We start from the raw sequence: 136060 nt of genomic DNA, 5'->3' as shown, positions 1-136060 counted from the left end.
TAATAAATGACGAGGAGGTGGTAAATTTAGAGAATCCGTATCGAGGGGCATGCTGCAGAGGAACATTTACTGAAAATACCACCATCTGAAATACGCCCGTTACAGCCGACGTCAATATACAAATATTTATAACTGGCATCAACAACTGCCATAAGCACTATGCTGTGAGTTCCTTTGTAGTTGTAAAACGTACTTCCTGATTTTGCAGGTGCGATCATGACCACATGCTTGCCGTCAACTGCTCCTATGCAGTTAGGAAAGTTCCATAATAAATCGAATTTCGAAGCAACTTCAGCCCATTCTTCTTTTGTTGAAGGTATCTAAATAAGGGGAAATATGAAAAAAAATATACATATGGATTTGGTAAAGTATGTGTTCCTACCTTCAGGTAAGTATTTCGAAGTTGACTGTAAATCGCATCACAAACTTCAGGAACAAATTTTGAGATAGTGTTTGGGACAATACGGAAAAAAGCTGAAAGACTTTTGTAGCTATCGCCCGTGGCCAAAAAGCGGAGAGTGCAGACCAAACGATGACTTGCTGGAATAGCTTCACGAAAACATGTATCTCTTTTTTTAATAAGTGGGGAAATTAGCTGCAGTAACTCATTAAAATTGTTTTCGTTCATTCGCACGTAATTTTAAAAAGAAACTTTTTGATTATCAACTTCTCGAAATTCACGTAAAGTCGTTTCATATGCACCATTAGTATTTCTTCTTTCCAGCCAATTTCTCACCCAGATACTACGTTGTTTAGGATTTGTTTTACGTTTTTGATGTTTCTTTTTCAGCTTTAATGTTGCAATAGTAAGAAGAGCAACTGCAACTTTTTTCTTCTTCAAATAATCCATGTTTTAAAATAAATAAAAACTGTGGCTGCAAACAGCTGATTGAGCACAACAGTGTGACCGCGTTGCGCCAATTATCGTAGCAGAATATTTAACGCCGATATGCGCCGATAAAAAATGACACAATATGCGCCGATAATGTGACTGCTAGAAATTGACTCAATTTTGTTTTGGCATTTTGCGCCGATGTAGACCAATAAAAATCGGTACAAATTGTGCTACTTGCGCCGATAGTGGGACCCGGGCCCAAGCGGTGTCTACGCCAATTAGAAGAAGAAGAAGGAAGGGCTAAGTTCGGGTGTCACCGAACATTTTATACTCTCGCATGATAAAGTGATAATCGAGATTTCATTATGCGTCATTTACATATTTTTTATTTTGCTGTAAAATCAATTAGATTAGTAGTTCCTGAGATATGGTTTTTGGTCCATAAGTGGTCGACGCCACGCCCATATTCAATTTTTAAAAAAAGCCTGGGTGCAGCTTCCTTCTGCCATTTCTTCCGTAAAATTTAGTGTTTCTGACGTTTTGTTTGTTAGTCGGTTAACGCACTTTTAGTGATTTTCAACATAACCTTTGTATGGGAGGTGGGCGTGGTTATTATCCGATTTCTTCCATTTTTGAACTGTATATGGAAATGCCTGAAGGAAACGACTCTATAGAGTTTGGTTGACATAGCTACAGTAGTTTCCGAGATATGTACAAAAAACTTAGTAGGAGGCGGGGCTACGCCCACTTTTCCAAAAAAATTACGTCCAAATATGCCCCTCCCTAATGTGATCCTTTGTGCCAAATTTCACTTTAATATCTTTATTTATGGCTTAGTTATGACACTTTATAGGTTTTCGGTTTCCGCCATTTTGTGGGTGTGGCAGTGGGCCAATTTTGCCCATCTTCGAACTTAACCTTTTTATGGAGCCAAGGAATACGTGTACCAAGTTTCATCATGATATCTCAATTTTTACTCAAGTTACAGCTTGCACGGACGGACAAACGGACGGTCAGACAGACATCCGGATTTCAACTCTACTCGTCACCCTGATCATTTTGGTATATATAACGCTATATCTGACTCTTTTAGTTTTAGGACTTACAAACAACCGTTATGTGAACAAAACTATTATACTCTCCTTAGCAACTTTGTTGCGAGAGTATAAAACTTAAGGTGCCGAAATACTGTAACAAATCTTTATTGTCTTAACAAGGAGGAAGGGTGCAATCGTACATTTTATACCGTCGCAAGAATCGAAGCCGGGGAAATACCTTCAGGAGTTGACAAAACTTTATTTTATGGAATTCAACCTCTATTATTCGACGAAACCGTGAAAGAATAGCATTCATATTTGGTATTTTATTAACTTATGAAGGGTGTTTTTTTAGACAAGTGGTTTTCAAGAAGTTATTAAACGTATATAGTATAAGTGATGACCAAGAATTTAGTTTTTTTTTATAAAGATAAGGGTTTGCCAAAAAGCTTTAAAATGATGTGGAGTAAGTGATCGCCGCGGCAGGCTCGAATAAATTTCAACCAAGAGGTTCAAATTTTGAACTACCTTTGCGGCCAATGGGGCCAATCGTCTCGACCTTGTCTGCGTAGACAAGCGACTTCACATAACCCCACAAAAAGTAGTTCAGCGGTGTTATATCATACGATCTTGGAAGACATACCACAGGCCCACGACACGAGATAATGCGCTCACAAAAAGTTTCCTTCAATAAATTGATTGTTTTGTTGGCTGTAGCGTATTTTTAGTGATGTCGTCCACTTCAAAATTCTCCAATTCCTGTACAACCAATGCTTCCCTTTGCCCATAGAGCACACCAAACAGTGACTTTTTGAGGATATAATGGCGTCTTAACAATGGTTTGTGCATTATCATCACTCCAAACGCGACAATTTTGCGAAATGAGCTTCACTCATTTCGGTCTTCTTAGATACTATGCTCCACAACAGCAATAGGGACTTCAGTGCGCGCTGTACGACGCATTATCCACTAGAGAAAATGTGGTGTGAACCGATCCATGGTTTCTCGAGTTACCGAATCCTGTGGGCGATTATGTGGACCGAATATTGGACGAGGCGAACAATGTATCACGTGAACCGAATCATTATTTTTGGAATAAATTTGAACGATCTGCAGAAGTTATTTCTTATTAGTCTGTTTATTATGAAATGGCAAGCCAAACAGATTATACTTGTAAATCAAGTGACAGCTGTCAAAAAGATCAACTACGAAAAAAAGTGTTGTTGAATGGAACCATACGTCTAAAATAACACCCCTTACTATAGATCATAAACTCATTTAGTTTCACTAAACTTACTATATTTTGCTTCAGGACCGCAATGTATGTATATATTAAAATCAATCAACTTAACTAGTATAAGATATAAGAATATGATATAAAGTCAATACTATATAATATATTGAAAGTATTGGGTATATACATATGTATATAAGGAAATAGTCAACACAAAAAACGGAAATCATTATATGTGAAATTAAATCCGTGAATACGGAGAGTCCTGGACTAATTGCATTAATTTGTGACATTATGCAAATACATATACTGAATATTTAGTTTCCCGGCAATTCTATAAAGATAGCTCATGCGGACATATTCAAATTAAGGTATTACAAACAACTGTTAGGTGAGCAAAACTATTATACATGTGACGGGAGTATACCTAAATATTAATATGTACTTATGTATGTATATAGACTCTGTGTCCAAAAATGGTGGATAATAATGCCGGTCGCCCAGTCGGAAACGTGCCATGCATGAACGAACACTTTCACATGTCATAGCCACTAACGAAAATATTTGATAAATATGTACACATACATACATACATTCATGTGTATGTGTGTAAGTATTCGTTTGTATGTAAAGCGAAAACGTGAAAAATGCCAGACATGTCATTTGAGGTAGCGTTAAACGAGTGTTTGCATATGCCAAGGTGTGTATGTTTATACGTGTATGCGTTAGTTAAATTACAGTTATCCAGTGAACAGTAAAATTGTGTACCCAGAAATATTTCAATTTCGCTTGTGAAGAAAGTGGATGCTATTTTTGGAATGATTTGGTTTTACACAAATTCTTCAATTCATAATTTTATCCCAGACTTGTGAGGTTGACGATGAATATGCAGCGCACACTCATATATGTACATACATACATACATAAATACAACGACACATTAAATCCACATATTTCAAGTGAACCATTAGCTAAGTAGTATGTAGAAGATTGTCGGCGCATTTGCCGCTCCTCCAATGGATGGGTGGATGGATTGATTGTTATCAACATTGCCTTTGCTTATCGGATATTTTGTTTTATTTCGGTTTTGTACTTTTGTTTCAAAGTTCAGTGCGACAATGACTGAGCTGACGCAATAAGCGTACTAACCGTTGAAGTGGATAATTTGGAAAACATGTTTTTCAAAAAGAGGGTGATACGAAGAAAGGTTAGAATCGAACATTTCACAAACTCGCCCGGTACTAGCAAATGTGTGGCTTATAATTTGTTAACACTTCGATTGCGGAATGGAAATGCGCATATATTTACATCGTAATCGTAATGTTCTTTAGATTAGGTTAGATTAGACTGATAGACCAGTAGGCTAGGCCCAGTTTTGGGTTAGATTAGGTTAGTCTGATAGACCAATAGGCTAGGCCCAGTTTTGGGCCTTGGATACCAGATGGAGTACAGTTACTAGGGACATGAGGAGTAGTCATCATTTAGGATGCCTATGCTTGACGTGAATTTCAACAGACTCTGTGGTTTCAACATCGATACCTCCTTCAGTGTATCATACCGTGGGGACCCCGGATGCTTACAGCGTAGTCATTCTGCGTACGTGTGTCACCACCAGACGGTGGCCAGTTAATATTCCGACTACGTGCCTATAGTTTCTTCTATGGAGTACCAATAGGAATTTTGTGTACTTCCAATATAACGTTTGCATGACTTTTGCAATTTTGCAACCAGGTAGCTCATTCCATCGGGTTTTGGTTTTCTTTACCATGCTTCTGTACAGATTGTCGTATATTGTACTCGTTACATCGTACTCTTAATCATCTTTAATCTTGAGTAGACGTCCACCAGATGTAACAAGCATTTATTTTTTATTCGAAATAGTGTTAATATTTAAATAATGAATGTTGAATTGTAGCAGGATTATATTCCTTCCGAATTGTCCGTAGATCTATAAGAATCGCCTTATGTTGGCGGTATAGCAGCTTCTTCTCCTAATATTATATTAAATTATTTTTATTCTCTGCTCATCAACTCTCGCACAACAAGCAATTATTTACCGTTTTTAAATAATATATTATAATAAGCAATTTCTCTCTTTTTTTCATTAGCATTTGTAGGTACAATACATATTTGTTACAAAATTACATGTGAGCCAGTTTTTAAAGCATAATGCCATTGATTATTGGTTTCCAGTTGTTGGTTGTGGGTCGTTAGCCATCAGTTGCTCAGCGTTTCATTTGTTTTGCTTTCATACTAAGTAGTTCACAACGATAATAGCAATTTTTACTTTCGTATTTTATTCGTCGGACAAGTACTTCGAGTATGTCGTGAAGCAAGTCCACAATGTGAATTGTGTCAGTAATGTTAACTTCTTCAACAGGTAAGTATTGATGTTATTGATACTTTTCTTTTGTTGTTTTTTTATTGTCACCTTGCGGTTGTTGCGGTTTTCCATAATTTATCTTGTACCTCGTTATTTACTTTCAGCAATTATTGGCAGCGTGTGGTTGACCATTTGCTTTGTGCACCAATAATGAAGTTAAATATTATTACTTTGTTCAGTTTCAAAGCATATATTTTATTGTTATAAAATATCATGTTGGTTACTAACATCTACCGATTTCGAGGAATGGGCACACTTTTTCAGCAAGCAGCAATAATAAATAGCTGAATAGTTCTCACAATAATTTGTTTTATTTAGTTCAAAGAAGTACTTATTATGTTTTATTAATTCAGTTGCTACTACTGAATTCGTAAAATGACAATCATTTTTTTAATGAAAAATTTCTAATACTAGATTTAAACACTCAACAGATGTTCCTCATACAAATACATACATACATATACATATGTATGAGCATATGGCAATTTTTCAGTGAAGATGTGAATGTTAACTTTTTTTGGTCATATGAATAATAAAATATAAGAAACAGATCTTTGGTAAGTACATTTGTTTTCTTTTAATTTATTTTTGCTTTTGGTAATTTTATCGTAAAAAGTTGTAATTTTGATATTTAATATGCTTTACTTTTTGAATTACTGTCTTATGTAGACGAAATGGCATTGAGTTAACCAAAGATTTTAGTGTTACTGGGCTAATAATCTCGCACTATTGCTTTTTTTAACTGTTTGGCGCTTCTGAATTGTCTGCCATTTTTGAAATCTGATGCAGAAAGTATACGCCAGATATCCTCGATAGGGTTTAAATTTGGGCTTTTTCCCAGTCCGTAGCGGGATATTTCTCGAGTTAAAAAACTCTTTGGTATATTTTGCACTGTGAATTGGCATGCTATTTTGCTGAAAAGTCAAGTTATCGCCATAAATCTGTCTCGTAAATTTGATTAGTGCAAATCCAATAAGACGACATAATTTTCCACGTTCATTTTAGTTGAAATGAAGCACATTGGAGTTTTTCCTTCAAAGCAAAATCCAGCCAAAACCATAACCAATACTTCACCATGATCCCAGCGGTGGCAAGTGCGTCTTTGTTGGTCCATTTGCCGCCAATATTTCTTCGAGCAATCACGACTGTCGAAATTAAATTTCTTTTCGTCGCTAAACACAACGTTTCTCCACTTTGCATCCCATAATTGGTACTTATGAGCGAACGCCAGTGTTGCATTTAAGGGGGTATTCTGGTCAAGAAGCATGAATTTCAGATAATTTTTAATGCGTCGTAAAAAAAAGGCAATTAATATTTTTGCTATCCATTTTTTATTAGTTATTTGTTAATTTTAGAAGAGTACAGAAAAAAATTGAAAACTAAAGAAAGTAAAAAAAATTTCAACAAGTAAGGAAGGGCTAAGTTCGGGTGTCACCGAACATTTTATACTCTCGCATGGTAAAGTGATAATCGAGATTTCATTATTCGTCATTTAAATATTTTTCAAATACCGTATTTTTGTAAAGTTTTATTCCGCTATCATCATTGGTTCCTAATGTTTATACTCGTATTATACAGAGAAGGCATCAGATGGAATTCAAAATAGCTTTATATTAGAAGAAGGCGTGGTTGTGAACCGATTTCACCCATATTTCGTACATGTCATCAGGGTGTTAAGAAAACATTATATACCGAATTTCATTGAAATCGGTCTAGTAGTTCCTGAGATATGGTTCTTGGTCCATAAGTGGGCGGCGCCACGCCCATTTTCAATTTTTAAAAAAAGCCTGGATGCAGCTTCCTTCTGCCACTTCTTCCGTAAAATTTAGTGTTTCTGACGTTTTTATGAGTCGGTTAACGCACTTTTAGTGATTTTCAACATAACCTTTGTATGGGAGGTGGGCGTGGTTATTATCCGATTTCTTCCATTTTTGAACTGTATATGGAAATGCCTTAAAAAAACGGCTCTGTAGAGTTTGGTTGACATAGCCATAGTAGTATACGAGATATGTACAAAAAACTTAGTAGGGTGCGGGGCCACTCCCACTTTTCCAAAAAAATTATGTCCAAATATGCCCCTCCCTAATGCGATCCTTTGTGCCAAATTTCACTTTAATATCTTTATTTATGGTTTAGTTATGACACTTTATAGGTTTTCGGTTTTCGCTATTTTGTGGGCGTGGCAGTGGGCCGATTTTGCCCATCTTCGAACTTAACCTTCTTATGGAGCCAAGAAATACGTGTACCAAGTTTCATCATGATATCTCAATTTCTACTCAAGTTACAGCTTGCACGGACGGAGGGACAGACGGACGGGCAGACGGACGGACGGACAGACAGACATCCGAATTTCAACTCTACTCGTCACCCTGATCACTTTGGTATATATAACCCTATATCTGACACTTTTAGTTTTAGGACTTACAAACAACCGTTATGTGAACAAAACTATAATACTCCCCTTAGCAACTTTGTTGCGAGAGTATAAAAATTTGCGGCTAGTTCCAACCACAGATAAGCTTATAAAGAAGACTCTATAAAAATTTCAAGTAAATCGGTCAAGTAGAACCTGAGAAATCGTGGGTATCGTTCCGAAAAAGTCAGTTTTGTGAAAAAAGCGTTTAAAGTTTCGCTTAATGTCTTTTGTTCGATTAGTTCCGGCCGAACCGAACATATACTTTAATAGTTAAACTTTAAAAATATAAAAAAAAATTATTTTTTTTTAAATTTCTAGACCAGAAGGTTCGGGGGGTATAAATGTCGTGGCAAAAGCTCTGGTGAAGGCACCATAGAAGTGTATCCTGCATCCACTGCTAAGCTTTGATGTGCCTTCCTTATTTTTAAAGCCACCTCTACGCAGTCCAATTATTTGTCCCTGTTCATATTTAATATAATCTAACCATATTTGACAATTTTTTACTCACGGCTGATATCACAACTTGCTTATTTTTAATAACAATGTTTAAACTGTTTCCAAAATGGAATAATAATAATTTACTATGAAATATTCCAGGCAGGCTAACATTCCACAAATAGCGGAACAAAAACTGAAGTGACATATAAAGCCAATATGAAAGAGATAACACCAATAAAGTATACTAACAAAGTGAGTATATAAAATAAATCAGATGTAAAAGATAAAGCAAGGAGAGAAAAAAACATTTTTTCACATATATATATTTGTATACATCGGATGTGTTTGCAAAATATATATATATTTATTTATTAAAAAAAATATATATAGGATTTTCACCCATGCGGTCTTTTGAGATGCCCGCTATCCCAGCTATCTCGCACCTTCAATTATCTGCCAATCGAGATCCTACACTTTTGTCGCTTTTGTGGAAGTATTTTTCAAAGCACCTGGTGTGGACTCGTTAGATCAACTTTTGATAGTCCCTATTGAAGAAAAAGAGTCGTGTACAGCCTCCAATTTTTTGACTTTAGTCAATGCGCGATCTTCTTTCACAAAACATAATCGAACCGCCGAGCATAAATTTTTCTTACCTATGTACCAATATATCGCCATCGGGTGGTCAGGCCAAATTATTCAAAGTCTGAATAGGCTTTAAATAATATTAACGCAAATGCGAAGCCTCTTAAGGATTTGATTATACACGATTACACAAAAGGTTACTCCAAGAAGTATATGGTATTTTCATTAGTTTAAGAAACACTATTTCCATATGTGTAAAGTATTTCGAAAGAGCGTCGCTTCGGTAAACACCCAGTTAAGCGTCAATGTCACGTTACAGCCATTAACGCGTGTAATTGTGACTTCATCACATGAAGGCATCTATGGCATGGCGGGCATAAATTTAAGTTTCTTTTATTTATTTGGGAGACATTAATCGCTTGGCTTTCCAATTATATCTACCGCATGCCGTTACTAATTATTTGCTAAAAAGATTTTATTCATTTAGGAGTGTGTTTGTTGGTTTATGCCGATTAACAATGGGAAGGCTAAATGCTAGAATGTGCAATTGCCAATTAAAATTTAGTTTTAGATACATATGTATATATGGTCTTTTAACAATTTCATAATTCTTACATTACATTAAAAGATTTTATACACATGTTTTACTGTTATTTTGAAAATAATTGACTAACGCCACTCGCGTAGAACCCTTGTCCCGGTAAGCAAAATACTGGGGCAGTCGACTTCACAAGCAAACTTTTTATCAGCAAAATCATTCTCATCGATGGCGTTGTCCTGATCGAACACAATTCCTCTCCTAATTGTCCTAGCTCGTCGCTTTTGGGCGATTGCTTCCTTAGACGGTCCAATTGTTGACAGGTTCGAATTACGAGTTGCGACGCATGAGAGCATATCATTGATTGATTACCAATCTTACCAAACCCATGGTAAATTTTCCAGACCGTAAGTACTAGCTTAGACACCGTTTGCGCCGTATTACCGCGATTCGACCACCACCGGTTTTGCTTGTCTTAGTAGTAAGTGACCCACCAGTAGTAACCAAAAATTTATGAAAGAATCGATGTTGTTGCGATTTAACAGTAATTCGAAGATGGAAACTCGGTTCAAGAGGTTTTTCTACGCAAACCCGAGTGGTACCCATATAAATTATATTTAGTTCCTGTGCAATCGGAACCTTGCCTACATGATGATGGGACTTGACGATTTCTATTAATTTATAGATATTTTCGACAATTGGCTTTCCCGAGCTTTGGGATTCTTTGACATCAAAATCTGCTTAATTGAATCGGCGTTTTTGTCCTTCTTTAAAGAGTGTGTTATGCCAACACAATACATTTTATTAAAATTATGTTTCTCTTATACCTTATACCCAATATAAGAACGTAATACCAAGCAGTACAGGTTTAGGAAATTAATTACAAAAAAGTAAAGCCAGTTAAAATATGAAAATAAAAAATGCCCTAGGAATTTTTCCACTTTTTGTAGAGATATATTCAACCATGAGTATATATGTTTTAGTATACTATACACCAAAGAAATATACATTTTTACTTTATACATTTGGCCCAAGAAAATAATGGAAGTAAATGAAATCTGTACTTAGGCCGTCATGTTAAGGAATTAGTCTTACTTCTTATTCAAAGCACTCAAGGACAACCTTAAGACCATTTTGTAAGTAGTTAAATCATTTCATTTCTTCATTTTAATTTTTAAAACTAGTGCCAAACAAATTCAAGTACAGTTACCATTGTCATCTTGCTTGAGTGACTTCAGAGTATATGTTGTTGTCTCAAATGGAATAATTGCAAAGACATTTGACACTATTCATACCGTTAAATTTTGGCTTTAAAAGCTGTCAGTTCACTGAGCTTAGAGCGTATTTGCGAATGTTAAGACTAAAGTCCAGTTACATTCGAATGCAAAAAAGTAAAAAGCTTTAAAAATCTAATATTTGTGTATGTTTATGAAAAGACAAACAGATGGGATCATCCATATTGCACTGTGTTCACCACTTGCATGGAGCATTTTAAAGCTGCAAACTCCGCATTTTATTCTAGTATTTATTCTGTAGTAAAAAGTTGCAAGAGTATAATTGTTTTTTTCGCCTAACAGTTATACGTATCATCACGAGATAGATAAAAGGTTATATTATATATATATAAATAATCAGTTGAAATCCGGAATCGAAGAACCCAATTTTCGAGTGCTTTTTCCACTAAATCAAGCCGTATCTCATGGTTGCTCAATATTGAGATCTAAAACTTGAAGAGAGTCTGTTTTATTGCTAAATACCAATGACTGCGGTACCGCACGTAGCCCCGTCTTGTTGAAACCAGATGTCACCAAAGTCTGGAGCTCATCAAATAGTCGGATATCATGACGCGATAACGGACGCCAGTGATGGTCATGTTTTCACCGGCTTCATTTTTGAAGAAATACGTACCGATGATTCCAGCGGCTCACAACCGCACCAAACCGTTATATTTTCTGGATGAAATGGCACCACTTGAATCTCTTCAGGTTGCTCTTCGCCCCAAATGTGGCAATTTTGCTTGTTTACATACACATTGAGTCAAAAATGGACCTCATCGCCGAACAAATTTGGCTAGAAAACGTTGGATCTTCATGGAACTTTTCAAGAGGACATAGAGCGAAACGATGTCGCTTGGCTTCAGTTCTTACACAAGCTTTATATTGTACGCCTTCAATTTAAGATCCAGATATAAAATGCGACAAGTCTTTCCATGATGAAATGCCAAACAGTACTGAACAAAAATAACATGACAACTTGACACGACTTAAGTGTGGTCTGTCCAAAAAAGGTATATTGAAAAAAATACCTCTACTTGGATCGCTCCTTAGTATAGGTATATATAAAATTGCTTGGATTCTGGTCCTATGGTTGACGTTTTATACCTTTAGGTATTTAATTGATTCCTGTAAATTGCAAGAATATAAAATATTAAGTTGACCTTTCTTACTTGTTTCTTTTCGTTCTTATCTATTATTTCTATTTGCACGCAGAGCAACGAAACTAATACCAAACGAACACTGGCAAAACCGTTAACCAAGAGAAATCAAAATGTACACGACTTTTCTCACCATTTTCAGTACATGTCATAAATGAAACAAACTCGCATAATGTAATCGTCAGACGCCTTCGGAATAAAGTAATGGGACAAAGCTGACGTAAGTCTATTTCTAAAATTCGTCCTCTATATAAGTATATTAGTCATCTCATTCGTCAAAAAAACTTCGAGACTCATCAGTAGGTGATCTTAAAATTTGAACAAATTTTATTGGATTTTAGGTGTACTCAAATAAGATGATTATAGGATGGGATGAATTGAGCTACATATGTCAGCTTCCATAGTTATCCAATCCAGACTGTATCTTTTTATTTAATATCTTTTTAATTTCTTTAAATATTCATTCTATTGCAGACTATCTGGAGAGATATAATCCCCATCATCATAAATAGAGCTCGAGCACACCGTACAACAGAGACTATAATAGATTAGTGGACGTCAACATTCTTTTTACAGACATGCTCCTTTTGTGAACCAGTCCTCTTTAGGAACTATGTTAGACAGGCCTTATAAGGGTTGTACACGTTGCACAGGGAACTTAACGAGGTTGTGTTTAGTTTTTGATGTGGGTGTTTTGAATATATTTTCCATAATGAAGGTGATTAAATATAATTAAGTTTTTTCATTAAACGTAATAACGACTTTCATATACTATTAGAAAGAAATATTTATAAAATTGTCATTTCCTTTTTTGTCTGGTTTGGTAATATATTTTGTGCATATGTACATATAATCGTAAGATTGTTACAAAAATTCAGTTCACTTTTAAGATTTTTTTTTACATCAAACGTCAAGAGCCTTGCTTCAGAAACAGCATATGTGTTTATTCATCTGGGCACAATGCGTGTCTGGCAAAACTTTCTAGTGACAAATTTTCCAAACGGCTGCATATGAAACCCCCACTAAGAAGCAGCGGTGGCGAATCTAACAAAAACCCGACACACTTTGTCACTTCATTTTGGCCAGCAGCAGACAATGGCTAAGTGCTGGTGGCAAGTTGACAAATGCGGAATAATAAATAGAAACGACGATTTTGCACCAAAAACGCAACGCGAGAAAAAATAAGCAAAACGCTCACCAAGCTAATATCAAGAGCAGTGGAAGAGAGTATTGGCAGCAGAGGATAAGAGAGCTTACTGGTGTGAAAAGAGTGAAGCTCATCGCTTAAAACAGCTCAACGTGCGTTCATGTGGCGTGTCTTCAGCAGCAAACGGCAAAAGTAAGGCTCTTCTCAGCCAAGTCCGCGGCACGAAAGACGACTTAAAGTGATCAGTTAACGAACTCGCTTGAAAGATAACAGTCGCGTGTGCGGAAAACAAAGTGCTAGCCAAAATTCGTGTAACGAAGTAGAAACTTTACCGTTCGATTTGCCTTGAACTTCGGCTTATCTTGTTTTTGTTTTTGGCGCTTGGTACAAGTTCAGTGTGAGTTAAGTTGCAGCAACGGTGGCAACAAGCGAAAATCTACTTGAAAACATGCCAAAAACCTGTTGTTAAATGAGCTTAACAGTTGAGGTTGTGTGTATGTACGTGTGTATGGGGAGCAAGCGGCGCCTCAACTATTCGATCGCTCAAAAGTAATCGCTCTAATTTCCATTTCAAGCGCCCTTCGTGCCGCTGCTGTGGCTTCCGGATTGTTTAGGTACAAACTTGTAGAAATTGGCGAATTTATCTATTTGCTTAATACTATTCGTATTTGCTAACTGTTAATTGGACTTTCTAAATAAGTGGATTACTTGCCAACTAATTTAATTACTATGATACTGCGCAAACAAAAACAATAATATCCAAAAACAATCTGGTGGCAAGGGTTAATGAAACTTCCCAAACAATTGCATTAAAGACTTTCAGAAATAAAATGAAGCTATATTGAGGAAGTTAGCAACAAAAAATTTATGATATTATCAGTAACAAATCAGTGTGCCAGCAAAATAAAGAATGTTATTATTTAAAAACAAAATTTTAGGTGCTCACATACACAAATACATACACCCAACTGTTTTGCTCTGCGAAAATACAAGGCATTATTTCTTGCGTGCCGCGTTCGGCTCGAGTGAAAGGAGTTAAATACACTGGAAAACGCCACAACAGCAGCAACAACATTGCATTTGCTTACTGACGTGAAGCTGCATCCTTTTCCACTTGATAACTTGTTTTGTTGGTTTAGTGGCAGACAAATGCAGTTGAAGCGTCAAGTGGACGCCTGAGCTGAATTATATTCAATTTTTTCTCCTTACTTTTTACAGTTATTTTTACATACTAATGTGTGTGCGTGTGCTGTTAAAAGTGAAAAAGTAAAAAAATTTAAGTGCTGTGAAGGAAAATTAAATACCTACATACAAAAGTATATATATACAGAAAACATAAAAAGTGTTCACAAAATGCCTTTGCTTGAATGGTGAAATCTTTGGAAAAGAGAATTCGAAAGATAACAGCTTCTGATATTTCACTCCCTATCAATGTGTTTCACGTAGAAGCATAACGAATTTCAATTGAGAGTGCAAGGTTGTAAGGAATTGCCAAGGAGAAAGTGATGTGCCTCCGAAAAGCAGAAGTGGTAAGTGCAAATATATATACATACATGCATATAGATGTAATTATTAAGTAATTGGAGCCGATTTCAGAATATCTGATTAGGTTAATCATTTAGCGAAAAATAGCACAGCAAGAGTTAGAACAAATTCAATTTCGTTTTCACCAAAGCATGATTTGCAATCGTAATTTGCATGTACTGTTAATAAGGGTCGAAAATATCGGTCAATCTGTGAGACGTATTACAGAAAATGGGAGATAATCTTTTTATGATAATAGTATGCCTGTATGTCAGAAATGGGTTCCCTTAGCCCACATATAACTTATAGAAAGATTTTCCAACTTCTCTGCAAAATTTACAGGGCGTATATCTTAACCATAGTTCACAGTTTAATACAGATAATATGCGAAAATTCCCAAACTCCCACAAATTTACAGATTTTCTAACAAACCTTATGCACATAAAAGTATTTCGCTGGCTTTGATCCTTGCCAGTTGCAATAATATAAAATGTTCGGTTACATCCGAATACATTTTCGCATACCGCAGTTTTTGCTGTGGGGAATTGGCATATGTATGTATGTCTGTATAAAAACACTTAAAACTTGAGCTAATTGAGAAATGTGTTCTCGCAATTGGCTAATGCCCGTTTGTGTGTGTAAGTGGCTTTTTTTTAAACTGTTTTGTAAATAAATTAGCATGTTTTCAGTGTAATCGCTTATAACGTTGAAAATTAAATTCGCGAAAAATGTGTGTTTAAACTAGTTTAATTGCCCTCAACTATTTATCCAAGAAATTGTTAAATTCCAAACGATGTGCGCAAATATTTTTGATATGTCGGTATTTATCTGTGCTTATCAGCTTATCACAATTTATGCTGAGCTCTGCATGAACTATAAATCATTAACTTGTTCAGCTTATGTTTAAACTTGGTCTTCTTATGTTACTTCAGCAAACGAAACAAATTATGGTTTCTTGTTCATGTATTCATGCGCTTGAGTCTTCGAATTTCCTGTACACATATACACCAACTATCCTGTACAGATTACAGTCCAGATAATAACACAGTTAATCTGTAATACTAGACACGAATGAGATTATTACCCACGGCAGTCTTGAGACAGGAACCTCGTCGAGAAGCTGCAATCACAACAGACAGCCGAACGATTTTCGACTCAACTTGCACTCCTGCTCTTTGAGAACACTCGTCAACAACTCGGTATGATAGAACTGTGGGACGGCATTTCAAGCTTCTTACGTGCAGCTGCAACCGAAACCATTGGTTTTCGGAAAAGGCAAAACAACATCTAGTACGATGAGGAATGTCATGTCGCAGTGGAGTGAAAACAGACTGCCTACCTCGCAACGTTACGATCGACCACTACACGTGCGGGATGGGATAGATACCGAGACTTGAAGAAGGAAGCGAGTTGAAGACAAAAGAGAGACCGAGATGTGTGAGTACGAAGAGCTTGACAAGCTGGCCCACTGGGGTAATGCTGAAAATTCCCGAAAAGATGCGGCGACTATTATAAGGTTTCAAGATAGGAACATGCTCTTGTAGAACCCCCAGAGGTTATCTAATAACTGATGCCCAGAGCATACTAAAATTATGGAGGGAACACTTCTCCAGCCTGCTCAATGGCAGTGAAAGTATAACGCCAGGAGAAGACGAACCCGACTTCCCAATCGATGACGAAGGAGCAGACGTTCCATTGCTCGAACCTGAAGAAGTTCGAACAGCAATTACCCGTCTGAAGAACAACAAATTGATGAATTGCCGGCCGAGCAATTCAAACACAGCGGCGAAGAAGTGATAAGGAGCATGGATCAGCTACTTGTAGAATATAGTTGGACTAAAGCATGCTGCGCCAACTACCCTGGGATAAGTCTCCTCAACATCGCGTATAAGGTTCTATCGAGCGTATTGTATGAAAGGTTAAAGCTCACAGACAACATTCATTGGATCTTAGCAGTGTGGTTTTAGACCAGGAAAAAACAACAACTGACCAGATATGGTCGAAAGAGAATGGAAACACACCACCTCTTCCCGCAAAACTAATACGGCTGTATAAACTGACGTTGAGCAATACCAAAAGCTCCGCCAAGAACGGGAAGGACCTCTCCGAGCCGTTCGATACCAAACGAGGTTTTAGACAAGGCGACTCCCTTTAGTGTGACTTCTTTAACCTACTTCTGGAGAAAATAATTCGAGCTGCAGAACTAAACAGAGACGGTACCATCTTCTATAAGAGTGCACAGCTATTGGCCACTGGATGATATTGATATCATTGGCCTTAACAACCGTGCCGTTAGTTCTGCTTTCTCCAGACTGGACAAGGAAGCGACGCAAGTGAGTCTGGAATCACTAGGCTCCAACGTTACTGTTGACAGTAGTAACTTCGAAGTTGTAGGAATTTCGTCTATCTTGGAATCAGCATTAACAGCAACAACAATATCAGTATCGAATTCCAACGCAGAATAACTCTTGCCAACAGGTGATACTTTGGACTGAGCAGGCCATTGAGAAGTAAAGTCCTCTCTCGACGAAAAAAAACCAAAACCAAACTCAATATTCCCGTCCTGCTATATGGTGCAGAGGCATGGACGATGACAACATCTGACGAGTCCACGTTACAAGTTTTCGAGAGAAAAGTTCTGCGAAAGATTTATGGTCCTTTGCGCGTTGGCAACGCCGAATATCGCATTCGATGGAACGATGAGCTGTATGAGATATACGACGACATTGATATAGTTCAGCGAATTAGAAGTCAGCGGCTACGCTGGCTAGCTCATGTTGTCCGAATGGACGAAAACACTCCAGCTCTGAAGGTATTCGACGCAGTAAACCGGGAGAAGCAGAGGAAAAGGAAGACATCCACTCATTTGAAGGAACCAGGTGGAGAAGGACCCGGCTTCGCTTGGAATCTCCAATTGGCGCTTGAGAAAAGAAGGAACGACTGGCGCGCTGTTGTTAACTCGTCTGTAACCGTGTAAGCGGTTTCTACACCAGTAAAGAGGAAAAAATCTTGAGATCATGTGGTTTGACATAAACTCAATATTGAAAAAGAAAAATTGTATGGACGCGTAAAGATTAGGAGAAGTTATGTGGTCCGAATGGGGATCATACTCCAGCAGCTAAAGACATTAATTTGTGATGACTGAAAAAACTTAAGGGTTCTGCTATTCTCGCTAGTCCTCATGAATGCCTGAAGGTGAGATCCATGATATAATATTAGTCTTCATGCCGCAAAAGCGGAAAAATCAAGAGGGAAGTACTGAGATGAATCTACCTCACGACCGCGTGGACACCGATTGAACAATGATCGGTTGAAACCTATAACTTGAAAAAGTCTGCAGTTTTGTTGTTTGTTCACTACAGTGGCTGCTAATATTTTCTTATTCACCATATAAGACGAACTGCTTTTGTCTATTATAATTTCTACAATATTTTGGATTTTACAAATAATATTTTAATTGAAGACGCGTTTTCATGTTCTCGCAGAGAAGTCTCACTAAGATAAAATACGTAAGCAGACAATGACTAACCAACAGTTGATAACGGGGTTTGTTTGAACGATTCCTGATTCGTTTTAAATAAATGTAATATCTAACTATATATTATCACAGAACATTTTTTATGGTACCGGATTTGATGGTCTACTAAATAATGTGGGTATAATTTCTAAAAATACCTTTTACATATAATATATGCATTCACACAATCAAATCTAATCTACATGGTATATTAAGTTTCCACGAAGTTTGTAACACCCCGAAGGAAACGCCGGAGACCCTACAAAGATATGTTTATAGAAATGATCAGCCTGTCTGTCTATCTGAATATAAGCGAAGTAGTCTCTCTGTTTTCGAGATATAGATAAGACATGATGCACATGTACTTTTCTCACCAAGACTCTGTTCTGCTCGGAATCACCAATATCGGAGCAGTATCTCAAATCAAAATCGAACATCTAAACTGATCGATCAAAATCGAGTTCGCGTATGGAATTTTTTGTATTTTTGAAAAGTTTAATAGTCTGAGTACCAAAGTAACCTTCATGTTTTAAAAACACAAAAGGATGAAAAAAATAGAATACATAAAACTCTAAATTGAAAGGTAAATTGGCTTTTCAGGAAAGTTTACTTTTTAAAGAAAAAATAAAACAACTTCGGTCTTACATAATTTCTTAAACCAAATGTCTTTTTAATGAGACATTTGAATAACTTTTGTCGCCTTCACAACCCGTTTCGTTAATATCTTTGCATCGTTTACTACCCAGTCTCTCCAACTCTCCAAGTCGTTGTCATTAGCCACATAGCCACCACTCAAAACTTTTCAATTAAAATAAAAATACGCAAAGGCAACATAAAAGGGTCCATGTCTCGCGGAATAATTTCTTAATCGCATCTGCTTTGATATTAACCACTTTGTCGAGTTAAGAAATTGAAAGCATTTCCATTGTTTTATATTGTATAATCTTTTATGTTGACCACGCACTCGACCACCTTGTGCTGATGACACTTTCTTTTATTCAAAAGTACTAAATCGCGTGGTAGTGAAACCGAAAAGTTGAAACACAAAACAAAAAGTCATCCACATTCACCAAAATAGCAGCGTTAAAAAATTCCAAAATAAATAGAAGCAAGACGCTCTTCTCCCAAGCTCAAGTTCATACGCAGCAAAATCTCCAACTGTAGCATAAACAATCATACAATCCCAACTAAATTAAACAACAACAAAAGCAAGATAACCAACCTTTCCAACTTGTTGTGCATACATACACACACCCATATGTATGTATGTGTAAATTGCCCCGCTCCAGCTGTGTGCAGCAGAGTGCAAAGTTTTCATTTAATATGCACAGAGCTGTTAATTATAAAGTCGTCACCGGTCGTCAGGGCTTACGGCGATGGGATGTGAGTTGGAAAGCAATGAAATTAATTTTATGAATATTTTATGACTGTGTGATTAAATAAAGGCGGAGGTTAGGAATCGACTAACAAAAAAATGCGCTGGCTTTTTCTGCAATGTGGTTTACTCGACTTTAATCAACTCTAAGGAAATTATATTAATTGATTACCGTTTAAATAATATCGTAATCCGCGCATTATCAGAATTGTTGTTGTTGTAAACAGTTGTTGGCATAGGTCAACAAAAAATTGTTTTTTAGCGCATGGACTTTACTTAATACCTTCTGCTTTTATAGCAATTATAGCGATTTGGCCAAATGATATCGGCCTTCTACTTCAGATTCTTACTTTTGTATTGTTGATCTGCTCCTAAAAATTTTAATGATTTAATAAGAGACACATATCTATCAAAAAATAAATCAGAGTTATTGGCATCGCGGATTGGAATTTCCCAATTCTTTAGTTCGTATATCTCACTAAAACAAACGACATGAAAAATTTTCTTGTTTCTTTAGTAAGGAAGGTAGACTCTGTTTTTGTCGTGACGAGAAAGGTATTGATAGCTCAAAAAAATGTCACAATACGAAGAATTCCTCATCTTTTCGATTTGAACATTGACACATATATACTCGTATGTACATATGAAAGAAAATTGCGACAGTACTAAAATGCTATCGATGGCAATGAAATTTATGAAATTCCAGTGGGAAGTTAATGGAGACTTGTGTTTTTTGACTGGAAGGTAAAGTGAATATACGAAATATTCCTGTTATCCTTGCTTGTGTAATAGTAGGAATTACGCTACTCACTACCATGGGCGGCATGTACCGATTACGAAATGAGAAAGTGCAATGTTAAATGGGAAGCAATTATCTATCCTAAAACTACTTTAATGAACCAATTGCATATTAAATTGGGTCTTATTAAACAATTTGTAAAGTCTCTCATTCATGAGTCCAAAGCTTTCAAATATTTGAAAATGTTTTCCCAAAGCTTTCGGTGGCAAATATATAAGCTGGAAGCTAAGTTCCTTAGCAATGAGTAGAAAACAGCCTGGAACGGCAGTGCATGGTTTCCTCGGTAACCATAGGGGTAACAATTGTGACATGTTACATCCTCCTTCAGATAAATGTAAAGATTCTTAATATAATCGGTGTTAAATATTTACTCAATACCAGGAATACCAGGAATTAATGAAGATATTCTGTGCGATGTGCCACGGTCAACGCTTAAATTCCGTGCGGAATAAATAGTCAGAATAAGATTCAAACTTGGACGTACGCTCTGATGATTTATTGTTATAGGTTCCATTTACGTTGTGTCCTAAAATTTACGAAATTTTATAACCAACCTACATGTCTATTATGCCATCAAGCAAACCAATATGTCTACTTAATTAATTATTTGCATTTCACAGGTCAAGTAAAAATCCTTTTCACCCGATAAGAATACATATCTAACATTCCAAAGCACAATTGCACTTGATTTCATCAAGATAAACTACTTTGTTCAGCAACAATGAAGTTCACTTATTTTCCCCATCTCACACCGACGGACATTCACAGCAAATGTTTTTAGTTGAAATTACTTATCTATAAACTTTTATGCATTCTAAACGAATATAAATGCTTTCAGCCGTATACCGGAAAGTGTGCTGAGTAATGCAACAAATGAATGAAAGTCATGAAGTGAATTCACAACAACAAAAGCAAATCAGTCATCGTTCTCACAACCACTTTAAAAATACTCTTGGCGTTGCCACTTTAAGTTGATGCATAGAAATGCTATATATGTACTAAATTCGTATGAAAATCTATAATTATACATATGTATGTGTTGAGCGTCGAGTGTAAAATGATAAATAATAATATTTTCTGTTTTCATCTTGGAGGAGTGAATATTTAATCACATCCAAAAAATAGGAATCTTGAATGCAAAATGCCAGCTCTTGCATTTTTATTGATCCTGTACTAAAGAATTATAATGGCTCCGTGTTCAAATCATTATTGAATCTCGCTAAATACCCAATTTATTATTGGTTTCGAAACGCCCACTACTCCAACTCATCTTTATATAATTATAAGTCGATTGTCATGACTTTAATTTTTTCTATGATGAAAAGCATCTTCAACTGTCTCTCTTACAGACTATCGGAAGATTCAAATGCAAATGTTTGTTTAGAAAAGCTTTTGAATTTATCTTTAGCTAAACAAAAATATTCCCTGAGAAACTATCCTTTTTAAACCGAATAGATTAAACAGAAGTCTCATAAAAGAAAATTCAAAGACATAAAAAACCGTACTCGTACCGTGCTAAAATTAGCAAAGCCGGTAGCGCTGCTCAAGTGGTTTTTGGAGTTGAAAAATCAAGCGACATTTATGGTGCAGACAAAATACTTGTTATTGACAGAGTGAAAATATTTTGCATTGCGACGGACGCCACCATAGTCATGAATATGTGCAATGGCAAGAGCATACCCCGCAAAATTACTTTTTCATTGACTGATATTTATTGCTTTAACCCACTAACGAGTCTGAGTTTAAAGACTCGTAAAAGATACTTTGATGTATTGGTACGATGATTGTTCCGATTTTCTTTTTACTTTTAAGGGGATTAATAATGCAGTTACATAGTTTTAAGGCCAATGGAAGAAAATGCGGAAATACTTGAGTATATGTACATGTATAGAGTGGCGAATTAGGTGTTTAATATGTGCATGAGTATGCGTTCGTTACATCCAGGTACATATAGATGCTTTTTGTGCACATAGCAGCCAGCTTTTATGGCTCTGGTGAAACTTCAATTCAATGTAACCGAAAAGCCGGCACTTTTGCACAGCTGCATTCGTTAAAGTTCCTTCCCGCATTAAGCCATCAAAGGAATAATGAATAAATGCAATTTTCCGAATGACTTGTTTGTGTTTTGTGCAGCAGAATAAATGCTTAAATTAAATGAGGATTGCAACTAGGAAGCAGGGAACAAGCACAATTGCACAATGACTGTAGTTCAAGATTGCTAGTTAACACTAATATGTATAAAGAAATAAATATGATATCGAGTACAAATATCCAATTTTATGTTTCGTTTCCAAGTCTGTAAAACATTCCATGTAAGGGTTTCGATTTTTAGAACGTATTCGTTGAAGATTTTTATTTACGTATAGGAATGGACGACTGTGATCAAATGGAAAGGTGAATTTTTAACTTATACTTCGAGTGTTTTTCGAATCGTCAAATTTTTATACTCTCGCAACAAAGTTGCCAAAGAGAGTATTATAGTTTTGTTCACATAACGGTTGTTTGTAAGTCCTAAAACTAAAAGAGTCAGATATAGGGTTATGTATACCAAAGTGATCAGGGTGACGAGTAGAGTTGAAATCCGGATGTATGTCTGTCCGTCCGTCCGTCTGTCCGTCCGTCCGTGCAAGCTGTAACTTGAGTAAAAATTGAGATATCATGATGAAACTTGGTACACGTATTTCTTGGCTCCATAAGAAGGTTAAGTTCGAAGATGGACAAAATCGGTATTCTGCCACGCCCACAAAATGGCGAAAACCGAAAACTTATAAAGTGTCATAACTAAGCCATAAATCTTTATTAAAGTGAAATTTGGCACAAAGGATCGCATATTTGGACGTATTTTTTTTTGGAAAAGTGGGCGTGACCCCGCCCCCTACTAAGTTTTTTGTACATATCTCGGAAACTACTATAGCTATGTCAACCAAACTCTATAGAGTCGTTTCCTTCAGGCATTTCCATATACAGTTCAAAAATGGAAGAAATCGGATAATAACCACGCCCACCTCCCATACAAAGGTTATGTTGAAAATCACTAAAAGTGCGTTAACCGACTAACAAAACACGTCAGAAACACTAAATTTTACGGAAGAAATGGCAGAAGGAATCTGCACCCAAGCTTTTTTTAAAAATTGAAAATGGGTGTGGCGTCGCCCATTTATGAACCAAAAACCATATCTCGGGAACTACTACACCGATTTCAATGAAATTCGGTATATAATATTTTCTTAACATCGTGATGACATATACGAAGTATGGGTGAAATCGGTTCACAACTACGCCTTCTTCCAATATAACACTATTTTGAATTCCATCTGATTCCTTCTCTGTGTAATATATTAGGAACCAATGATAATAGCGGAATAAAACTTTACACAAATATGGTATTTGAGCTGAGGTAACCCTTGTGGAAAAATGTCGTGATCGGACTATAACTTTTCAAGGTCCCTGATATCGAACACGAAAAACTCAGTGCCTAACCTAACATAACCTAATTTTTCACCGAAAATATCGGTAAATCTCTCAGACATTTTCATGTAATTCAGAGGGCATCATTTTTATACTCTCGCAAAAAAGTTGCTAATAACAGTATCTCGATTATCACTTTATCATGCGAGAGTATAAAATGTTCGGTGACACCCGAACTTAGCCCTTCCTTACTTGTTTTTCTGTAAGTTGGTAGTACTGATAGTAACATCTATGCTAACATAACATCCCCATTAACTTTGAAATTTCTGTATTTTTGCTTTATAAAGGTAGTGTATCTCGAAACGGATCTCCCTTTATATGAAGTTTTTTGTCAAAATAAACACTAAAGATTTTTACAAAGGTCGATCGATCAACATAAAAACACTATTGCCCTTATAAGTTCGAACTTTCGATTTCGACACTTCATTGGATCAGACGATTGGACTGACGTTTCGCAACTGGAAAAATAATAGCAGTTTCTTGGGGAGAAAAGAGCGAGAACAAAATTTCAGATCGATATCGGCAGACAGACGGTCATGGCTAAATCGACTTAATTAGAAATACTGAGTGACAATTCACATTAAATTGTAATGAAAACAAGAAAAAACGTTAACGGCTGCACCCAAGCTAATATACCCTTCACAGGTGCATTTCTTTTAGTAACTATGTGTTCAGTTTGTATGGAAGCTATACGCTATAGTTAACCGACCTGAACAGTTTCTTAGGAGATTACATAGTTGCCTTAGAAAATAATCTGTACCAAATTTCGTGTAGATACATTGTCAAATGTGGAAGTTTTCCATACAAGAACTTGATTCTGATCGTTCAGTTTATATGGCAGCTATATGTTATAGTGGTCCGATATCGGCAGTACCGACAAATGAGCAGCTTCTTGAAGAGAAAATGACGTTTGCAAAATTTCAAAACTATATCTTTTAAAATGAAGGACTAGTTCGTATATATACAGACGGACAGACAGACAGACGGACATGGCTAAATCGACTCAGCTCAACATACGGATCATTTATATATATACTTTATAGGGTCTCCGACGCTTCCTTCTGGGTGTTACAAACTTCGTGACAAACTTAATATACCCTATTCAGGGTATAATTAAAATACCGACAAATGAAGAAAAGATGGCCTCGGGCTACGAACACGCACAGGATTATAGCCCTTAGTCAGTAGAATTCTCTTTCTGTGCTTCGATAAAAATAAGGGCGGACAAGGTAAAATATGGGATACACTTAAAATATCGAAATTCAAAATGCCGACATATCAAAATACCGACAAAATTTAAATATGCAGCTAAATCAAAAACAGGTGAAAGATTTATCAGTGTTGTGATTTGTTGGTATTTTGACGGTCGGGATTCTAAATTTCGAGATTTTGATTGTCGGCATTACGTTATACCCCTGTAAAATATTTTTCAAATGTCGGCATTTTGGTTTGTCGGTGTTTTGATTTATCGGTGTTTTGATTTGGCGGTATTTTCACTGACGGGATTCTAAATTTCGAGATTTTGATTGTCGGCATTGCGTTATACACCCAACTATTACACTAATTGGCTTCATTTTTGCCTTTTTGTTGACTACCGTATGAATATTAAAACCACATATGTCAAATTATAGTAAATAATTTATTTCGAAATTATTGCTTTAGTGCAGTAAATGATTGGGGTTTCTATTTAAATTGTTAAGGAACTTGGTAATTTTGAAACGCTCTCTAGTTGTGCAATTTACAACTCTTAAGCTATTCCAAAATATAATATATTTGAGAATGAAATTTAATACATATATATTATTCACTTAAAGACTTCGTTAGCGTCTTAAAAGTTTTAGCAATTTTGTAAAATGATGTACATAGAAGCAATAATATCAAATGTATTTACATAAGCAAAGCTGCATAACGGTACAAACAATTTTAATCTGACCGCAACAGCCAAACAAACAAGCAGGAATTTAATCCTCTCAGTTATCTATCAATTGTCGCAGCTTTCATATATCCTACTGAGCAATATAGGGATTTACTCACTTTAATTTGGTATTACATTGCACCAAAATTTGCTCTTTACATACGGGATCGATTGTTTTACTTTCTAAAATGATATAAGATACATATGTATATGATAAATACAATGTGCGTTCCAAAGTAAACAGGACTTAAAAAAAAAAAACAGAACAAATGGTTTTTTCGGCAAAATCAATTTATTTTATTCAAAATAGTCCCCTTCTGCTTCAAAACAGCTTTTTGCACGGTCCAAAAGCATGTCGAACGAGTGAATTGGCTCGTTGGCTGGTATGGCCGCCAGTATGCTGGTGCAAGCCTTTTGAATAGCCTCTACGTCTGCATAACGCTTTCCCTTAATACATTTTTTCCGAAAAGGAAAAAGACGCCGACAGTGGTTTTAAGAGAATACAATTTGTATGATTTTCATTTTGAACAAACCTCTTACTCTAAATACTATGTGTCTTTATGTTTATTATTCAAAGATAGTAAATAAGTATTTATATACCTTTGTTCGATTAGCGGACCCAAGCTTACAAAACTCATAAGCAAATCGACACCTTGGCATAGAGACAAATGCCAAGGTAAGTGTTAATGTATCTACGAATATGTGATATCGATTTCTATTTCTTGCCTGGTGAATGCAGTTTATGTTTTCGCTGAGTTTCAAGGTAGTAAACCGCATTGACTTGCGGTTCTTAAGCGGTAAATATTTATGTACATCGATTTGATTGTTGATTTCTTCATAAGAGCACCGGAACGCTTGATTACGCTTTACACTTTGTGCTTTACACATGTATCCAAACCCCTTTAATTAACGATTGCGCTTCAACTATTTTCTGCTAATGAATGCAAGTACAGTCGGAGGTTTGCATTCCCCTATGTAAGCGCAATCGGTTATAAATAAAAATTTGTCCACAAATTTGGCATCGTCTAGACCGTGAATATACCCTGAGCGGGTTATGTTAAGTTTGCCACGAACTTTGTAAGTGTCAGAAGAAAACTCACTCCGAAATTTACATTCTACAATTTTTTTGTACAAAATATTATTTTTTTTGTTTTCCTTGAGGCAAAATATTGGTCACGTATTTCTTTATTTCGACACAATGTGAAAATTTTAGAGTTATAAATTTTCTAAATTTCAACGCTCGCTAAAAGTAACTGTAAATATTTGCGAATACGGAGAAAATTATTTAATTATAAAAAAACTAGACAGCCTAATGTTTGCGATTTTTTCTCAGCTTGCTAATGGGTTGAACATAATTTTTTTGTTTTTTTTTCTTTATTTGTGAATGGTGTTCTAGCTTCCGTGCCACCGAAATTAATGTTCAACCTACTATCAACACTAAATACGCTCGTTTAAATTATTCAATTGTCAAATAAGCCGCTTCCATCCTGTATTCTATTCAATACAAGGAATATTAAACTCCATAATAATTTAAAATATTTCCGTAAATTTAATGAGTTAACTGAATTAATCTGTTATATTGTAAAATGGTTCTGCTTTAGATTTAAAATAAATTAAATTAATAACTGCTGTAAAACTATTAAAATTGTTTGCAATTCGCGACACAAATATTAAATTTCATGAGCGCTATTCAGTTCATACACATACAAACACATCATGCCATAGTTAGTGACTGTCTGCGTTTTTTGTAAGCTAGCAGTATACCATATAGTCGTACGAGTAGCAAAAAAGTCGATTCACTATAATCGAACCGGCAGATGACAGTGAACGAAATCCCCAATAACCATTTCAGGCATTTATGGCTTATAAGTGAAAGTTGTTGAAGAAATTGTTGTACAACAATGAGCAGTGTTTGGATTTCTCGGGCTAGTGTTTGCTTTGAACGGCGCATGACTCTCTTCAGCTGAGCGTTTGGTTTGGTTAAGCGGGAAAATTTAATTGTTTTGATTCAAGTGAGAAGCACCGGATTTGCCGGTAAATGGTCTCTGGCGCACCACTGAACTGTGTGCGCAAGTTTAAAGAGTAATTTTTGGTTGTGAAAGAGTGTACGATTGGAGTACGTGCATTACATGGCCTCTCGTAGTTAACTCCAGAAGAGAACTTGTTTAATTTAAGGGAGATTTTAAGCAAAAACTGTTTCTACTAAAATTTAATATTTTTATTTTTGAGTTAAAAATTACCAAAAGGAAAAAGATTTGTATATACATAGTAACTTAAATGGGAATTTGTAATTTTTACTGTGTAAGATTATTCCGTTCTGTTTAATGCATAATATATGTATTGTGTTTGATTTACAGAAAGAAAAGGCTTCGGGAATGTGGGCTCAAGTGATTATCGTACTGATTCAGCACGCTAAATTATAAAGTGTTTATAAAAAATAGAATTGAAATAATTCTTATAACATTAACAAGAAATTGGGGTGGTAACTTTTTGTAATTTTAATAACTAACCTCTACCTTAACGCTGGTCTGTGTTAATGATAAAATTTACTTAGGGGCCATCCATAAATTACGTCACACCTTGAAGGGAGGGTATCATTCAGAACTGACATTGTGTGACAAGGGGCAGGGGGGGTCAAAAGCTTTGCGACATCACATTTCAAAGCATAAGGATGGAAAATTTTGTACAGCTACTATATGAAATCTCGAATCTGTGGCTTCAATTTTAGGCCCAGACCAAGTATTTTTTTTATCAATGGATGATAAGGCACGTGCACCTTTAGACATTACAGCAGCAAATACCCAAGCGCCAATATTAATGCACTTTGATTACCGTGTTCAATTGGCAGATCATGATTTTGTCGTCACTGAAAAACATAAGCTTATTCCATCGGTGTATGCGGGAGTTCCAATTAAAAAAGTGTGATTTTATTAAAGATTATTCTATAAATATAAGAATAAACAGAATAACTTGTTTTTTTGTTTTTTTTTTTTTGATAAATCCATAAAATTGGAAAATGAGTGAGTGAGTTCAAAATGTGACAACTTGTGATAAGGACGAGGGGAGGAGTTAAAAAGTCCTTAAATTCGTGTGACGTAATTTATGGATGACCCCTTAATAAAACGTTTAATAACGGGAAGGAAGTATTTTAGTTCAAAGCATGACGACAGGTTATTCATATTTTCACTATCAATTTTTTATTAGGTAAATACATTATTAAATAAATACAGGAAAAAAATAGTAAAGTTAAAAGTTAAAAAAATTACCAGCTGATGGTGAGTCTTAAATAATTTGCGCGTGACCATATCTACGATTTCAACATTCCTAGCGAAAACAAAACTCTATAAGTCACTAAATATTTCCGTCCTGCTTTATGGTGCAGAGGCATGGACGATGACAACATCTGATGAATCGACGTTGCGAGTTTTGGAGAGAAAAATTCTGCGAAAGATTTATGGTCCTTTGCGAGTTGGCCAAGGAGAATATCGCATTCGATGGAACGATGAGCTGTAGGAGATATACAGCTAGGTCATGCCGTCCGAATGGACGAAAACACTCCAGCTCTGAAAGTTTTTGAGATTCGACGCAGTACCCGCCGAGGAAAGCAGAGGAAGATCTCCATTCTGTCGGAAGGACCAGGTGGAGAAGGACCTGGCTTCACTTGGAATCTCCAATTAGCGCCACCTTGCCAAAAGAAGAAACGACTGGCGTGCTGTTCTTAACCCGGCTATAACCGCGTAAGCGGTTTCTACGGCATTAAAAAAGAAGACATCTGAAAAAAAATTTTAACAACATTTTTTGTTGGTTTCGAATTTTTTTTTTCAAAATAGTAAAAACAGAAATTTGGGGTGGATAAGAAAGTTCCAGATATAGACAAATCTATAAAGAAGAAATCCTATAGCACCTGGTTTCGTTTTCAATAACACAGTTTCGGAAAACGCGATGAAAATTTCAGTTCCGGCCGAATTAGTTTAGATGCCGGGTCAGCAAAGTAGCAATATCTCCGAAAATATTTTTATTTTTGAAAAATATTCTTGTAGATATATTATTGAATAGTTAAAATCTTAAATTCTTTATATTTCTAGACTTATACCTCCTTTAGGGGTATATATTCTGTCAGACTTGCTCTATTCTCTATTTATTAATTTAAATAATATTACATAGTAAAAAGGGTGTTTCAGATTAAAGCAATCAGACAAAAACTAGACTTTTAGTAAATAACTCGCATAATATCATCTGGTACTCTGTCACATAGCAATAGAAAGGAATGAAAACGCAGATGAGCCAGCCAGGGTTGTTTGAACCAATTGACCCTACAGATCTTGGAACACAAGCAACACAGGGCTGTGGGGTAGTGTTGATGGTGAACAGAGCAAAAAAACTCCTACCGCTAAGCAAAACATTGTAGGGTTCATCACCAGACACCTACCCTTAAGATCCCATCATCATATTCATCCACACATATTCCACGGCTCCCAATGCTCCAAATTAAGATACATTGGGCAGATGGTGTAGAAAAGAATCAGGTTTTGTAAATAATCCACGAAGTTGCTGGATACCTGGTTACCACTCGGGAGCACAATGGGTCTATTGATGGTCTAGCCGCGGCCGCCTGTGATCCTGCGCTAAGGCGCTTTCTTTTTGACCAACCAACGGTTGAACTATTTTATAACGAATTAGTGTAATTTCTTGTTCAGAGGTATTAATGATAAGACCACTCAATATTTTTAATAAACTGATGTATTTTTAATTTTTTTCTTTGTAAATATTTAGCGGCTACTTCTGGAATAGTGCTTGAGTCCAAATGATTAACTTGAGCATATAAGCATAAACAAGCTTTATTCTCATTCGCGGAGTTAAGAAGAACTCTAAGTTTTTTAATCGCATCAAAGCCTAAAGTGGCTAACCGTCCATTCCGCATTTTCTTCTATTTTCTGCTAGACTCTCAGCGCACAGTTGGCTTCGGTGTTAATCACAGTATTATTCAACTTGCTTGTGGCTCTGACTAAATGGCACTAATTAACTGAGAATTTATTAAATTACAATGCACAATGACAGTTCGGCGTTTTTCACATAATTTTTTTCTGACCTTAAACTTGATTTTCCTTTCATGTAGTTCATGGCCTTCATGCGACTCTTAATGTTATGGCTTCTTCTTCGTCTTCTTTTCCATCGCCTTCTTCTCGGGCATTATAGCGCGAGTCTACGCACATAAGTCGCTCAAAGTATTATTGCCTGGCTTGTATTGTATTGTGCTTTTTATTGCAGTAGAATTATTTACTGTTTTTATTGCATTAAATCTACATTTCGTGGAATCATTTGTAAAAACAGAAATGGAAATGATGAATATAAATTTCGAATAGAGACATCATAATGGCTGAAATATGCGGATATTGGTTTTGTTCAAATTCAACCGTTACGAAAAAATATCCTTAACAGTTATAAGGACTGATGCCTTGAAAGTATGTTGATAAAAAATTTGAAAAAACTTAACTTCTCAAAATATTTAAGCATGGATAGAAGTCATGCGAATCTAGACTTGGACCTAAAGAGCAATACTTTTAAGTATACGTCTACTCACCATACCCACATACAACTGTTCAAGCTCCTGGGTACCGAATATGTGGACCACATTATTATAATTGACTTCTTACCAAAAATACGGGCCAATATATGGAATATATAACTGAAATTCATGTTTTTAGTTGTGGTACTGGGGTCGGTGCTAAAGTCGACTTTTAATATAAAGTTTTTCCAGCTCCTTGCCGGGACCTCTGATCTTTGCAAGTTGCAAGAATATTAAATGTTCCATTACACCCGAACTTAGCCTTTGCTTACTTATTTAATAAGAGCATGGTCTTGTATTTTTTTGGAATCAATGAAAATGTTACTACGATGAGGTTGAGTGAGGGATTAAATACGAGTAAAAACACTATTTGGCGAATTTCAAATGAAGATTTGGGTAAAAGAAATATCAATGCACGTTTTGTTCAACAAAAATTAAAGGAACACCACGAAATTTAACGATCATTTGATGAAAAAACGGATTTCTCTCATCAACTACCCTATCGGATCTATCACCGTGAGTCTATTTTATATACCCCAAAGTGAAAAAAGAGCATTTTATGCGGATATCCAACCAAATACCCGTAACAGAGGTGCTGAAGAGCATTCCTGTATATGGCGAAGCAAAAACTGTGCAAGCGCAAGTTGAACTTTCCAAACTTGGTATTTTTGTATTGAGCCTAATGAAACCTATTTGAGTAAGTAATTACTTCCAAGAGTATTTTGTGCTTTTTACTTTATATGCAAAAGAACAGACAGAGCAGTCATATTTGTGCTACAGTTGACATACAGTTATGTGAAAAATAATAAGGACAGTGATGAATAAAAACAAAACAAGAATAAAATTGTAGAAAGTCATGAAAATTACCGCCCGCTAACGGCATTTTTTTATGACTCCTCATTTATAAAAACAGATTCTGTTAGACAAATGCAAAGTATTTGCACACATTTCGTAAATAGCCATTTTGTTCTTAACAAAGTCCGCAAGCACTTGTGCGATTTAATAAGGACAGTTTGCTATTTAAAAACAATAACGAAAATCGTTTTACTAAAATGTGTTTTTTTGCAGAGATAAGGCAAACATAATACTTTTATTTTGATATCAATCAATTAAAACCCGGTTTTCTTTTGATTGCATCGATATGTGAAAAATCCGAAAACTCGGAACATATTAAATATTTAGTGAAACAATGAAATTTGTACAGAAAAGTAGCGAATTTAGTGAATACTTAAAACACTGGTTGGACATTCCCCAGATTGAAACACGCGACAAGAAGTCAAAAATAGCATTGTTTGTCAAAAATTATAGAGTGCTGTGTTAAGAAAAATTCTTTTTTTTTTCATCAAAACATATAAAATGTGATTTGAATATTGATGTTGACCCATCAAATAACCGCAAAGTACTTATAGAGGAAAATCTAAAGAGCCGAAGCACGAGAAAAGGGTCTATTTTATGTTGCCAAAAAAGAACGTGCAACAAAAGCTTAAGTTTGCTGAAGGACATGTTCTTTGGCCTGAAGAAAAATGACATATCATTTTCGGGTTTGACGAAACAAAAGTCAACTTATTTAATTCTGATTGAGGTATCCATTACGTAAAAATACCGAATAATGCAGCATTTAACCCTAAGTGTACGACAAAGTCCGTTAAACATGTTGACGGAAACATTATGGTTTGGGGATCGTTTTCATACAATTGTCTGGGCTCACTGCATAGGATACAGGGAACTATAAAGGCAACCGATTGTGTGACAATACTACAAGCTATGCTTTAGAACGCTGAAGACAATATGCCACTTAGGTGGATATTTACGCAGGACAACGCCCCTAACAACACGGCTAAGTATACAATAGATTGGTTTAGGGTCAATAATGGAGTGGCCACCGCTGCCCCCGGATCTAAAATCCATTGAAAATTTGTGGAATACAGTGAAAGCGTTGTTAAGAGAAAAGTGCTCAAGTATTAATGAAGAGCTTTTACAACTTATTCAAAATTCATCGAATGCAATTCCGGTTTTCATCTGCCTAAACCTAGTTGACTCTATACCGAAGCGGTATCGATAAGTTTTAAACAACAATGGATTTTCAACAAAATATTAAACTACTCAGAAATTGTTATTAAATTGAATGAAAACCAGTTACTTTTTATATTTAATAAGGTATTTTTATAGTAAACTACGAAGTGTCCTTATTTTTTTCACACGTTAATATCGCAAATTTGAGAAAAAATGCAAATAAAATACAAGTGTTTGCAAAATATGGGTAAAATTGAAAAAAATACTTATTTTTAGTTTGTTCTCAATTAATTTGATTGGTCAATTGCCGTTGATTCCCCCACAATTCAAGATAAACATTAATTTCATTAACTGCATACCACTGTCCTTATTATTTCTCACACAACTGTATGCAAGTGCACAAATGTACAAAACCGTTATGTGATCATAACTACGAATATACAGTGCAATATATAAAATGAACTTTAATTCTATGTATTTATCCAACAACTGTACAGCATATGAAAGCTAAGTAGAGAGATTCTCCTAGAATACTTCTTTGCTTACTTATTTCTTCAACGAATAAGAGAAGCGCGGTATTTGGTATACTTTCATATCCATTGATTATATATTGCGCTGATGGACAGTTAGTCCACCTAGCAACTCCTCAACTGCATGTGTATGGCTACTCGTAAAACAGAAAGCCAATCGGTGCAGAACGACATTCTAAGCAATTATAATGCCGACTTCGCTGCTCACTCCATAATGGACAATTCCCGTTGTTGATAAACTAAAGCTAAGCCGGTTATTACTTGTAGTGTGCCGCTATTCACTTGTGGTAGTGTCTTGAATCATGACAATGACCCGAATATGCGAGCAAACGCCAGATGAGAATTGCATAATGTCCGATTTTGACTTCCAAAAATGTCGGTATTATTATTTTAATTTTATGTTGTAAAGAAAGTAAAAAGTCTCCAAAGCAATCTAAAAGTTGCCATGCACAAAAGCAGATTTGATTGCGAGCGCATTAAGTCTTGGCCAATGTTGCAACAAACTTTGAGTAGAACCGGTTAGGTGCTAAAATGGTAACGAACTCAAAGGGTTATCTTTAAACTGTTAAGTGACAAATGACAGTAATTTTTAGTACACAAAGCGAACAAAGGAATAACGGCATTATAAAGCTAAGTGGACGATGAAGTAACAAATGCACACATTTACACAAACCCATTCGTAAACCTTACCAGAGAAATAATATCTTCATTAAATAAGGTGTACAATAAATCACTACTTAAGTATGAAGAAACCCACACCAACTGGGAAACTAATTTCACTCATATGGTCGGCAGTATTTCTGCATTTTTACTTGTGTTGCCTAAATCGAGCTTGCTTCTACTCTCAAACTACAGAGTGCTAGAAATCTACAATATGTATACAATATACTCGAATTTACATATCGTACGTCGCTCCTAGCCGCCAGAGTGGGTAACTAGGCTAATAATATCTTTATGTCGGTCGAGGCTCTTCTCCCATCCATTATTTTCCTTGCATTGCATCTACACAAACTTCGCATTGTTTACCGTTGTCAGTGAGCATGAGTATAATCACACATATGGAAATTCACAAACAACTGAAGAAAATATGTTATGTTTTAAGATCAAGCAATGATTTCCAGTGTGTATTGCCACTACTTTTAAGCTTCGCTATCAAAATACTTAGCTAAAGTATATATTTAAAAGTGCAAATATGCCGGCATATGCCTTCCCATTTCTGCCAGCTGGCTGTCTAACTTGTAAGCTTTACTGAAAAAAGGAACTGACGAATAATTTCATCTTTTAAAAAATTTAAAATTTCGCTTTTACCAATGTAAATAATTTATATGTCACCAAGAAGCTATTAAGTTGTAATCATAATATTTTAATATAATATTATATAATAATATTTGATTTTTCAATGCTAGCATACCTTCTTACATTTCCAAAAGAATTTATTTTGGCACTAAACAAACAAAGCCACAAACATATGTATATGCATTGGGAATTTGTGTATTTGTTATGACATACAGCAATGCTCGCCTATTTTTATACCCTGAACAGGGTATATTAAGTTTGTCACGATGTTTGCAACACCCAGAAAGAAGCGTCGGTGACCCTATAAAGTATGTATATAAATGATTAGTATGTTGAGCTGAGTCGATTTAACCATGTCCGTCTGTCTGTCTGTCCGTCCGTTTGTATATATACGAACTAGTCCCTCAGTTTTTATACTCTCGCAACAAAGTTGCTAAGGAGAGTATCATAGTTTTGTTCGCATAACGGTTGTTTGTAAGTCCTAAAACTAAAAGAGTCAGATATAGGGTTATATATACCAAAGTGATCAGGGTGACGAGTAGAGTTGAAATCCGGATGTATGTCTGTCCGTCCGTCCGTCTGTCCGTCCGTCCGTGCAAGCTGTAACTTGAGTAAAAATTGAGATATCATGATGAAACTTGGTATACGTATTTCTTGGCTCCATAAGAAGGTTAAGTTCGAAGATGTATTAGGGAGGGGCATATTTGGACGTAATGTTTTTGAAAAAGTGGACGTGGCCCCGCCCCCTACTAAGTTTTTTGTACATATCTCGGAAACTACTATAGCTATGTCAACCAAACTTTATAGAGTCGTTTCCTTTAGGCATATCCATATACAGTTCAAAAATGGAAATCGGATAATAACCACGCCCACCTCCCATACAAAGGTTATGTTGAAAATTAATAAAAGTGCGTTAACCGACTAACAAAAAACGTCAGAAACAATAAATGAAGAAGTGACAGAAGGAAGCGGCACCCAGGCTTTTTTTTTAAATTGAAAAAGGGCGTGGCGCCGCCCACTTATGGACCAAAAACCATAGCTCAGGAACTACTGCACCGATTTCAATGAAATTCGATATATATTATTTTCTTAACACCTTGATGACATGTACGAAATATGGGTGAAATCGGTTTTACAACCACGCCTTCTTCCAATATAACGCTATTTTGAATTCCATCTGATGCCTTCTCTGTATAATATATATACATTAGGAACCAATGATGATAGCGGAATAAAACTTTACACAAATACGGTATTTGAAAAATATGTAAATGACGGATAATGAAATCTCGATTATCACTTTATCATGCGAGAGTAAAACATGTTCGGTGACACCCGAACCTAGCCCTTCCTTACTTGTTAAATATTTGTTTGTAACATTTAAAGCTAATCGAGGTAGGCATGGAGTTAGTTATATACCTATACCTAAATTAACGGGATGAAGAGGGTGTGAAATATAGAATATATGGCAGAAGAAGTTTGGCACTGCAAATGAGCGGAATCCGATTATTCACACGCCCACAAAATGCCGCGGTTCTGAAGCCTAAGTTCGAAATTTAGATTGAAAACTGTTATTTGGTACAAAGATCGCAATGTGGCACCAGAAGTTGTACAGAAAGGTGTGGCACCACCTTTAAGTGAATATGAATGAATCCTATTTCAAGAGGGCTAATAGAACAATTTCTTCTAAATTGGAAGCATAATTTTAACTTAATGCTACTACCTATGCTACAGCGGATAACATACCATCAATCAGAGTCCTTCCTTACTTGTTAAATACGCTTTCAAAAAAAAAAAAATTATAATAATAATTTATAGGAAAAAGTCACGCATATAAATTAGATGATTAAATTTAAAATTGCCTTTTATGTTATGTAAATATTTGCAATAAAAAAAAACAAATTTTTTGTATCAATTTATACAGATACTTGTATATGAAACTGTAAGCTCCATTAGAAGATAGGACCATGCAACGGCTATAGTTTTTAATCCTATAAACCTCTTTTTACTCAGTCACCCCCTGTGTATTACTATGGACAGCATATACTCGACTAATTTGTCGTTTGAAATTTGTTTTTTTCCGAAATAATGCCAAAAATGTATTATTTTTTCGAGTTTTAAGCCGCACCAGTTAAGACCAGAATTTTTCTCGTTAATAAAACATTCAGAAATTTGGCATTATTCTCGAGATGTAGTTAAACTATTAACAAATTCTTATAAGCTTTACAAAGTAATAATTTTTGTCTGTATACCGTATGCAACTGGCTGAATCAGTCGCCTAGGAAACGGAAATATGTACGTAGATTTAAAGAGCTATTAACTGCTAAAATCATTTGTTGCAGTTTGTGAAATGCATTTTGCAATAACGAACATAAAATAAAAGTTCCTCTGACATGTATTTATTGAATATAAGGGGAAATATGTATAATCCTTATAAACTAACTAATGAAAACCATACATACTATATGTTATATAAAAATTATGTATGTATGTAATGAATGAAAAGTTCATACATACTTTAAAAATGAATAAAACAGTTCAGCTTGCAAGAAGATAATTTGTTGGACAGTAAAAGCTGAAACAACAGTTTCTCATGTTCGTTTAATGTTCTCACAATCCACTACATTTGCTCCATCTTGTTCGTAATTAAATCAACAAGACAGCAAGACACGACAAAGTTACAAGCCAATTAACACAAAATTATGCAGAATGATAAATTTTAGTTACACAATGTCATAGCCGTTCCGCATAACGATAAAGCTTATACTCACGACTCAGCACAGCGTCGGCAACTGAATAGTCGCCGGAGGAAAACAAAAGTTATTGCTGTAGAAACGTGAAAAGAACGCGAACCATTGACCATTTCCGAGCAGATAGTTCGGGGATTATAGCAAGCAAATCATTCCAACGCAAAGAGGCAATATAACAGGGCTTACCATTTGCCGCCTAATGCCGGTGCGCACTTGTAGTCCGTCACGGGCAACTTATGAAGGAGATCGAAATCCAGTTGTCAACGTAGCATGCCAAACTTTGTCACTTTGAAAATTTATTTAAATGTTAATGTAAAAACTTTTCTCAAAGTTAGCGCAGTTTTGTTCTCGTAAATGGAAATTTCACTTCTATTTTTCTTCGAAATGCTTTTTACTTGCTCTGTTGCCTTGCACTTGTGAGCGTGAAGAAGTCGGCGAGACTCTGCGTGGAGCTTACTTGCTGTCTGAAATGTGAAATGAGTATATGCAACAAAGCTTAGACTGAACACACATCTCCGCAAATATATGATACAAGTAGGGAAAGCCTATGTTCCGGTGTAACCGAACATTTTATACACTCCCAATTTTGAAAGACCAAACCCAAGGGCTATTTTCGGAAGTTTGAATAAAGTATAAGAGTATAAATTCATACAGAAGTCGGAAAATCCTAACGTTAGTTATATGCAAATAAGGGGAGTATTCACTCGATTTTACCCATTTTTCACATATATAAATATGGCATACCCATATTAATTTGGGTCTTAGCTATACTACTTTAAAGATATATCAGTATTCATTGCACGGGCAAGCAGTCGCTCGGAATTCAACACGTCTCGAAGTCCTCATCAGTTTTAAACATATAACTCTATATCTATAACGTAAAGTCTTAGGTGTTTAAGGGGTTATTCTGGTTTAGAAGCCTGAATTTTAGGTATTTTTTTGACGCGATAAAAAAATCAAAAAATTATTTTGGCTATCTATTTTTTTACATGCTTTTTATTGATATTCTAAGAAAACAAAACATAAAAAATATATGGAAAAACATTAAATTTAAAAAACTGCAGGTCGGCGAAGTAAAGACTGATGAAACAATGGCTTGTCCTGGTGTGCAGGATATAAATCCTTTCCGTGAGCTAAAATGAAAATTTATGAGAAATCCGTGAAGAGTAAAACTACACTTTTACCGAACTACGACTCTTTTGAAAAAAATTTTTTTGAAAAAAAAAGTTTCGTATTTTCCCTGTTTTTTGTGGTTCGGAATTTTTTAAAAAATAAAAAAAAAATTCTTTCGAAAGCTTTTCGTAGTGCGATACTATAATATATAAGAAAGCTCTGTGTAAAATTTCATGAGAATCGGTTAAGTAGAACTTGAAATATCATGCACCGTTTCTAGAAAAGTAGTTATGAAAAAAACGAGTTTAAAGTTATCACCAACTGCCAAACGGTTTTGTCACAAAATTAGCTGTAACTCGGAAAATAATATGAATTTCGAAAAATCCTCTTAGGGACATTTTCTTGAAGGGTTATACTATAAAAATATACAAAAAAAGGTAAACAAAACTATTATACTTCATTGCAACATACTGCGAGAGGATAAAAACATGCAACGTACTTTACATATCGGTTTTATAAAGACAGCAAAGTATTTCATTACTGACGCCAGAAAGTGTTTTGGTTTTAAGCCAAAAAGTTCGAATAAGTTATTTACCAGGCACCTTTAACACGAAGTTAGGATTGCATTTTTCTGGATGAAAAGTTTTTCATATAATGGGTATTATAACTTTACAAAATCCAGTTATAATAGGTGATCCGAGCAGAGGTACTTCTTTCAATACCCTTTTTTTGACAAATCACGCATGGGTCGTGTCACGCTGCCATGTTATTTTTGTCCAGTATTGTTTGGCATTTCATCATCGAGAGATTTACGCCTGAAGAACATTTTGAAATCGTTAGGGATCTTAAATTGAAAGCGTACAAAATATAGCTTGTGCAAGAACCGAAACCGACTGACTTTCACAAGCGCCATCGGTTCGCTCTATGGCCTCATGAAAAGTTCCAAGATGATCCGACGTTTTCTAACCAAAAGCTACCATTTAATCGAGAAACAAACACAGTTAGATGTGGTATGGGGGCCGGTGGAATTATCGGTCCATATATCTTCAAAATTGATGCCATTGAGAACGTAACCGTCACTGACGACCGTTAACCCCAAGGAGGTGATTTGCATGATTTTTACAGAGAGATAAGATTAAATGTATATAATAACTATATATCTCTCTATGATCCTTTGTAGTTTTAGTCCAATCTTGAGTGGCAGATAACATTGCTCCAAGACTCTATAATTCCAAGATTAAATTTTTTAATTTTTTTTTCAACTCTTACCCCCTCAAATGTTAGAGATTGACAAGAAATTCTCCCACAAGCCGACAAAGTTTGATTATCAAAAATAGAGGATTAAACCTTGTGATTTGTAATTTGGAAATTTTTGAATAAAAATAAAAAAAGTTTCTGAGACTAATAATTTTGTCGCGGGAATTTTTAAAGCTTGAAAAGTGAGCTTTCTAAATATGTGATGGTTATTTTTGAGAAAAGAAAATTAGTTGGTGAAATTTTAGTTTGAATGAAAAAATAATTCCTATATTAAATGTATGGGAACCTAAAAAAAAAACAAATAGCGACTCCTTAGAGTTAAGCTAGAGCGCCTGGCTTGAGGGAGGATTTTTTGTATGTCAATCACTAACATTTGAGGAGGTAAGAGTTGAAAAAAAAATTCAAAAATTTTTTTGAAGCACCCTAATACATATGAATATGTCGAAATATTTAGATGCGTTGCAATATTACGTAAAATCAGTTATTAAAATTACCAAATTAAAAACGTGTCAAACCAATTTTGTGAATTATGAAAAAGAGAGCAGTTATTTAATGCGGCAATAATTGCTACAAATATACAAACACACATACTTGTATGTACATATGGCACTAATTAAATTTAAGCGCGCACTAACCATGTGGGCAATTAAGTTGATGACGTCTTTATAACAGCAATTGGACTAAACGTGCAAATTTAATGTTAGAAGCCCTCTATCACGCTGGCGGTAATACACTTACATAAGTATATACATACATATGAATATGTACACACACATAGATATATGCTTTGGTTTATATCACATGTACTTCTGCTGAGGATGAGGCAGATAACGGCTTTGTTGCATAATACCACGACATTATAATATAACACTACTACAAGCGCACACGCGCATACATACGTGACATCCACAATTGGCATGTGATATGCCTCAAATTAAATTTAATGCAATTACCATAAATTTGTTTTTGTAACACACTTCACGTGCAGGCCAACACGTCGACGGTGTAATTGGCAGCGTGAAAGCGAAATGATTCAGCGGCAGGTAAATTATGGCGAACATTGCAAAGTCAAATTTGGTAAAATTAAGTAAATAAACAAATAAACAAAAAATAGTCAGCGTTTCTCGATTACACAGCAGCAATAAATCATAAATACAAGCGCATGAAAAACAATAAAGCATTATCACCGCAGGCGAATGGCCCCGTCAGCCGAGTGGAAGCGCGCCAATTTTCACTTTCTTTGGCAAATTTAATGATAACAACAACAATAAGCGTAAATGCCACAAATATTGCATGCAGCAATGCAGTGCTGAGTTACGCCGAGGGAACATCACATATACACATTTGAAGAAGTTATAAAACGAAAATTACAACACCAAAATGCAAGGCACAAAAGGTGGAAACAAAGAAAGGTGAACAAATTGCCTGCTTTTGTCTATAGGAATAAGTCCATGAAGCAAAAAATTAGTTTCAGTCTAAGAATTGCTGTGCAGTGAGAGTATAAAAGAGATAGAGGTAAACAACTGATAGTTAAAGAGAGCAAATATTAAATAATGCTGGAATATTCATGAACTCTCAGAGAAAATTTAAGTGTGAAGCAGAAAAAAGCAATAACCGTCTAGTGGGGTGCAGCAATAATTTTTTTTGATAAATAAGACTATGTATAACAACATGTTTATTCAATTTCTATAAAAGTAAAATTATGTTGAAATTTTCATATTATTCATATTAAAATTATTCCATTGTGCTTCCAAATTATAATTTTTAATCACATTTTGAGTCATTGTCTGACCAGAGTAAATGCGCATTATCCGTCCTTCAAATTTACGTAACCAAAAATTTTGTTTTTTGTGGGCAATGAAATGTTTATAACATACATATGTTCTTACAAATATTGTGGAAATTAGAGTTCTAAGTATTCGTAGATGGGCGTAATCGGACCACTACCACGTCCACAAAATTAAGATATAAAATTGTAATTTGGCGCAGGACATCGCATTAGCAAAGGTCACCTGTGGGTCAAAAATTTTGAAAAAGCCCTCTAATATGTTTAATGTACATATCTCCTAAACCATTTAAGTTACAATAACCAAATTTGCTGGGTACAAATCTGATAAGAACTTCTACTGACTGGCTGAAATCACAGGATAACAGCTTTTACTCCCCCTCTAACGATAGAGTTCAAAATTACTAAGAGCGCGATAAATCTATAAGTAATTACGCCAGAGACATTACCTTTCACCTTGAAGTTGGTATAAGAACGCTTTATGAGAGCCGGTGTGAAAATTGGACATGGCACCGCCCACTTTTTGGTGAAACCCCATGTCTCGGGACCCGACCAATCGATTTCGACTAAATTTAATACATACATATCATTTCTCTAACATTCCTATGTAACAGTGTGAAAATAAGCAAAATCAGACTACAATCACGCCCACTTCCCCATATACGAGTAACACCATTTAACATTCCATTTCATTCTTTCACTTTCCAGTACACAAATCAAGAAGTAATTAATGTAACGGTATAAAATTTTGAAGTAATAATTCCCTTATAGGATGACACCTTTTGACCAAAAATTATCCAAATCCAACCAATCAAAGGAAAAATCAAAGTCTGCATGGATTACTAACAATTTTCTTTCATTAAACTACTCGCAGCAGAGCAACTAAGTATATGAATAGTCTCGGTAGAGCAACATTACAACTATTCAAATAGTATTAATTGGTTAATATTCATAGGAACGGTTACAAACCGGATATTCGAATAATCGATTTTCAGGTTATCTGAATAATTTTAAGGGCCCCGGTAGAAAATTTCTCTTCGTATCTTTTTTAAATCACAATATGGGCGGTTAGACCTGAAAAGGTTATCAAATAAAAAATGAATCAATTTCCATTAAGAAGTAAAACAATTCTTCATACAAATTAATAAATGTTTTTAACCATGTTTTTATCTCCTTTATAATTTCTTGGAATAGTACATTAAAACGCGTTGAAGTATTTGTTTTTTCCAGTTTTTTTCAGTTTTGAGGCGACAACCCTAACAAAATAGTCAACTGTGAAATATAAATAGTTGTGCCACTTATACATATACTATGTACATATATGTAAAGCACTGACTGCTGGGCCTTTATTACTTAAAATTATATTAAGGATTTAAGTACATTATAAATAAGACGTTAGAAAATTAACACAACCAAATTATTTTTTTTGTTATTTGAAAATTTTAAACCGATTTAATTACACCTTTTTTAATTCGAATATGGTGTATAATTATTTTTATTTTTAACATTTTTAAACGAGTTTCAACATTTGTATTATTTACCTATTTAAGTGCTTAAAAGGAAGTTTTTTTGACTTAATAGACGGGATACAAAAGGAAAATGGAATAGTAATAAAACATAATGATCACTTACAACAAACGCAACTGAAAAATAAGCTCGAAAAAATTAAAAGTAAATCCTACACAAAAGTTAAATATAATTAGCATACATTTCTCTACTTTTTGTGGCTTTCTTTCATTTTGTTTTCAAGCTGCAACCTAAAAACTCCATTAAAATGAATGAAGCACTCATGTATTTTAATTTCCATCTTTTTTTTTGTTTTGCAAATAAATCGTACTTCATAATCAACTTAATTGCAGCTCATATTTTGCTACTCTACACGCCCAAAGCGGCAGCGCGCCACACAGAAGCAGGTGCGCTCTTCACTTTATGCAGACACACACACATACACACTTACAAGTACGTAGCTGTACTTTTGAGTTTGACTTCGAGTACTCTTTCAGGTTGCCACTTACGTTGCTGCTACTTGTGTTCTTCGTTTTCTTTTCCTTATGCAGCAGAATGTTTTTAAGGCTTTGGCGCCAAATACTTCATACTTATGTTGTGTATGTATGTAAGCGCGTAATAAAGCACTTCAGCCATGTCATTAAAGCGTATTTTTTATTTCCGACAATTTTCTTCTGGTTTAATTTTGTTTTTCATTTCTCTCATCCTTGTCATGTTTCATATTAATTTGTATGCTCTTGCAACATGTTGCTCAGAGTATAATAGTTTTTTCCACCTACCGGTTTCTGTTTCACCTAAACCTAATCGATATTAATATGGCTTTGTTGTTGTTTTACCCGAAATTAACCCTTCCTTACTTGTTGTATTATATCTTTACACTCTAAACACGATATAATAATTTTGCCACAAAGTACCGTACGTAAAACCCAGAAGGAACCGTCGGAGGCCTTATAAAGCATACCTAATATTTAAATAATTACCGAGTTGAGTCAATTTCCATTTGTCTGTCTGTCTGTATGTTTTCTCACCTGCACATTTGTAATTTGTTTCGACAAGATGTATTAACGAAATTCGGCACGTAATATTTTTCACGGCCAGGACTCAAATTGTTCAGATGATACCATAGCGTATAAACGCCATATATACTAATATGTATTTGTTTTATTTGTTGTAAAGGGTATTACATACAAGTTTATCTTCGGTGAAACCGAAGTTAACGTTTTCTCTTGTTTTGTTTTGGATCAGTAAATTACTGTAATTTTAAGATATAATCTGGCAACATTGAAATATGTACACATACTTGAACATATATTGCATATAAATATGTGCCACACAGGTAAGGAAGGACTAGGTTCGAATGTAAACGAACTTTTCATACGATTGCATTCTTTCAGGATCAAAGCCGGAATTAAAAAAAAAATCAACATCCATATTTCGTCGAAATCGTGAATGAATTACCATTAAATTTGGAACTTTATTCAGTTCTGTTACGTGTCATAGGCTCGAATTACTATATTTTAGTTCGCGTCAGTTAAAATTATATAAAAACCATCAAGATAACTCACATATTGGCCGATATAGTATGCGATACTCGTATAAAGTGCCGAAAGCTTGAAAAACTTTATATCAGGTACAATAAGCTATATTGGGTACTAAGAGGATTCTCTGCAAGTTTCATTTATATGTCTCAGAAATTGGCCGATATTTTCGATAAAGTGTTCGCGATAAGAAAAGGGGTTAATATATTCTGTACCTGGGGCTTGAACAGTTTTACTCAGATTTGTGCGAATACGCCAATCTGTAATACCAACCTTCCTTGCCAAAGAACATGTGTAACAAGATATCTTAAACTTTACTCAAGTTATCGCTTACACAGAGGGACAGACAGACAGTCGGAATTCAACTCGTCTCCTTATCCTAATAATTTATATGTGTTATACTCGTATACCATACATAACTCCATATCAATCTATATTAGTTTTAGTTGAAGAGAACTGTGGTACTCTGTACTCGAAATCTTGTCACGTAGTTTACAAATAAAAATCGTTTTTAAATATAATTCAGTACTTACATATAAGTGCATACTCACTGCTAATTAGTAATTCATATTTATTCCTATTCAAATCCAAATTTACTGCGTAACAGTATGGTCGTTGTGAGAAGATTCCTTATTCATGCAAGCAAAATTTTATTAACAATTCAATCCATTGCCGGATAATACTATATATGTATGTGTGAATATATTCAAAATATACCACGTAGGAAATTAACGAAGATAGCTCCACAAATGAAAACTTTTTCTATATATATAGCTACATATGTGCTATAGTTGTCCAATATCTGCGAATGTGATCGGTTTCGTCAAATGAGCAGGTTCTTTGTGAGAAAAGGTGTGCAGAATTTCAGACCAATATAAGGCAGACGGAAGGGGCTAAATCGACTCAGCTCGTCACACTGATAATTTAAATACATACTTTGTAGGGTGTCCGACGATATCGAGCAACAGATAATTACTAAACAATTAACGGTGACTCTAAAGAGTATTTCCTGTCCCCATTTTTAGTACGGTAATTGGGGAAGAGGTCAACAACCGCGACATTTCCCTTTCCTTATCCTCTAACTACAGGGACAACATCTCCATCTAGGAAAACGTACAGGAACATCAGAAAAACGAACTGATACTCGTACTTATACTGCAGGAAGCTCCAACTAGCCGTTTCAGACAGGTTGGAGGAGAAATCCTTGCCCTCATCAGAAGCAGTGGATAAGTGCGTCGAAATGTTCATCACGGTTTGTAAAGCATCCTCAAATAGCTCTTGCTCAATTATATCACCAAGTGGCAGGGGCAATCCTTTTGGTGAACATTGAAACTCTCGGAAATCAATTCTTCATGCAGACGGCTTTTTAACGAGGCCCGTAGGAGCCGTACAACTAGCGATTGGGGATTCTACCAGGCAGGACTCTAAAAATCAGAAATAAGGAAGGAAAAGTGGAGGATTCAAGGTTCAGGAGCATCTCCGCAAAGAACGCCACTCACTTCCGGGCAATCCTTCCAGTGAATTAGCGCCTTTCGGAGTGTCTGAAGAGAACTGCACGTTCTTTTCGAGTCTTCTAGATGAACGTGACCTGATGTGGGCGATTAAACCTTTAAACCGTTCAAGTCCCCTGAGCAGGATGGTATATGCGAACTGCATTGGATTGGGATATATGTATTGCAAGGGCTTGGAGGCTGGTTATAGTTGTGTTCATACCGAAGACCGGTAAAGGATCGCATGTGCCGGCCGAGTACCTTAGACACATCAATCTCTCCTCATTCTTATTGAATACATTAGAGAGATAGATTGATCTGCATATGAGAAGTAGTATCCAAAAAAATTGATTTTCAAGGGCACAGCATACCTATTGCATTAAGATTGAATATCTCACCGAATGCTAGCTGTTTGGAAGAAGACTTCCCACTTGAATGTTCCGCTTTCGACAGATCAAGTCAAAAAGTCCTCAAATCTCATAATTCAAGATATCCAGGAGAAATAGCAAAAATATAAATAAAACATCTAAGCAGATTTGTGATATGTTTAGAATGTTTTCGTTGATAGCTGATATTCAACTTCAGGACTCTTCGATTGGCATCACAAAGAACTGTACATAGCAGCCTAATAGCATTGACAGACGGCAACGTTAAACCAGATTAATTGCATTTTTCGGGATTAATTCAGGAGTTACCACAGCTAACTCCGTTGCTGAATCCAAAAATAACTCTCAAAATTTTAGGGAGTTTGTGAGATTTTCGTTGGCAACACTGTTAAAAATGGCCAATTTTCATCTATTGTGAATGAAATACAAGCAACCCTGACAGCTGTTAATCAAATTCACAATATAATATCAATAAAACTTCTATGTTATGATGCAGTTTTAAAAATAATGTGTTGATATGCTTTTGTAATAAGAAATGGTTTGGTGAAAATTGGTCGGCTAACAACCGTAATGTTTATCTTCTATCAATTTTCATTGAAAATATTATAAAAAGGACAATGAGCCGTTTATGAGAGTTTCAAACTCGCATAGCTGCCGTCTGTCACCTACAAATTTGGATCTGATTAAGTGCGCAGTTAATCCGGATTAACGCTGCCGTCTGTCAAGGCTATAAGAGTGTTCCCCCGCAATGCTGAGGATTCAGTCATCCAACCTAGCCTAGCCTTTGAAGATGGAGATTAAAAATTTTCATAGTCGGTACTTTCCTATTTTTTGCGATTTTTAAGTTCTTTCGTAACTGTATTTTAAGCGAAATATTGTATAGTGGAAAAAAGGGATAACGGTTCTGGGCCGTGTCATTTGAATTTTTGTTATCGTGGTTGAATACATAAAAACACAACTACATACATACACATGTATAACCTTCCATTTCTCTCTTTATTCTTACAAACAGTTTTTGGGATAACAAAACTCCTACACTTTGTTAAAGTACTCGATTCCAGAGCGTATCAAAAAAAATATGTATGACGTATTTTCCATTGACTTCAGCAAAAAGTGTTGTAATAACAAAAACGGAATAATCGCCATGGTAGTTGCGAAGTTTAAAAAATTGTTGTAACGCGGATAACAATAGCAAGTAAAAACAGCAAAAAATCCTTTGCGGTGCTATGGTCGTGACATATTTTTGATATTAAATGTTTTTCCCAAGCTGTGATTCCATGGAATACAAACACAAAGGGTAGTTCATAGACTAAATAGATTGATTTTGTTAGCCGGTTTTGAGGCTTTGCAAAGTAAAGTGTCAGTCTAGCGATCTGCGTTTTGGAAGATGAATTTGTTACGGCAAAAAGTAAAACTGGTTGAAATATTTATCAAGTCCACTGATGAAAACAGCTGACCTCGAAAACCTACTAGCAAAGTGTCGATCGGTAAGACTGCAAAGTCAAACAACATTGCAAAATGATGCGTTGCATAATTTGACGTTAAAGAACACTTTCACTGCAAAGCTTACTTTCGTTACCCTTTTCATTTTGCGAGTGAAATTAAAATAAAATAGATCTATTGAACATAATTTCTTAAGTTTCTCGAAACTGAAAGCACAAACATCATTCAAATATTCATGAAAATCCTATACATTATATTTTTGCCATCATAAGTTTCTTGGCCAAATCTCTGAATATAAAGCAAAATTCAGTATAAATTTATAAAAAAGCTTATCAAACTGACGGCATAAATATGTAAATGTAAAAAAGTTATAGACTATATGAAAAAAATTAAACAAATTATCACGATATTATTTATTCCTTAGAGTCGAGGTGCTAAGATCTTCTTTTTTTTGAAGGTCAAGGTCTCGAACAAATTCACTGAATGCGTCTTGAGATAAAAGAACATGAATAGTTTTGCTCACCTAACAGTTGTCTGTATCACCTAAACCTAATCGCGATGTAAAGGGTTGTATATATATATATATGAATATATGTATATATATAAATGAATGTCGAGGCGAGTTGAAATCAGTAACTGTCTTTCCGATCGTCTGTGCAAGCTCTCTCGTAAAACTGCAAATTGGAATACGTGTTCCCACAAAACGCCATTAAAGGAAAACCTATAAATAAGCACTAAATTAAGATATAGTACTGTAAATTGGCACAGGGGATCGTAGCAGCTAGGGGCACCTGCAGGCTACAATTTTTGAAAAAATTATTATGGTCCCGCTCTCTAATAGGTTTATAGCGGGATTTTTTAACCAGTCTCTAGTCTCTATTTGAGACATTTTGAGGTAAAATCTCAATTTGTGACTAGTTACTATTCACTAAACAGTCTCTAGCGTTAGTCTCAAAATATTGACTCAAACTTGAGACCTGGTAATTAGCAGGTCACAAAACCAAAAAGAAATCTTGTCTGCCATTTTGAATATACTCACAGATATTAATCGATTGCAGTTATTTTCTATTTTGTAAGCAACTCAAACACGAAAAGGTTAAAAATAAATCAATTTTACATAAATTTCGTAAATATTATGAAAAAAAGTCAACATATATTTTTACTTTTATTGATAATTATGTTTTTTGACTATGTTATAGAAAATTTAATATTTGTTATCGACATATTTATTTTCATTCAAGTTTAAAAAAATCTCTGAATAATGAAATGTAATAGATTTTGTGACTGTCACTTACAGAATAGCAAAATCGTCTCAAGTCTCAAAAATTGTCTCAAATTAAAAATTTCAAATTTAGAGACTTGAGACAGTATCACAGTGCAGGATCGCACGGTTAATGTAAACTATTTTTGTAAAGGCCTGTGTAATTATTGCTGTACTTCAGCAGAATAAATAAGCGCAGAAAATCAACAACCATAAAAATATAATCAAACTACCCTGTACTAGCTAGAGATGCTAGTCCGCATTTGATTTGTAGCAAAAAGATATTAATATAAATGTGTTCAAATATTTCGTTATTTTTACTACGTACATTTCGTGTGATTGATGTGGTGAAAAGAAATTACATGCAAAATAAAAGCAAAGTCCTTTAAAGTACTGTTATTATTATAGAGTGAAGGATGGAGTACTTATACTTTTTATTTAATACCAGCATTGCTTATATAATTAATTTAAAGAAACTGGTCACATCGCACCCATATAGCATATAACGGTCAAGCAAACTGCCCGAATATAAGCAATATATGTAAAGATCTTTTCATTTTTTATAAAAGGCAATTAACATGTTTCTTGTTTTACTATTATTCAAGCTGGTATTACCTACATATGAAAACCTATGAATTCTTTACGTTAGACAATACACAATATGAATTAACATTACCGTATTCCTGAGTGAAAATTAAATTTTCTTAACGAATTCAGTGTATTTAATTATATTCAGTTCGTTTATCTCAGCATCCAAACTAAAAAAACAAGTCCCCCTACCAGTTCCTTGACCAATCCGCAGTCGGAAATCAACACAGCTGACCCTGACCCTCTCATTTTCCAAAATAGGAAGGTCGTTAGTCGTTACATTTGTAAAACAACGTTGCGTCCCATTTAAGAAATTCATGTTGTCGGCTATCTGTAAAAAAAGAGTTCTTAAAGTTGTTTGTATCGTTAGTGGACAGATGACTTAGTCAAGAAATGCAAAGATGTAATATTTTCCTTTTTCTTATGGCTTACATGAAAAAATTAAAAAACCATAGGAAATGAATGATTAAAAGCTGCCTATTCTTTTTGACTTTGGCAGCTAATTGACGACAATATAGAAAACAATTTAATTTTATTATTAGAGGCATTGAATAAATTAAGCAATATTACGAATATAGATTCCTTTTGAATGCAAGATTTTGAGAAATATTTCATTTAGAAGAAAACCAGCAATTTACTCATTGCAAGGATCAATTACTTGTTTTTAAACGTCACGTACATGCGAGCACATAAGCAAAATTCAATTTTGAAATTGTACGGAATGTTAATCAAACCATTTGTGGGAATTTAAACTTATATTAAGATGTATTGTGTTCACACAATTAACGTTGAGCATGTGGCGCCTCATTGGCCCCTTACTGTTGATTTTTTGATTTAAGTAAATTCTTTGTTCTTTTTCCTTTCATTGTTTCAGGATACAAATTGACTTAATATAAACTCACACGAAAATCCCCGCAGGAGATAACTCTTCATTAGTAAAACACAAATACGGATATTAACTACAACAAAGGACTGCAAAATCCAGGAGACTAAAGACACGCAAACAAAGGCAAGCGATAAAGAGAACAAACAATCAGATTCAAAGTCAGCAAATTTATTCCTCAAGCCGCATTCTTCCGTGATGTGATAAATAAAATGCCGTTGAGGTCAATTAGGTGAAAGAAAACTGGTGAAACCTAGCAAATACAGCACTCGATGGTAATAGGCATAAATCGAGCGATAGCACCCCAAGTGGCAAGTATAGCGATGCCAACAGAAGATCAGAGGCCGAATAATTTAGCAAAAATGTCGCACACATTTCACCCAAAACAAAAAGCAATAACAACAGTGATACCTACCAGCACAACTTGTAACGGTAAATACGACTACCAACCACATCGACAGCGAAATAGTATCGCGCATAATAGAAAACACGCTCCACAGCGTCAACGAGCCTCCCGCGGCACATGTCCCACCCACAAGAGTTATGTGTTCAGCAACAGTGCACAAGTCAGGATGCTATGGATGCCACAGTTACTCACAGTGGCAGCATTCTTGATGTGTCACAGCGTGGCAATTGTTAACGCAACAGCAGTGCAAACACCACACCCTCTCATCAGGGGAGTATTCAACACTCACTCCGATACAGCCGGTCACAGAGCTATGCGAGCGGCGAAATATAGTCAACCGTTAACCGTTGAGGGGGGAATGTACAGTGCAGATAACAATAGCTTCCTGCCGATTATCCCCAAGGACACTAGTCCAGAATATATTGCACAAAATGTGTTTACGAAAGGAGGTCAGTATCGCGTGTTTGAGCCCACAGATAGCGACCTGCGCACCCAAATGACAATGGGTCAGAAGGTAAACAGTGTCGATGGCGTGGAGGTGAACGCCAACGCACTAATAGCACAGCACAATATCAGCATAGTGGGCGATATCAGTAGTGCTACGGATGACAATATAAAAATTACAGCCGAAGGAGCAATGGTGACAAAGATGAAGGAACAAATGAATTTCAAGCAAGAGACTGAGAGGGAAGCAACGCTCAGCGTAAGTGCTGGCAAAAACGAAAGGCCACTAAAGCAAACGGAGCACGCACTTGACAAAGTGGGTGCATCAACTAACATCGGAGCAACAGCAACAGTTTTGGGACCCAAAAGCAAAGCATTGCCGAAATCTTTTAATGTTGGGCAGCTGGCTTTAGAAGAAAGAAAGGTAGGAAGTGGCCACAAAGAAAATGTCAAACCGCATCCGGCAACAATAACAGACTTTGGGGATGTCTCTCAAAATACAGTCGGTGGTGATATACAAGAGCTGGAAGCCTTGTTGGTTGAATATGCGGAGAATTTCTTCAACAAAGCCCAATATGAGCCTTCTAGTGAGCTGGTAAATGCGTTACAACAAAATCACACGATGGTCGGTGGCCCGCACAAAGAGCGTCCGACACGGCATGCCGATGCCAACCCACACCATCACCATCACCATCACAACCACCTGCACCACCGCCAACATTCTTTGCCAGCTGTTGTACGTAAGCCAGATGGCAATGTGAGTGTAAATATTCCGCGTGCCTTGGAATCGGGAAGGCTGCTCTTCTTTTCAGGTGCGTTTCAATGTGCTATTTGCATACATTCCGAAAATTCATTTATTTATTTTTTCTGTTAACTCCGTTTCATAGGTTTGAAAAAGGCATTATGGCCAGTGTATATCGGCTTGCAGGTGCTGAAATCGCTGCTATTGGCTTTGTTTATGCCGGTATTGATTGGCTCATTCAGCAAATTCCTGGGCAAGGGTAAGTTTAGCTCAACGCATCGAGTGATGGTTAAATATCTGATGGAAAATTGCAAATGCTTGAAGCAATTACGCGTATTTGTAGCTTTATTAGTGCTGTTGCTTTAATGTGCAAAACAGCTGAACTAAATGGTACAAAGTTAATTGATGATGATTGATTTTAATGTTAGGATTAAAATGTTAATTAGCTTTAATTAGGTCTTTGGGTAAATATTTAACCAAATTTTCCTAGCATCAGATATTTAAGATTATTTGTTATTATCGTTTACACAATATAAAGACTTTGACCTTTACCATCCTTTTCTAAATTAAATTGTATCATTCCATAATTGTAAGAGTCATTTCCATAATTGTAAGAGTTCTACCTGAGCACTGTCTTATTGATATATTTACTATATATTAGATGAGGCCAAAAATATTATCGAACTCAAACAGCCAAAAGTGTTGGCATTTCCCGGTCCACTGTTCAAGTTTTCGTTGAAGGAGTGATTGATATTGGTGCAGATCTCCTGTCCGATTAACTACGGTAGAGTGTTCGAGATCGGCATCGGATCGCACGACTATTTTGAATGAATCATTCAAAATGTTTGGGTTACATTTACGTATTAGAATTTATTAACTTTAGTGATCACTTAGAGACGGGATATGGACTATCTTAAGAGCTTCGTTGCTATCAAAAACTTTTCTTGGGATTGACCCATAAGTAAATAATCCTGAGTAAGCGTTTATGTTGCGTTTGAATGCGACAGAAATCCAAGTAATATCGTTTGAAATTGGTGCACCAATTCAGTGGGGTCACAACAAAGTCCTTTGATCATAAATTAGTTTCGCTGTCATGCCCTTCCAAGTCTCATGGCGAATATCGGTGAAACTAATAAAGTCAAGTTGCCAAATTCGACGTGTGTTAACTTGCTCTGGCCTTTTCACGAAATTCAATGTATGCCAAGTTACGCCCTTCAGCGTATGGGTGCCTGCAGAGTGGACGCGCAAAGCCGAACCGAGCGAGCTAGTTTTGATCAGCGCTGATCGATTTTAGGAACCGCAGAATAGATATGAGAATCAGAATGAGAATGAATTAATTTCACCATTTGTTTTAAAATGGTATCCGCAAAAGTTTTTTTTTAATTTATAACATACATCCATATGTGCTATTTCAACAGGGGTTGTCGCCGTAAAATGCTACAAGCTGCTTTTTCGAATCGATCAGTTTTACGCTTCCACACTGCGCTGCTTGTGCGACGTATGGAAATGTACGCACACAGTTTTGACGATTATTTCTCGCATTCATAAGCTTTGCGCTCTTTCGACCTTGAGCATTCACTCTGCAGGCACCCTAAGACGCTAGCTAGTAGTCCATACCTTGGGCGTACAGTCATTTTTATGGTTTCTGATAATGAGTTGATGTAAAAAGAGCTATTACAGCAAGTGGTTCAGTAAAGTTGTCAAAAAAGTTTCATTTCCCCTAGCAAGCGCGCCCAGATTTGTATTTCTGCAATATTTTCAAGTAAAGAGTTGATTCGACATAAATGTCTCAACGTCGTAGTACATTCACGTTATATATATCTATATATGTACAAATGTATGTAATAATATATAACAACAGTAGAATCTGAAAAAATGAGAGTAGTGCGAAAATTGGTCGTCTGTATAATAAAGTAAAATGAAAATGTGTTTTAGGCATCGTCTCCGGTTCTGCACCGCTCTTCATACGTCCGCCAGACACGCCTCAGGATCTAGACTTCCGTGATAATACCATCAATTTCGATGACGACAAGTTCGCCGCCGTCGAGGAGGGCACGAAAGAGGATGGCTATGCCTACAATCAAGCGGGTAAGTTAACCTAAAATGTATCTATTTTTTAATTTTACTATGAACTGTCTTTCGCAGAGGCCTCGCAAACACACTACACCTACAATGCAGCAGGTGGCATAAATCGCATTGAACAGCAAAACAAAATGCCAGACACCTATTTGAGTGCATTACAGACCATCGGTTCCGCGTCGTTTAAAAATTCCGGTTCGCTCTCGGGCAGTTTCTCGGGGGGAGGTCTGGGCGGAGGTGGCCTCGGCGCACCATTGCGCACAAAACCAATTGCACCAGCAAACACCAACACTTTCCAGACTTTCCAAAAGGTGCCAGCCTCGTCGCTGCTACTTTCCAACTACGACCCCTTCTACAGTCCACTGCTCTCACGTTTGGATTCAGTTTTCGCGCAATTGAAATTAAATTCCGACAACGAAAACTGTCGTGAAAAGCTGATTTGTCTAATGTATGCAAATCCAGCGAAATACGCGCCCTATAGCAACCTTGTGTCAGCGCAATTATCGCGGTAAGTTTTGTCTGAAACTCATACATATGTATGTACTTGTATATGTATGCATAGTACGTATGACGAGCATAAGTATGAATCATAATTAACGATGCCTAAAAGTAGGCAATACCGTTTATCTATAATAGCTACCGTTTGATCCGACCACTGCTTCATAGTTGATGGTGTGGCTGAGAATCTGTATATATGTAAATGCGTCACTCTCCCCATTAATGATTTGTTAAACAAAAGATGCAAGTGTTGGAAAGGTTAAGTGTATATAGTATAGCCGTGGACTTCGTTGTTCAATCGTAGTTGTGAAGTAGTGTATAACTTGAGCAGCGGATTTGTTAGATACATATTTATATTAATTATATCCGACAATAAGAATTGAATAAATTATGCAACAACAAAGAAAAAAATTCAGAGTTTTAACGATATTTTATGTGAAAACTCAGAACTTAGCAGACGTTTCAAAATTTAAAAAAAAGTATTAAGAAGTGTTATTTGTCTGTAAGAACATATATTTCAATCCCAACTACATATATGTATTATATTAGGTGCTATTGCCCTTTTATGAACTAATATTAGTCTATTATTCCATTTTTCTAAAACCCGCGAAAAATTGCTTCCACGCGTGGCGACAAAAATTTCGACGGCAGTTGTTGTCTTTTAGAATGTACCACGGTTATACTAAGTGCTATATATGTAGTATAGAGAGAAACTTTGAGTAATCAATCTAAGAGAATATATCATTTCATTAGAGTCATTTATTTCAGAGTCTTTTTTGTTAATTTACTTTAGTTTTCTATTAAATTACTTAATGAGATTATATATTTTTCTTTTATTCTTTTTTTTTCATAGTTTATTATTTAAGACAACTTGTTTGTTACCAAATTATATTATGTTTTAGAGTGCCTCAATAACAATTAAATATTTAAAACATCAAATCACAAAAATGCAAAAATGTTTAAAAATTCGATAATAATAGTATAGTTTTATAAATTTTGCATTCGGCTCTTGAAAAATTGAAGCGAATCCTTAAGAGTCTATATAAAACATTCGTTTCGCATTTAGGCAGCGTTCATCCAACATAATAAGCTCCAGCCAATCCTTTGTTTGATTACATTTTACGTTTGCAATTTGGCAAAGCCGTTTAACCAACCAGTTTATCAGCACACTTGTGTATTCTATGCCTTTGTAATGCCACTGGAATGTGCAAGAAACGAGCAAGAAGCGTTGCTTACATGTATATATATGTAAATATATACTAACAATGTTTTCCGATGGATTTTTCCATCACAGAGCAAAAAAACAAAAGAGTAAACCTACGATGTGCTGAATATCTGCCAATCAAAGAAGGATACTCATACGCCACGGCAAACACTTAGAATTGAATGAGAGAATGTTAGCAAAGTGGGTATGTCCCACTGTTTAGGCAGTAGAAAGGTAGTTCGGTGTGTGTTGAAATCGCAAATGCCGCTTCCAAAGAGATTTTGCCTTAAAGTTCACAGCAAGACATTGTACATCATTTACTCGAATGGCTGCACAAACTTATGAGAAAATCCTTTATAATTTTTATTTATTTGCAATACATGAGCAGTTTTGTGATTTAACTGTTTCTTATCATTTTTCATTTGATATCTTGCAGTGAGTTGAATGAGCTGCGCAAACCAACTTCTGATAATCCAGATATTTTGAGGTTCTTCAAGTATATGCGCGCCGCCAAGGACGGGCAGGATGGCATTGATTGTGAAAAATCGTTTGATCGTTGTCAGGAATTTAAGGATTTCGAGAATCCAGCCATGGTCTCAACATATCACGACATCAACAAATTGGTATCAGCAAGAAAGTTGGCGTAGAGGAGAATGAACCGCCGTCTGAGTAAGAGCTAGCAAAAGCAAAAGTGCAAGCGAAACTGGCAAATGGAAAGGAGACGAATTGGATAAGCGTAAACGAAAATGGAGAGGAATAGAGGAATATATAAATCGAGAATGAATTAATCTTTTACAAAAAATGAACCCATCCTTAAGTTCATTGGCCAACAAATTTTAGACGGCAATTTCATATGCATTATATTATTTATCACTAAGTCTCGACTTTGTTTCCCTGTTGGCAAAGACTTTAAAGTGCCCAAAACGAATGCCTTACGAATTTAATAACAAAAAATTGCTGTAAAAACAGCAAAAATATATCAAAATGATGAAATATTATTGTAAATATTTGGCATGAAATTTACGGTCATATTATAAGTATATTTATTTTTAAGTTAATTTATTTTATTAATCTTAAATTATTTATTTATTTACTTATATATGATACTTTTAAATATAGTTAGTAAAATAATTAAATAAATTATTTATAGCGTTTGCCCTGGACAAGTGCTGGCTTATGTAGCAAACCTGTATATATATACTTATATACACATACAGTCTGGTATAAAATTACTTCCAAGTGAAATACAGCTTGAAACTTGAGTTACACTGTAATTGGTTAAAAGTGGAATTACCTCGAGCTTTTTGACAGGATCATTTCCACGTAAAACTACTAACTTATAGCACTTAAACTATGATGGCTTTGAAATAGCAAATTTAAGTATATTTGTGCATGTAGTTTAATTAAGGAGTTTTATTTTACTTTAAATTTAAAACGGAAGAAATCATAAATATTTATGAAATCGGATAAGTTTTGAGATATAAGCAATTAAATGAACTTGTTCGAAGTAAATGCCTTTCTACATAATATTTGAAAGGTTAGAATTTCATTTTATATTTATTAATTTCCAATAAATAATAAAATGTCTCACGTATATATATATTTTAAGCTTTAATGCGAAGCCTGTATGGCGAAGTTTTAGTCATTACAGTTCTATTAAATTGTTTGTATTTATTATTGTCATTGTTATGCTTTTTAATAATAATATATAGCCAATAAAAACTTGACGGAAATATCATACAATAAGTATTAGTTAATTGCTTGAATGAAGGTGTATACCATTTTTTTAAATCTATATACATATATATATATATATCTGCATATAAAATAAAGTTGTGTTAGTTACACCATTTAAAACTCAAGAATGGCTGAACCGATTTGGCTGAAAATTGGTGGGGTGGTAGCTTAGAACCAGGGTAAGGACAGATTCTTCTTCAAAAATAATACTTGCTAAATATTTGGAATAGTAGAAAAGAACTGCAACCAAATACGCAGTGCAATAAATTATAACTGGCTCAGTAATCAGTCCTTGAGTATGTATTATACAACATGCATACGAAAAGATTGATGTCATAACCTTTCCATCCGACTTTTTCGTATTTACACGCATGAGAACCGGTTAATCATGTGCAGTTTACTAGAATGACAGTCGACACACACCGACGGAAAAATTAGGTTTTATTACGATTAAAGAGCGCTCAAATACTTCTAAGAATCAGTTATTCGTTGTATTTATTGGATTATGAACTTGCGAGGCACCCACTTTGCACATTGCTTTCGAATCTTTAGAGCATCTTTGTCCTCGGTGCTCAATTCGCCTGTTTCCAGCTTGGCAAATATCTTTTCAACGGTGAATTTCTCTGAGCCCAAATTCAACAGTGTTTTCCCCAAAAAGCAATGCTTTATTAACACATGAAATGCTTTATGATCCATTTTTTTGTAAACTAACATCAGTAGCTCCACAAAAATGCTATATCTCATTAACTAATAATTATAGTCCAACTAATAGAAATCATATAAATGGTAATAGTAGTATTATCTATGTATCAGCCACAGTGAAACTTGGACGGGTCCTCTAGTATTCGTATAAATTATTATTAGGATACGAAAAATCTTTAGAAGTCCAATACAGCAAGTTTTTGATTTATTAAAAATCCTCCGTGTATAAAACTCGGAAAAGATCGAAATATAAAAAATACAAATTTTATGTTCTGAAGGAATCGAACAGTATATAAATGGTGACCATTTTGACCGTATGAAATATTTCAATCACAATTGGCTATCCCTAACAATAATAATCACTTGAGCTATCTACTAATCTTAGTAGTTGTTGTCAATATTATGTACTAGGGACATTCCTAATATATATTTTTTCTTTGTTTAATTTTTGTATGCTCTCGCAACAAAGTTGCTAAGGAGAGTATTATAGTTTTGTTCACATAACGGTTGTTTGTAAGTCCTAAAACTAAAAGAGTCAGATATAGGGTTATATATACCAAAGTGATCAGGGTGACGAGTAGAGTTGAAATCCGGATGTCTGTCTGTCCGTCCGTCCGTCCGTGCAAGCTGTAACTTGAGTAAAAATTGAGATATCATGATGAAACTTGGTATACGTATTTCTTAGTTCGAAGTTGGGCAAAATGAAAATCACTAAAAGTGCGTTAACCGACTAACAAAAAACGTCAGAAACACTAAATTTTACGGAAGAAATGGCAAAGAGAAGCAGAACCCAGGCTTTTTTTTTTAATTGAAAATGGGCGTGGCGTCGTTCACTTATGGACCAAAAACCATATCTCAGGAACTACTCGACCGATTTCAAAGAACTTCGGTATATAATATTTTCTTAGCACCCTGATGACATGTACGAAATATGGGTGAAATCGCTTCACAACATACATTAGGAACCAATGATGATAGCGGAATAAAACGTTACACAAATACGGTATTTGAAAATATGTAAATGACGGATAATGAAATCTCGATTATCACTTTATCATGCGAGTATAAAATGTTCGGTGACACCCGAACTTAGCCCTTCCTTACTTGTTTGGATTAAATATTAGTAATAATGGTTAAAAACATATAACCCAGTATTATAACTCAAATATGTCATATAAGCAATCAGTATTACTTTTTCAAAATGAGCATTTAGAATCAATACATAATACTCAGTTCTGCGAAGATTTGGACTTATTCTTTAGTTTCTGTGAATTTAAGTGAAGTAAATCGATCCGTGAATTGTCGCAGACATTATATGCTATATATCCTTGACTATGCCATCTATTTCATTGGCATTGCTTAATGTCAGTTATTATCGACATAAACGTATAATTATCAACATTAAGTAGTTTTCTGCTAAAACTTCTTGTCCTAACACCTCAACCATTATTGAGTCCTACCACATTAACTTCCTCAAATTCAGGCATAAAAGTCTTTAAACAAGGCTCTATAGCGTTTCTCATTTACTCTAGCATTACGGCCAGACAATCGCTTTTTGGTCCCATTAATCGAACGTGGTGTTTTAGCAATAGTTTTGAATAATTTGCAAACTTTGCTCCGGAGTACGTCTGTTCATTATGAAATGACAAACCAAAATCAGTATAAATCAAGTAATATCAAAACTATCAACTCTAAAAAACAGCCGTTACATATACATTTATCGCCATCGTTCTATCGAATGCGATATTCGCCGTTGCCAATGCGCAAAGGACCAGCTCTTTTGGTCTATTTTGCTAAAGCCACACTGATAAAGTCCGATCAGTTTGTTGACGGTGCGCTTCAATTTTTCACACAATACGCTCGGCAGAACCTTATACGCAATGTTGAGGAGGCTTATCCGACGGTAATTGGTGCAGATTGTGGGGTCTCCTTTTTTGTGGATTGGGCAGAGCACAGTTAAATTCCAATCGTCGGGCATGCTTTCGTCCGACCATGTTCTAAAAAGAAGCTGATGCATGCTCCTTATCAGCTCTTTGCCGCCGCTTTGTTGTTATTCGGACGGGTAATTGCTATTCAAACTTCTTCGTGGTCATGCAGAGGAACGTTCGCTCCATCGTCATCAATTGGGGAATCTGAAATTATGGCTTCACTGCCATTCAGCAGACAGGAGAAGTGTTCACCTCTGTGGGTTCTACAAGAGTATGCTTCGGACTTCAAACCTTCCCAGACGCGGCATCTTTTCGTAGAATTTTCAAACATTATACTATGTTCGGACCGACAACGAAAAAACAAAACTTGTGTTTTCGTCCATGTAAAATCTGTCAAATGAAAACACAGTTTTCGCTGAAAACTATTTGAAACCTTACATTCCACTCATTATAATCGGTGCCTGCTCTAGTTTAATAGATGTTTTGGAAGACATATTTTGCCGGCCCTAAATTGTCACTTGATATTTGTTTACATTCCATATACAAATGCAGCTGTCACTTGATATTCTCATATTAGGAGGATTCTCTTGCTCTTGCAAAATCTTGCACGGTGCAGAAATTGCAAAATTTTCCTCTTGGTGCAATGGCACAACAACAAACACACGCAGAAAATTATTTGCAGTGCCTGTAAAATATGTCAGACCAAAACCCATGCTTATTTTGCTGCCGTCATACATCACTAAATTCTGCAATGGGTGCTCTCTTGGCCTTGCATATTTCGGTATAGGATTTTTGCATTTTGTGTCATCGTGCAATCTTGCAAGAGCAAGAAAATGCCGCTATTGATAGTTGTCAGTGAAAACTCATCGAAAACACACATTGTCGGTCCGAACGACTTAGATTCCACAACATACAAATGTGTTTTCAAAATGTTTTCAATGTCGGTCCAAACATAGTATTACCCCTGTCTACCAGCTTGCCAAACTCTTCGTACTCACGCATTTCGGCCTCATTCTTTTTTGTCGGCAAATACGGCTTCCCTCTTGAACTCTATCTATCCCATCCCCCACGTGTTGTGGCCGATTGTAACGATCCCTACACGTCTAAAACAATGGAGACTTGTCTTCCGCCTATCACAACATGATCGATGTGGTTTGTGGCTTTTCGATACGGAGACAGTCAGGTAGCTTGATTAATTTTCCTATGCTGAAATGTAGTACTACAGATAACCATATGTCGAGCCCCGGCGAAGTCTATCAGACTCAACACATTTGGGGACGTTTCATCATGGAGGTTAAATTCACCGACCGTTTCCAAAGACACCTTCTGTGCCCACCCTGACATAAAAGTCGCCAAGCACGATTTTGGCATCGTGGCGGGGTAGTTCTTATAGGTGCGCGATCAATATCCTAAGTACATATTGGACATTTTATTTATACGTAGTATTGATACTGTAGAGCACCTATAATACCGATGAGTTTCTGCTCTTTCGTCTTGAATGTTGACATGAATTACCGAATTCATCTGTTGTATTTCTTTATATTTTGTAACAACTGTTTTGATTCATCGGTCGGTTCCCAAAGGAAGTGTTTAGCTGTAGTAATATACATATACAAAACTAGCTCTCGTTTGACTACTAAATTACTTGTGTTTGTATAATCGAGTAAGTTAAATGAACACAGACACTAATATTTCTTCATCAATTGTTTTTTTATTTTAAGCTTCAACATGAAATAAAAATAGATTAAAAATGGTAAACAAATGAAAATGTAATTTTTTTAACACAGCTGTTGTCTTAGTCTCAATATGTGCTTATGTATTCTTCAAACTTAAAAAGTTTGACCGCAGGCGACCCAAATAAAGTTCAGTCTCATCCGATTGAATGTCACGCGTTCAATAACTGGCCGTAGCAAAAACCCATACCAGCTTATGATATTTAAATATGTAAATCATTGAACAGCGTTCAAGTGGATCCACTTGAAAACCGATGAAAACCCCAATAACAGAGGACATGGCTAACGAACCGAGTGGGTGTGTTGCAACAGCTGTGACAAACGGCAGCAATCGAGAGCAAAAGCAACAGCCACAAGGCATTAATCTCGGCATATGCGAACCAAAGTAGAAGACGTAAAGGTAAAAGGCCGAAGGAGATAATGAACCCAGTTGTCTGAGGAAAAAGTAAATGTGTTTCAATTTGAGACAACTGACGAGCATGCAATTTGTTACGAGATATGTGTGAGTGTGTGTGTCTGTGTGAAAGTAGACAATCTCACACTGCGATGCGGTAACAGTAATTGGCGATTATTCTCCACAGGCCAGCAACATCCAGCCGAGGTTCAGACAAACAGCAAATTGATGAATAACTATGAATGCGTTTTTAGTAGTACGGCTTCAGTCGAATGGATTACATAATTCCATGTACACATGTGTGTACGTATGTATGTAGATGTTGTGCCAATGCGTTTGGTATTTTCCCGCCTAGCGGTGACTCATCCGCACCGCGAATACACTGCTTCGGTGAACTGCCGCTTATTGTCGCATTAATGCCATTCCGTCGTCTACGGCTTCGAATGAAAGCATCAAGGCTGCGGCGGTGTGTAACTCAACCTGGCTGAATGTTGGGGTTTTCTCAAGGTGCAAGCTGGGCTCATGCGACGCTACAGAAAGGGTTAACGTCACCAGTCTGCAGAGAGCATGCATTTCGGTGGGTAAGCAATGGGAAATGGTATGAAAGAAACAGCCAAAAATACGTAGAAAACAATCAAAACAAACAATCAACAACCTACCACAACTGAATTGCTGTTGTTATTGTTTTCTCGCATAAATTATATCATATTAGTCCACTATACACTCGCAACATGCTGCTACAAAGTATTATAGTTTTGTTCACCTAACGGCTGTTTGAATCACCCGAAAGTAATCGGGTTGAAATGCGGGTGAACGGATTTGAGTACACTGCCACGCTTACAATCTGGCGTTAAACATATAAATAGCCATAACTAAGCTCCTAATTAAGATTTGGAAACTTCTTTATTTACTGTGAAGTCAGATGATAACCACGCCCACTTTTCATCGGTCAATCTGTGAAGTATGTACCTTAATAAAAGTTAGAGAGCATCGTTTTCAAGAAATAATATGGCTTGTGGTCAAAATTGTAGAACATTGCTTCACACCTCCCCTAGTCCACATATAGAGTATACATAATTGGTCAATAAATGGGATATCTTAATGAAACTATAATAAGAGAGCATATTCTCCTAGTAATGTTATGTTATAATGCCAAATATGGATAAAATCGGGTAAATACTTCCTCCAGTCTAAATACACCATGTGTAATGATTTCCGACCTTCATAATGTTTGGTTTAGTAAAGGTTTAGCGCTAAGTATGAATGAAATCCGTCTAGACCGCGGCCTAAGATCCTCATCACTAACACATTGATTTCAGTCCCAATGGTCATTTTTTGAGCTTATATCACATAAATCCCGTTTGAGTTAACAAGGTCGGATATAAAGCAAAACATATTAAGAGACTACGTGGGTTTACGACCTACAAGGATAATATAATTTAATAAGAATATGATTGTAATGTTTCCAACCTTTCGTCGAATAATGAATTTTGAATTCTTTGGCAGCATTGTTTTATCAAAATTTTTGCCAGCACCTGAGAGAATTTCCTTGGCTTTAGTCCTTGCGAGAGTATAAAATGATCGATTACACTCGAACTTAGCCCTTCCTTACTGTTTAAGTTTGGGTTTTTAATTTTATTTCCGCTGCTGTTATTGTTGCTTTCGCGACTACACGCATCACAGTGACGCTTTAACGTCGTGCTGAATCTTTGGCCGTTATTGTTATTTTTATTGGTGTTGTTGTTTTGAGTTTTGTCGCCTTTTAATTTCTTACTGTGTCAACTGCTTGGGTTACTTTGATTTTATGCCTTTACATGCTTATTCCTCTACACTCTGCACATATTCCCCTCTCCGCTGTGCGACTGCAATTATAGGTTCCTCGATTTCGGTTTTACCAACATCACAAGCCAACGTCATTGTCTTTCGTTTAAAGACAAAAATCGCTCTTTCGCATTGTGATCCATTAAATTTTAGGTTTCCATATAAATTGCTTGCGGTCGCTTGACGTTGGCACAGTTCATTTGTAGAGCCAGCAGTGCAAAGTAGTGGTAGACGCACGCAACCGTCGAAGGATATTTTATGAAAACACCTAAACGATTACAAGCAACAACAAAAGGTGAGCAGTCGTCGTTTAATATAGTGTATGGAACGTGTGTAAAAAAAAATTAAAATTTTTGTTACAACGGAAATATCCATAATTAGGATTGTGTAATTAGTTATTGAACAATTATTGTATTTTATGAATATTGTGAATGAAAGTGGTTGAATAACAGTGATTTATGGTAATTAATAAATTTATTGAGCCCTTTTAAACGTTATGTCATCGTACTAAATTTGAAAAAAACCAATAGTTTTGAAGGTTTTCGTAAAAGCAAAAGTGACGTCTGAATTTAAACCATTAATATAACGGTCTTTTTGGAAACATTTTTTATATGGTTCTTTGATCCTTGACTATGGTTGTGCGCCTCTTTCATAACGCAAATAATCGGTTAGGTCATCACAAAGCGAAATCAGAAATCTCTTCGAAAAGTAAACTTTTTATGTAATTAAAAACGATCATCACTAATTTGCTAATAAAGATATTTCAAAAGCTCTTTATAAAACGGTTATGTAGGGTGTCATTGCTCGACCTAGATTTTTATCTGGCAAGAACTGCCAACTCGCCAAATTGACTGAAACGGTTCACAAATTCAAACTTTATGATTTTAAATAAAAGTTTCACTTAGTGAATCGTTTTAGGTGTATTAATAACCAATTAATTTCTAAGTTGAAAGCAGGAGCTTTAATCTGGTATTGCACGAAAAAAAGAGTGGACCAGGAAAACAAATTTATACTATGAATGAGTTTTATTTGTATTGTAATTTCCTCTAAATTTGCAAACTATTGCGTTACAACTTCCCCTTCCTGCAACCGAAACTCAACGCAACCTCAAATTCACCTCAATAATGGCAAATAATTGTTGCCACGAAAACGAGTGAATGCTAAATGTGTCAGATGATTCAGAGTGTTTCATAATAATGCCAATATAAACATTGCCATTATCACCGCATTTGCCAAGATTTCGTACACAAACAGAGCCGAGCATTGCTGTTGCAACCCGATGAAATTGCGAAAAAGGTCGGCCCGGACGAGTGAGAGATGAAATCTCGCAAGCAATTACAAAGAAAATAGCAAAAACAAACCGAACACACAAGCGCAGAAATAAAGAGGTCGCCAATGTTTCCACAACCGCTGGCAATGAAAACGAAAGCTCCCCGAAGAAACGAGCGTCAAAGAAAGGTAAAAATAACATACATATGAGCTCACACAACAGAAAGTAAAGCAAATAAACAAAAGGCGGCAGTGAGTCAATGCTTGGAAGTTTTCAGTGTGTCGGTGTAACGGTCGGTGGACGAAAGAGTTGTGCTCATAACGTACTGCGGACTCTAAATAGACGATCATTTAGCGTCACTTACGACGTGTGTGTGTATGTGTGAATGGTCGCCTACTTCGGCCGTTTGCGGTTGCGCAATGCAAACCATGGAGTATGCGAACTTTAGCATAAAAGAAATGCAAATATATCTGCAAACCAAAACATGTGCGCCACTGCGTGGCCGCTTAGCCACAACTCGTAAATATTCATAAGCATTTGTTGACCTTCGTCTGTAATAGGCGGAATATTAATTAATTGGCACATCGCATTTTTATCACAAGCAAAGTTCGCTACCATTTGACATTGAATAATCGAAATAAACACATTACAAATGCAGATATTCAGCTTTAATATATGCTTTCTATGGAAATGTTTGATAAGCCAAAATAAAGCGTCGTCCACATTTTCAATGTATGGCTCATTTCGCTCGAAATACAAATCACCGTTTATTTTATAATATTTCGCAAAATCAATAAGATTACGATAAGAGAGAAACGAATGTGGTAGTTTTGTCTAGTTTTGAGAACATTTTTTGGATTCCCCAAAAATCAGTTAATTAATTGTTTTAGTTCCATTACAATTTCATTGCGCGAAATGATATGTTTCAAAAGAAACAAATTTCAAATTGAATGAAATTTTTAATAGTTTTTCGAGCAATTTTGGGAGCAGACAACATATCTGGATAGAAGATTCGAAAACCAAGCAGTTACTAAGATGTAATATTATTTCATAAAAAAGTAGTTTTGTACCGGAGACCCTATTAAATCTACATATATACATGCATATGTATACACACATACATATAAATATATACAAATGAAGCATGACACGCTAAACCGATTTAGCCATGTTTCTCCATTTTTCTGTCTGTTGGACTCATTCGTCGTAACCGCTAATATCGGACCATTTAGCTTATAATATCCTTAGCAGCCATGCTAACTGAACTATCAAAACCATGTCCTTAATTTACATTAGGGGTATTCAGACGGAACTTGTTAATCTGGTAGGTCGTTAGTTGATACTTCGTTAAAACACTTAGCTGTGAACATACCTTTTGCTGTACATCAGTAGTGGGTGTAAATTTTGTTTCAAAACAGCTGATTCAATTATATTAAATACTTGCTTTTGAAACATTTTTCAGAAACTAATTAAGTTAACTTTTGAGGTAACAACGCGAACAAAACAACTGAGTGGTGTTACCAAGTAACGAAAAAACTATCAAGCTTGCCAGTACCAGACGTTACTCGGTAAAACGATAATCTGTTCATTTTACAAAAACAAAACCCACGTAAAAAATACCGAGTAACGACTAACGAATTAACTAAGCTGGTCTGAATACCTCTATTGTTTTTTTGACCAGATATCTTCAAAAAAGTTGGCATGAATTATTGTCTAAAGTAACGCTACAATCTCCAATGAAATTATTCCGATCGGACCACTATAGTATATAGCTGCCATACAAACTGGCTGATCTAAATAAAGTTCCTGTATATAAACTTTACTATTTGCGCAGCATATTATAGCGTGGCTGCAACAGTTTGCTTTTGTTTTTTGTATTCTTTTTTTGCAAATTGGTACAAGCGTAAATTCGTGCGGTCTAATCAAGTCAACCGTAAATAACATGAAATGAAAAACTACAATTTTTATTGCATACTTTTAGGCATTTTAGCTTCGTTTGAAAATAAGCTCTTCGCGTGTTTCCATTACGTAAGCATCGAAATGGTTTGGGGCATAATTTTAGGCTAAACGGCACGGAAGTCAATTAATTAGTTATTGTTTGTGCATTTCCGGTGGATTGAAAAGCGCACGATTTTTGATAAAAAATCATTACCGTTTCAAATCGGTTGTGAACAGTAGTGTTAAAGAGTTTTTATTAAGAGCGCAAAATAACTTTTACTTAACTTTAAGTCAAAGATGACACAAACGAACACGCTATTTGAAACTGCACTAAATATGGCACATAAAAGAAATTACTCGTTTTCCCTGCAAAGCAGTCCTATACTCTTGGCGACACTCATCGCACAAGGATTGATTGAATTCTGAAAGTCAAAGCTCCCCTTGCTTAAATTGCTGTCGATTTACTTGGCAACGAAAAACTTCCGAAGAAAACAGAAATTTTCCAGCACATAACATCACTTCAAACCCCCCTCTTGAAACAGTTCGTTGACGAAGTTGACTCAAAAAAGTTTAATTGCTGGAAAATCTGTCGGCCGGGAAGTTCAAGTAGAAAGCATTCCGAAATTTACCTTGAAAACAATTTGCCAAAGAAACTTGAGCTTATGCAGACATCTGTGATAAATTTAGTCATTGCGGTGGCGCGCTTGAGTGAGGCATGCGCGAGGTAGAAAGTTATTCACTTACGTGCATACCGTTACTTAATGGTGTTTGGTGCGGATATTAAAGGATTTGTGGAGCTACTCTAACGGAATAATGTGAGGACATTATTGACACTTTTTGCAACAGCTATAAATTTAAGGGGAATATATGTATATCGTTCAATTTTTATTCTGATCGATATGCAAATACAGCCAAAAGTATGTGATATAATTTATACCATTTACATCAAGTTTTTTGAGAAGGAGGTCAACGATTGAAAGATTTACAATATCGTACTACGAAGCCTCGCCCACCAGCGAAAGCAACTGCTTACATACTAAATTTATTATTTCAAAAATTTGTGTTTGCGTTGCTACAACAAATTCATACCATTCCTTGAAATTCACAACGACTTCGTCCAACGTTTTCAATAAGTAATCACTCGCCGGCCTTGTTGTGATGTTGAAAAATTATAATAACATTCAAGTGGTCAAAGTTCAATGCAGAAACTGTATTTTCACACACACGTACAGTCACACTTTCGCGGTGAATAGCGCCAGAGCAGATGAGGCGGGTTCAACGGCTTTGTACAGCGCTCCAACGCTGACCACACATTCACACAACTTCCATTACACAGCACTCACACAAGTAAGTGAGTGTGTGTATGGGTGCTTATGCCGGCACGTAAACGTTCACGTTTATTCCATTGCACGATCGAAGATAAAAAATTTGCGAAAGCAAATTATGGTAATGTTAGAAACGGAGAAAAGAAAGCATAAACATGTGAAGAAATATGAAATCTCAGCAACAATGAAATGCCAAGCGTTTGCGTAGCGAGAAAACTGAAAGTAAAAGTTTATGAACATACATATGCACATAAGTATGTGTGTAGGAGCAAACAACGGTGACGTTGTTCAGAGTTTATACGAAACTCATCCACGCTTTTGAGGAGCATCAACACACCTCGGTTTCTGGTCGCTTCGGTAACATTTCTAAAGCGCGCATTGTAAACAAATCTCGCGGTGCTTTCGTTGCCGCTGGCTGCACTTGAAAGTGCTCGAGCACATGCACGCTTTTACTCCACATGCCATGGAAAGAGCGCGTGTGCAACATGCAACAAATGCTCGAATATTGCAAGCCAAAGGCTAGAAGACCAAATAGCGCGGCTGCTGAATGCTGAAACCAAGCGCTTGTTGTTGTATAATTCACCGACAAACATTGTGGACGCCTCGCTGTTTGCGTCCACTTCAGTAAGCTTATATTATCATTATATTTCTCTGGTATGAATGAAATATTTAATGTCAAAGAAGCATACTCTCAAGCCAAATTTTGAAACAAAATTAAATATGCTTAGTAAAATTTGAAACTGTTGCTTTTGTTTCTAAAATTTCTCATTTGCAACTCTTCGCTTCCTACTTCTCAACTAAACAACGGCAGCTCTTGGTGTAATGTACGAGGTACCATGTACCGTATATAGCAAAAGTCATTATCAACAACCAAATTACGACGGCGCAAATGGGAGCCATTTGTTAATTTGTCCAATTTCGTACAAGTCAAAACACAAATCTCCACAAAACATACTTTTGCCACTTAGCATACAGAGGCGACGAAAAACCGGTAGCTATTCACCTCTTAACAATGATAATTTGATCATTAGAGCTTCGTAATTTAAAAGCGAAATCGTAAAAGAATGAGAAACGGACGGAAAGAGTAAAAACCAGTAAAATTCTTGCTGTAAAGATTAATGGAACCGGTGACGCTCAAGTGAGAATGCATAGACATGTGCCGATGTGTATTATATAATTATGTATGAACGAAAAAGTTGTCTGTGATAAAAATTCTGTGCCTAAACTATTTTCTTCTGTCGTGGTTGGATTTGCCATTTGGGTCTTCTGGACCGCTATGTTTTTATTAATAACACTCGCAAAACACAAACAGACATAAACTTTATTTACTTTTTCCAAACCATTGCTAACTATAATAATTCTCGATTCGAGTATTTTTCAGGTATTTAGATTAAGTTAATTTTTCCGGATTTTTCGCTACTCGAGAAGGTGATGAATTCACAACATCATAGATCATTAAAATAACTTTTGATTTATAAACGGTGTAACTTATTTTATGGTTTTGGCTTATATGCAGATCTAAAATTACAGGATCTTCATATTTATTACCTAATTGAAACCTGCATCACAAGTCATGGCTTGCAATGGATTTGTCAATATGTGTCAATGTGAAACCTCTCTTAGAGATTGCTTTTAATTCAAAATAAAAAATTTCACTTTCTCATATAATTTATCATAAATAGCATCAAGACTTTGGCAAGTTTATAGCAACATTAAGCTTTGTAAAGTAATAGCAAGTCTGAAAAATTTGACTCAAGTGAGTTTTTTACACAAACCATATACAAACATATAATTTGCATACATATAAAATTATCTATTTTTGCGAAGTGCTCAACCTTTTACAAGTATATCGAATTATTAAAATTTCTTATGTAAGCCCTTAGTAAATATTGATAGCCATAAATGACTGCTATACAATTACACTTTACGAACAACTAAGACGGAAGGGTCACTTGTAATCACTTCAAAACTTTCATTCAAAACTTTGCCTTAACTATCCAAAAGTAACATTAAGGAAGCAGTGACCAAAAATCTCCAAACAAAAAAATCACACGTGTAAAGCAGATAAGAGACCAACTTTAGCCGTAAGAGAAATCAATAAAAAACGCAAATTGCTCCAGACAGACAAACGAAGGCAAAACGAATCACTCGAACATAAAACAAATCACGCACATTTGTTAAGATTTCAAAGTTTATGTTTTTGTACAATTTTTCTTTTGAGATCATCCGTCCCTTGCGTTATTAAGATAGGTATTTTATGGCCGCTAAGATACAGCAAAATGATAGCATACATTTACCATGAATGCACATCCCAGTAATACACAATATTCAGGGCAAAAAGTTATAATACCTGTACAGGAGTAACTAGTTCCAACTGAGTAACATTTTAGGTGAGTTAATTAGTTATTATGTTCTTTAATGGACTTGCAGAGGTCATATCAAATTGTACTTGGTTTTAAAAAAAAAAAAGTTAGCAACAAATTCGCAAACAATTTGAAATAGTTTTGGGCGACTAGTTCCAAAGGTGTTAAAAAAGTTACCAAATCAATAACAGCAATGGGTGCAAAATGGAACAGTTTTATCCATACGAAACGATGCGAGTGATACTAATTACTTATTTCTTGGATACGCTGCCGTATACATACTTGCTTATGTGTGTGGGGATTAAGTGGAAACGCTGATAATAACTTAGTATTCATTCATTTTTCATTCCTACAATTTTTTATTGATGGAAGTAAAGTGAATGGAAAAACGTGTAGAAATAGAATTTACGCCTACGCCATAAATAAAAGTGAATAAGTGTAATGGTTGGGGCGTCACAAGGCACAAAGCAACTGAGGTATATATGTATGTACGTAGGAAAATACCATAAATGAGAGACACTGGTGCGGAGGACGTGCGGTGCTTAAAAGTTTGACATTTAAAAGTAAGGGGATATCACGTGGCTAATTAAAAGCGCTCTTTCCACTTAAGCGCATTTCGCTTTAGTATTCCGATACTTAATAAAAATGCAGTTAAGGCAAGATAGCTATAACGAAGAACAGAAGAAAATGGTGAAATATCCGGAAAAATTATTAACATCAGAGCACTAAAGCATACCATATGAACTGACCGATAAATATCAAGTTCTTGCACAGAATCTTTTATATTTGTGAATGGTATTATAGCTTCGTTGCCACCGAAGTAACAGTCTTTTTTGTTTTTTTTTTAATTTCACTTTTTAGTTTTCCAAATTTATCAAACTTTTAAAGTGGTCCAATTTCGCATGGTACTTGGTTTTAAATAATCATAATTCCAACTCTGCATTAACGCATGAACTCAAGCAACTCAATTTGACAATTTTCACCCGTTCATAATTTTTTGTTCGGTTAGGACGCTTCTTTTGCTGATATGAGAAGTCTGTTTGTGCGCATGCGCCATGGCGAACAAGCGCTTTTGTGTCTCGTTCCGGTTGACAGCCTCGTCAGCAATAACCAAAGCAGAAATACAAATTTTTACTGTCATTCGTTGCTGCTTTTGGCTGTCCGTACAACTGGCTGGCCGCGCAGCAGCAATCAGTTAGTCGCTAAAAGTCAATGGACAAATGCAAGAGAGAGAAAAGCGTTGGGTTTGTTTCGTTAGTGAAAATACGGAACGAAGGTGCGGCGCAGTCGAATTCCGTAGTACAAGTATTCACATACATTATTCAAAACAAGACTTGGAGAGACAAGGGTTAGAAGAAAATAGTGGAGGCGAATTCACCTTTTATTTGTAAGACTGTGTACGACTAAATTACAATGCGAGTGCATGAAGTGCAAATGTCTTAATAAGCGTTTCAATAATAATGATTTGTTCCGTAAGCAAAGTGCTTGCAAGTTGAAATTATTTATTGAAAATAATTTTCAAAACTAATGTTTATGCAATTTTAAATTTGTTGTTTTATTTGGCATATGTTAACGTCATATCTTCATAATTTCCATTTTTCCAGTATAAAGTTAGCCTACGTCTCTGCAGAACTGTCAACTTAGTTCTTAAGAGAAAACCACCTTCCATGTTAGAAAGTTGGAAAGAATTGAGACCTAAGAAAATTTGCAAGTAAATAATTTATAGTTTTAGCCCTAAATGTCAACATATTTTATCAAATTTTGTTTGGGTTCTGTATTTTATCGTCTAAGTCTCCATCTGATCCAACAAAATTGCTTAAGCATTCATTAATGACTTATGTACATTCGACTTAGTAACAAAATACCACATAATATTCGCCATAAGAATTGGCACATGAAATAGTATAAGTACATGTGCTTTGGCTTCTATGGGTCATGTCTTGGGTCCAATTTATGAATTAGAAAATATACACACGCACAAGCGCACAGTGCCATTACAGCTGGCAGAAAGCAGTCAAGCAAGCGCTGAGGCATCACCAAAGCTATTCATATGTACATGTATATATATCTATATATATAAGTATATGTAAGTCCAGCATACATTGGGCAACCACACACAACAATTGCAAACAGCTGAGAGTAAAGTGAAATTTATATGTGTTTTTTTGTGGTCTGTGCCGCATTTTATAGTGAATCGAAGCACTTCATACAAGCCTGTCCAGTGGAGATGTAATGGTGAAACGCACTCAGAGTTGAAAAAAGGTCTTTTTAAAATGATGCCGATTAAATAATTATAAATCAAATATTGCAAAGGCAAACACAATACTAAAGAATAGAAATAGCGGTGGCATTCGCTTGACAAAAGATTAATTCGTTGCTATTCAGTGGTTTCTGCGTGTGCACAAACGCAGCACCCAGTGGCGCAGTATTTACCGCACGCATGCAGGTTCACACGCACACACATTCGGCGCGCTCTTGTTCATCTGCTGGCCATTATTGCGTCGTCTGCCGAAAGTATGCCAGATGTCAAAGAGAATCTGCTCCGCGCGCCAGCAAAGCCATGAGTTAAATGCGGTCAACGCAGAGCAATCAAAAGGCGATTGGCCACTTTTCCGTTTTGTTTTTGGCGCTGCATTTCTTTGCCAGAAGACGCACGCATTTGTACGTGTGTAAAAGAGTATCTTTGAGAAAAGTCGAAATTTGAAGCAAAAAATTAAAATTTGTAGTTAAAATTATGTAGTTTTTGCTGTTGTTGCTATGATGCGCTCAAGTGTGTTGCGCTTGCGCCGAACTCGATCGCCGCAGCGAAGTGAAAAGCCCACATTGCGTTGGCAGACCGGCGACCGCGGGCTTTGCGAGTTTCTCAAACTGTTGCCGATGTTTGGTCATTTCATTTCGAAACTGGATCGAGACGCTGCAAATACAGCCAAAAACGATTAGTACAAGTTTCGCTCACATACATACATACATACATACATACTGTTTTTTACATATGTGTGCGCGTGTGATTTTTTTGTTGATTTCGAGTAGTAAAATTGACATTGCGCGGGAAAATCGTGAGTAGTTAACCAGCAAAAGTTGTAGTTGTTGTGTTCGACTTTGATTAACCCCTCGCAGTAAAAGAGAGAGTGTGAAATTTGTTTGTGAAGTTTATGCAAATTTTGCGCATTTTGATTAACCAATATTTATATATGCTTATCAGCATCCATCGCTGCAGTTTATTCGATTTTCTCTTTACTTATTTATCTCCGTCTTTCGGTTTTAGCAATGACAACACGAACAGAAACTCACCTAAGGCATACTTGGCCCGCGCTGTTGCTAATTTCGGCCTGCTGTGTTGCGCTTGCGGCCGGTCAGGGACTGCGTTTGCCCGATCAGCAACCTCAACAACAACAGCAACAACCTCAACAACAGCAAAATATTCAACAGATTTTCGCTCCACAGCCACAACAATTACATCCACAACAGCAACAGCAACAGCAACAGCAACCACAGCAGCAGCAACAATCGCCTGCTGTGAGTTATGGACAGGAGCGCGGTTTGGGCTCAGCTTTCCTGAGTTTAATTGGCCTGCAGCAGGATAACGACCCCTATTTGGCGCGCACAAACCAAAATTGCGTGAGCGGCGATTTATCCGAGTGCTTCAAGACACAAGCGCTCGGCAGCTTCGATGAAATTTTCTATCGCGACCAATATGCGTAAGTTTTACGGGGCAACAGGCAATCCCGTCAAAACAAATTTATTATAATAAAAATTAATTTTTACAATTTTATTCTTTTGTAGCTTGTCTGATTTCGCCCGCGTCATTCGTTTGCCTGAAACGCAGCAACGGTCACTCTTGCAGGAGCCTTTCGAGTACTCTCAGGAACCGCGCAACGAGGATAGCGATTGGGACCAATTGGTAAAATACGCACTGAGACGTGCCGAACGGTGAGTGTGTGACAGTTTATTTGTTCCAAGTATTTGCTCGGCCCTCGTTACTCACTTTCGCGATTTTCTGCTTCTTCATATCGTTTGTAGCTTTGTCAAGTCCACAGCATTGGAAGTCGACGTTCCTGAGGAACTCACCGAGGCGGGACGCTATTCTGCACGTTTCATTGGTAACGACATTGACAGTGAATTGGACATCATTGAGGATAAGCATGCGCCCGTCTTCAGTAAGTCGCGCTCCAAAACATGTAAATAATCCATCTCATCAAGTTGCTATTATATCCTAGGGAATCAAAAATTAACATTTGAAATATTTACTTCTTCTCTTAATAGCTCGCAAGAAGTTGAAGAAGATGATCATCCCATTGTTGTTGGTATTGAAAATTTTCAAGCTGAAATTGTTGCTCTTCTTGCCCTTCATCCTCGGCATTGCTGGTTTGAAGAAGATACTTGGCTTGGCTGCTATCATACTACCCGGTTTGTTCGCTTACTTCAAACTGTGTCGTCCACAAGGTGGTCCCGGTTTTGGCGGTGGCGCCTTCTCTGGTCTCTTTGGCAGCAAAAATACATTCCCCGAGTACTCACCACAAGGTGTGGGTTCAGCCACTTACTACCATCATCATGATCACTACGAGGGCGCAGGCGCTGGACATGGTCAATTCTATCGCCAGGATCCTGCCTTTTCGAAGCCATACACAGATTACTACAGCAAAAATTACCAAACTGTTGGCAACGGCGGTAATTCTGTAAGTTTTGGTGATGCTCACGAAGCCGCTTACTCGGGGTATTATGGCCGCAACACTGGCAAGGATATACAGAGCGAGCAGAAGAGTTAGAGCGCGACGAAACCTGGCCGAGCGCCGCCATATTCCCTTTGCCATCCCAGTGGCACGACTCTTTGAAGTTGTGCTCGCGTTTTTGTTTTCTTCTAAGAGTTGAGTTTTTGTTGTTTTCATTGATTTTGTTATATGCTAGTGCGTGTTTTCACCGACCGTTGAATTGTAAATATTTTAGTTGCTCAATCACTATTTAGCTTTAGTGTTGGGCTCTCATCCAATGTCCTAGCTAATTATTTATTAACCTACACTTATGTATTGGATGTATTTTATATAAATAAATTATAAGCCATTTTCGTAAATTGAATTACCGTTTGATTTTTGGTTGGTTTAACTTTAATGGATTTCAGTAATTGGTTGTTGTTTCGTGTATGCAACCCTGTGGGAAAATTGGATATTTTGAAATTTTGCTTCAGTTTATACTGATATCCATTCGCTAAGACCCTCGGATATCCATACCTCTAGACAAAAGCTGCGATTACTTATCTTATGTCACTTGTTTAAGGCTAAACAACGATACAAAGAAAATCAGACATTTTCATTAAGATCCCTAATCCGCAATTTCTTTTAACGGCATTTTTTAAAATAAATAAGTCGCGATCATTCAAATGCTAAAGGAATCATAATGTTTGACAAAACTTATACAAAAAACGTGTCTCCGAATCACTCCGATCAATGTGTAGTGTGTGTGTTGCCACAGTGAAGAAATCAAGAGCAACTGAGATTTTGGCCAATATTGAGAAAATTTCGTCTTATTTATTGAAACAAATAACAATGACGGAATTGACTAACCTTAGCAATACCGTACTAAGAAATGAACCGGTTGCCAAAGGATAGATTTTACAGAAATCTTTTACAGCAACAAAAAGGCATACAGTCAATACAGCCATTCGGTCTACTCAATTAATTGCAATATCCGCCTTGAGAGCCTTTTCATTGGCAATGTTGAGGATACATTTTTCTTTCTTTCTCTTTTCTCTTAACTGGATTAAGCTTTCAATGATTGTAACTCCTGTTCTAATAAGTTAACATAACTTTTGTATCAGAAACTGCAAAGTGTTTGAAGGCAAGAAATTTTTATACTCTATCAACATGTTGCATATATTTTTATTTACCCAGCGGTGTAGAGTAGAAATTCCTTAATTTTTTGGGGATTGAAAAATTATGTTCGTTAAGCTTACATTAAAAGTAACTTAAAAGTACTAACAAATTGTATTTCAAATTCCCCGAGTGAATGATATTTCAAAAAAATGTATTTTGCGAAGTTGGTAGAGTTGCCCTTAATTATCAAATATGAGCGCGATCTATCAACCAGTTTGTTTATGCAACTACTCTTCAACTGATGAAAATATTAAAAAGTGAAAGATATGGTGCTTGAAAATAGTCAGTCAAGTGTTAGAGAGATGGAAAGAGAGCTCGCCATCTGTCGCGAGTCCGTTTGAATGGCTGCGGTTGAAACTTTGGGTATGAAACACGTTCCTAATTGACTAGTCCCGATAATGCTGAACTTTTTTCAAAAAGGATAAAGATTGCGACCAAAGTTGAAGCGAAAATCGCAAATACAAGGTGCGTTCCAAAGTAAACAGGACTTAAAAAACAACAGAACAAATGATTATTTCGGCAAAATCAATTTATTTTATTCAAAATAGTCTCCTTCTGATTCAATACAGCTTCTTGCACAGTCCAAAAGCATGTCGAACGAGTGTTTTAACGCCGGTGCCGGTGCAAACCTTTTGTATAGCCTCTACGTCTGCACAACGCAAATGCATTTTTCCGAAATGGAAGAAGTCGCACGGTGCAATATCAGATGAAAACGGGGAGTGGTTAATGGTTAAAATGTGATTTTTTCTGAGCAATTTGTGGTCGTCAGTCAATTTGTGCGGAACAAACCGTGCACTCACCTTGGGCTTGAGGAATTTTGGTCCGATTTCAAGGTTTTTTAGACGTGAAACGAACTTTTGTGCATTTGTATATACTTACATACATATATAGGGAAATAATAAGATGTAATTTAAGATAGTGCTTATGGGCAGTAGATGTGATTGTGGTCAGTTTTCAGCCATTTTCACACTGGGATGTGGTGATATACATACATATATAGTGTATTGCACCAAATTTAGAATTGGTTGAGTAGTTCCCGGCGTACGGGATTTCTCCTAAGGGTGGACGGTTTCACTATTGCACATTGATGTATTTAGAAACAATCTGGTACCACAAACATCTGGCGTTCATTATACACTGAACGGAGTATATTAAGTTTGTCACGATGTTTGTAACACCCAGAGAGAATATATAAATGATCAGTTTGTTGAGCTGAGTCGATTTAACCATGTCCGTCTGTCTGTCTGTCCGTCCGTCCGTCCGTCCGTTTTAAGATATCCCTTTGCAATTTTGCAAACGTCATTTTCTCTTCAAGAAGCTGCTCATTTGTCGGAACGGCCGATATCGGACCACTATAACCTATAGCTGCCATACAAGCTGAACGATCGGAATCAAGTTCTTGTATGGAAAACTTTCACATTTGACAATGTATCTTCACCAAAATTTGGTATGGATTATTTTCTAAGGCAACAATGTAATCCCCGAAAAAATTGTTCAGATTAGATTACTATAGCATATAGCTTCCATACAAACTGAACACATAGTTACTAAAAGAAATGCAGTTACGTTTTTTCTTGTTTAAAATAAAATTGAATATTTTGTAAACTCAACTTAAGTTATAATAAAATCTTAATTGTGTCACAAAACTCGATATTCATTCCATCTGCTACCTGCCACAAAAAACTGGTGACCTCGCAAACAATGAACGACAGTGGCTGACCATTTCCAAGTAATGCAGACAAAGATTTTTCACTAGTGTAATAGCCCTGACAGACGAGCAAAATTAATGCGCATTAATAAACGCTAATGCTCATTGAAATTTTATGGTGACAGACGGCAGAATTTTGCATTTACACAGCTGATTGTGAGATTTGTTTATTCATTAAAAAAGTGAAATAAAAATGAATAAGAGAAATTATTAATAGAAATTTTTGTATTTTTGGAAAAGCAATATAAATTTAACGAAAAAATGCGTTTATTAGTAACTACGTACCAGAGTGAAATTAAAAGCAATATTTGATTGTAATGCGAAAAAAGTGGGTGAAACAGTTAAGAATATTGGAAAAATTGATAGAAAACTGTGCGTTGTTTATTTTCTGCCATCTAAAAATATTAAAATTTGCTTTAGTTAATATGCTAGTCCATAATATAATTAGCAATATAAAAGTGCTTACCTTTGATGCTGTAAAAGCAAAGTAGGCGGCAGACTTCAAGCGGCATCTGTCAAAAAATAGCAAAAATCGGCCATTTTTGAGCAGTGTTGCCTACTCATATTTGGTAAATTCAGCTAAATGCACGAAAGTCTTGTGCATTACAAATATGCATTAACATGGGTCAAATGCGCAAGTTAATGTAAATTAAGCCCGCTAATGCAAATTAGCGCTGTCGTCTGTCAGGGCTATTATACTCAATTCCCCGATGTCAAGCGTTAACATACATACATAGATGCGTTGTTCAGTGGGTTTCTGGTTCACTATGATTTTAGTTAACTACAGCCACTCAATCGTCTATTATTGGAACGCCATCAACGTCTATTTTCATCCCATAGCTGCATAAGTCGGCAGAACTTCAAGAATTCACACGAAATCAAACGCACAATTTTCCGTTTACATGCTACAGACAAAATTATTAAAAAAAAAATGCTGTTTGGTTGACACAGGAGCAGGCAGCTTTGTCTTGCTCTTAGAATCGAAAGGGTTCGACTTGCGCAGAACTGCTTCCCAACTGCATTCTGCAAACGACTCACGTTAAATCTTGGCCTTTCTTTATCGGTAAAGACTTTCAACAGTATTTCATCGATGCTAATGTAACATCGTCAATCAAAGATGCCGGTTTTCCTCGGCACAACTATTTGCTCCGCAATCGGCTAATCGATAATTTAACAGGAGTTAAATCTGTATTTTTGTCAACAAAAAAATGTACATCGATGGAAATAAAAATATTCCACTCAACGAACGTATTCGCTGACATCTGACCTGATTTTGAAGAAACCTCGACTTACGATGCTTTCACCCTTTGAGTGGCTTACAACAAGACATACTTTGGGTTTAAGTTTTAAACAAAAACGCTTTTCTGTGTATAACCCAGTCAGAAGGCCGAAGAAAGCGAATTTTCCAAAAAAATTTCTGGGAAAACTTTTAAATTAATTGATTAATTTATGAATCTCTGAACTCAATCCTCTGAAATTAAAGAAAGAAAAAGATTTATTTAAAGAAATGTTAATTTTAGTAATTAATTGGCAGAATACGCAAAATAAAATTAAAATACATTTTTTTGACAAAATGACGGTTTCTCAGGAAAAATCGATTTTTGACCAAAATTTCCGACTTATTTTTTTTTATAAAAAAAATATTTATTGATTAAAAGGGAACGCTTTTTCAAATTTGCGTGTAACTTCGAAAATATTCACCGAAAAGATATGTACGTTATGTCATGGACATCATTCTTTCAGCAAAAATTTTTGATACAAAAGTAATTTCTGATTTTCTAAAATAAATATGTATGTAACTATTGACTTTCAGCTTATGTACAATTTTGTAGTTGGTTCCACTCATGCCATTTCAAAGTATGATGATGGCCTAAACTAACAACAACAACATTTCAGTGAAGCTTGCGAAGTGGCAACGACTGAATTAGCAGAAATCGATTTCCAGCCCCCACAGTTGTTATTGTTGCTATGAGTGTGCCTCGCGTGAAAACGTAATGCCATAAAGCGTTGAATGTTTACCATTGAAGGCACTTAACGGCACACTTGCGCTTACATATTGTACGAAAACACAAGTTGCATCCACTAATGGCCGCCATGGTCATGGACATATTGTTGTTAGCGTTTTCGTTGTTGCAGCCAGGCAACATTTCTCAAAAGAAAGCTGCTTGCAACAATTGCTGGTGGCTGGTGTTTATGCGCTGACAGCGGCACTAGCTCACAAGGTGGCGCGTGGTTAAACTGCTTAGCCAGCGAGATGGCGCGGCAGCGGGCCGATTAGAGATATGCAGTGAAATTGCTACAATGCAACATTAGCCGTATTTGCCACAGCGCCAAACGTGGCATTGTGCGCTTACGTATAGAGTACGCTCAAATGACGCAGCTGTGCAACTTATCAGCCAGTCAATATGTCAGCCAGTCTGTTAGTAGATTGGTGAGCTGTGCGCTTGTCAATTGTGTGAAACGGTTACTGCTATTTCTGTCTTCGCCAACTGCTTTTATTGAACCTAATGATTTTCTATACAAACATATATACATAATTGCAGTTTCAATAAAAAGGCACTTGTGTTCTTCATGCCCGCATTTCTGCGCCGAAAGGCGGTGTGATGGCAGGTTCGCGTGTCGTTGTGCGGTGAATGTGTGATGAATCCTTTCAGTTTTTATTTAACCCGTTTTCCTTAGCTGCTCCTCCATGTCGTTGTTGTAATATGTTGTTATGATGTCTGAGATGTTATCCTAAACTTGATAGTTTCTTTCTTACATTCTTCTTTGTAAGTTAACCCAGTTTTCGATCGAAGATTCCTTAGCACTTTTGGTAGCACTAGTATTTCTGCTCTTGTGCAAGCCAGTTGTGGAAGATACATGAATTAGAGAACTAGAATACATAAATCGTTTATATGACTATTTTTTAACTTTCTTTATCACACCCAGGAAAATAACCTATATTATGTTGTCAGTTCCCAAATAGCACAATACAAATGGTAATGAAGAAACGTTTTTCAAAACTAAAAATATTCTTAAACTTTTTCGATTTTCCGCTTAGTTTTAAACGTAACGGTCCCATATATTTTAGTATTTTTGAGAAGGGTTCATTTTTGTGATCATTTACCATAGCCTCAGCACAACCTGCTTATACATATGTGTGGTATGTTAAAGGGTCTAAATAGGTATTCCTTTGTATATCATGTACCACTGGCATATAAGTACGTATGAATGTATTTCCTTGGTCGAACCATAAACATTTCGAAATTGTGTATGACCCCAATATTTCTTTAAAATAAATTTTTTATACTGTATCCAATTCAATGCTGGTGAAAGGTTCTGTTAGAAAAATTGTTAATGAAATAAGATAAAGTGAATCAAATTATCAGCGGAAATGGTGAAAAATAATTGCAAAAATGTGAGAGATTATTTCAAATATTTACCGAACACTGAGGAGAAGCTTCTTTTAGTAACATGAAAAATGGGTATACATAGGATACATTGGGGTTCAGGGTCTGTTGTAATGATAAGCGAAATAATCTACTTATAACCTAGAAGTTTTAAGGAATCGGAAAAAAAATTTCATAAAGGGTTTCATTGAAGGTTTGCCATAGCATTGGTCGGTCTTTTAAGGCATCAGCGGGCAAAAATACTTCCACTTTCTACATCAAAATGCGTAATGTGATTGCTTACAGTATTGCGCTACTACACATAAGAAATATGAACTATTTGAAAAAATGTTTCATTTGAGGGCAAGACAGGGATCCCAACATTTTTTCTAACTCAAATCAATACATAAATAAAATACCCACTAGATGGTAAAAATAGGCATACTTTATTGCAATGCGTAATACTGTAGTCAGTTCATGTATTAAATAGAAAAATATTACAAAAACGATGTGGGCTAAGTTTTGAGAATCCTTCGAGAATTTCTTCTGCAGTGACTTGAATATCAAGATGCGTGTGCAGCAACGCCAAGCCGATCAATCTATCTTGAAGCATGTTCGTCCTCAGCCACGTTTTTATGCGGCGGAGGAGCGTTCAGAGCTCGCATTTTCTGAATTTGCGAAGAAAACTATGAATTATGCGAGTACTCTCAATAAAACACTCCCGCGAATAGACATCTAATAGAACATCAACTGAACCAGTCCTGACTAGTTGGACTATATAGAAAGTGCTTTCCAAAGTAAACAGGACTTAAAAAAAAAACAGAACAAATAGTTTTTATCGGCTAAATCAATTCATTTCATTCAAAATAGTCTCCTTCTACTTCAATACAGCTTTTTGCACGGTCCGAAACCATGTCGAAAGAGTGTTTCAGCTCGTTGGCCGGTATGGCCTCCTGTATGCCGGTGCAAGCCTTTTGAATGGCCTCTACGTCTACGTCTGCATAACGGTTTCCTTTCATGGGCAAATGCATAACTTTTTCCGAAAGGGAAGAAGTTGCACGGTGCAATATCAGACGAATACGGGGAGTGGTTAATGGTTAAAATGTGATTTTTTCTGAGCAATTTTTGGTCGTCAGTCAATTTGTGCGGAACAAACCGTGCACACACCTTTCGTTAGCCCAAATGTTCGGTCAAATTTGACAAATCGATGTTTTTATTTCCATGAATTTCAATGATGATTTCGGCTGATTTTTGATGAACTCACGCACAGTTTCGATGGAATTTGCGGTGATCATGGTTTTTGATTGGCTCATATGTTGATCGTCATTTATGTCCTCACGACTACTTTGAAAACGTTGAAACCACTCGTGCACTCTGCTACGGGATAGACAATCATCGCAATAAATTTGTTTCATCAATTGAAACGTTTCGGTAAAAGTTTTACCAATTTTAAAACAAAATTAAATGTTGGCTCTTTGATAGAAGCTCATTTTCGCACCGATAACACAAACACACTAACACTTAAAAGTCAATAACTTCACTTCCAATTTATGAAAAGTCATGAAATTCTCACTGGACAATCGATACAGATAGCAGATTCCAACGCACCAGTCGACATTTAGATGGCGCCAACAGGGGATGCTAGATTCAAAAAGTCCAGTCTACTTTGGAAAGCACTTTGTATGCATGTAAAGAGGTGGTGTAAAGAGACTGGTTGATTGGACTGCAGACAAGTACCTAAAGTATGTGTGAATCATAAATTGCAACGCGCAAGCAATTAATTGTGAACTGCGAATTATGCAGAAAGATGCAACGTAAAAAAGTCTCAAAAGGTTTTCCCACACTGAAAAGTGTTGCACTTTCTGTGGTGGCAATTTCAACTGTAAACAAACAAGGCAGAAGCGCAAATATTTATTTACAGACGCGCACCGCCGTCGACCTGCGGTAATAAAGTGAAAATCGTAAATATAATGGCTCCTCGTGTGTGGTTTAACCACATGCATATTTATACCTATAAGTGTGCGAATATGTGAGTAATGCTGCTGAACCGCAAGCAACGACATTAAGGAAAATTTCAATTTTCACTGTGGAAATCAATGTTGGGAATTGGGTTTCCTGAATGTTAGACTTGCTGCATGCTTTGATGTTTACTCTACGGATATACATACATATGTATGTACATGCTTATGTGCATGGATAAGGTGGAAAGTGTGGTGCATGTTAGGTTTGTGGCAAGTGCTAGGAAGATGTCGTTCGCTGCCTAACTTGGTCAAAGACGTCGGCCAAGTAGAAGCGCTTAACCGCATTTGAATGTGTGTATATGTGTGTTTGCGACTATTTAAGCGATAATAGATTAACAAAAACAAAGAAGTTTATGAAACTAAAGCCTACTCCAGCAATTCGCTGCCTCCGTCTTGATTTATTTGCTGCAAGTTGCAAAGTGCGACACACGCAAACAACAGCAACAACCAGTGCGAACGGCTATAACATCTCATTCCTTGCACTTGAAAGTCAAGTTTGTGCATTTGTTGTTGTTCTCTTTTTCAAATTTGAACCCGTTGGTATTTTGCTTGCAACATGCTGTCTGCTTGCTTCTTTTGGCATATCACTCATTCATTTAACTAACTGGGATTCTACAACTAAGCCACCGATCGGGTTTTCTAACAACTACAACCAGCAGCCTGATCCCGCTCAGCAGCAGCAACAACAGTTAGGTTAACTGCGAAGTGCAGCAATCCAAGCTGCCTCGAAGACGTCGCTTGCCGCCTGTACGTTAGTAGTGCATATAAAATCTTAATCACGAGCATGAAATTCGCATTAGGTCTCTTGATATCATGACGATGTCATCGCATTCTAGCGCTCGTGCAGTGTCAATGTGATTTCAAAATAAAATAGCAAAATAATTTAAGGTGCAAGTGTGCAAGTTTATACTCTACTATCAAAAGGACTAACAGCTGAAGGATTAAAAGTGCTCATGTAATAAGGATATCATTCGTTTCGCTTGCGCTAATTAACTGTTCGTCATTCTCTTTCGAACATTACGACTTTTTGTAACTTTAGAGTACTTTTTTTGAGTTGTCCTGCAACGCATGCGCTTGTTATCCTGTCTAATTAAACACATATGTAGCGGTTAAAGTGCAGTAGTGCGGTTAATTTGAGTGTGTGTGTGTGTGCGTTAAGTCGGGGATAGTGAGCTATATAAATTTGTATACTACAGAATATTCAAAAGCAAAGTGTATTGTGCTGCTGGTTACTCGCTTCAATAGATCCTAAAACAGAAGCGGTAAAAACTGTTTGACACGAGTGCAAAATGAAAGCGCTAATATCGTTCGGTGTAATAACACTTCTAGCCTTCGCTTCTGTGCAAGCTACTCCCGCCATCAGTTCCAGTGAAAACGCGGTAATTATTCAGTTTACTTAATAATAAAAAATACCGTTTATGAAGATCCTTAATTTGATCTGTATGTTTGTATGGTAGCTTTATGCTATAGTGGTCCAATCTGAACAATTTGTTCGGAGATTGTAACTTGGACAATAATCTTTGCTAAATCGTGAGGAAGAACTTAAATGTGATCGATGAGTTTATATGACAGCTATATTCTGTAGTGGTCCAATATCGGCATTTCCGTCAAATGAGCAGCCACTTGTTTAGGAAAAGACGTGTGCAAAATTTCAGATCATCACCCAAAAATACCGTCATAAGAACTTTGTAGCAAATATAAAATGGACTGTTTAGAGCAGGCCCGTCCAACATAATTTTGTGAAGGGCCAGGTTTAGCATTTTCAAAACCGTAGCGGGCCAAAAAAAAAATAAAATGACCTTCAGTTTTGGTATATTTATTTATTTATTATAAGTAACATCACATAAATCTTAATATATTATTATTAATGTAACTATGGCCTTAGCATATAAAGATATTCTTATTCTTAAAATCTAATTAATGAGATGTCTGAAATTTTTTCTGTTTGCACAGCGCATCTATGTGAGCTGGAGTTTTAGAAGTGGCTATGCGCAAAATGCCTTCAAGATGGCTATCTAATAAAGATGATCTGGTTTTTGATTTGTTAAATTTCATGCGAGAAAACAGCTGCTCGCAAACATATGTACTACCAAATAAAGAAATATGTTGAATAGCCAGCTTAGTAAGGTTTGGGTATTGACTGGGTGTAATATCTTCTTCTTAATTGGCGTAGAAACCGCTTAAGCGATTATAACCGAGTTAACAACAGCGCGCCAGTCGTTTCTTCTTCTCGCTGGCGCCAATTAGCGAAGCCAGGGTCCTTTCCACTTGGTCCTCCAACGGAGTGGATAAAATGAGCTGGAGGTTTTCGTCCATCCGGACAATATGACCTAGCCAGCAGCTGTCTGTCTTTAATTCGCCAACCATGCCCGATGTCGTCGTATCTCATACAGCCATCGTTCCATCGAATGCGGTATTCGCCGTGGTTAACAGCGCAGCGACCATAAATCTTTCTGCAGAACTTTTCTCTAAGAACTTTGTGACAGCACTCAAATATAAAATGGACTGTTTAGAGAATAAGATCACGTGTTTCAGGCCTATACAACTGGGATGCCCAAAGACTATAAGAGATGGCGGGCCGGATGGTGGCCCGGGGGCCGTATGTTGGACAGGCCTGGTTTAGAGAATAAGAAGAATTTGACGTTTCGGGCCTGAGGTACAATACTTTTGGAAATAAATAATTGAACTTTAATATGATACAATATTTAATAAAATGACGATTTACACACCTACACATACACTTATGGCAACGTTTTTTCCAATCCTCGAAAAAGTTGTTAAAGTCAATTTCCGGAATAATCTTCTCGTTTAATGTCTTCAATTGACTTAAAAGGGTTTCCCCGGAGCGATCGTTTGAGTAAACTAAGTAAATAGCACACCCGGATAAATGAAGAAAAATTGATTTTTGACTTGCGTTGACGAGGTTTTTTCGACTCTAGCTCATTTTTGTCACGATATTCTGTTCGCAGGTCATAAAATAGATCCAAGACTCATGGCCAGTAATAATATGTTTCATGACATCCTGGTACTCAGAAAGCATTCTTTCACAGACGTTAATGCGACGCTGTTTCTCAAAAAAATTTAGATATTTTGGAACCAATCGTGTTTTCACTTTCCTTACACCCAAATGATCTTTCAAAACGACTTTCACTGATCCTAATGCCAGAAAGATTTCTGACTGTTAATCCTCAATTTTAAAGTACAATTCCTTTATTTTATTGACGTGTTGATCATCAGTTGATGTTGAAAGACGTTCTAGACATGGTTCTTCGCCACCGCGTTCTTGATCCTCTTTGAATAATTTTTACCAACCAAAAACACTTGCTCGTGAAAAGGAATTATCACCGAAGGCCTTTTCTAACGTTCCAAACGTTTCGGCACCAGAAATTTGATTCCGCACACAAAATTTAATGGAACTTCTTAGTTGAATAATTTCACTCATCGTAAAAATCGCCGAATACACTTTATGTACTTCAGAAAGATAAGCGTGTACTAAACACTAATGAGTATTTGATGTGACATTTGGCACAGATGCCACTGACAGCCATACCAACCTTAAAAAGAATATTTCGACGAATAAGTTATCGCGAGAAATTGAAATTAAAAAGCCTTACTATTTTTTGCCCACAGTACTATACATTGTTGTTTCAGTTATTCATTGGAAGTCGAAGGGCGTGAAAATAGTTTTTGATAAATAATACGCATACACTCGGATCAATCCTATAGATGTTTTGTATCTGGTTTAAAATTTCCAGGATTTTAAAAGCCGGTTTTTTATAAGAAATTCTGACGTTCGAATTTTTATTGGACTCTTTTTCGGTTATTATTTTAACGATGTATCAGTTTTAATCTTCCCAAAACTGTCTAGACTTCACAGAATGAGAGAAAATCGATGGGATAAAAAAATTGATGAAATTGGATAGTGTGACCCAAGACCGATGAGTGTAAGTTAAAGTTTTGGTGTTGTTTTCTTATGTATGATTACTATTATAATGTGTAATACTTGGGGTACTCACAACGTGTCATAAAGCATCGTAAAATCATAAATTTTTATACTAGTTTAAAAAATTTGTTGTTGGCTTGAATACTAAAATAAGTTTACGCAAATACAACTCTGAACGCTATGTTTTCGAATCGTTATAATTTATAACTTTATGAGTCTATGTGAAACCCCTATCTATATGAAACGAAACTCAGTCAAAACAAAAAGAATAAGAATACATTCTTACTCAATGAAATTCTTGATTTTTCCCTTACCAGTGGTAAGAACGTATAATCACTTCACTGAAATTTATCATTGGTCCTTCGTACCGGATTTAGTGCTCGGAAAAATTAAAACGTCCTGCATTTACAAAACAGGCAATACAAAAAGACTTGTATGAATAAAATACAGGCAATTTGGAAATTCCTATATTTATCAAACAGACGATAAAAATAAAAGTTATTCATACAGGCTATATACTTGTACCATGCCCTGCTTTAAATAAAAATAAGATAGATAAAAAAGATAGATACAATCAACTGTGATCGTAAAGTCTCACTTCTTAAAACGAGTATTGAAAAATTCTAAAGAGAAATCGCTATTTAAAGTTGTTAGATAGATCTCAGTGGGTTAGTTTATACTGGCCGGCTGTCACGCCATGCATAGATCTTCTATTGGTCCTTAGTAATGCCAGTTGGAGGTTCAGTTTAATTTGAACTGAAGTATTCGTTATACAAGATATCAACATTTTTTGGAAACTTTAGATAATAGATAGCAAGTGTTGCAGCTCACTCATGCCATTATTTCTGTATGTATCGTCGTTGCTTATCTTATGCCTAACCGGCTCGCATGTGATGCCAGCATCTCATCAGCTATTTCGTTACCCAGAATTACTTTGTAATGAAAATTGAATTGAATGAAATTGGAACCCAGTAAAGATACTTTAATGCGCTGGAAGTTGGAAGGGTTGCCTGAAATCCAGCTCTGAACAATATATTACGGCTCCCACTTAGTTTGGGTGCTTTCCTTGCAATTTTTTTCAGAATCAACAAGGGACCACAAGAGTGGTGACAGTGCACCCCCTGAGGAGTTCCAATTGCGCTAATATGAGCAATGTGACTTCGTTCCATTCCGCGTTGATCTTTCTGCAGCTCAGAAAAGTTTTTATCCATGCGCTCTATCCGGGCTACATCCAGACTTTCAACAAATGTGTTATACATTGTTGAATGTTCCACTTAAGTCAAGAAAGACGCCCACAGTATATTCCTTATGCGAGTGAAGAGTAGTCTCCGTTGATCTATCCTTCGTATAAGCGTGCTGGGTTTCTGCTATGTTAGCTCAGAGAAGCTTGTCTCTCTAATGAGGTTAGACTTATTAATTTATATTCTCTCTAGTAAAAACGGACTTCTTTTCCCGCTTTCCGTTTTTCACCAAAGTGGTCTCGATCCACGTTTTGCAAGTGCAGGATTGCACGAGATGTAATACGCCTTTTTGAGTAAATTAGCCACATCGTGCAATTTTCACACCAGCTCTTATAAAGCTTTCTCATACCATTTATGTGGTAAAATTTAATTTTTATGGCGCATTTAGTTACTGATTTATCGCTCTTTTAATAGTTTTGAACAGTACCGATATGTACATATATGGGGGAGTGAGCGAGTGAGTTCGATTTCATCCATTTTCACACTGTCGATAGAAGTTCTTATAAGATATGCGCTCAGCTAAATTGGTTGTTGTAGCTTAAGTGTTTCCAGTACAGATGAAACTTTGCACTAATAATGTTTTTAGTGTGTGCCACTTTATGCCAAAAATTGTTGAAATTCAACAAAAACTGTTCAAGCCTCTAGGTACCGAATATTTGGATCCCGGTACCTATAGTTGACTTTTGATCGAAAATATCGGTCAATGTGTGTGATGATGTCTGTATGTCACAAATGAATTGAATCGGACCAATACTTCCCTTAGACCCCATATACTTAATATAAAGATTTTCGGCTTTGTACCGCATTTATCGACCAATATGTGAGTTATCCCAATGAAAATAAAAGAGCGTATTTTACTCATAACAGTGTATCTTTGTGCCTTAAATAGATAAATTTAGCCCCTATATAACTAATATTAGGATTTTCGAACATCCGGCTGATTTTAATCTATATTATTGGTTCAACACCTTAAAGTATTTCCCTGGCTTTGAGACAAGTTTCAAGAGTATAAAATGTTCGGTTGCACCTGAACTTGGCCCTTCCCTACTTGTTATAAATACTACCCTATATCTATCTTCAGTTTTAGGTGAAACGAACAACTGTTAGGAGAACAAAACTATAATATACATATAGGACTGATTTTTTCCGCTGCGACTGTACTTCCGAGCGTGCGCGCACCGACTGGCTTTGGTAGAGGTTCTCTCCGAGCACCTGGAGAGTAGGGACAAACATTTTCGCGCCACGTGTTTCTATGAGTGGTGCAAGTCGAAAATGCAGCGTTCGTTAGAGCAGCGGTACGCGATTAAATTCTGTGTGAAACTCGGTAAATCTGCGACGGACACGTTTGATATGATGTTGCTTTACACCAGGCCTTTTTGGAGGGCCGCTGATGAAGACCGGAAGAATGAGCAAGTGAGAAAACGATGCCCATCGTCTTTTTTGACATCAAAGGCATAGTCCACCGTGAATTCGTTCCTCTCGGACAAACCGTCAGCGCCAAGTTTGTCCTCAAGAGACTCAAATGAATGATCAATCGGATCCGACAAGACATCGCAGCCGATTGGAAGTTGCACCACGACAACGCTCCGCCTTTCTTGTGAACAGCTACCTAACGAATCGAGATAATAATCTTTCAGCAGAGTTAGTAATTCAAGCTACTATGAATCGGTTTCACACCACCTTTACTCTAATAGAAAATGCGCATCTTTAGGACTCTGATTTGCGAGCTTACAAAATCCAACTCGTGCGAAAAATCCGAACGACCATCAAGTGCGTCGCAAGTTTGAAAAATGGGCCTCCGATCCCGATTTTCACAAGAAAATTTTGTTCAGCGATGAAGATCACTTTTGGTTGAATAAATACGATAATAAACAAAATTGTGTCATTTGCAGTGATGATACTTTATAAGCGGTTACATCCCCAAAAAGTCACTGTTTGGTGAGCTTCATGGGCAAAGGGAATCAATCACATTAATTTATACGCATTTTATTTCTTCCTAAACACTTCATGTGTAAAAAAAAACGGTATATTAATATGGAAGGAGTAAATTTTGAAGGAATCAAGTTTTTGAAATCACTTTCAAGTCATTAACACTATTTCCTATTTTCAGTTTTTTCTGATTCCGTTTTGTTCTAAATTATGAGTCCTCATCAGAACTCTTGAGTTCTGAACACTTGTGAATTTTGAATAAAATTAATTATAAAATATTATTTTTGTGCTGTAATATGTTATTAATACCTTTTTCGTATAGGTATTATGAGATAGCACTTTTCAATCTTACCTCGAGCGAATACATATTTTTATATCACTTTTTTTAATTCACCAACAGATTCCCATTGTGAATCGTAACCAACTGGAAGAGGGGTTCCTGCGTAAACTCAACATAAAATGTAGTCAGAGGGATAATCATTCGTGTATGATGCTCAAATTGATTGTGTACATGAATCGAATATTTAAAAAATCTTCAATCGATATCAATGAGAATCTAAGGGTTTCGCAAAATAGGTAAGTATTAAGTAGATGCAACCCCAAATTGTCTAAGTGAAATCATTTCGGTGGATAAATGTCGAAATCAAAATCCAACAAACGTAACAATATAATGCCTTGCTTGTTAAACATTGACACGAACACAAGAATACCAAGGCACTGTTTCAAATTCATTTCAAATTTCTCAATTGCAGAGATATTGACTCCATCCCGGATGACCCCGATGATGATTTAATGCTGGCACGTTCCATTGAATCAGATGATGAGACGCTAGGTCTGCTGGTGGCTGGAAAAATTTGGAAATTCATACGATCACGTACGCTGCGCTATAAATTTTCCGACAATGCAGACTTCGTGCTCACCACCGAACCCAAAGGCAATTTAAACTTTGGCGTATCGGTGAGCCCGGTTGAGACGTTCGAGGAGGGACGTGGCAAGATGAAAAACATGGGCCCAATGTTGATGGTAATGATGGCCAAGGCGGGCATGGTGGGTGCTATAATGCTCAAGGGCTTATTCCTGCTAGCGGGCAAAGCGTTAATTGTCTCCAAAATTGCACTGCTGCTGTCGGTGATAATCGCATTAAAGAAATTACTGTCTCAGAAAAAGCACATCGTTGAAATACCACATCACGACACCTACAGTTCGGGTTGGGCGAGAGCTTTGAACGGCTTCATAGAGGGCATGGCCGAAGTGCCGGCGCAAATAATCGCACAGGAAGCACAGGATATGGCATACAACGGACAAATGCCCAAAGAGGAAGTGCACTAAGCACACGCTAGATAGTCAATACTTAATTTATGTGGTACAAACGATTATTTATGAACATATGTATAAGTACAATCGAATAAGAATATTTAAAGATGGAAGGAAAGGCGTAAGCAAAAAAGAAAAATAAATATATAAAAACTTAAAAAATATTAATTGAAAAGCAGCTGCAGAAAAACTGCAATAAAATGTAAAAATCCAAAGCCAATAACTTCAGTTGAGCAAGTTCAGTCGGTTCTGTTGCGTAAGACTACGAACACAAACAAATCAATAATGTAGACTTTTATTCGTGCTTTTAATAAAAGGTATCTATTAAATATTTATTTTACCAACAAAATATATTACTTTCTGGAATAAATGGAAAATAATTATATGTAACGGTGCTTTTATACATCTAACTGTTTTATCTCCTACAATTATATGTTTATATATGATATTAGAACCCCGTTATTTAAATTCCTTTCCCGGCTATCGCTTTATATAAGAGAGAAAATTTGTATAAATATTGTTTTGTTTTTGTAATGTAATATTTATTTTATTATTTATTGTACAATAATTTATTAAAATCAAAAATGAAAATAAAACGAATGAAGCTTTCAACATTGCTTTATTGTTCACTTTCTTTAGTTAATCTAAACATTCGTAAACAAATTAAAAATCGAAAGGTTTAACAACTCCAGGGTAAGAAATACTTTTCATAAATAACAACAAATACAAAAACGTAATCTCTTTCGAGGGCTATTTTTCCCATCGAACTGGCAACACAGGGCAGATTACTTATCCTACAAGTACTTATTTTTAGAATTCGTTTCAGTTGCTTTAACGTATGTAAGGCTAATCTTAAGATTAAAAAGTTTTTTTTTTGTTTTTTTTTTAGATTTTGTAGCATTTCTTGCTAAACTGCATTTATTTAGTATAACTTGTTCTGTAATATAAAAAGAACTAATTTTTGACGCATGTGTGTCCAACAGTTTTCTGTATTAGCATTTAGTTTAAATCTTTTAGAAAGACGCATACTTCTATATTATGATTATTATTTTTTTTTGTATTTTCAGCACATTTTTATATGATTGCTTTAAAAATCTACGGTAAATAAATTACAAATATAACTTGTAATTACAATCTAAAAAGACATAACAAAACGGAGTTGCAGATTACTTAAGAGTGGCGTGATTCAGGCAGCAGATCGTTGTTTTTATGCGCGGTAATACGGATGGTGCGGTTGTACATAGTTGTAAACTAGCGGCCGTCTGACACCCACTCCCATTGCAGCTGCTGGAAAAGATTTTAAAATATTAAAAATAAAAATCGATACTTTTTTCTTTGAAAGTAAGAAATTTGAATACTATTTAGTGACAAAGGGTGTGCCAAAATTGAGATTTTAATATTAATTTAAAGTTTTATTAAAAGCTTGGCGGCTGCAGTTCGAAAATTGTATACAAAATATGGACGTAATAGTGCTTCATTTCGTCAACTGTGAAGATTAATTAAAATGCCGGCAAATTTAGATATTGCATTCGCCGAACATTTTATACACTCGCAGTTCCAAAAAATCAATAGCGGGGAAAACTCTTTATATTGCGAGACTAAAAAAAGACATTCGTTATTCGACAGAAGACTGAATGGATCATAACTTTACTCAATTATGCTAAGGTATATTACATATTGAAGAATGTATACTGTATAAAGCCAACCGGAAGTTTGAAAGTCTTTTATTATATATCGAGAAGCTTGTTAGTATATTGTTTCGATTTTATTGCGTTTTGGTAAGAAGACTTTTCATTAATGCAAATACATAGATGCTTTCTGTGTTTCATTAAGATACCTTTAAAATTTATCAATACACAAGGTATAAAATTAAGCGGATTTTTGAAAACCTTTATACTAGGTATATGGCGTCAAACCGATTTTATCTAGTTTTGACACATGCTTTTATCTTAAAAGTATTATCTTCAAATTTTATCAATAGACCCCACAGATTGGCCGATATTTTATGTGTTTCAAAAGTTACAATCCGACATTATTTATATGTATGTATGTGCGTGTGATGGAATACTTAAAAGGGACTATTCTTGAAAAGTTAGAATACAACGTCAAACAGTCACGATTAAAAAAAAAAAATTTAATACTGTTTGGTGTCTTGATATTCTGCTTAATTAAGGCGTTTTATAGGTTATAATTTAAAATACGCATACCAAGTTTCGTTAATATATCTATGGTTTTCATCAATATATAGCGTACATGGAAGAAGAGACAAAAGAAAAGAAATACCTCATATCATATGTACGTCTCTTTATATTAAAAAGAAAATACATATCCTCTAATGCAATATAAGGGACGTGGTTTATGGAAGGGCTTGTTTATTATGTTAACTTAAATTTCTCTTCTTCCTCGACCGATTGTACAATATATATACCATGTACATACATACATACGCAAATTTGGCTGGTTAACTTTACGAAAGTTTATGGACACTGTCTTCTTTCATATTCAGTTGCATGCCCAAAAACTCGAACGTATCTTTAATATTCTCCTCCTCATTGAATATATCGTCATCGCCTAATTCCACTTCCTCCTGTTCTTCTTCTTCGTTTGCGGCCGCTGCTGCAGCCAAAGCCGCTTTTACAGATATTTGTTCGTCATTCTGTCGGCTCCAATTTTGGTTGCGCATCAAAAATTCATTGTAACGAGTTGGCTTAAACGGATGCCCGTAAAATGTACGCTTAAATGGACTATTAACGGAACGTAATGGCATTCGCCAGCCAACTGGGATTTGTAATTGAACGCAACCGACAGGTAGGAGAATACACATATTGTCAAGGTCGGCCTCTAAAGGTTGCCCCGCCAAGTATACTCACTCTTTCCCAACCAGGAGTCCTCGCGCTTTACTTTTGGTCCCAGATGTACCGCATTCAGCGCAGCCAACACCTGTGTACTGTTTTGCATATCGGCAATATTGTGATGTAAACTGCTTTCCGCAGCGAGATTTTCGATACCTGAGTGCCCGACGCCGTGGTGTTGCATGGGGGCAGCGGCTAATTGCAATGCGGCAGGATACATTTCACCACCCGACGCCATTTCGGGATGCATGCCATAATCCATGCTGTATGGCATCATGTAGGGTGTGTGTTCAGGGAATTGATACATCATTCTGCGTTAGAGTGAATAGAATTTAATTAGATTTCTGCGAACCCAATAGCCAAATTTGTGTGTGGCGCTGTACAATTATATGGAATTGAGGGTGGGGTACTCACTTTTCCGAGGCATTATCCATTAGCTTTTTCACAATAACCATTGCCGCTACAATAAATGCCAATTTGGAGACGGCTAATGCTTTGAGTGTCAGCAAACCGACTGCTTTTGCAGCTACCATGGTCCATCCAAACGTGGTTGCGGCCAAATACATTGGTATGTACATTTGGAATTGCTTTTTGTCCTTTTCCTGTTTCTGTTTGCGGAACCGCCCACGAAGACCACCGCCACCGCCATTACCTCCACCACCAATCAGACCCCCACCACCGTTGCCACCGCCAATACCTGAACCTAAACTGCTAAGAAGACCTTCTCCACCCCCTCCACCACCGCCGCCTAGGCCACCACCGCCAAGTCCACCTCGACCTGGAAAAAAATCAAATTTAAAAGTAAATTCAGAAAATAAAGAATCTTATATAATATTTTTACCGTACCACTTAACAGCTAAGTAAATGTAACCTCGACTAAAACTGATTTAGCAGAGTATTATAGTTTTTTCACCTAACGGTTGTCAGGGTTACATTTATATATATATGCTCAGGATGTTGAGAAAAGTTGAAATCCGGGTGACTCAGACAGAAAGTCAAGTCCGTCAATGCAAGCTGTAACTTGAGTAAAAATTTAGATATCTTTGATGAAAGTTGGCATGCGGGTTTCTTAGTAAAAACAAGAAAAAACGTTAACTTCGGCTGCACCGAAGCTAATATACCCTTCACAGATTACATTCGTGCCTTAGAAAATAATCCGTACCAAATTTGGTGAAGAAACATTGACAAATGTGAAAGTTTTCCATACAAGAACTTGATTCCGATCGTTCAGTTTATATGGCAGCTATAAGTTATAGTGGTCCGATATCGACCGTTCCGACAAATGAGCAACTTCTTGAAGAGAAAATGACGTTTGCAAAATGTCAAAAGGATATCTTAAAAACTGAGGGACTAGTTCGTATATATACAGACGGACGGACATGGTTAAATCGACTCAGTCTCCGACGCTTCCTTCTGGGTGTTACAAACATCGTGACAAACTTAATATACCCTGTTCAGGGTATAAAAATTACGAGTTCGTAGATAGGCGCCCACAAAATGCCATTTACCGAAAATCTATAAAGTGCCATAACTAAGCAAAAGCTTTTGAGAAAGTGAGCGTGGCGCCGCTCTCTAATAAGTGTAATGTACATATCAAGCTACTAAAGCTAGAACAACCAAATTTGCTTAACCTAATTACGTCAGAGACTTTCAACTTTACCTCCGAGATGATAGGAGAGGGCTTTACGGGAGCCAGCGTGGTACCATTTAGTATGCAGCATTCTTCTGATATTCCTATGTATATCACGATGCGAAAATGGGCGAAATCAGACCACAACCACGCCTACTTACCATATCACACAAAGTTAAATTCCACTTGATTTTTTCACTTTCCAGAACACAAATCAAGCAGTAATTAATAGAACGGAATAATAATTTCCTTACTCAAGGGCACCTTTTGATCAAAAATTGTCCAAATCCAACCAAAACTGTTCAAGACGCTAGGTTTCGAATATGTGAACCCCAGTATCTATAGTTGACTTTTGACCGAAAATATTGTTCAATGTGTGAGATATGCAATTGAAATTCAGACATAATCTTTTTCTGACAATAGTTATTCTGTGTATCAAAAACCCACATATACCTAAAATAAAGATTTTCGAACTTCCAGTTGACTTTTTGCTGGATTGGATCGCCCAATATTTGAGTTATCGCAATGAAAAGTACAGAACAAATTTTACTCGTAACAGTACAACATTATAACTATTGCCAAAATTTTCGAACATTTACTTGTTTACATTTTGTTCGAAATGATTGGTGATTTATGTAAGGTACCATTTTTTGAGTATGTGGCATATTAACAGTATGTGAATTGAGCAAAAATAGATAAAATCGAGTCGATACTACCCCCCCACTCCTATATGGCTACTACATATAATTTAATTTTTCTAACAAATCTTATGCCCAATATGAGGCGAAAATAAGTATATTTTCAATATGGGAGTTGATGAGATATATAATATGCAGTATATATGACTTTCGTCCATTTTAACCATTTTGATTGAATATAAAAAAGTAAAGATTGAGCAATTTTAACACGGCTTGTTACTAGGAAGTTCCTTTGAATTAAAATCACTTTACGTTTTATTCTTTATATGAAATATAATATATATATTAGAAGAAGAAAACACGTTAACTGCGGTTGCACCGAAGCTATAAAACCCTTTACATATACAAATTATACCTTACAGGAACTTCGATCGTTCCGTTTGAATGGCAGCTATGTGCTATAGTGATCCGACCTGACCACTTTCCTTGCATTGAATCATATCCTTAGGCAATAATCGATTCCAAATTTCTTAAAGACATCTCATCAAATGATAAAGCTTTCCAGTCAAGCACAGGTATATGCTATACTAGTCTGATATCGCCGGTTCCGAGAAATGCGCAGCTTCTCGTATGCAAACTATATCTCTCCCTTTCTGACGTTTCCTTTTGGGTGTTCCAAACAATTGAATGTACCGTGTCCAGGGTATAATTTGTTCGCGATTATTTATGATTAACATCAATAGTAAAGTATGTGACGAAAATGATACAAAAATTTTTTTGCACGTAACCATATGATGCTAAGCGAAATATTTTCGCTTAATTTAATTTTTTTTCGAAGTGATACTCGTAGATATAACATACATAGTATAAACTCAACCATATTCGAAAACTAAACTTTGAAAACTTTGATAATTTTTTTGAAAATTATCGCATTTTATGTAATGGGGAGCATTGCGGTTAAATGGATGATGGTTATTAGCGAACACCTTCAACTAATGAAATGCAATGTTTTCATTAAGCTTGGGTGACATATAAGTATGTAGCCCTGAAATAGGTAGATTGAATAGATGTTGAGATTAGTGACATATAATAACCCTCGCTATCATGCTAAATTTCATTTAATATTAGAGGACCCATCCACGCTTTATTGTGGCTCATACTAAAATCAAATGAAACACGTGAATCACAGACAAGAACTGAATTCATTTATTATAGAAGCAAACTACATCATATATACATAGATACATACATATTACATATTCTTACGGTAGATGGCGCTATTAACTTTGAACGTGATATTGTCGATATAAAATAACAGATATTGCTGATCCTCAGGAATATGTGTGAAGCTCTTTTATCGGAAAAAAAAATTTTTGCGTCGGCGTGTGACAATAGAAACATGGCTCCATCATTATGAACCAGTCGTCAAGCGTGGAAAGCTGGAAGGTTATAGCATCATCACTAGTAAATTATTCATCGACTGATTACTGAGCCAGTCATGATCCATTCACTGCATATTTAGTTGCAGTTCTATTCTCCCATTCCCAATATTTAGCAATTGTATTATTTTTGAGAAAGGATCAGTTTTGAAATTGTACGCTTATACTTCATCGTTTCCGTATAAATATTGCACTGCTCTGTGCAATGCTTCGAAGATATTTCGGTATAAGTATGTATCTCAAATTACAACATACCTTTTTATCAACACTGCAGTTATTCCGTTCATTTTTTATGTTAGATGTGTTTTGTTATGAAAGTATTTGCGACCTTCGCCCATAATCTAGTAAATTAGCCGCAATGCCTTAACGACGAAAATGTCAATGTTTGTTATGATATTATGATATTAAAAATATCTGACGTAGCATTTCTTTCTTTTTTTGAAGTGATAAAATTTTTTAAATGATTCGTACATGAATTTTGAATCATAAACATGACTTCAAGAAAATTTGGTATTTATGAATTGCATTGAATTTTAACACAAATAGATTAAAAAAAAAGTAACCTAAGTCCTTACCCTGGTTCTAAGCTACCTCCCCACTAACTTTCAGCCAAATCGTTTCAGCCGTTCCTGAGTTGTAAATGGTGTAACTAACACGATTTTCTTTTATATACATACATATGTACATATATATATTTTGTCATTTTAATTAAATTTTTTATGATTAATATTTATACCCCAAACAGGGTATATTAAGTTTTATCAAGTTTGTAACACTCTAAAGGAAACCCTATAAAATATATGTTTATCATTTATAATAGATCAGTCTGTACACGTTCTTTACTCTCCAAGAAGCTGTTAATTTTTCGGAACTGCCGACATTGGACCACAATAGCATATAGTTGCCATACAAACTGAACGGTCAAACTCAATCTTTTCTGTATGGATTATACTTGTAATCTAAGGCAACGATACAATCACCAAACAAATTTAACAAATCGGACGGACACCGATTATAATCTAAATCTCCGAATAAATTGTTCAGATCGAAAACCTATAGCATATAGTTGTCATACGAACTAAATCATCCGAATTAAGTTCTTATGGGGAACTTTTTTTATTTCTGAAGAGTGTTATAGCTTTCATGCAATCGAAGTTTATTTTTTTTAGTTAACTTAAAATTGTAAAATTTGTCAGATTAATGCTCACAAATTTTATCATGCGCTAGAGTTCTACGAAGTCGTAAGCTAGCTTTAAATTGCCTTGGCTGAATACAAATTAGGATTTTCATTGTACTAAGTACATAATGGGAGATCTCGAAAATCATTTAAATACACACATTGGCATCTACCATGTGGAGGTAACAGCCGTACGAAGGCTGTTCGATAACAGTGTAAGTTCTGCATTCACCCAGCGTGTCCACAATACTTACGAAACAGTTTTGTTCACCTAACAGACGCTTATACTAGTACCATCGATGTAAATAAATATGTATTCAAAATAATATCATAAGCTAATGAATATAGAATAAAGTGCCAACTTTAAAAATCAAGCGGTTTTACTGTGATTCAGGTTGAGCATTGGACAATGGGCGTGGCACTGACCACTCAACAAATACAGTAGTAATGTCAAAAAAACAAAATATTTGTCTCAAAGTTTTGATGTTAAGTTCAGCTTTAATTAACGGAACGCATTGCTGAATCAATGCTCATCGTAACAGAAATTAGATTAATAAATTGAAAAAAATGGGATATATGCACATCACACCACAGAGAAAATGGTGTATACAGTATGTAATATTTGAACAAACAAAAGGTGCGATGTTTAAAATGTAAAGAAAAGTGTTGTGGAAGACCAAAAAGTTTTCAAATCAGACTAAAACATTTTAAGACCCCAGATACCGAATATGTGCATGAAAATTCCAATTGTGACTTTTTATCGAAAATCTCGGTCAATCTCTGAGATATATTATAGAAATTCGGGGAGAGTCCTTTGCTAAAATAGTAGTATGTCTATATTGTCAAAAAAGGATTGAGTCGTATTAACAATTTCTTTTGCCTCCATACAGGCTTTGTCCGGAAAGTAATAGGACTGATTATCTTCCCCGCGACTGTGCTTCGGAGCGTGCGTGCACCGACTGGATTCGGTAGAGAGCGTTCCTAGTTAACGAACAAGCAGAGACGTTTAATATGATTAAGCAGGCTTACCCAGATTTTGCTTTAGCGAGAAGTGGTATGTTTCGGTGGCAACAGGCCTTTTTGGAGGGCCGGGAAGAGTTCGCTTATGAAGACCGTTCTGCGAGACCTGCGGCTTTGACAAACACCGACAACGTGACTCTTGTGTGCAAAGTTTTGAACTCAGACCGCCGACTAAGTATTCGTTTAATTGTCTACGGAGCACTAGAACAAGCAAGGTGTGCGCGAAGATGGTCCCAAAAGTACTCACTGACGACCAGAAATTGCGGCGGGTGGAAGTGTGTCAAGAAAATTTTAACATGTATCAAAGGGACCCCCAATTTTTGAATAACGTAATCACAGATGACGAGTCATAAATCTTTGGGTATGATATGAGAAAAGGCCGGTGAAAGGCTAGCATTTTGAGACGACAGAAAGGATGCAAGCGCCATGCACCTCGGCTCTCAAGGCTATTCGAGGAATGCCTTCCGTGAGCCATCAATGCTTGGAAATCGTGCTGCATCGACGCGAAAGGAACCCATTTAAGAAATTTTTTAAAGAATTCCAACGATTGGTTCAATAAATTTTTTTAAATCGCCTCAGTCCTATTACTTTCCGGACAAACCTTGTATATGTATCTAATAGAAAGATTTTCGAACTTCTAGTTGCTTTACACATATATATATATATATATATATATTATATATATATATATATATACATATATATTACATATATATATATATACATATATATTACATATATATATATATATACATATATATTACATATATATATATATATATATATATGTCAGCAAATGTGTGAGTCATTTTATTAAAATTGAGGATGCATGTTTTTTAATAACGGTACGTCTTTCTGCCTAAAATTTAAAAAATTGGGTGAAAACTTACCCTAGACTTTCTTAATAACCTTATGCACCTGAAGAAATTTCCTAGGTTTTTATGTATGTACATATCTTATGATCCAGTCCATAGAAGTTTCATAGATACCACAACGGACATTTCGACCAACATAAACGCTGTATTGTCAAACGGAAAGTCTAAAAGGGTGTAAATCTTTCTATAGGGTATATTTCGGCTACAAGAAGGTCTGGACTGATTACATTCAGAAATATATAACCAGGAAATTTTATAAGTTATTCATGCATTGACCGACATATTTGACTAAATAAAAGACTGCCTTTATTATGAAAATCATTATGTAGTAAGTGAATTTCAGGTAATTCGTGGATAGATTTCACAAGTAAGCTGTAGAATATTAAAACAAGTCAGGAAGTGCTAAGTTCGGGTGTAACCAAACATTTTATAAGTTACTCTTGCAACTTGTACGAATCAAAGCCCGTGAAATTCCTTCAGGTGCTGGAAAAACGTCTATTAAAAAATGTTGAGAAATGTAAACATCCGTTAATTGATGAAATCGTGAATTAATTACAATACCATTAATTACATATTATTAACTTGGACTTAGTCTTATTGCTATATTTTAATTTCCATTTCCTCAATCTATGTTAAAAATCTTCGAATGAGATATTGTGTTTTTAACTTGTCTGAAGAAGGTAAATATATTATACTGAGATGATGAGATAAACGTCAATCAGAGAATCGGAAATTTGGATTATGAGGTTTAGACCAAAATATTGACTAATTCCGCTCCAATTAATATACCAGATACTAACAAAATGCTCCCAGGGTTTCATCGAAGTACCTCATTACAATCACCAATCATACGGAGTAAAGCTAACCGATATTCGAAAATACCGATATTTGTTATATAGAGGTTAGCCAAGTTTTCGCTCAAATTTATCTATTTTTGGCACAAAGATACACTGTTTTGAGTAATTGTCAATCTGTCAACTCTATTGAGATAATTCGCATATTGCCACTCGGTAGTTCGAAAATATTTGTATTGAACAGCTTAGGTTGTATTTGGACATAAAGGCAAAATTTTACGTCGCAATAGTAATTACTTCTTCATTAGTGTACTGGTAAGTAAAAGAATCAAATGGAATTTCAAATTGTGTTATATGGTAAGTAGGCGTGGCTGTACGTCCGTTTTTCTGACCAGTTTTAATTCCGGTTTCGTTCACCTAACGGTCAAGATGACAAGAAAAGTTAAGATCCGGGTGACTGTCTGTTTGGCCATCCATCCGTCCGTCCATGCAATCTGTAACTTGACTAAAAATTGAGATATATTGATGAAACTTGATATGCCACGCCCACAAAACGTCGTTAACCGAAAACCTATAAAGTGCCATAATTAAGTACTAAATTAAAATTAAAGCTTTAATTTGGCACAGGTGATCGCAGTAGTAGTAAGTGGGCCTGGTCCCACCTTCTAATACATAGGTTTAATGTACATATCTCCTAAGCTACTAAAGCTGAGACAAACACAGTTGCTCAGCGTAAACATTATGACATAGCCTTACCGAGAATCTAAGAATTGAAGAAATCGGAGGATAGCCCCGCGCACTCCCCATATAACGGTACTGTTCAAAACTACTAAATGCGCACTAAATCAATAAGTAATTATGCCATTTTACCTTTGGGTTGGTATGAAAGGGCTTTATAGGAGCCGGTGTGCAAATTGAACTATGGGCGTGGCACTGCCCACATTTTGGTGAAACCACATATCTCGGGACCCTACCGACCGATTACGACTTAATTGGGTACGTGGCAATCATCCTGTGTTCCTACGTCACAGTGTAAAAATGGGCGGAATCAGACTACAACTACTTGAATCATTCACTGTCCAGTACACAAATCAAGAAGTAATTACTATAATGGAATAAAATTTTGCGCTAATAATTCTTTTAAAGTACCATATGCCACCTTATGAACAATAATTGTCCCAAACCAACCAAAACTGTTCAAGCCCCTAGGTACCGAGTATGTGGCCTACATTATCCATCGTTGACCGAAAACATTTAATCGGGTCAACACTTCCCTGAGCCCCCACATACCTAATATAAAGGTTTTTGAACATTCAGGTGACTTCATATTGGGTATATCGGCCAATGTTTAAGCTATCTCAACGAAAATTACAGGTCAAATCGACTCAATATTACCCAACTCCTATTATTACGTATAATGATTATGCCAAATTTGTAGGTCAGCGTACGAGTTATATAGAGTATATGTATATATAAAACTACTGAGGTTCCGATCCTCTGGTTGACTTCTGACATCTTAGGGTATTTACCTGACGTTGATTCTTGCCAATTGCAAGAATATAAAATGTTCGGTTGCACCTGAACTTAGCCCTTTCTTACCTGTTTTAGTGCTTAGCACTTTATAGGTTTTCCATTAATGGCGTTTTGTGGGCTTGACAATATTCCTTTTTCGCCCATCTACGAAATTCTCCGTATTTTTTCGCGAAGGAACGTGTGTACCGAATTTCATGAAGATATCTTAATTTTTACAGCACGGACGAACGGATAGACAGACAGTCCTCCGGATTTCAATTTGTCTTATCTTGTTTTAATATAAAACTATAACAGAGTATTATATCAACGTGTTGCAAGAATGTAAAATCATTGGCCCGATTTTGAAACCTTGTTGCGATGTAAGAGAGAAATGTGGCTAATGTCTATATTTTAACTTTGTTAGGAGCTTACATAATATAATTAAAGATTAGGTATTCTACAAGCTCAATTTCGAAATTCAAAAGCAAATAATTTGATTTTGGGGGCTAACTTCGAAAAAGAAAGCAATTACTTTGTTAGTGAAGATTCAATCTCTCGAATAAGTTTCCAATACCCAGTCGAGTGTAACTAATATCATTTTTGTGCTTACACTTAACGATTTCATCTTTCCTGTGAATTGCAATTTACAGGAATATAAAACAATAATTATTTTGTTGCGCGCTTCCAAATATACTAAAAAATGCCTTACAATTGGCAAAACGTCCAAAAACAGATTCGACAGATTGTGGCACAGGGATTGAAGAATAACATGATAAGAAATATGTTTTTGAAATGCAAAAAATTAGCAAAAATCTCTGATCACAATTTCTTCCCAAAATGCCCACTTTATCAGAAAACTTCGTCTATTGTATTCTATTGTTCGTTTTGTCCTTCCATTATCAATAATTTTTAATTAAATTAAATAATTTATTTCAGCCATAAACGCTTTAAATTTTGTTGTTATATTTGTTGTTATATATATACACATGTATAACTATAATGATTCCGTTAGAGGCACGTTAAGATTCTTTTAAGATTATTAGATGTTTGATCACTTTTTATGAAAAATGTTTAGTGTCATTATGATAAATTATTAGTGTTATCATGTGACATTGTTCTTCTTCCGTAAGGAACGTATCTTCACACTTTTTAAATATGCAAAGCAATTAATCACTTAGTATTAGTAACCACTCTTTATTTACTCCTAAAACACTGCAACGCTACCTTGACTGCCGCTCGCCTTCTTCAGCAACGCAATTTCAATGTAATTCCCATCATCCTCTGCACGTTGCACGCTGAACACCATCGGCCCAACTGGTATACGTATAGCATTTCCACTAATAAAATCAACGAAACTCGAGATGCCTCGACCCGTTGCGGCACCACCCAATTTTTCTTTGTCCTTATCGCCCACTGGTGGCAACTTTACCAAATCCATGAAACCCAAGCTAATGGTCTCGCCGTGCCTGTAAGCTTGCAACATGTCAGTGCCTAGTGTATGGAGGCAACTCGCATTATTAGCACATTGCCAAGACATTTTTTCTGAAAAGTCCCTTTTCGCACTGACATTTGACCTCTGCCGAGTAGGCTGTTGCTTTTTATAGCTTGGATCATTAGCCGCAATTGACTCGGCCTCCTCCGTCTCTGTCTCGCCTTCGCCAATGGCATTGGTATTGCCACTAGCAACCGATGATAGCGCACGCGAATGCAATGCCGATCGCACAACGGAGATTTGAACACACAGAACAAGCCACAAACAGAATACCGAAGCTGCGAGCGCCCGTTTATTCGAGTACGACATTCTGGCGAATTTTAATTTTTTTTTACCGACAATGCAAGTTCTCTATGATTATGTCGATATATGTTCTTATTTGATAGCTCGAGAGCACATCTATTATTTACACTGATCGTTAACGTAACGCAAATGTCCTTGACATTGGACTGCGCGGCTGCACATTCGCCACCACTTTTCACCACTCTTGCACCACTTTTCGGACAGTTTTCGAGTATAGACCAATAATTTCTGTAAGATATAAGAAATTAGGAATTATGACGATAGAACGCGAGCGCGAATGTATTTTGAGGTGAAACGCGATGTAGACTAAACACTCGACTGGGCATGCAACTCGGTTTTATTGTCTTTCTTTGCCAGCAAGGCCGTACAGATTTATCTGCCCCTGCCGCTATGTGCATAGGAACGTTTCGCATATGTATGTATATACATATGTACATATGTAGGTGTATGTAATTGTACATATATTAATTAGACAGTAATTTTGTTACCATTTTTCTTTGCTGCAATCTTCGCACTTATCATGTGTAATTTCTATGCTTTTAATATTCACTTACACCGCCTTGGCATCTGTGGCGCCTGTTGTTGTAAGCATATCGGCTAACACGTCGCAATTCGCAAGTATCAAATATAAGTGCGGCATGCAATATGGTGGTATGCAGCAAACAGCACTGGCAATCATGAGCATTCATCACATTAGCATTGGCTGCCACACCAATATGTAACAATATCCAATGCCAAGGTGTACCCCCTGCTGCGCGCCTCTGAATGTTGTCGGCTCTACCACGAACACCGTCACTTTCAGTCAGTCACACAACACCTACAAAATGCCACACGCACAGCACCACGTTCGTTACCGTGGCCTGTTCGATTGGCTGCCGCAGATTATTAGCTCTTTGCTGTGCAAATATGTAGCGAGTTGCATATTGTGCTCGTGGTGTTGCATGCGAGCAGTATTGCTGTGCGGCTTCGGTGCGTCAGCTTTGCGCTGCGCATTTTCTCCTTAATTCGTTTAAATAGCGGCAAGGAGGTAAATGTGCCTGCATCAAAATCGTAGATCATTAAGTTAAAAGGGGTAGCAGTTGAACGATAAGAAGTGGAGCTCAGACGGGAGAATTAGAAACACAAAGTGGTAGGTGTAACAGAACATGTGTCGCCCATTTCTGTGCTCTGAATTAGAGAGATTCGGTTAGACAAGAGAAATCTCGCTTGTATGTATACTGGTATGAATCTGTCGTATAATGTATTTCTTTACAGATTTTTATGAAGCCAAATTGAATATCTAATTATTACTTCGATTTAGTTAATGATGCGTAATAACTTATACGTCGGTTTCCCCCGACGTGTACTTGGATAACGCGCATCCCCAGAGACAGAGAAGATGCTACTGATGTAGCTGTGTCCATCCACTTTAGAGATGATTTTGCAGGAGGATCTGGGTTTGCAATCTTACAAAATCAAACTCGTGCAAGAGTGGAAGACGAACGACCATCAAGGGTGTCGCACTTTTGGTGAATGGTCAAAAAATGAGATAGCCACCGATACCGATTTTCACTATTTTGTTCATTCAGGTTGAATGGACCGTTTAATAAACAAAAATCTCGCATTTGAAGTGATAATAGTCCACAAGACGTTAGACGCTGTAACATCCTCAAAAAGTCACTGTTTGGTTTGCTCTGTTGAAAGAGGAAATGATTGGTCCATATTGCTTTAAAACTGAAGCCGGCCAGTCAATGGGGAATGCTATACAGCCATGACGTGAACGACATTTGACACTACATGCCTTACAACCAACGAAACATAACAATCAATTTATGGAAGGAAACTTTTAGGGAGAGCTTAAACTCGCGTCGTTAGCCAGTACATGTATGTATGTATATATACTTACATATATGGATTTATAAAAGTCAGTATAACAACATTTACTACGAAATTTTGCTTCATTTCAAATATACACATTTTTATTAAAACCACAAGATACCCTCTCCGCACCACTTTCAGTGAAAAGGGAAACCGCAATTATTGTTCACATCGTAGATTCAATGTCACCTGAGTAATGATGTTGCCAGAAAACTTATTAATTGAGAAATAAATTGAGAAGTGCAGAGAATTTAAAAATATCTATATATTTATATCTTCAATTTATAAAACACAAAAACGATTTCGTCTAATTGATTGGTGGATCGAAAAAGCACCAACGAATGTTTGAGACAATGATACCTATCTATCTAATGTCGGCACGATGAATAGTAAGCACTCCAAAAGAAAACTTTGGTACTACGGTGGGGCCTCAATCAGCCGGACAGAAGTGAAACACTTTAAGTTGAAATATTTAATTCTAAACTATATGGCATCTTGGCGTATCGTAAAGAAAATTCGAAACTCTAAATGTGCATACATCAGTGTGTGGTTTAAGTAATATCAACCAACATCAAAGCGGTGTCACTTCTAATGCAGATTTGTATATCTCTAACAGTACATGTGTGAATATACAAGTACGTTCACCATTTGCATGGTTTCTTTTATGAGTAGCCTTTATAATATGAGAGATATCTAAGCAAGTAACAGTTAAATGTTAGAAGCGATTTCTTTCGAATTAACTTTCAATTTCTGCATTACTCTCTGAACATCGTTTGTGCCTCTAACTTCTTTATTAATTGGTCCACCATACATTTAGGTATATTATAATTTAGAATGTAACATAGTGAACGTTATTGCTCCAAGAATTTTGTGTGCAAGCTTATTGATATACAAGTATTAGCGTGGGTGGCAGTTCACACCCAACATTTGGAAATCAAACTGAATGAAATATATGTATACATATATATATTTATATGTTTACTCCAATTCTCCAAATGTAGTCATTTGCTTTGATGAAGATAAGAGCATGGCGGTCCACGACTTTATCACGAATATTGCAGACGTATACTTATTACTGGTTCTTGTTCTTGTATCTTGTTGTAACTAACTGTCGAAACAATGTTGACCGCGTCCACATCTCAGAAATGCGGCAATTTTACTTGTTTACATACCCATTTGGCTCGAAAACATCCCAGGGCCCATATAGCGATGTCACTTGGGAATGTCGAGCGGCTTCAGGTCTTGCACAAGCTTTACTTTGTACGCTTGCAATTTACGATCTCGACGTAAATTGCGCCAAGTCGTTCCATACGTAAGTCCGAATTGCTGCGAACGGCGCCGAATCTATTCTCAACGGTCAAACAATACTGAACAAAAATAACATGACGGCTTGACACGACCTGTGAAAAAAGGCTATTGGAAAAAGTGCTTCTACTTAGATCACCCCTTAAATGAAAACGAAATTAAAGTATAGTAGAACAAGCAGGTCGGGCGGAAATTTTATGGGAAGGTATATTACATTTTTCAGGAAATATTCATTGTAAGCGCTGGCGGACAGTTGGTTCAGTTGTACGGTCCAGCGTGAAATTTATAACTTTTATTCAGATTTATACATTTGCCTGATAGTTGCTGAACACAACCGATTGATGAACAAACTTATGTGCTCAATGCAGCACAATGCCTATAGACTTTTCCTTTTTATTTTCACTTTCAGTTTTCAAACACTTTTAATGAAGTTGCATATGTATGTATGTGTATGTAAATCATCTAATAAGTGGTTTTAATTTATAGTAAATTGAGTAATGATGTTAATGCATATAGTAAACACTGTTATTTTTGTTGAAAACCACCATTAACGGGCATATTTATGGATTAATTTCGGTGCACACTGACTTGAATAAGCCGACTTGTGCGTGCTTGTTGCACATTTCTAGCTCAGCAGCATTTGCAGCGCCGTTTTCTACTGACATACACACGTTTTAATTTTCATTTTCATGCAAAATAAATTAATTTAATATATTTTTTATATGTGTAACGTAAACCGATTCTGTAAACGAGTGATCGCAATTAAGTTTTGTACAAGCACCATGGGCAGAGTGAAATTTTGAACAAATGTGTGCTTTGCAGTGAATTCATGTTGTGTTGCTTTTGTTATGGCGCATGCGGCGTTGTCGTGTTTGCATTGAATTATTTTCTGAAATATTTGTAGTTTTTCATTTACATGCCACATATCTATCTTATTGTTTAGTTAAATGATGTGAACCCGGCTTACAGTGAAACATGGAAATTAAATTAAAGTTGGTTTCACAAATGGAATGGTTTTGGGGAGGAATATAGTTTAAAAATTCTACTTCGATTAATTATTGTATTTTAAAGCAAACGCATATTTAAAGTAGAGAATCGACGTTCAGCACACAGAACGTATGTATGTATGTATCTATTGCGGCATTAAAAAGAAAAAATGTTGACTCCGGCTACAACGGAGCTTTTTTATAGTGCCATAACTAAGCTCCACGATAAGATACAATACTGTTAATTGGTATAACGAAACACATTAAGGAGAGGCATCTGAAGTTTACAAAATTTTTGTTAATAAGTTCAATGAACACATCTACTATACCGCTAAAGTTATAGTAACAAAATGTTTCAAGACAATTGTTTTTGGCATCCTTACCGACAATGTGAAAATGGGTCAAATCGGATCATAACTTCGCCTACTACATGCATATAACGGTTCGGTCAAAAACTTCTAAATAGGCTGGGTTTAATCTGCGAGATAAGTTATAGAAATTTGGATCAATGATTCCCTTAGTCCACATTCCAACTACCTAATAGACAAATTGCTACCTTCCTTTATAATGCACTATCGGTCAATATGTAAGTTATCTTATCAAAATTGAGTAAGCACGTTTTTCTATTAATATTATCTTAAGGAACATATCTTAATGCCTCAAATGGACAAAATTAGGCTAAAATTTGCTTCAGCCCCCATATTATTAAGGTATTTCCTTCGAGTTGATTCTGGCAAGTTACAAATATATAAAATGTTTGGTTACACCCGAACTTAGCCCTTACTCATTTGTTAAGTCTGCTTTCAATTCATGTGGAACACGCCAGACCTTTTTTATACCCAAATCTTCAGTAAAAATTCTCTAAATAATATTTATTAACATAATTTCTTACCTTTTACCATAAGGGAACGTGTGCACTTACTCTCATTAAAATATCACACATTTGACGAACCTAAATGGTTTAAAGTCAAGTGGAAAGTCGGAAATTATTATATTTTATAACGTGTTTTCCAATAAGATCGTTTTTTAAATAAAACAAAAAGGTTTGCGAAAGAAAGAATTTCCATGATTTCTTTACTCCTGTGAAAGTACATTCGATATCATTATGTATGGAACTCGATTTTCAAGCATAAATCAGCCGATGCTGCTGAAATTTCACATTCGATATTCGTACGTAGTTCATCAATAGTCGCCTGCTACTTGCGCCGTCCTGTTGGAACCATATATTGCCTAAGTCCATATCATCCGATTCCGACCAAAAATATTCGGTTATCATTGAGCGGCAGCGATTCCCATTCACAGTAACTTGCCGGTCTTGATCATCACAGAAGAAGTACATCCCAATGACGCCAAAGGCCCACAAATCGTACCAAACCGTAATTTTTTCGGGAAGCAATGGTGACTCATGGAGCACGTGTGGATTGCTGCCTGACCGATAACGCTGATTTCAACGTCAATTTGGTCCGGTAAGGATGTAGGTTAAGTTATTTTCACAAAATTCGCCACAACGATGTCACAGAGATGCCCAACGCTTGAGAACTAAGAGTAAGAGACTGATTGAATTTTTCCCTAGACGCTCAATTGTTGATCTGACAGGACGATTATGACGACCATAAATTGGACGTAGCACTCTTAAAGTTGAGGCCACCGACTCCGAATTTCGGTAGTAAATTTTAATAATTTCGACTCGTTGTTGGATCGCATGTCTTTCCATGATGAAATGACAAATCTTACTGAAGAAAAATTTCAAAAGAACGGGAGAAATATGACGTCGTTTGCTATCCCCATCGGTCTACTTTTGTAGCGTTAGGCATATTGGGTGAGTGAAATTGAAGGGCTGATTGCATTTGATTTTTACATTCCTCAGGTATATTTGGGAACATATTCTCACGAACTTTTATAAATATAGAAATATAAAAATGCATTAAACTCAATCGAATGTTCCAAAATCGTGAATATCAGTTACTTGAGCACTAAGTCAACTTTCGCCCGATTTTATGCATTTTAAACATAAAGAAATGTCATCAAACAAACAGTCGTCGCAATAGCGACTAGGTGGGAGTCACTGTTGATAGTCATAACTTCGAAGTTTTAGATAATTTCGTCTATCTTGGAACCAGCATTAAGGGCAACAACAATGTCAGCCTGCAAATCCAACGCAAAATAACTCTTGCCAACAGGTGCTACTTTGGACTGAGTAGGTAATTGAGAAGTAAAGTCCTCTATCGACGAACAAAAACCAAACTCTATAAGTCACTCATTATTCCCGTCCTGCTATATGATTCAGAGGCATGGATGATGACAACATCTGATGAGTCGGCCTTAGGAGTTTTCGACAGAAAGGTTCTGCGAAAGATTTATGGTACTTTGCGCGTTGGCCACGACGAATATCGCATTCGATGGAACGAGTTATACGACGCCAATGACATAGTTTAGCGAATTAAAAGACAGCGACTGCGCTGGCTAGGTCATGACGTACGCATAGACGAAAACACTCCAGCTCTGAAAGTATTCGACGCAATACCTGCCGGGAGAAGCAGAGGAAGAGGAAGACCTCCACTCCGTTGGAAAGACCAGGTGGAGAAGGACCTGGCTTCGATTGGCATTTAAAATTAGCGCCACGTTGCGAAAAGAAGAAACGACTGGCGCATTGTTGTTAATTCGGCTATAATCGCGTAAGTGGTGTGTACGCCAGTAAAGAAGAAGAAGAAACATAAAGAGACATTACTACCAGGAGCAAAACTAAAATAACTCTCACTTTGGCCAATATATGTGCATTAAGTCAACTGGAAGTTTGAAAATCCTTATATTGTGTATATGAAAAGGAAAGGATTGACCCGGTTCAACCCATTTTTGATATGGGTCTGAAGCACATCAGCACATCGATACGCTTACTCAACTCCTAATTTGTAATTTTCCTTGCTAGAACTGTCTAGTAATATAATAAAAAAAAACCTACCATATGTATCTCACAGATTTACCGATATTTTCGGCGAAAAGGTAATAAGCACTGGGGCCCAAACTGTCGATATAGGGGGGCTTGAACCGTTTGTTGCGATTTTTAGGATTTTAAGACTCGAAATAACTCAATGGCCCTATTTGTGCAAAGTTTCATTTGGATATATTTATTGGTTGGCCCTTTTTCGCAATATACATAAGATAGGATCGTGAGGAAATATTGTGTATGGAACTTAATTGAAATTGGTTGTGTAGGTCCGGAGATATGTGATTTTACTTAATGGTGTGCGGTTCTACGCCCGTCGTCCAATTTCGAACTTGGCTCTTAAAAATCCCCCTTGCAACATCTTGGGACAGACTTCTGACAGCAGCTGTTTTGAAAAACACCTATACCACCTGAATGGATCTCTGGTGCGTTTGGTTATTGATTTATCGCACTTTTTGTAGCTTTTAACAAAACCGTTTGAAAAAAATGTGTCCTCTGCAAAATTGGATTATGTGGCTTTATTGGTTTAGAAGATATACGTATGGAATAAACTTATTAAGCAGTTGGCGAAGACCACTTTTTAAATATTTTCAAACAACAGGTGCCCTTCTTTTATGTGATTCGTTGTGAAAAATTTGAGTTCTGTAACTTAATTTACGGCTCGGTTAGGCACTTCAAATATTTTCGATTAATGGTATTTTGTGGGTGTGGCAGTGGTCCGATTACGACATCAACGAATATGTCCTGGGAAAAGTCCCTATATATGTACCATTAAGATATCTTAACCAACCGTTAGGTGAGTAAAAATATTATGCTCTCTAGTACCATGTTGCAAAAGTCTAAAAATTAGATTATAAACAGAAATTAATAAATATAATAAAAAATTGAAGGAATGATTCATGATGGCTAAAATATATAAAAAAAATATATAAAAATTCTAACTTTGTGCATTTGAAATATATAAAATATTTGCATATATATTAAAACATATAACTCGGCCGAGCACAATTTTGACCAAACACAATGACTTGATGATTCGGAGCAATGTTTGGAGATGTTCAAGAGTAATAAACACGAGTTTCTGCGTCGATATATAACAATGGATGAAGCATGTCTTCACCATTTCAGTCCGAAGTCCAATCGACAGTCACCCAAGTCGACTGCACATTGCATAAACCCGCTCCAAAGCGTGGAAAACGTAACTGCCGACTGGCAAGGTCAACAGCGACCATTGTGTAGCGTTACCAGAGAGTACCAAGTACGAAATCTCCGAAAAGCGGCCGCATTTGAAGAAAAAGAAAGTGTTGTATCATCAAGATAATGCACCATGTCACAAATAGTGAAAACGATGCCAAAAGTTCATGAATTGGGCTTCGAATTGCTTCGGCATGCCCCGTATTCCCTAAATCTGCCCTCCACTGACTATTTCCTGTTCTCAGTTCTTAAAAGAATGCTCGCTGCGAAAAAATTTTCGTCGAATGAAGAGGGGATCGCGGAATCTGAGGTCTATTTTGGAGTAAAGGACAAATCGTCCTACAAAAATGGTATCGAAATGTTGAAAATGTAACACCCTTGGAGAAACGAACTTTACCAAAAAAGGTACTTTATTATGGTAGGTCGGGGACTTTTCACTTGACCTGTTATTCGTTTTTGAGGTTTAAGCTTAACAAACATTATATTTGAGGGCCACACCTGCTTTTCAACTTAGTCCAATGTTACCCTCAATGTTGAATTCGGGTTTGGTTGTCAGGCTTGAATTGCAGTTTGATGGTAAAAGGAAGATTAACTTAATTTGGTGTTTCGAGATTCTCAACTTTACCTAATCGTTTCACACATACATACATATGTGCAGTGTATTTAAATCACATTTTTATGCAATTTTAGCCAGAAAAAAAAGAATTAAGGATCCAAAAGTAATAAATGGTCTATTGCACACCTGGTGCATCGTTGCTTGCTAAATTTGGAGCTGCAAAGAGTCGTCAATTTAGCAAAGAAAATTGGAAGCAAAGGTTTAAAACGGAAAACTGAAGCCTCAGAAAATAAAATATTGCATAAGAAATACGCAAGTGTCGACACGAAAGCATGAATTCACGAAGAAAATTTATGATTATGTTTATTTTCTTTAGCCGCTATGCTCCAAATGAGGCGTGTTATTCATGCTGGAGTCATGCAATTGTTCTAAGCAAACCTCCTCCATTTCTGTGCCGCTGAGCGCGCCGTTGAGTTCTGCATCGACAACGTCTTTTATCAACGCAATCGAACCATTTGCTGTGCCAAGTTCCATAAATGATTATTTGTTTCACACACGACATCGTAACCTCAAATAAATGCACAGCAACCAGACAGAACAAATACTATTTTGGTTACTTTAAATTTACCGTTCTTAATGCCATTTTCACTGACACAGATTTCTGCACATTCTTTTTGCTTTCTGTTTCGCTGGTATTTACCACTCACATCATCGCATACTAAACAACATAATATTATATTTAAATACATATGTACATATGTATGAATGTATGTGTATTTTACTCATTACCCGCATAATTGAATGCGTTTATTTTTCTCCTATTGTCTGCACGCTTTAATCTAATTGTTTTCCAATTAATGCGGTTAACAGCAATTTATAGTAATTACTTCGTTCTTCTTTTTCCTTTTTCATCACAATTTCTTTCACTGGTGCTGTTTTAAATGTATGAGTTTCATACCTCTTTGCTGTTGTAATTTCTCATGTTGTGGTTGGTTGGTATTTTTCTTAAAACATATATTTTTTGCTCTGGTTTTAAACTTTCAATACTTCATTTAGAGATGAATGCATTGAAGCGAGCAATGAAAATTACAATGAATTAGGCGAGGCGTATAATAATTGGAAAGTAATTTGAGATCAGGCAATTAAACACCCTAAGTGTACACGTATGTGTGAATGCGGCTCCGAATTTGCTTTATAGATGCGTGCAAACGTTTACGGCAATTATGCAAATTTTGTAAGCAAAAGTGTTTAAAGATGTAATGCTTCTTAGCCACATACATACTTCACTTCAGTTGAAGGCAATATTTGAGGTAGCTAACTCAATATTACGGTATCTAAAACTATAAGATCTTCTCCACACATACTTTACTATCCCAGAACTAAAATATAAAGAAGTTGTAAATTATCTTAAAGGACGGAAGCGCGCTGTTGTTAACATACGTTAAGTAGATATACATACATATGTATATGGTATAACCTTCATACTTCTGGGGCCGAACATAGTCCTTAGTATGCTTGGTCAGTGACGACGCTTCAAAACTTTGATATGTAGATGAATCTTCACAAGTTTACAATCTATCAGAAAATGAGAAATAAATTTTGTAGGAAAAAGGCTCTCCCATGCTTAGCTCAAATAAAATGTTTCTGAAAGTAACAAGATGAAAACAACTAAGCAACAACTCACAAGTCAAGTACGTGATCCAACAAAGTTGAGTTTATTGTATTGTATGAAATTTAATATTTAACCCCAACCTTGGGGATTGAAGAATAAAAACCTAGTTTTTAAACCAAAATTTTTGAATGAAAAAATTCGCCACCCTTAGGGCCGTTTTCTGAATATTTGGTTGGCAACCGTCTGTCCGCTAAGTTCTGGTTAACTTAACCAAGGTAAAAAATCATTTTTTTCTTTACCAGAACTTAATTGACAGATGGCTGCTAACCAGACATAGAGAAAACGACCCCTACAAGTCTTCGCCTACTCAGTATATTTTAATGCGAAGACTTATCGGGTCAGAAATGCAATGCCATTAAATTATATTATTAATTAATAACTTTATATAATTTCGAGTATATTAATACATGCAAATCTTTTCAAACCGGCTAACAACGTAGATAGCTTGCCTACAGTAAAGTCCATTTTGTTAAGCCACACGCGTCTTTTAATGTACAACATTAACAGCAGTAAATCAATTGCATAGTTTTAGGCGCACAAGTGCAGGGTATTTTGGTATGCATCAGCCTTAGAGTACCATAGTTTTTTCACCTAATGGTTGTTTGTAACACCTCAAACTAATCGAGATGGATATACAGTTATATATATATATATATATACATATGGGCCATTCCATCCATTGGTGACATGGTTTTGTATCCGTGGTTCTCGGATCATAATATACATAGACAAGAAGAAGAATATCTTTTAACTTTTTAGTAGTCAAAGTTGCTCCACTGTTTTGGGCGCGCAATTCAAATTCCGATCAAACAAAAATTTATTATTTCTTTTATTTTTAAACGACCTGAAAATTTAGTGAAAAAAATCTTTGAAATTATCCAATTTTATGTAAAAAAATCTCAGCTTTCTGATAAAAATATTTTCAAAATCCAAAAAAAAATTCAAAATCCAAAAAAAAAAACATTTTTTTTCCAAAAAACCCGTTTTTTGTGCTTTTCCACCAACCAATCGGAGTACCACGGGTACAAAACCATGTCGCCACTTGATGGAATGGCCCATACATATAAATGATCAGGATGAAGAGACGTGTTACCACGCTCACAAAATTCCTTTATGTAATTTAGAGCTCAGTGCTCTAGAGTGTTGAACATGATGATGTTAAGAAGTATAAAAGACAAGAGGGAGTGGTGGAAGAACTGCAAACTAGAAAAGGAAACTGAAGTAGCTAGATTATGAAAATTACTGTCCAAGCACCCTACTGCTCCTAGGCTACTACGTGGAGAGTAGATGGAGAGGAGTTATTGAGAAATCACTTAAGGACGTGGTCAACGCACATTTCCCAGGGTGTACTGACGCTGCAACTTTGCAACCTCTAAGAAATAGCGTAGAGTACGTCCACTCAGATATCATAACGAAGGATAAAATACTATCAGCAGGTGATAATATGAAACTTTTCGGAATATGTGAAGGATTTTTAAGGCTTATGGATATGACCTGTGCGTTGGGGAGAGGCGAGGGTCCTATTGATACAGAAGACGAACAAAGTAGTCCCCCTGTATTCGAATTTATATGTATATACCAATAAATTTAACCTCATTCCTTCTGAAGGCATTCGAAAGTATTCAGCATGCCTACGTTGCAGGGAATCTTATACTGGCTAACATGTTGAAAGCACAGGACGCCTATACTCGTATAAAGCGTAGATCCACTTCATTCGCTAAGCCTAATTGTAGGAAGCGCTCTAGAGCGTTAATATACTCTACTAAGGTGAATTCTCCATAAGAACCGTCTGGCATAACTCGATAAGCAGAGACTTGGTGTATAAAATAAACTATATACCCTCACGCCTTTGCTGGGAAAAATGGTTACAAATCACACAGTATATGCCACGAAAGTACGCGGATCGCCAGCGGAACTTGTAACATCTACACAGACACATAATATTAATCTCCGAAGAAAGTGTTCACATCGGATTACTATAGCATATAGCTTCCATACAAACAGAACGATCGGAGTCAAATGCTTACATTGGCAACTTTTTCAGTTATGGAGATATATTCTGCAAATTCGTCGTGGTTTATTCTTTAAGGCAACCCTACAATAGTTGAAGAAATTTTGCAGGTCGGATAACAAAACCTTTCATACAAACTGAAAAATCAAGATTAAGTTCTTATGTGACAAGAAATGTTCATGACATTTGGCATGTATTATTGCCGAAGATATCGCTTTAATATTCAAAAGAATTGTTAAGGTCGGACTGCCATACAAACTGTCCAATCGAAATCAAGTTCATATACATATGGGCAACTTTGGCTAAATATCATCACAAAATTTCACTTGAATTACATTTTTCATTAAATAGCGAACAAATTTTCTCCGCAATGTATTATAGTTTGTAGGTGTGACGGAACTAGTTAATATTCTACATTATTTTTTTATATTGTAATCAGAATTAATCACGATACAAATAATATATTCTGAACAAATCGGTTATTATATTAATTACTTTCCAATTTGAGCTTTTAATAAAAGTAATAAGGTATGACATGTAACTTACTGAGACAAGAAGTTGAAATTATGTTAAGAATACGTATGTATATATAAATATTATAATTTAAGTTAAGTTTGTGTTAACAATAAATCTTCTTAAAATTTTAAATAACTATAAACGTCTAAAAGATCCATTTTCTTTATTAAATAACCTTAATGTTTCTAGCAAACAACCTGGCTAAAAAGAACTAGTAAGATGTTTTCCTTTGGATGAAAACCACTGGCCGTTTACGTCTTTAGATTTACTAAAACAACGTTTCTTCTTGTTTAGAACTAATCTTGAATATCTAAGAGCTCCGTAGTTCTACGGACTAAATGAAGTATGAAAATTTGATATTAACTCTTAAAGTTCGCAAAAAATGTTTACGTCCTGTAAGACGAATACTTCAGCTCGAATTAAACTGAACCTCAATCTGGCATTACTAGGGACCAGTAGGTCGCCGACCAGCAAATCTTCAAAATCACTTGGTTGAACGAATTATATTAGACCTAAAAATAACAATAAACGTATCCTGAACAGGGTATATTAAGTTTGTCACGAAGTTTGTAACGCCCAGAAGGAGATCCTATAAACTACATATACATATATATAAATGACCAGTATGTTGAGCTGAGTCGATTTAGGCATGTCCGTCTGCCTGTCTGTCTGTGTATATACGAACTAGTCCCTCAGTTTTTAAGATATCGTTTTGAAATTTTGCAAACGTGATTTTCTCTTCAAGAAGCTGCTCATTTGTCGGAACTGCCGATATTGGACCACTATAGCACATAGCTGCCATACAAACCGAACGATCGGAACCAAGTGCTTGCATGTGAAACTTCCTCATTTAACGATATATCTTCACGAAATTTGGTATGAGTTATTGTTCATAGAAATAATGTAAAATCGGAAGAAATTGTTTAGATCGGCTCACTATAGCATGTAGTTGCCATACACACCGAACGATTGGAATCAAGGGCTTGTATGGAAAACTTTCGCATTTGACGTAGTATCTTCAAGAAAATTGACATGGATCACTGCTTAAGATAATAACATAATCTCAGAAAAAATTGTTCAGATCGGATTATTATAGCACATAGCTTCCATACAAACTGGACACATAGTTACTAAAAGAAATGCACCTGTGAAGGGTATATTAGCTTCGGTGCAGCCGAATTTAACGTTTGTTCTTGTTTTAAAATACTTTCAGAAAGGAGAAAAGTTATGGGTTTTTTCATCGTAAGTTATTTTTTCGTAAGCAAATCTGTAAGCTCTGACCTTTTAGTGTTTTCGATGCCCTTCATAACATCTGTTACAATTAAATTATTATCGTGTATTCATATATGTATGTATAATATATATAGATTGAGTGACTTCTCATGGCAGAAAGATAAAGATAAATAAATCTGATAAATGGGAATTTAATTGCCGAGTTCTTCGAAACAACAATATTTCTCTAATATTTTTAACGAGCGCTCTTGGTCTACTAACAAGAAACCGTTAATAAAACTATCGAAGGGAAAGTTATTGCGAAGAAAACCAAGAAACATCTGTCAATTTATCAATTTGCACCATCACAAGCTGTCGCAACAGCAAACAACAGTGGCAGTGACAGTGGCAAAGCGGTGGCAAACACCACGGCCACCACAATTACTTTGTTAGCCAAATTAACAAAACTAAAACACGGACAAAAACACTGCACAACAAAAAAGTAGAAATTCCAAAACGAAACAAAAAGTAATAGTCAAAATGGGAAATAAAAGAAAACCTAAGAAAAATGTGAATGACCATTTATTTCCAAACGATAACAAAAGTAAAATGCTAAAAAATTAGTTTTTAACATTTCACACCATGCGCCAACAAAAATATAAACAAACCGCAATTATATCTGTAACCAAACTTATGCATACAAATGCACTATATGTAAGTATATGCATATATGTATATATATTCATCTGTATGTATGTAAGTATATAGCGAGTGTTACATTTAAATACATATATTGAAACGCACGTCTCGGCTTTTAAACATGCTCGTGAGATGAAATATGTACATCAATCCATCCTGACTACATATTTGCATGAGCGAGCTGTGAGCAGCTGCAAAAGCTTGTTGAAAATGGTTCAAGAAAGCAATGAGTGCTACACACAAAGTGCAACTTTAGGTCGTTTCAAATTTCACATTACGCAGGCACATACATCGCTTGTACATATAAATATACATATATATGTATGTATGTATGCACTTTTCATTTAAAGTTGAGCTTCACGCCCGAATAGTTGGCGATTTGCTCTTGAATGACCGCAAACTGATGCTGTGAATGAACTGTAGCAACAAGTTATATTTTATTAGCATCTTTGTTGTTGTTGTTCCGTTTACGTCGAAAATTACGCCGATATTTGTGCATATGAGTTTTGTGAATTTTCAATTTGAATGTTTTTAAAATGATGTATATATGTACATATATGTATGTCCACATATATACTTTTTCAAAATTTATTTGGGCTTCTACAATGTTTTTTACTGTCGGTTCTGGGACAGTTGCCTACGAAGAGTTTGGTGCTCTTGACTGAACACATAGAAATCGACACGACATGGCAGCACGGCAGTGAACTGTAAATGGCGTCGTGAATCCTACTACATGAACATTTGTAAGCAGTTATCCATTTTGTATGTACACAATTTCGTTGTGGCCATACTAATACCTTTGATTTCAATGAAATTTTAATATTTTGTTCAAAGTGAAATCTTTTATGCAAAAAATAAGTAAATATGTATGTAAATATTTTTGCTTTAAATTATCAATTGTTATTACAAATGATATAACGGAGCTATTTTATGCTTTAATTTGTAAAATAACGTCAGGTTTGGTAGAGCTTTCAATAATTATACATTTTACATATAAGTGGCATCACTCCTCTCTACTGTCGTCGGCAAATTTGAAAATATTTCCAAGTAAACGAGAGCGACAACTGAGAGCCTGCAGTCGTGTGGTCGTGCAGCTGTCAAAATGACTGTGTCTACAAGAAAGTGTGTATTTTAACATTTGTCAGATATCGCTTGCAGCCTGTCGCGCTCTATGTGTTCAGCACATGACGTAAAAGTATTAATTTTGCAGGGGTTTCACATACTGGGTGTTTAATGCTGTCGTTCAGATGTTATATTTCATTCTGTATTTATGAATTTACTATAATTTTTGCATATTTTTATACCCTGAACAGTAGCCGAGTCGATTTGTGGGGAGGCAAAAAAATCGCCCATTGCTCTATGAAAATCATATTCTAGGGATCAAAATAAGATACTTTGCCGAAGGAACCATACCTCTAAAACGAATTTTGATGTCCCCCAATTTGGGTCGAACCTTTGGGTAGGGGCAAATTTTGAAAAATCCCACTTTGACCCATTTAGAGTGCTCCAATCGAGTCCAAATGTATGACCGACCCCCACTAACTTTGGACGGCCGATCCACCCATGCCAGTGGCACACCTCCTGGAACTCCCCTGGGGGGTTCCCCATACAATCATTTCAAAAAATCACCATTTTTGGTGATTTACATGAAAAAATCAGCTAAATTGCTATGTTTTTTCTTTATTTTTATTTATTTATTTATCATAATATCTATTTTTTCTCTTAAGAAATTTATTTAGTCAGAACATATGTAAATGAAAAAAATTAATTTAAGTGATGATCTTAAACTAACAATAGACAATTGTGTTTGCCCTTGAAAACACTTATGTATGCTTAAGATATGTGTACATACTGTCGGTATGTACAGTAGATTATTGTTAAGATGTGTGTATGCACTCAGCATGTGGTGCATACATAAATTAGGATAAGGAATGCTATAAATAAAGGAGCTCTGGGCAACCAGAGCTGAGTTCTACTTAACAACCGAAACCCTACGCGTCTTACTTTACAATTGCCATTTCATTCTCAAAAAGTTTACAATAAATCCCCCATCCTCTACACCGCGAGATGAAGCAACTACATCAACAACTATCGAAAAACCAATGAGTCATATACCCAAGCATGATGTTACTGTTTTTGGTGTGTCTACTGATTTGACTGATCTTAATTTACCAACCCATCTGGATATCTTGGGATATTATTTTTACTTAAGCGAACGTGCTAAAAGAAAAAAAAAGTTTTCCCATAAATCATTCACTATTCAAGTACAAGATTTTGGATGATTGGAATTTGGGAAAAACTTGGTATAGAAATAATGCTGAAAAAAAGTGCATGGAATAAATTAAATAAATTTCTTGACAAGTATCAAGAGCAAATCAAGAGAAGAAACAACACCCAACAATTTACAGAATATGTAAAATCTCTGGAAACAATTTTTTAAATTGGAACATGTAAATGCGATTTGAAGGCAGCTCCATGTGCATGCCGCTGAGTTGCCGAACGCCTTAAAGAGTTCATGCACGATCAACATAATCAGAGAAGACTAACAATGAATGCATTTATGATGGAAACTGAAGAGCAAGGAGCAACGTCTATGTCATCAATGTCATCAATGCCAACATACCAAGATCCCGATGATTCAACATACGCACCGCCACCGGTTCAAGAAGATATGGATAGAAGCACAAGTTCACAATACACAGAGAGATACGATTGTTTTAACTTTGCCTTGGTATGTGACAGATTTGGTGTGCCTGACAGAGTAGCATCAGCATTGGGAACCGCTCTTTTGCAAGATTTTAAAATTAAAGATAAGAATGGGAAACCTCTCATCATGGATAAATCCAAACGGGTTATACCGGAAAATGTAGAGGCTGTTATGGCGACGACATTAGAGAGCCGTGCGAAATTGCCCAGACTTGAAAGTAAAAAAGACTTCAAACAATATTTTTTTTTAATTTCTTCTCTATAACTCACTTAAATTAATTTTTTTCATTTACATATGTTCTGACTAAATAAATTTCTTAAGAGAAAAAATAGATACATATTATGATAAATAAATAAATAAAAATAAAGAAAAAACATAGCAATTTAGCTGATTTTTTCATGTAAATCACCAAAAATGGTGATTTTTTTAAATGATTGTATGGGGAACCCCCTAGGGGAGTTCCAGGGGGTGTGCCACTGGCATGGGTGGATCGGCCGTCCAAAGTTAGTGGGGGTCGGTCATACATTTGGACTCGATTGGAGCACTCTAAATGGGTCAAAGTGGGATTTTTCAAAATTTGCCCCTGCCCAAAGGTTCGACCCAAATTGGGGGACATCAAAATTCGTTTTAGAGGTATGGTTCCTTCGGCAAAGTATCTTATTTTGATTCCTAGAATATGATTTTCATAGAGCAATGGGCGATTTTTAAATCGACCCGCCCTACTGAACAAGGTATATTAAATTTGTCACGAAGTTTGTAACACCCCGAAGAAAGCGTCGGAGACCCTATAAAGTATATATAAATGATCAGTATGTTGAGCTGAGTCGATCTAGCTATGTCCGTCTGTCTGTCCGTCTGCTTGTATATATACGAACTAGTCCCCCAGTTTTTTAGATATTGTTTTGAAATTTCCCAGACGTCATTTCTGCTCATTTGTCGGAACTGCCTATATCGGACCACTATAACATATAGCTGCCATACAAACTGAACGATCGGAATTAAGTTCTTATATGGAAAACACTCACATTTGAAAATGTTTCTTCACAAAAGTTGACACGGGTTATTTTCTAAGGCAACAATGTAATCTCCGACGAAATTGTTCAGATCGGTTAACTGTAACATATAACTTCTATACAAACCGAACGATCGGAGTCAAGGGCTTGTATGGTAAACTTTCGCATTTGACGTGATATCTTCACGAAATTCGAAATGGATTACTGCTTAAGGTAATAATATGATTTCCGAAAAAAATTGTTCAGATCGGATTACTGTAGCATATAGCTTCCTGGACACATAGTTACTAAAAGAAATGCACCTGTAAAGGGTATACACCCAACTCTTTTTTTACACGGTAGACACGTTTTTCCGAAATCCGTGTTAAAAAAACCGTTTAAAAAAAGAGGCGTTTCCTATAGTAAAATGGGGGTACGTTCCATGTCATCTGAAAACCGTGTAAGATGAAATAAAGAACTATTTTACTTCGAAAAACATTTTAAAAATGTTGAAAACTATAAAATTTCAGATATGCATACACATTGTGTGTTCATATGGTACTTTATTGAGCATTAAAACTTAAAATACATAATTCATACAGGTGAAAAATTGGTAGATTAAGCAAAACACAAAAGAAATCTGTTAATCCAGAACGAAGAACAGAAAAATTAGAATAGAAAAAAGGAAACAATATTTACATAGCTACATAATTATTCATTAACAATTTTTTGCTCAACCGTGTAACTTCAAATCGTTTAAAAATAAACCGTGTAAATAAAGAGTTGGGTGTGTTAGCTTCGGTGCAGCTCACGTTTTTTCTTGTTTTGGTTAAAGATTATTTTAAAAAGAAAATGTCGAACACTCCTATATTTGTGGAAACAAAGACCTCAAGAACTAGCAGAGCTTTAATGTTTCGCAGTTTAATGCCAATATTCCGTTATGTGTACCGCAATTGTACCTCGTCATTTGCGTCGAATATGTACCATTTTTGATATTGGCACTCCCATTATTTTTTGAATAACTGTATTTATATATTTTGTTTCATTACTATAAAGACAACACCACCACGAAAAAAGTAAAAAAAAAAACAATTTACCCAATAATTTATTGTGTTTCCATTATTATTTATAAGTGCTAATATTCGATTTGGTGTAATGAGAAATCATTTCTGAGGTTAATAGAGTCCATGTATCCAAAATCTTTCTCACCAGCCATCTCCAGAAGTTCTCAATAGGACTTACATCAAGGAAACAATCTAGCCATTCCAAAAGATCGGCATTTTTACGTTGAAGCCACATTTTCGTTGACTTGCTCGTATGGATTATTGCGTTGCCTTGTTGAAAAGAGATACATTTTTGCCGATGACTGTGTAGATAGGAAAAAATCACCTAGGACCAATAGTAAAGTTTTTTTGTAAGAACATTGTCTACTTTACCGCAACCGTATAATTCAAAATATTATTTTTCTGAATTTTACCTGATGACAGTCTTTATTCATGTAATTGTTCAAAATTGTTAAAACAGATGCAGAAATTTTGTTCCCACTTTTCACTTTCCGTATTGACGATATTTAATAACTGTCGATAAGTTTCTCTTTCCTGTCGCGTGTTAATAATTTTTTTTCGACCAGAGTAAGTTCTCTGTCCATAATTTACACAGCACTGTTACCGACTTTCCCAAATTCCGAGCAATGCCGCGATTGTTCAATCCCTGACCATTTAAAGCGTCTATAACTTCTTTTTTTATCCACCATTTCCATTTACACCTTTACAACGTTTTCAGAGCATCCCGCTTATAGAATTGTTAGAGTTATCATAAAGCTTCAAAACAATATCATTCGTTTTTGGAATGGGAACATTTTCTCAGTATTTCACATATGTATCTTTATAGCAATGAAGTGTATAATTGACTGGTGGCAGCAAAGTCGAGACTTCTTCGAGACATTCAAATTTATTTAAGCCATTCCACAAGATGGTTTGTCAAGCTTCTCAGTGGAACTTAACATAAGTATTTTTCAAAAACAAAAATGAGTGTTGGTCTAGAAATATATGTAATTTTTATATTCTGCGCAATTTTCATATTCCCTGGGAATCATAGTATTTTTTTGCAGACTCACAAGTATATTGGAACCACTATGCGATGCACGAGCTTATGTAACTTATTTACCTGAACTGTCTTTTGATTTGTTTTAAAATTTTCCGAAGTCAAACAACAAGAGCATGAGCAGAATAATGAAAGAAGAAGGCGAGTCCATGAGAGATGCAAACGTTAAGTAGGCGAGAGAAATGTAAATTCATTTATTTTAATAAAACAATAATAACGGCAAACAGCGCCACAAAAGCAGAGATGAAATATCATATATTTATATATGCACACGAATACATACATACGTCTATGAATATAGAGAAATTAAATCGAAAACCATTCGATGAGAGTGAAAGTTGGTCGTATGGTTGAATGATTGTTGACGGCGTGACTGCTGCATGACGATAATAAAGCCACACCATTATGGAATTTTCAGCATGTGTTTGTTTGCGTACGTTTTGTTATGGCAGTGATGCTGTTGCGTTAAGGCGGTGCCAAACGGAACCAGAACGAGGTAGTTACGCAGGCGCTGTTTGCCGATACGTAAACTAAGCACTAAGCAGTAATGTATATAGTATGTACATATATACGTAGGTAAACAACAGTATGTAATTTGTATACCCTGAACGGGATATATTAAGCTTGCCATGAAAATTGTAACACCCAGAAGGAAACGTCGGAAATCATATAATATGTATGTATATATGAACAGCGTGACGAACTGTGTGGATTTAGTCATGCCCGTTTATCCGTCGGTCTGTCTATATAACGCGAATCAGTCCCTTAGTTTTAGAGATATGGTTCTGAAATTTTGCATACGTATATTTATAGGATATCAGATAAATATAGCATATAGCTGCCACTAAAACTGAACAATCAAATCAATTCTTGTATGGAAATCTTATGCTTTAAGACATTCACTAACGTAGGGCATCACAGCTTCGATGCAATGGAAATGACGTTTTTCTTGTTTTTTTAGTCAACCGATTTAACCATTGAATCTTGTGTGATGGGAGCACAAATGGTCCGGCGCTTGCCGGGACGCCTACAAGCTACAAGAGCTTAACCATTTAAGTAATTTAAAATTTCGTAATAATTTGACTTTTATAGATATTTCTTTGTTACCCTTTGGTTTACGTTTATATTTTGTGGCTTTCTTTTATTTCTCTAGCGCCTAGCTGCATGTTGTCTCACGTCAATTGCAGCCATAAAGCTGTAGAAACTATCTCTCAGTGCCGTCATTCACCAATCTGTCGAGTTTAATGGCTGGTCACTTTGTAATTTTGCTGTGAATATCTTTAATTACTATTCACTATTTTTTACACTTATTATGAAAATGAGACAGTCCCTTTGTTGTCCGTGCTTTAAAATACTTGCTTCTGTTATTTCCCCAAATGTAAATAGTCTTAGCTTTGTAGAGTATGGGTATTGCATATTCTGAATTGCGTAAGTTTGTATGCTCTAAATAATAAAATTATTAAAGTAAGCTCTACTGCTTTTCCACTTTTAGGTTATGGCCTATCGCATTTACTTTCATTCTCAAATGCAAGATCCGCCACAATGACGAAAAACTGAATAATGTTAATAGTAGCTACAAGCGCCTATTGCCAAGAAGAGGGCCGGTTCCGCCTGGCTTACTACCCATTTCTCTAATAAAGTTCCCATAATTTGTGTGCTTCGCTTTTTCTGTATTATGTTATAAGGTCATTTGTTGCTGGCAAATGCAAATTATTTTGAAAAAGAAATGATGTTGCTATTTGTGTTTTGATCACTAATCATTTGCTTGAGCTCTGTTCTTTGATTACTCCCACATCTTTTATGTGGTTTCCTAGTAGGGGTCTTTATTGGGCCTGAACTTCTGACTTTCGACAAAATTTGTTTTCTCACCATTCACTTTCTCTTATTACCAGCTATCTTTCCCATCATCTGTTTGCCTGTTTTCCAATTCTTCTGCGTAATTTAAATAATTTTGACATTAATACCTCAAACATAAAGAGCCAGGAAATAGATTCAGTGTAAACTAAATTTTCAAAGCTTTCCATTACAATTGATAATATTGCGTCTGTTAAAAAAAAATAAAAATACCCAAAAGAAAGTAACTTCTTTGGAGAATAGTAATGGATTAAAATTTGTAATTATAAAATTGCCTTATTAAAAAATTATATAGCAGTCGGTTAAACCTTTTACAATATAACCATAAGCGGTATAAGCGATTTTAAAAAAGTTTTCTACATGTTTCTTAAGAACGAATTTTAAGTTCACGTGATTTTTCTGCTATAATTTATAGTACGAGTAGGTAGGTAGGTGGAGTGGATATCAGGCAAAACACTTAGGACTTTAGGTGGCTCATTTGGAAACTACCGGGGCAAAAATTCACTCTCTGATCCACCTTCTGCTTCTGATGAAGTTCATCAATATGAAAAAAGTTTTATGTCATTCCTATTGAATTTTAATAGTCGGGATGTGTGGCTAATATTCCATTCATGCCGTTTTTGCTTGCTTGCTTTTGCTTTTGAGCTTGTTATGGTTTGATTCCACTGAAACTCAGTTATACTTATAACATGTTTTTTTTTTCGGAGTCATTTGCAGGGTGGTGTCTGCTCTGGCTAGTTCATATGCTTCACAGTTACCAGGAATATCACTATGTACTGAAGCACATTGCAGATTTATTATGAAACATAATATTAGATCCATCAATCAAGGAATTCTGAATAATAAATATAAATGAAAGCTTTCTTTAAATCCTGTTATCTTCACATGGAAGACACTGCAGTGCCTTCGTCAGCGTTTAGGGGTCCACTTTATTCTAGATATGTTTTTTTGTTGGGATTTCACCATGGGTTTTCTTTAAAGGTGTGTTCGAAATATCTTTTTGGGTGACGGTTAGTGATGCCAAGAGATAATAAATGTCTCTTTCCTGCTGCAGTGCCTTCGTCAGCGTTTAAGGGTCCCCTTTATTCTGGATATGTATTTTGTTGGGATTTCACCATGGGTTTTCTTTAAAGGTGTGTTCGAAATATCTTTTTGGGTGACGGTTAGTGATGCCAAGAGATAATAAATGTCTCTTTCCTGCTGATATCTTTGATTTCGGTAGAATGAGTAAGAATAAAATTTAGTATTTATTTAGTAAATATGTAGAAGAGAAATACATAAGTGAGACCAAGTATGGACATTAGTTACAAGTAGATATAATAATTATTCCCAAAGATTGATCATTTATTCGACATCCGCAAGGGGGCATTCGAAATGTAATAATTTTTACTGAGTAAGGAATAGTGATTTGAAGTAAGACTAAAATCTACAAAATAATTATTCTACCAAGGTGACAGAGTTATCCTTGAGTGAGGACTGTACTTTCATAATTTAATAGATACTTATACAATCTTGACATTAGCAGTTAATACCCAGAAGGGATTTAAATTTAACGTAAGGAAGTAGTCATGAACTTGTAATTAATCTGTTAAGTAGATGGACTGCCGGCCGAGCTATTCAAACACGGCGGCGAAGAACTAATAAGCTTCTTTGTAGAATATGGCTGGACGAAAGCATACCCAACGATTGGAATCCACAAAAAAGGAGACCCCGCGATCTGCGCCAACTAACAAAGGAAAAGCGTCCACTACATCCTCAATGGGGCAATCGGAAAACAATCCTAATTTTAAATTCCTTTTGACTCTTTCACTTTACAGTTTATAAATTATGTGTCAATAATTTCATTAATATAAAACTTTATACAAGTGGTGCCTTTAAGATATTATGCGTCTAAAAAATGTCGAAATTTAACCATAACTTTTCCGATATCGAATTTGTGGAATAAGATCCACATGGAGTGTAAATCAAGTTCACCTCCGCGCGGTGCATCCTGGATAATGCCAAATGTTATGCGGCCTGTCTACACTGTCTCATAAGGGCGTGCTTCAACCCTCAACTTGGGGCCGTCTAAGTCAACTTTTTGTCCTGAGGGGGACCATTAAACAACACAAATAATTAAGTACACAAAAAGCGAGGGAGAGGGATAATCGGAACCGGCCTCAATGCACAGATGATGGAAAAACCGGCGAAAAAAACGTATCGACACTATGGGCCGGATGTTAGTGCGAGTCGGTGGGAATCTGCCTACAGAAATAAAAGGTAAGGCGGAAGTGCAAGGCGGAATCGTTAAACTACCAGAGGAACCTAAACTAAGTTCAAGGGATGCACCAGATCTCCAGCGAACCCTAAAACCTTGCAAACAAGCATGTGACTTCAACTAAAAATTCGGTTTTTAGACCAATGACTCTTGGATTATTACGTAACATTTTTATTAGAAAATTTTACCAACACCGGGAAATATTTCTCCTGCTTTCATAATTCCTTGAGTGTAAAATATTGCCCGTAGTATTCAAGAACAATTTGTTTACAGAAAATTATTGTTAAAAATTATTTTTTATTCTTCGCAGACAGATAGATTTCATTATCTACTTAACTGCCCGAATTGTTTAAACAGAAGAGTGGACAGTCGGACAAAAGTGGCCGGTGTATCTCCTTCTTGTTTACATAAACAAACAGTGGATTCAGCACTTTATTTTATCATTTTATGTTATTAGAAATGACGGTTAGTGTTTGGAAATTTTGTTCAACGTATGCAACAAAAACAAAAAAAGTCGTGGCCTACACAGGTGAATTTCTTATTAAAAAATCTAACCGGCTAACAGTTAGCATGAAACGTTTTGCTTGTTCTTTCTAGCCGCGTTGACTGATATAAACAAGTAGGGAGGGGAAAACCTTCACGAGCATAAGGTTTGTAAATTATATGAGGTCTAAGGGAAGTTTATTAGAATGCACGCCCTCTCAGTTTTATTGAAGTAACTCACACATTTGCCAGTACAAAGTTAGCCTGAAGTTAGAAAATCTTTCTATTAGAAATTTATTATTATGGGAGCTAATACATTATATGGCTTTTCACCGAAATGTGGGCGGTACCAAGCCCAACGGCTCCCATAAAGTCCTCTTATGTCATCCCCGGTGTAAAATTTTATATTTATGGCTTATTGATTTATCGGGCTTTTAGTAGTTTTTAACGGATACGTTATAGTAGGAAGGGCTATGTTTATTACCCGATTTCATCCATTTTTACGCTGTCGGTAGAAGTGCTCAAGGGATTTGTCCTGAGCGAATTTGGATATTGTAACTCTTAGAGGCCGAAGCCACGCTCATTATTAAAATGTTTAGCACAAATGTGCCCCTTGTTACTGCGATCCCTGCTGTCAAATTACGATACTATATTTTAATTTAGTGCATAGTTATGGCACTTCATTGATTTTCATTCAACGACGTTTTGTAGACATGGCAGTGGTCTTATTAGGCCGATCTACAAACACGCCCTAAGTTTTTTTCCAAGGAACACGTGTTCCAAGATTGGAAAGCCATAATACTCTGAAGCAACATTTTGCAACAGTATCACAACTTCAACTCAAAAGCTTGAGGAACTAATTCGACTCAGCTCTTAACGCGATCATACTATCTACGGTGTGGACATTTCCTTGCGGGCGTTACAAATTTCACGACAGGGTAAAATAGTGATTATTGCATTAAGATAAACTTAATAACGGTTTGAACAAAAGTAGCAACTACATCACTATCATTTGCTAATAAAGAATAGCATTTCAGCTAATACATACCACTCAGTAGACCAGTGGCTTCTGCATAGCAATAAAAGCTTTGGTACAATTATGAATGTCATATCTTTCTAAACGTTATCCGGCCCCTCTAATTTTCTACACTTTGCACGCAATCAGCAGCAGCTATTTCTGAGACCTTGAAATGAAGTCATTTCTTCTCGGCGTATTCATTTCGTGGCTGAACATGTGTGTGAAAATACAAATGCATATGTGTGCGTGTGTAAGAAGTTGAGCCAATTAAGCGTTTAAAATGGGAAATCTTTCCGATCCACTCAAGAGGAAAATTACACTGCAGGGAGTAGAAGAATTAGTGCTCGTAAAAACGGAGTAAACGTCGGTTGGCGCTTGAAATGGTTTGGGTGATTGGAGGTTGACCAAAGCCTTTCATTTCCATTTCATTTTTCTTTGCGGTATAATTTCGAGTGGAGAATTGTAGCAGGTAATTACGTAGACTTTCGTTTTGCTTGAATGTTTCTTTATGCGGCCACACAGCGTTCCGGTGGAATAGGATTGCAGTTGGAAAGTTTGTATAAAATCTAGAGTAAGGCCTGGCACACGGTTTAGTTTCAAATTGTAACAAATTTGCAGCAGTTCTACTGTCGAAACGGTTTCGGTCGCTCTGAATTTTAAACGGAACTTCTGTCTTCCTTAATTTAGTTCACAACACGCTCGTAATGCGGCTGCTTAATTACTTGTCCTGCGTATTAATAATTGTCGCACTTTATGGTGCACGCGTCACAATCGCTATATTAGCAGCCGAAGATAGAGCTAATGCCACACCCGGCACGGATACTTTTCTAGCTACGCCAACTCGTGAAAATATCGAAAGCACCCCGCGTCCTATTAGCACTGCTTATAAAGCGGCAAACTGCCTCACCAATTCATTAATCTCGGATTCAGTATATTGTCGTGGGTCTCGCGCCATTCGCAACGTAATTAAGAATTTAAATCGACGCGATAAACCATTGGTGTTGATGCGCGGTCTAGAAATTGTACCAATTGAGCCAGTGTCGAACAGTGCACCCCCCGCGGAGCCTGCTTTGGAGAGTGATGACACCTTTTTGGGCTATGTCTCGGAGTATTTGCGCAGTCATGAATTGAATATTAAATTCGCCGATTTACTAGCCGACGAGAGTGAACGTTATTTGTCGTACGATGTGGAGCGAAACGCTCATGGGGATGGTGTTCAAGGTGTGTGTTACGCTATAAAAAATGTGTAGGATCAAGTAAAGTTAATATTTGTCGGCTAAAGGTTGAAAATACGAATAAAACCTGTAAACTACTATCACCTAATTCTTCACAAAAATTGTTTGTTCTGTGTTGCGCAAACCACAGAACATCTGTTGAGCTGCAATAGGCATTCATGTGATAAAACCAAAACGGCTTTTGTCGGAAGCAAGTTGTAGGTTGTATGGAGGAGGGTGAGGAAATAAAATCCATAAGTTTTAGGTGCCAAAAGTGACCAGTATTCAAAGCTGCGCAATGGAGATCACGTTTAAGATCCACCTCTTAACTTAACCTAACCTGTACAAGGCAAAAAAAAAAAATTTCAAGAAAACGAAACGTAATTGGGGTATTGAAGATCATGTAGATCCGCTTACATCTGGTATGGTTCGCTAACCCATCTAGTCAGTCGACTACCCTTTTTTCACATATTGAGCTGTCATATTGAACATACTAATTATAGAAGTGACTCCCAACACATTGTCTATATTGCGAGCTCAAATAGCGCCCACTTTGCGCCTTCATATTTTCGTCCTTCTTATAAATATTTGGTAGTCGAAAAAGTTTTTTCGTATTGTTTTTTAATCAAAATTCCTATTATTTTTTGTATATTTATAATGAACTTTCATGAACCAAATATGTACCATTTTAGTCGACCACTTTTTGCCATTTTCCGCTAGAGACATTATTTCATCAGAGTAAAACTTTTCAGGTTTTTCGGCGAAAAACTGCGACAAGATTTTTCACAGGCTTCTCTTGAAGCCAACTTTACTCCATTAAGGGAATTCTGCATTGACCGAAACAAATGGTAATCCGATGGTGAAAGGTAAGGGCTATATGATGGATACGTCAAAATTCCCATCCAAGATCTCCCAGTTTTTGCTGAGTCATCAAAAATTTGGGTGGTCTAGCGTTGTCCTGATGGACGAAGACCTTTCTGTTGACCAGCTCTGTACGTTTTTTTAGATTCCTTGCTTCAATCTCATCAGTTGTTGACAGTAAAATGTAAAATCAATCGCTCGACCAGGCTGGAGCAGCTCATAGTGGATGATTCCTTTCCAATCCCACCAAAAACTCAGCATAACCCTTCGAGGCGAAAATCCTGGCATTGCGACCATTTGTTGATCCTCACCGCGCTTGGACCATTATCTTTTTTGCACATTATTATCTTATTTGATCCACTTTTTGTCTCCTGTTACCATTCGCTTCAGAAATTGTTCGATTTCATTTCGTTTCAACAAAGAATCGCAGATGTTAATTCGATCCATTGAATTTTTCACAGAGAATTCATGTGATACCCAAACATTGAGCTTCTTTTTGCAGTCAGCCATTTTTAAATGATTTAAAACTGTTTGACGATGAATGTTAAGTTTCTCAGTGATGTCATGGCTGCTTATGTGACGGTCCTGGTCAATCTTTTCCATAATTTCGTCGGCATTTTCAACGAGAGGTCGACCAGAGCGAGGTGCATCTTTCACATCGAAATTTCCAGAACGGAAACGAGGGAACCATTGTTGTGCTACCCGAACTGATACAGCATCGTCTTCGTAAACTTTACAAATTTCAGTGGAGGCTGGCGTGGCATTCTTTCCTTTTTTATACAAAATATAGCCAATTTCTTCATTATTTTCACTCATTTTTGAACAGCTGTAACTTTTTTCAACTTCCCCGAATTTAAAATACGA

The 136060-nt window shown here is 36.1% G+C and overlaps 5 protein-coding genes across 7 annotated transcripts in view; 3 read left to right on the top strand and 2 right to left on the bottom strand.

Annotated features, from left to right (window-relative positions):
- Positions 1–26: 26 nt before the first annotated feature.
- On the bottom strand, positions 27–628 carry LOC120766917 (protein ANTAGONIST OF LIKE HETEROCHROMATIN PROTEIN 1-like). Its single transcript, XM_040092663.1, has 2 exons — positions 383–628; positions 27–320 (listed from the first exon to the last, which is right to left on the bottom strand). Exons 1-2 carry the CDS (start codon positions 626–628, stop codon positions 27–29), a joined length of 540 nt encoding a protein of 179 aa, XP_039948597.1.
- Positions 629–14400: 13772 nt separating this feature from the next.
- LOC120766567 lies at positions 14401–76629 on the top strand. 2 transcript variants are annotated; one of them, XM_040092158.1, is made up of 7 exons: positions 14401–14573; positions 51040–52710; positions 52786–52899; positions 74898–75330; positions 75416–75562; positions 75653–75810; positions 75896–76629. In XM_040092158.1, the coding sequence occupies exons 2-7, from the start codon at positions 51321–51323 to the stop codon at positions 76396–76398; spliced, it is 2745 nt and encodes a 914-aa protein (XP_039948092.1). In that variant the 5' UTR covers positions 14401–14573; positions 51040–51320; the 3' UTR covers positions 76399–76629. The 2 variants fall into 2 exon arrangements, with proteins under 2 accessions (XP_039948092.1, XP_039948093.1); XM_040092159.1 differs by lacking the exons at positions 74898–75330; positions 75416–75562; positions 75653–75810; positions 75896–76629 and adding exons at positions 54576–54728; positions 54786–55227; positions 56858–57403.
- A 9256-nt stretch (positions 76630–85885) lies between these two features.
- Positions 85886–93038, top strand: LOC120782544. The gene is made up of 3 exons (XM_040114913.1): positions 85886–85975; positions 92110–92285; positions 92462–93038. Exons 1-3 carry the CDS (start codon positions 85886–85888, stop codon positions 93036–93038), a joined length of 843 nt encoding a protein of 280 aa, XP_039970847.1.
- Positions 93039–93658: 620 nt separating this feature from the next.
- Positions 93659–107038, bottom strand: LOC120779521. 2 transcript variants are annotated; one of them, XM_040111853.1, is made up of 4 exons: positions 106185–107038; positions 96290–96653; positions 95894–96186; positions 93659–94310 (listed from the first exon to the last, which is right to left on the bottom strand). In XM_040111853.1, the coding sequence occupies exons 1-4, from the start codon at positions 106759–106761 to the stop codon at positions 94231–94233; spliced, it is 1314 nt and encodes a 437-aa protein (XP_039967787.1). In that variant the 5' UTR covers positions 106762–107038; the 3' UTR covers positions 93659–94230. The 2 variants fall into 2 exon arrangements, with proteins under 2 accessions (XP_039967787.1, XP_039967791.1); XM_040111857.1 differs by having other exon boundaries at positions 93659–94307.
- Positions 107039–133825: 26787 nt separating this feature from the next.
- LOC120766912 overlaps positions 133826–136060 on the top strand; it is a 4177-nt gene continuing 1942 nt past the window's right edge. The window contains exon 1 of the mRNA XM_040092659.1: positions 133826–134342. Within this exon, the coding sequence (XP_039948593.1) occupies positions 133826–134342 (517 nt within the window). The remainder of the gene's footprint in view (positions 134343–136060) is intronic.

This window comes from Bactrocera tryoni, chromosome 1 (assembly GCF_016617805.1).
Source record: "Bactrocera tryoni isolate S06 chromosome 1, CSIRO_BtryS06_freeze2, whole genome shotgun sequence".
Lineage (NCBI taxonomy): Eukaryota > Metazoa > Arthropoda > Insecta > Diptera > Tephritidae > Bactrocera > Bactrocera tryoni.
The sequence above is the reverse complement of the archived record's forward strand: the minus strand, read 5'-3'. Positions and strand labels throughout refer to the sequence as shown.

Excerpts from the sequence above, each read along its gene's own strand:
- LOC120779521 (XM_040111853.1), bottom strand. The coding sequence starts at position 106,761 with ATGTCGTACTCGAATAAACGGGCGCTCGCAGCTTCGGTATTCTGTTTG. Across the intron at positions 96,654-106,184 it reads GAAGGCGAGCGGCAGTCAAG|GTCGAGGTGGACTTGGCGGT; the intron begins GTAGCGTTGCAG and ends ATTTTTTTCCAG. Across the intron at positions 96,187-96,289 it reads ATGGATAATGCCTCGGAAAA|AATGATGTATCAATTCCCTG; the intron begins GTGAGTACCCCA and ends ACTCTAACGCAG.
- LOC120766917 (XM_040092663.1), bottom strand. The coding sequence starts at position 628 with ATGAACGAAAACAATTTTAATGAGTTACTGCAGCTAATTTCCCCACTT. Across the intron at positions 321-382 it reads TTCGAAATACTTACCTGAAG|ATACCTTCAACAAAAGAAGA; the intron begins GTAGGAACACAT and ends CCCCTTATTTAG.
- LOC120766567 (XM_040092158.1), top strand. The coding sequence starts at position 51,321 with ATGGTAATAGGCATAAATCGAGCGATAGCACCCCAAGTGGCAAGTATA. Across the intron at positions 52,900-74,897 it reads CAGCAAATTCCTGGGCAAGG|CAATGACAACACGAACAGAA; the intron begins GTAAGTTTAGCT and ends TTTCGGTTTTAG. Across the intron at positions 75,811-75,895 it reads TAAGTCGCGCTCCAAAACAT|CTCGCAAGAAGTTGAAGAAG; the intron begins GTAAATAATCCA and ends TTCTCTTAATAG.
- LOC120782544 (XM_040114913.1), top strand. The coding sequence starts at position 85,886 with ATGAAAGCGCTAATATCGTTCGGTGTAATAACACTTCTAGCCTTCGCT. Across the intron at positions 85,976-92,109 it reads TCAGTTCCAGTGAAAACGCG|ATTCCCATTGTGAATCGTAA; the intron begins GTAATTATTCAG and ends ATTCACCAACAG. Across the intron at positions 92,286-92,461 it reads CTAAGGGTTTCGCAAAATAG|AGATATTGACTCCATCCCGG; the intron begins GTAAGTATTAAG and ends TCTCAATTGCAG.